The 144,179-nt window shown below is 43.4% G+C and overlaps 1 protein-coding gene and 1 long non-coding RNA gene across 2 annotated transcripts; one reads left to right on the forward strand and one right to left on the reverse strand.

Annotated features, from left to right (window-relative positions):
• Positions 1-1,639: 1,639 nt before the first annotated feature.
• FOXO6 (forkhead box O6) lies at positions 1,640-119,100 on the forward strand (the record flags this gene model as incomplete). The annotated part of the gene is made up of 2 exons (XM_081334635.1): positions 1,640-2,092; positions 117,667-119,100. The coding sequence occupies 2 exons, from the start codon at positions 1,640-1,642 to the stop codon at positions 119,098-119,100; spliced, it is 1,887 nt and encodes a 628-aa protein (XP_081190761.1).
• On the reverse strand, positions 36,642-39,152 carry LOC308672059. Its single transcript, XR_014027337.1, has 2 exons — positions 38,809-39,152; positions 36,642-37,086 (listed from the first exon to the last, which is right to left on the reverse strand). It is a non-coding gene; the product is annotated as an uncharacterized lncRNA (long non-coding RNA).
• Positions 119,101-144,179: the final 25,079 nt, after the last annotated feature.

Raw genomic sequence — 144,179 nt, forward strand, 5'->3', positions numbered from 1 at the left:
TGTTGCTGCTCGGGTCCCCCCTCGGCTGGGAAATACCCGGCGTGTTGTGGTCACGTGTCTTGTCCGACTCCGGGGTCAGGGACGGTGCAAGCCGGGCGGGCAGCCGGTGCAACTTTGGCGCAGCCGGCCAGCAGCCGGGGAAGCGCGGCCAAAGGAGGCGGGGGGGGGGCGCGGGCACGCTGCCCCACCTCCACCTCGCCCTCGTGTAAGGTGCTGGGCGAGGCCTCGCCTTCCCCTCCACCCCCCTCTCCACCCAGCCGTCCCGGCCCTTCCCTCTCCTTCTCCTCCCCCCCTCCCCGAAGTGCGGCTGGCTCGCCTGGCGGTCTGGTGGGCTGCCCTTTCCGCGCGCGCTGGTGCCAGCGGTAGGCACGGTCCGCTCCGCTCTCGAGGCCGGGTGACGAGAGGGCAACGAAGCAGGGAAGGGAGAGTGGCGGTCGCTCCCGCCGCCGTTTCCGCCGCTTTCTCCTCCTCTGCTGCCGCCGCCGCCTCTTCCTCCTCCTCCTCCTCCTCAGCATGTTGCCATCCCGTCGGGTCCCCAGAGAGAGGCGGCGCCCGCTCGGGGCGGCACGAGCACAGCAGCAGCAGCAGCGGGAGGAGAAGCAGAAGGAGGAGGAGGAAGACGACGGGTTGGCCAGGAAGATGACAGCGACGGCGACCAGGGCTGGCTGCCTTCCCGAGCCTGCCAGCAGCAGCAGCAGCACCAGCAGCAGGTGCTAATCGTCAGAGCGCGCTCTGCCTGCCTGGCCAATCGGCTGCCCAGTCCAGCCGGTGCCTGCCGGCTCCCGGTGCGAGTCTCCTCCGTCGTCGAGGAAAGGACGGCGCGATCATGGTGGCGCTCGCCTCGCGCCTCCATCCCTGTCTCCGGACCCCTTAGCGCCGGATTCTTCCGCTACGCCCGAACCGTCGTTTGAATTTTTATTTTTTTTTTAATTTTTTTATTTTTTGCGTATTTTGAAATTCTCCTTTCTCTTTGCCCTCGCACGGCTTGGAAACCTTTCCTCTTGGAAGCAAGCGAACTGCCTTGGCCTCGAGCCTGGGGTCTCCCCCGGAAAGCTGAAGGCAACCCTCGAAAGCCCGCCGCGTCTCCTGCGCCCAGCGCTCCAGCTGTTCATCTGTTGCTCGCACGGGCGTTCCCCGCCTTCCTCTTTCGCTGGGCTCGGTGGAGAGAGCCGCCGCCTTTGGCCGTTCTTTGCCCTTCGACTGGAGCCTCCGAGAACCGGCCCGGCTGCGCTGTGGGCTCCGGGCTCCCTGCAGCTCTCGCTTCCCTCCTCCCTTCCCACCGCTCCCCCGACGCACCTTCCTCCCCAAAGCCGGCGAGGCAACGTCTCCAATCCCGCCTCCCTCGCGCTCTTTCTCTCCCTTTTCCTCCCCGACCCACTTTGGTGCGATGCTGCCGCCGCGGAGCGTCGCTTCCTAACGCGCCGTCTGCTCCGGAGCTGCTACCAGTCGACGCTTTGGGCGGGGAGGTGGAAACCTTTGGCTGGAATTTTTTACAAAGGAGACCCGTCTCTTCCCTTTCCCGGGATATAAAGCGGAAGAAAGAAAGAGAGAGAGAGAGAGAGAGAAAGAGAGAGAGAGAGAGAGAGAGGAAAAAGGGGGTGGGGGGAAAGGCGGCTGCGGGGGGGGGAGGGGGAGGAACATGGATGAGAAGCTGCAGGCGCATCAGGTAGACATCGACCCGGATTTTGAACCTCAGAGTCGGCCTCGCTCTTGCACCTGGCCGCTGCCTCACCCCGACTTCCCGGGCGAAGAAGACGATGGAACCGGCGGTGCGGGAGGCGGCGGCGGCGGCGCCCCTAAGCACCCCTTGGCCGGCGGCACCGAAGGCGCCGAGAACGCCGGCGTGGCGACGGAGCGTGGCAAAGCGACCCCAGCGCTGCCTTCCTTGAGCGCGGACGTTGGACAGCTCCGCAAAACCAAGACTTCGCGGCGGAACGCTTGGGGCAACCTGTCGTACGCGGATCTCATCACCAAGGCGATCGAGAGTTCCCCGGAGAAACGGCTCACCCTCTCCCAGATCTACGACTGGATGGTCCGATACGTGCCCTATTTTAAGGATAAAGGCGACAGCAACAGCTCCGCTGGCTGGAAGGTACCTGGGGGGGTCCTCCCCGCCTGGCGCCCTCCCCTCCCGCTTCCTACTCCCGCTTACTAGATACCTAGTTTCCAAGAGGCGCTGGGGAAGTTTTTTTTTTTTTACTACTCTCTTCCTCCGTGGGTAGAGGGATCTCCAGCGTGTCGGTTTAGATGCCCAGAAGAAGGGGGCTGACCCAAGTGTTTTTGTTTTTGTGTCTTCCTGGGGCTGCAAGGAGGGGTTAATTAAAGGCTGTTCAAATGCTGGTCCTCTCCCCTTTTATTCCACCCTTACTTGAAAAAAGAGGTTTGCAACGTTAGTTAGTGCCTACTTGCAGTATTAAAGTAATGGCAGGGGTGGCCAACCCTGAATCCTTCCGAGAGACTCTGTGGCATCCTTGCTAGCATATGTCTGGTCATAAAAGGGCAAGGCCTTTGGCTTTATTGCAAGAGTTTCCGCCCCCCCTGCCCCACCCCCAAAGCAACTCTGAGTCCAGAACTTGATTCTTGAGACCTTTCTCTATTGTCTTTGATCCAGGAAGGCAAGTTGCTGTCGTAGCCTTATTAAAACCAGGTTGGAGAGCGCTTTTGCTTGTCGCTTAAGCCAGAGGAGAAGAAAGTATTGTTGGCAGTAGTGAAGAGGGTGCGAGTGATTGCTTTTAAATGTATATATATTTTTTTCTTCTTCTTCTTCTTGGCCCTGGGGAAGAGAGAGGTCATTTATCAGTAGCCTGGTCACTTATTCAACCCTTTTGGCCAACCTCCCACATATCCTTCTGCTTTTTTTACTGCCCAGCAGCAAGGAGGTGGGAGGGGGAGAAATGATTCCCTCCCTCTCATATTGCAGTTAAGTGGCACCTGTCTGTCTGGTAGAGAGAGCGCCAGAAGTACTTTTTGAAGCTTGCTTCTGCTCTGCTTGATTGAAATGCTACTTGGAGAAAGAACATTGGGGGGCGGGGGGGGGGGAAGGGAATGTTTTCAGCTTTTTGCTTTTCAATTTAGGCAGTGGGTAGGTGGATAGGATAAGGAGCGGGGATGAGTTGGGCGGGGTGGGGGGAAGAGATCTTTTTTCTTCTGGAATGCAGCCTGGATTCTTGGAGCCTCTATCAATATCCCAAGGAAAAAGTTGAAATGTGATTCCTTCTACTAAGTTACTCAGTCTTTCCCCCACGCTGAGCCAGTGGGACAAATGTTACTAATCCCATATGGATTCCACCAGATCCAAAACTGGACATTTAATGAAATAGCCCTCAAGTGTGCTCATTGCAACTTTCTACATGGACAACATCTCTTTCCTGAATCAAAATGGGATTTAGTCTGCTTTTATTGATTTATTTTTTTTGCTTCGGTTTCTTTCTAAGGTCAGGTCATGGATAGAAATGTGGTTATTTGGAAAGTCATTGCTGTGATGCCCTCTTGATGGAGGGGCTTGGAACAGAGTTTCCCCCAGATGTGTCTTGGCCCTGGAGAACCCTTGTAAATCTGGAAATAAATGACAAGGGGGAAGAAGACAAAAGAGTGATTTGTATTTTCTTTATCTCTCTCTTATCTGTTGATCTTATCCAGACAGACCTAAGATGCCCACTCCTCTCAGTTTAACTCTGCTGGTTGAACTCCAGGCTGTTGCCTTTGGTTTGTTAAATATTTCTATCAGTAGTAATCGATTCCTCTTTTATTGTGATTTAGTGCAGAGTTGGGCTTCATTCTCTCAATCTACAAGAAAAATGTCTGTGTGTTTGGGTGAGCTGTTTCAGCGAAGGCAATTACAGTAACTTTTAACCTTGTCTTGTGTGAAAAAAAAGGTATTTATGAAATGAGGCTGCCCGTCCACATTCACACCATGCCACGCTGGTGATCAATTCTGGAAGGGGAACAAAAGATAAGCCATATTGGCAGCAAGGGGTTCCCATTTTTTTAAAACTTCTTTTTTACTCTCCAATTACTCAGTAACAACTACTCCATCGAGTGTCTGCACTGGCATTATCTAAATATTTTTTGGTGGATCATAGTTCATGGGAATTGCTGAAGGAACAGTTTTTCGCTTCTTTGGATATGGAAATATTCTAGAAACAGTGAACTGAAAGATTAGACCAAGAGTTGTACTGTGCACTTCATAGTTGGCAGATTTCCACCTCCCCCATTTCAGCTCAGCTTTTTCCAATCTGATGCCCTCCAAATTTGTTGGGACTCCCAGAGTTCCCAACTAACATTACTGAACAGCCTGGGAATCCTGGATGCTGTTTTCCCAGCACACTTGGAGAATGCAATCGGGATAGGCTAGGATCAATCTTATTCAACCAACTGCTAATCGAAAATCATGTTTTCTAGTACCCGTGCATCCCATTCTCATTCTCTCTCTCTCTCTCCTCTGATCAAGAGTGGCTAATAGACCCATTTGGGTTTTGTTTAGAAGTGTGCTTTAACTGCTTATTCTATATCAGCAGGTTGAATGGATTATGATTGTTGCACCCTGGGGTGCGAAGGCTTGCCCAGTTAAAATCTTCAAGAGTCTTCCTTTTAATACACAATACTTCTCAACCTTGGCCACTTTAAGATGTGTGGACTTGGACTTCCACAATTCCCTAGTCCACACACCTTAAAATTGCTAAGGTTAAGAAACACCGCAATATGGTATTAAGTTGACCAGTGAAATTTTAGGATCACAGTACAATATATATTTATTGCTCTGGGAATCCATGGCACAGCATGGACCTGTGCCATGGCTTGTTCAGAGTCCCCTGATAATTAATAACCACAATTTCTTCCCACCCCCGAGAATCTATACTTCATGAGGACCCACATGAAACAAATCAAGGCCATCTCTTTTTTGATGAAGCCAAAACGTTGTTCTCATTCAAAGCATAATAATAAAACAAATCCAGCAGTGTATCCATGTAACATGTTAGTAGAAATTAACAGGGAGGGTAGCATTTTTAACTTGCTACCATCTATTCATGGGGGAGTAGAAACATATGGAGAAGCCTCAAGATAGCATTCAGAGTTCAATAGCTCTTATCATCTAGGTCTGCAAGTTGTCTAGTTTCCATGCTTTGTTTTTGGAAAAGCTGTAATGAAGTTTGCATAGTGAGGAAATCTTTCTCACGGGGGAGTCAATGAAACAGTGGACACTAAAACATTTGCCAGTACACGTGCTATTTCAAGCTGAAATCTTTTGCTCCTCTTCATGGGGTAAATCAAAGGGATTCTGCCAGTGGTGGGATTCAGCCAGTTCGCACCACTTTGGCAGAACCCGTAGCTAATTTTTTTGTTGCCCAGGCCCAGAATGGACTTCTGGAAGTGGTATCCACACAGAGAACCAGTTTGTCACATATTTGAATCCCACCACTGGATTCTGCCAAAGCGTATGTCAGCTTTTCAATCTGGATCTGCCTGTACGTGTTCTAGTGAGACTCGGTTCAGAAGTTAAGCAGCTGTTCCCCCCCCCCCATCCTCTTTCTCGAGAAGATTGCAACACTGGCATGAATCAGGTGCCATGAAGAACTTGCAGGTGAGAAATATTAGAAAATCTTTGCAGTTTGGGTTCTGAACTGTATGGAGGCTTGTCTGTCTACATACATTCCCTATATAAAAAGAGTAAGGTGTAATAGAGGTGACTAGGTTCCAGTGGAACAGACTTTGGAATGGGATCAGAATGTCAGGTGAACCTGTTTTATACATCTCTTGTGTTTGTTGGAACTAGGTTATGGGCCTTGAGCATGACTTATATTTACTTTTTTTTTTGCTGATCATTTGCTGCTTGTTGTTGTTAGCTGCGAAGTCGTGTCCGACCCATCGCGACCCTATGGACAACATTCCTCCAGGCCTTCCTGTCCTCTACCAATTTGCTGCTTATTGTGGATTTTTTTTTGGTTTTTTTTTTGTTTTAATCTTTGTTACCTACCCAGAGTCACTTGTGGGAATGGATGGCCTTAAAAATAAACGATTAAATAAATGAATGGAGGGAAGCATTCATTTGAAGAAAGATCCAAAATATATTCTAACGGACATTATTTTTCTAGTTCTGTTTCATGCCTTTAAAGAAAAAAAAAAGAAAGATTTGGGGCAGTAATAAGTGGTTTTGCACCAATCAAAGACATTTTAGATGAAGGTTTTTGAAAGGCTCTTGTTGAAATGGTGAATGATTGGTGAGGGGCTGTTTCAGAGCTGCTTGCATTATCTTAGACTCCTCTCTTTTCACGCTAAGAGTCGTAGTGTCAATTTACCACATCTCAAGGCAGGGCTGGAAGAAAGTGCTGTTGAACCCCCCCCCCCCCCCAAAAAAAAAATCAGCCAGAGTATGCACAAACTGCCATTGATCATCTTATGGCACCTGTCCTGATAACTCCTAGTTGAAATGGGCAGATACAACTGGATGGTGTCTTGCATGCTTGCACTTGGTCATGCTAGGAACTGAGGTTGTCCTAAAGGTGCTTTTTCAAGAGGCAACTGGACTTTCTTTGTTTCTCCTCGAATGGATGATTGAATGACTGAGTATTTTCATAGTCACAGAAAAGAGATGTTGTAAGGTTTAGGTGTCCCACGGGCAAAGGAACTCGGCAGCTTTCTCTTTTGGCGCCATGAAATTGAAGAGTTGGCTTGAAACGTGATGAAGAAAAAATCTTTACAACCTCTCGGCATAGTGATAGAACTTATCACCAAACTATCTAAACACTTTCAGATAACTTTGTGATGTCAAGTCAGAGACCAGATGACTGTGTTCTGAACTGTTGCTGAGAATGAGAAATGACCCTCTTGGGAACAGTGAATCCTTCAGTTGTACAGTATTGCTAAAAGTGATAGAAGCTGCATTGTTGATGACCATACTGGGAATCTGTGATTTTGGACTTTTGGTATTCCTGGTCCAGGCTGGCATTCTCTTTCCAGAGTCTATTTTGTCTGGGATGGTCTCTGACAATTAAGCCCAGCTGCTGATTCTTCCTTATTGGTGATCAGCTCTACAGTATAGTCTACAGCAGGGATCTTCAAACTTGGCCCTTTTATGACTTGTGGACTTCAACTCCCAGAATTCTTCAGCCAGGCATGCTGGCTAAGGAATTCTGTGAGTTGAAGTCCACAAGTCATAAAAGGGCCAAATTTGAAGACCCCTGGTCTACAGCTTTACAGTTTCAGCTGTTTTTAATTTTCGAGTTTTACAGAGATGTTACTTTACCAAAGTGCATTACCAAAGTATTTTCTCAGGCTTGTGATCCAGACCCTCTACTGTATCGCCTGGTCTGTAATTTCTTCTTCTCACCCCTCATTCTTTCTTCTCTTTGTTTCTCTAAACTATTTTCTCCAATTCAGGTTCCCCTTCCCTGTTCATAACTCTGAATTCTGGGACATTGTATGCAAGAGTCTTACCCAATATTCTAAGCCCTAAACCGGGTCAAACCCAACCAAAATTGATGCATTTAGATATCCAAACAAATAAACCATATTACGGTTTACCATAATGACTGGTTATATAACATGCTAAGACAATAGCTGAGTTTCCCTAACATACTAAAGCAATGTGCCCCACTTTAGCCTAGTCTAACAAGTTATGCAAACCCAGGCTGTGTATCTGAGGTTCAGAAGCATCACAGTTTCTTTTGTGTGTGTGTGTGTGTATGAGGAGGGGGCATAATGGGGGATTTTTCCTACTGTAGTTACCTTACATAATTAATCTTATCTGGTCCCTAATGAATTGTCAGCCACCCAGCCCTCTTCCTGATTCGCCAAGAATTCCAAAGCATTTTCCTGTGTTATGGAAACAGCTTCCCCCATCTTACCAGCCGCTGCTTTGAAAGGTGGGATTACAAGGTAAGATTTAACGCTCCCAGTTGTCTCCTCCATCCTCTTCCCTAAAGCCAATTGAGACTTCAGCTCCTGTGCACCATTTAACTTGCATCATCGCATCCCTCCCTCCCACCTCGTGCTGTTAACGTAGATCTATTATCCTTCTGGGAGCAGGCTTCTGCTTTTGAACGAATTATTTAAGTGGGATGGGGAGGGGGTGGGTTTAGACAGAGACAGGCAAAAGTTACTGAGTTTAAAACGTAACCCCGCTTAGCGTGCTATGTAGAAATAGGCATTAGGTGTGTAACTCTGCTGGTTAAGCATGTTGTGTGGGTACAACCAGTCTCTCTCTCCCTTTCCTCTTGGCCTTTAACAGATAGTAAAGCCTACACATTTGTGTTATTTATTTAGTATTAGATCTGTGTGCTGCCCATCTCATCTTTTTTTTACTCTTTTAAGAGAACATGGCTGCTCTACAGAACGAGAACCATCAACTTCAGCTGCCTAAAATAAAAGGCTTTTAGGGAAAAGGAAGACCACAGCTTGGATCAAGATTGCACATCTGCTATTTTTGCTTGTTCATTTGTTTTAATGGAGCAACATTCAGTTTTAAAAGCTTCTCAACTGAAAAGCCCGTTAGGTCCTGTTGGACCCTAATATCGCCTCTGAAGGACAATAAAATAAATAAATAAAACCAGGATGAACTCAAAACCCAGGAGATAGGATAATTGATTTTTAATGTACAGAAAACCAAGACCTGAAAAGTTGGAAGGTGAAGCTGACTTTGCGTTTCTCGTAGTTAAGGTCTCAAGTCTTAGGAGCTTGTGCAGACGGCTCCCCTTTTACTTTGGGTTTTGGAGCTGCGAGGCCGCACACTTGTGCCGGGTGGAGGGTACGGGAGGGCTATTTCCCGTTGTCAGATGCTGCACGGAAAGCCTCTTGACTGACAGTTCTGTTTAATTAGGGAATTGTTATTTTATCAATTCCAAAGTGCTTGGAGTTTTCTGCTCCAGCTCCTGCATTCTACTTGTTAATGGGAAAACCAACACCCCCTGTCAAAGAAGCAGCGGCTCGGATGCATTTTAAAGCACTGTTTGTGCTGCTTTGACATCCAAAATATAACAATAAAGCTATCAGCTAGCTAGTGGAAGCCTGCTCGAGGCAGGTCTGACAGTGCCAAAACCTTAACTGCCAAACCTCCCCCCCCTCCTCCTACATGCTAAGGCTGCCCTTTGGTGACACAGTCTTGGAACTAGCAAAGTGGCATCAGGGCTTGGGCTGACTAGGAAACTTGCCAGTAAGCCATCACTTTCTCACTCCCTCTGCCCATCCTCTCTCTGGCTTCTGTGCAGGGCTGTGGAGAAGAGATGACGGCCAGGATTAGGCAACGTCAGGCTCTAGCGTGCAGTGTTAGGGGAAGGAAAGGTCCACGGGTTAGCTAGTCTTCTGGTGTTGCAGCTGGTCCACTTGAGAGCCACTGAAGTGATTCTTCAATTATTCTGCCTGGGAAGGGGGGAGAAAATGCACGGCAATTGGTGTTTTGCCTAGGTAGACATGATGGCTTGGAAGAAATTGCCAGGCTGTCACATGACTGACAAGGCTTTCTGGGCTCTGAACCAGGAAGTCACCTTATATTGGATTCATTTGCATATCTTAGTAAACAAATCAGATAAAGATGTATTGGTTACATGCTACCTACCTTTGGTTAAGTTTTAACCCTTAAGAGATTTTTTTTTCCCCTGGCCCCCTCTTCTGGTTTACCATTGTAGGAAGAAAAGTTTCCATCATGGTTCCTGCAAGCGGGGAATAAACATGGCAACTGCTTTGGGAAGAAGGTTGTAGTTTATTGCAGAGGAAAGGCAGACAGAAAGATGGATCCAACAGGAAAAGAAGGGGCTGAGCACATGTGGGTAGTGGGTTTTTATACCCCCTGGACTCTATTGTCTGGAGTTATTTCCTGTTTCAAGCTTTGTATTTCCTTTGTCAGGTATTCTGTCCTGAGCCTAGGTGTGCCCCTCTAGGATTCTTGCTGGTTGTCTGTCCCAGCCCACCTCCCTGGGGCTGGGGTATGTAGATTTTAGGAGTCTTCTTAGCTTCAACCTTCCTGAATGGTTTACATCTGCATTTCTGTAGAGTTGGTTTCTGCTTGGGGAAGGGAGACTCTTTAAGATCCTTTTAGGAAATATATTTTCCTGCCCTTTTAATATTTCCTTCTCTGGGGAGCTGACTTCCCACACCATCTTGTGCAAATTTAGCTCTGGGGATAGGCAACCCGGTGTGCTCCTGATCGTTTGATGACATTTCCCATCACCCCAAGAATCATGGTGAATTTCAAATGTTTATAGGATTTGTAATTAAAAATACAGCGTGACACCAGATTGCCTATCTCTGCCTGTACCTTAGATAGTTCCGTGCATTGGGCTGATCTAAGAAAAAGGTTAATTCCTAGACCAGAATTGGGTTGTCGGGCAAATGTGGCTTTAAAATGCTCAATACACCTGTTCCTTTTCTTCTTTTATTGGCTACACACACAACCTGGTTTAGGAACTACACCGATTTTTGGATTTGCAGCCAAACCATAAAAAGGAGCAAGGTTAACACGAGAGTGGGCTAGGTTGACACAAGCCACAAAAACTAACCCTAACCCTAGCCTAGCTTAGCATTCTTTGCCAATTCTTTTTTACCTGACCTGATCTTGTGTATATAAACATTTCCAATATCTTATAACTGAAGAAAAATCTTTTTCTGCACTTGGGGCACTTCTCCGAAAGATGTTTTCAGAAAGGAGGTTTAATCAAAAGTGTTTCATACTGGTCCTGTTATTTCTGCTATGTGTTTTGTTTAAGCGTTCTCAACTTCCTTCCTTCCTTCCTTCCTTCCTTCCTTCCTTCCTTCCTTCCTTCCTTCCTTCCTTCCTTCCTTCCTCCCTCCCTCCTTTCCTTTCCTTTCCTTTCCTTTCCTTTCCTTTCCTTTCCTTTCCTTTCCTTTCCTTTCCTTTCCTTTCCTTTCCTTTCCTTTCCTTTCCTTTCCTTTCCTTTCCTTTCCTTTCCTTTCCTTTTCTTCCCTCCCCCTCCCTCCCTCTTCACCTTTTCCAGAATTGCTTTTCATGCAGTGCTAACTGCTGAAGTAACACAAACCTGCTAAATGGACGAGCTTTATGATAGCATAAAAATGATACTACAGCAGTGAGTAGAGCTTTATTAAACCCCAGAGACAGGCTGCAAATGAACAGCTTGCTCTGCTCTTCATTCTTTTTTCCTCCTATATTAAAAAAAACAACAACTCAAATATAAATTACAATTAAGATGACACGGACTAGAAGCCGTTTCAAATGGCATGCTAACTCTGGTCTCCCCATTACAACTCCCCCCCCCAAAAAAATCTGACCGCCTCCATTTAGTGGGAGTTCTGATGGAATCAAGATTACCTAATGTTTGTCCTGCCTGGATTGCTCAGATGGGGTCCAGGGAGAAATGTGAACTGATGAAAGTGGAGAAATGCCCCCTTCCAACTCCACGCAACTATTGTTTTCGTTGTTTTGCTTGAATGACAGGTTGTCTCCCCAGCCTTTAATATTGTTAGCAGAAAAGTGGGATTACACAGTTGAAACAGCATGGAACCCTAGATTAGGTCTGCAAAACACAATGAAGCCCTAATGCCGGTGAATAAACCCAAAGTGCCTTGCCCACCTAGCAAGCTCATTGCTAATACACACACACTGGATTACGGTTTGAGGTGGCAGCTGCTTTGCAGGCCCTATACCTTGGTGAATCCCCAATTCCATTTGAGTTTAGCTAAATGCATTGGGGGAGCTCAGCCCTGTCTTGCAAGCCTCAGAGCACATCTTTCCCAGTGCCTTCTCCAGTAGAGAACCGGTAACGCAGGGTGCAGCCACAGCATCCCTTACTGAGGATCATCTACTTTCAATGCTTTCCATATTCCTGGCATGCTTCCACAGATCCACTCCTGAAAAGCCCTCCCACATTAAAAGCACTCTCAGCTTGTGCATCAGCAATAAAGAGAAGGGAGTGAGACCGGCATCAAAATGCGTGCCGAATCATAGAACGGTACAGTTGGAAGGGATCCCTAGTCCAACTCTGTAGGCTTCAAGGAAACCAAATGAATCATCCAGGAGAAAAGGCTGGGCTGGCCAATCTCTTCTTCAAAAGCATGTGAGAAACTCGTGGAAACTCATCAAGGAGAGATCCAGCCTAGAACTTGTAAGGAGAAATGGCATGACAGTGAGAACAGGGGAACGGCTCGCCTCCAGAAGTCGTGGGTGCTCAATCGCTGAACGTTTTTAAGAAGAGATTGGACAACCATTTGTCTGGATTGGTACAGTATAGGGTTTTCCTGTTGAGCAGGGGGTTGGACTAGAAGCTCCCTTCCAACTCTGTTATTCTATCTTTGTTTATTCTATGGGATGGAGAACGAACAACCTGCAAAGGTAGCCTGTTCCATCATTCATTGTTTAAACAAAATATGCAGCATCCTGGAAACACGTGATCACCTTTTGCAATCTTCCCAGCCCACTTACAACAAGCAAAAGTCAAGGTGGGAACCATATGATTCACTTAACTGCAGTAATTTGCTTAATAACTGTGGCAAAAAGGTGGTAAAATTGGGCACAACTCACTGAACAACTGCTTTACTTAGCAATGGAATTTCTTGTCCCAGTTGTGGTTATAAGTTGATGACTACCTGTAGCTGCGTGTGAGTGTGGCTGTAGAGAAGTGTGGAAATATAAATGCATGAGTGGCTCAACCCTGAGAAAGAGGAGAAGGTGAGAAGGAAAGTCAGGATTGGCCCATTCTTATTCTTTTTAATATAAGGGTGAGATGGAGGAAAGAAACACTGTCAGGGTTTTAAGATTCTATTATTGTAGCCTACAACAATGAAGTGGAGTTTCAGTAGTTCTTGTGAAGTTTTGTTTCCTGGCCTGGCATACCTTGATGGGCTGACATTGGCCTGCAACTCTTCCCAAGATTGCCACCAAACTTCAATTTGTACAAAGGAGAATATTCTTAAATACATGGAGACAAACCACATAACTATACATGAAATCAATTTTAGAACAAATTAAATCTATGTCTCTATTTTTGTTCCATGTATATTTCTAGTGTGACTGATCCCAAACAGGTCACGTCTCTTACAGCATAGAGTCACAATATTTCAGAGAATGTGTCATGGGCTCCTTCCCAAAATGGCTGCCACAGTGGATATGGCCAATCACTAGGCCTCGCTTCACAACAGGAGGTAAATTAGGCAAGGCTGCTCTCCATCACCTTTTCAGGGATGTTCTTTTCTACCTGAGCATACCTGTCAAGTGCAGGAAATCTGGAGTCCAGGTAGTTCAAAAGAATATAGTTATTGTATGCTAAAGCTCTCTATAAGAATCTGAACTACTAACAATCAAAGCAAATTGGTGGTAGATAAGACTAGAAGGAATTCAAGATGGATTGGACTTAGATCTCTTGTGGGCGCGAAGGGACTCGAGACTTATGACATGTTTGACTCCTCCCTCGGGCTCAGCCTGGTCATCTCCTACAGTGTCTTTTTTCTTCTCTCCCCCCCCCCCGAGAAGATAGATAATTCCTCCCCCCAAAATCTGGGCTGCAACTCCCTGTCATTTTTATTTTCTAAGAATGCCTCCCGGGTTTATCCAAGATTTCAAATATTTTTGGAAATCAAGATGATGCCTGTTGCTTTGCTTTGCAACATGCCAGTTTCCCTGATTATTTCAATTGTGCAATCTATAAAACAACATTGGGTGGGGCATGGAATGTGTAGGGCAGCAAAGGAGGGGTGTGGGGGCACATCCAGTGATGCAGGATTGGGAACCTACGTTTTGCAACAACAGGATAGAACTTGGCATCGAGTTGGCAATTTGGGATTAGGCTTCCTTGAGGAATCGGGGGTTTTAAGGGAATACAAAAGTGCCTTTAGCCCCCATGAGACTTAAAAGACACGTGTTGTCCTTAACCTTCCCCCAATACGGTACTAAAAATGGCTAAAAGAAATACGCCTGAAGTTGTTTGCCTCATCCACTCTGCAGAAAAGACGCTGGAGAGATTCCTTGGTCTCTTTCCCAGGCTTCGACTTCATTTCTTTGAATCTCTTGTTTATAGCTCCGATCCTCAAATCGGATGGCAACCCCCCTGCCCCCCCTTCTTCCCTGCCCCGTTAGAGCTCTCACTGTCTGGGTTTTTAGTCCAGCACAATCTCCCCTTTGATCCACAGGTCCTGCCTGCCTGCCTGCCTGTGCATTCCCAGCTTCCCATCCCTTTCCACGAACAAGCTGCTTTGTCTCTGCTGAAGGTGTCGGTGCAAACCGGTTGAAGGCAAAAGGCAGCTGAGGTTATGGAAGGATCCTCGAGGCAGTTTTTCTTGTGTCCTGCTCAAGCTTGTTTTGGACAGCAGCAGTCCGTTCATTATTTTGGGCTGCCTTGATAGCAAAGTGGGGGGGGGAGGAAGAGAGAGAGAGAGAGAGAGAGAGAGAGAGAGAGAGGGATTGCTTTCACCCTCTGGAGGAGAAAAACAGCTGAGGCATGGCTAGGCGGGGGCCATGCTGGTTGGGAAAGAAGGCCAGGAATGGAGGATGAATGGGAAAGGCTACCATTCAGGGGTCAGAACTCAGCTGCGTTTGGGCACCTCCCCCGCCAAGGTTTGAAGGATTTGTTTGCCAGGCGCTCCCTAGGTGCCAGAGAACTATCTCAGATCCTCTGAGTGGTAGTAAACCCACCTTCCTAGCACTCTGTATGTTTCCGAGAGCATGGAAGAAGCAAGAAAAGGCAGCCAGCCGGTGGTATTTCTACTCTTCCTCACTCCAAATCCCAACTTTTTCTTTCCTACATGTGCCTCTCACTAGCTCCCACCTGATTCCCTTTCACCACTAGTGCCCAGCTGTATAATAGGGGGTGTTTTCTACATTGTTATGGCAGCTTCCTTCTACACTTTCCCATGGCATCATGCTCTCCTATGTAGATCTTCTACCCCAATTGATCATCTATTCACGCGAACGCCACACCGTGTCCTATCTCACAACAGAAACAGAATAACAGAGTTGGAAGGCACCTTGGAGGTCTTCTAGTCCAACCCCAGGCTCAAGCAGAAGACCCTAGACAATTTCAGACAAAGGGTTGTCCAATCTCTTCTTAAAAACCTCCAGTGATGGAGCACCTACAACTTCCGAAGGCAAGCTGTTCCACTGGTTCTAACAACTACTGCAGCATTGTATCTGATACAGAACAGATGCAACTCCTGAGCTCCCTCCTTTGCGAGATGGCTGTCTGTCTCTCCAATCAGTGCATCAGGAAAAGGTCTACTGTATATCCAATCAGTCTATCGTAATTGTCAGTGTCCTCCTCTCCACCAATGGAAGGGCTTCAAGGCTCTTGCAGGTGGGAGAGACAATCCAGATCTGTGCCCCCATGAAGGATCCCCTTGCTTTCCACTTGGTTCCTTGTGTTCGTACACCGTTGATAGGAAACAGAAGAAGTGCCACATCCAGTATGATTTAAGAAAGCTGAAATGTTCCCCCCCACCCCATGTCTCCCAGGCCGATAAAGTTTGTTGGATTAGGAGAAGCAGCTTCAAAATAGAGTTTAGCTCCATCCTGGCTCATTTGCTATAGTTGTAGCTTGCAGCTCAGTCTCCAAGTTTCTGTTGAGTTCCACGTTGGGTTCTCAGCACTGCTAGTGAAAGGTCAGTCCTGCTAAGCCTTGGAGGAATATTATAATCAAGTGTGCAATGTTTTTTTTTTGGGGGGGGGGTTGATTGGTGTACTAGGGTCTTCCTTCCAGAAAACAATGGATGGGGCAAGAAAACCATGACATTCAATCTTATTTATTCCCGGGTAATTTTCCCCCCTTTCTGTCCCATTAAAATTTACAGTTCGGAGAAAATAACTGGTGTTTTTCTTGACCATGTGGGCATCTTAAGGCCTCAGGCCTGTGTATCTCTGATTTGTATGATTGGAGATTTGCAGATGTCTTAGAGGATACTAAGAAAAAGGGAACAAGAAATGGCTGCGGGCCAAGCTGCTGGTAGAAATAAAGCTTAGAAACCCTGGCTCCTTAGGTCAATCCTATTTATTTATTATTAATTGCCTGAATGTATGCCTTCCTTGCCTTTTGTATTAATGGGGATGACACGGAGATTATTTGAAATAATAAATAAATCAATAAGAGTACCTTGAGATTGACTGAATTATATTTCCATCAATAAGCAGAAAAACATTTATGTACACCAACATAGAAAATGCAACTAGTTCAGTCTTTACCATCCTGGTGTTCCTCCAGATATAGACTCCTAGAATAATATGGAAGGGATCTCGGAGGTCTTCTAGTCCAACCCCTGCCTGAGCAGGAGACCCTATACCAGACATATTAAACTCGCAACATCACGTGATGTCGCGCAACGTATCGGGACAGTTTTGCCATTGCCGGCAGTGGGGTGGGCGCAGCTTCCGGATGACACATCTGGCCCACGGGCTGGCAGTTTGACACCCCTGCCCTATACCATTTCAGACAAATGGTTGTCCAGTCTCTTTTTGAAAGCCTGCAGGGATGGCGCACCCACAGCTAATCCATTGGTTGACTGCTCTCACTATTAGGACATTTCTCCTTAGTTCTAGGTTGCTTCTGTATCAGGTTGCGTTAGTGAAATCAGCTTTGGTTGTTGATGAGAATCTCTGAATAGAGCAGGTGTGTCAAACTTGCAACGTCACATGACATGTTGCGACATATCGTGACTTTTTTGCCATTGCCGGCAATGGGGTGGGCGTGGTTTTGCTATGATGCATCTGGCCTGTGGGCCGGCAGTTTGACACCCCTGGAATAGTGGAAGAAACAGTTCATATTTCTGTATTTGCACATCTCATAAATATCTCAAGAGGATCTCTGGTCCTTTCCATATCTGAGATTGGCGCACAGCAACTGATCTTGAGGGATCCTCTTGATTAGAACGTTGCCTGAGGTGATGCTCCAGAGGAAATACAGAGATAACGTTGCAAGATTTCCTCTGGAGCTGCAAGGTTGACAATTTCCTGCTGGTTGTAAATCTGCCATATCCTATTTCCTAAGATTTCCCTTTTCCCTTTGTTAGCTGAGATGCCATGGTGTCTTGTCATTATACCACTTAGTGAAGAATGAAGGCTGGATGGGATGCTGACTGCCTACTTTTGATGTTTTCCCATTGACCATTTGGGAAAAGTGCTAGCCAACTCTATGGGAAGGAGAAGTACAGCACTGGCTGGGGAATTCTGGGAATTGAAGTCCACACATCTCCATGTCGCTGAGGTTGAGAAACATTGACTTACTATAATGCATGAATGCAAGGAGCACAGCTTCCCTGAAGATTGGCATATCCTTAGCAGCTGAATGCTTATGGATGAAGCAGATTATAATGCTTATGGAGCAATCTGGGTTAATTATATGGAAGCAGAAGGGTGTGATCTTTGGCAAATGGGCACAAGGCAGAGGACATTTCCATTTCTCTCTTCCAGCCTTTTATACTTCTTTTTCCATGCGCCTCCTTTGGTGGGTAATTCAGATTTAGTTTTGAATTGGCAGTCCCAAACTTTTAAACGCAAAAACCGTAGCAAAACCATGTGGCTTGATAGGGACTAAGAGGCAGGTGACTGTAGGAAAACAGACTATGAAAAACTGGAAAATCCTATGGTTTGCTCAGCATATGCACTTATGAACAATGCCATCAATGAACAATGGATCAAACCATGAGTGATATAAAGCATGACTTAAGGTTGTACGCAAGGCTGGCCGTATCCAAAATCACAGGAAGCTTGGTTTTAAGAGGAATGATTAAGATGAGTTTGCTGATGGAATGTAAAGCTGTTATCCTCGTGCCCAAATGGCACAGTCATAAATCTACCTACATTGAGAATCAGTGACTGGAAGGGACTTTGCAGTTCAGGAGAGGCACGCTTTGTTTTAAAGTTTATATCCTGCAATCCAGAAATGACATTCGTAAACCCTAATGGTCTCTTTCCAGTTCTGTACGTCTGATTCTATAGCGTTCTGTGGAGCAAAATCTGGTTAGGAATATTCTGACTGAGGCACATTAAGGCCGACTTGGGAGGAATTGAAGACTGCTTGGAAGAGACCAGTTGAACTCTTGTCTGGAGAGCTGTAGTTAGTGCCCAAGGGCATGAATGCTCCAATCTGTTTACCTGGCTCTCTTAGTGAGGAGGGGAGAAAATAGCAGAGGTGGGTTGAGGAAGTGTGTAAAGGGACTTGCTGGAGACAGGCTGGCTGCTGTTCAAAACCCTCTTATTATACAACCAGGGGAAAAAAAAGTCTGGAGGAATCTCTGGGGTGGCTAACGAGCTTCTGGTTATACCCATAGGGCCCTGCCATATTGGGGATTAAAATAGGAGGTAGCAATGTGGAAATTTCTTGGGACGTTAATTTTAAATTTCATTACCTCCTGCGTCTGACAAAACCACTGAGGTCTCCTTGCACAGAAGCTGTGGAAGCATGCTTTTCCAAGATGCATAGAAGCACAATGATAAAGCAGAGTGAAGACATGATTTTGTTTTCTTTAGGAGCTAACTGAAATTTGAAAATACTCTGAACCAGTGTTGGGGAAGGGGAAGCTTTATTTGAGCTTTTTCTTCACATCTTGAGTAATGCCCAAGATGCTACTTTTGCAACCCAAGTAAGACCTTGACTTAAACTCACATACCAGCAAAGGAAATCAAAGGATTCCTCTGCAGAGCATAGAAATTACACCCAGACCCACAGGCATTTTCAGACACGTACATATTTTAGATATCCAGCGTTTAATTTTAGGCACCAGTGAAAAAAGATAACCCAGAAAGATGTCCATAGTAATAATTTCTTAAAATCAAGTTATCAAAGCATGGATGAACTGTAATTTGAATAACTTGTAGACATATACATATCTATTGTTCTTTTTGACACGTCATTTGTTTTGGTGGAAGAACCACAGAATTCCTGTTATCACAGGGGTAGGAATGCTTTGGGCCAAAAGGGTGTTCAGGACATCTTATGGCACCTGCATAAAATCATTGCTGCAGGTGACGGACCTTTTCAGAGGATAAAATGATAACATGGTGGGTATGTTCAGTCAAAAATCACACCTTTACTGGGGTGGTTGTCTTTGGGTAAAGGTGTGCATTTAGACTGAATATATCTACTTTGTCCAATCTCTTTAAGAAGAGACTGAATGTGATGGGCATGTTCAGTCAAAAAATGCAACTTTACCCAAAGGCAACCACTGCAGACTAACCTTTTTTTTCTGAACAGGTACGTGTACTTTCTACACAAAACATTAGGCTGCAGCTACCTACCACACGTTTATTATTATACCTGGAGGCATGCCAGCATTTAATTAGCAAAGAAAGGAGTTGAAAAAAGCAGGGAGGTTGTTTCACCCCAAGGGAACCACCCTAATATACATGGGTGCCTACAGGCACTGCAGTTCCTACTTTTTGCTTGACCTGAAAATTCTTGGATATATAAAACCAAACATCGCTGCTATTTGATGAGCTCTTTGCATTAATGTGACACCCCGCCCCCAAGCAAAAGAGCCCCAAAGTGGCTAATGGAGGAAAATGGTCATTACAGACAATCCTAGCTACTGACCGATGCGAAGCAACAGGGATCACATGAGCATCTATGAAAGCATCTGCCTTGGCTATCAGTTGCCTATCAGGCAACGTCTAAGTTCATGTTTGGCTTTTAAAACCCTAAATGGTTTACGATTTGGCTATCGGTGAGGTTGCCTTTCCTCTAACAACCCTGGTCAGTGACCCAGTCCTTCTGAAGATGCATCTTCTTCCTGTTGGGAGAAAGGATCTTCTCTTGAGTAGAGGTTCATCGGTCACCAACTGCCCCAGTGCTTAGGGAGACCATGAGGATATCTCTCGGATTTTATTTTTTTAAAAAAAATTCTTGTTGCCTTGAGTGCTGGATTTCCCAGGAAGGCAAGATTTAAAATCAGAAAATAGATATATTGGCCAGGCTCTCTCTAGCCCTTAAAATGAAGACTGTTTGTAAAGCAGGGCCTATCACCACCCCACCCCTCAAGCAGGGGGAATGAATGAGCAGATGGCCCCTGGAGTCTTACTTCACCTCCATCCAGTCTCGGCAAAACAAGAAGGGGCAGGCCCTCCTTCTCTGCTTTTGGCTAATTTCTCTGAATTCAGGGAGGTCAGCCTGGTGGGAAAGAGAGGTGGTGGGCATGAAGAGATGAGGAGGAGAGGGAGTGGGGGTGGGTGGGCAGGGGTGGGCGGGCAGTGAACTTCTGAACCCGAAGACTGGAGATCAGTTCATTAGCTTAAAACAAGTAAAAAAATAAATAAATGCTTCATCTTTCTAAAGCTGTCTGTCTGCAGTTACAGCTTGGCACGTCTGCTTTGGAGGCCCTGGCATCCGTCCAGGTGGCAAGCAGCTTCTAAGAACCTTCTCTAGTGTGCTCTCTCTCTCCCCCCCCTCTCTTTTTGTAACAAATCAAAGGTGTCTGCTCAGCTTCTCTGTCTCCATCTCCCCCTACTCTGGACACTCCTTGAGACGCCAGAGTTCTTCAAAAGCTGCCCTGAGCTTCCTCCATCCTTCCTGCTACCCACTGCTTAACAAAATATTCTTCCTTTGCTCCTTAGACCCCTGGAGTGGCTCCAATTAGTGCCTTCTTCTAAGGCGTGTGTGTGTGTGTGTGTGTGTGTGTGTGTGTGTAGGGAGGAGACACAAAGAATGACGGGAAAGGCAGAAGTTCTTTTTTTTAAAGCATATTAGGTGGTCTAGCTAAGGATGGAAAAAGTGAGACTTTATATTAATTTTATATCCCCCTCCACAGCATAACGAGTTCAGAACGAGTTCGGAACATTAAATGATGACGTCAAGGGCTTCACATTTGGGGTTTACTTGTGAATGGGTCCTGGACCAAGATTTTTTATTTTTATTTTTATTTTTTTTGTGGGAAGATATTTTTTGGAGGCTACCAGCAGCGGGCATCTTGTCACGTGCATGGATGAGGAGAGAGCGGATGAGTGTGTGTTTGTTTGTTTGTGTGTGTGTGTGTGTGTTTTGAACTGGTAGGTAAGAGGGAAGATAGGAGACTGGATGAGGGCTAACAGATGGAGTGTTCATGCAGATAAAATGGGGATGGCTCTTAGGTAGGAAAGGGGAGATGGTTTTCAACAAGATTGATGCCGCCTTGAGAAACTATATTTACAGCTTGGGATATTTGTGGCTCAGTGGGTTAGGACGCTGAGCTTGTCGATCAGAAGGTCGGCAGTTTGGCGGGTCGAATCCCGAGTGCCGCGTAACAGAGTGAGCGCCTGTTACTCGTCCCAGCTTCTGCCAACCTAGCAGTTCGAAAGCACGTAAAAATGCAAGTAGAAAAATAGGGACCACTACGGTGGGAAGGTAACAGCGTTCCGTGCGCCTTTGGCGTCTAGTCATGCCAGCCACATGACCACGGAGACGTCCTCGGACAAGCGCTGGCTCTTCGGCTTTGAAACGGAGATGAGCACCGGCCCCTAGAGTCGGAAACGACTAGCACGCATGTGCGGGGGAACCTTTACCTTTACCTTTTACCTTGGACTTGAAGGGGCCATTGCAACATAGGATATTATGGCTTCCATTTGGTATCCTAAATATCTAGACTGGATTATTGTAACATAGTCTACCTGGTCTGTCTTTTGAAGAGTTTGGGAAACTACATAGTTGAGTGTGCATCAGCAAGTATATGGATGGGTGTTCAGTTGTGGGACCACACAGCAGCTCTCCCACACAAATTATGATGGTCAGTGAAGGAAATAAGAGATCTATCATCACCATTCAATTAATCAGGAGGCAGAGTTTTTGTGGTAAAGTATCATACAGGGATGCGGTGGCTCAGTGGGTTAGGACGCTGAGCTTGTCGATCAGAAGGTCGGCAGTTTGGCGGGTCGAATCCCGAGTGCCTCGTAACAGAGTGAGCGCCTGTTACTCGTCCCAGCTTCTGCCAACCTAGCAGTTCGAAAGCAAGTAGAAAAATAGGGACCACTACGGTGGGAAGGTAACAGCGTTCCCTGCGCCTTTGGCATCTAGTCATGCCGTCCACATGACCCCGGAGACGTCCTCGGACAAGCGCTGGCTCTTCGGCTTTGAAACGGAGATGAGCACCGGCCCCTAGAGTCGGAAACGACTAGCACGCATGTGCAGGGGAACCTTTACCTTTACCTTTATCATAAAGAACCCTAAGAACCCTATACTGAGAGAGACCCACTTCACGCATAGTTGTGATCTTAAATAGGCTATAAAAGTAGAGATATTGGGGATATTGGCTTCTGTCCTTGCTGCCTTTCTCTTCTTATCTTCATCAACAGACATCCTGGTTCCCCCCAGCTACCTATTTCGCCCTCAAGTTTGTCCTAGTTAGCATGTTTGAAGAACTGATAGGAGTTGTAAATCACAACTAACATGGATATGATCGAAGCTGGGAGGAACTAAATATCTCGAAGCTCAAGCAGAGCTTCAGAACCAAATTATTTGGAAAGCACCAAATTGCCTCTCACATCTCTCATTTCTTCTCTGGCTTCTGCTTACTGTTACAAGTAGCCCTCAACTTACAAAGGTTTATTTAGTGACCGTTCGAAGTTACAATGGCACTGACTTATGACCATTTTTCACACCTAACAACTGTTGCAGCATCTCCATGGTCACATCATCAAAATTCAGACATTGGTAAGTGACTCATATTTATGACGGTTGCAGTGTCCCGGGCTCATGTGATCGTCTTTGGTGACCTTCTGACAAGCAAAGTCTATGGGCAAGCCAGATTCACTTAACAACCATGCTACCGACTTAATAATTGCAGTGATTCACTTAACAACTATGTCGTGAAATGGGGCAAAACTCACTTAACAAATGTCTCATTTAGATACAGAAAAATTTGGCTCAATTGTGGTCCTACGTCAAGGACTACCTGTATTAGCATAAACCATTATTCATTGGTAGTCTTCCTAATAAGATTGTGATTTCAACTGTTCTGTGAAAGAAACCAGGGCTTAACCAGTGTAGATTTTTCATCTAGAGAAACTGTAGCAATGCCTTTTCGTGTTCCAAGATCATTCAGAATGTGAACAGGGGTAAAGGAGGGTCAGCCTCTTAAGAGTGTGAACATTCCAGGATTGACCAGTTCACTTTAGTTCTTCTTCATTTCTTAATTAGCTGCACTTCAAGTCAATTATACTGAGTCAAAGGAGCTTATTTGGATTAAGGTACATGGTGTTAAAAGCAAATGTGCAATAACTCACAATGAAGGACTAAGCAGACTCATAATTTAAGGCAGGGACTCAAGAAGGTTCAAGGGTCAGCTTTCAAAGTTAAATGGAGAAGTTACTTGTAAGTGACATAGAATAGGGGTTCCCAACTCCTGGTCTGTGGACTGGTACTGGGCCGTGGCATGCCAGCAACTGGGCCTCACAAACAAGCAAAGCCCCATCCATGAGATGCAGGCAGCACACAAAACCACGCACCTTCCAGTCTGCGGAAAAACCTCTCTCCACAGAACTGGTCCCTGGTGCCCCAAAGGTTGGGTACCTCTGACATAGAAGACTTTCTGAACTATTAGAGACCTTTTGCCAGAATAGACTCTTGCTAGGTAGAAAAATAGGGTGGCTTCACTTATGATGCTAAGTCAACATGTTTTAACGGAGGATTGTTGAGAAGACACGGTAGCTGAGAGTATACAGAATGTTAAGCTATTAACCATAGTTTAATTATTGTGGCCGGTCCACAGCTTGTGCTAAGACAAACCCAAGCATACTGTATTACGGCTTAGCATGATATTTGAATCCAATTGAGTCATTATCTGGCATCAATGAAAGGGGAAAAAGATGAGGGGAAAAAAATCACATTTGGGCACCAGCTGCTGTAAGAATCATCACTCAGGTACACTGTCATAAAAAAAATGCTGGCAAGATTGTTTAGGAAGATCTGTCAGCCAAGGGACCCTCCTGAATAGCTGCCAGCTCTGTGGTAGCTGAGGAGAAGAATGCTAGATTTGCCAAGTAGAATTTAGAAGGATATCTGCTTTTGTCCTTAGCGGTGTCTGAATGCTCACAGTCTACAATAGGTCGTCCTTGATTTATGACTACAATTGACTCCAAAATTTCCATTGCTAAGCAAGGGAGTTGTTAACTGAATTTTGCCCCCTTTTACGACCTTTTTTGCCACAGCTGTTAAGTGAATCAATGCAGCTGTTAAGTGAATCACACAGTCATTAAGTGAATCTGGCTTCCCCCAAAGCTGGGGAGGTTGCAGATGGTGATCACATGACCCCAGGACAATGCAACTGTCATAAGCACATGCCAGTTGCCAGCTGTCAGAGTGCCAATTGGTCGGAAGTGTGAAAACCAATCATAAGTCATTCTTTTTTCAGTGCTGTTGAAACTTCGAATGATCACTAAATGACTGATTGTGAGCTGAGGACTTCCTGCAAATACTGGGTGCCGCATGGTGATTGAAGCTGAGTATGCACCACTGCATTTAAGATGACTTATAATCAACATAATCTTGGTGTAACTGTGCCATTGCTAGATGCCATTATGCACCAACTTCTTTCTTGCATATTAGTATCTCCGATCAGGGAGCAGAACTGGAAGGTGAAGTCCCTGCTGTTGGGAACTCTTGTCTTTTTGTAAGAAAGCAAATGTTGACATACATGTGGGCGTGAGCCCATTTGTACTCTGTGATTCCCAGAGAAGAAATGGAAGAAGAACGTTGTTTGTGTGTTCTGACCACAAAAGAGAAATAACACGGTAGCAGAGCACATCTTTTTTGCATGCCAAAGATCTAAAGATAGGTTCCTGACATCTCTGGGTAGGGCTGGGGAAAGATAGCAGTTTGAAGCTTTACAGCAGGGGTATCCATCCTTGGCAACTCTAAGAACTGTGGACTTCAACTCCCAGAATTCTCCAGCCAGCCAGTCCACAAGTCTTAGAGTTGCCAGATTGGACACCCCTGCTTTACATCAATATTCCCTAACCTGCTGCCTTCTAGATATGTTGGATTCAACTCCCATAATCTCTTGCCAAAAGACATAATTGTTGAGAAATAGATAATAAATCAGGCCAGGGAAGATGGTTTTAGGGTACTGCTTCTCATTACTGAAGACAAGACTGAGCTAGATGGAACAACAGGTGCAGTAAAAGGCACTTTCCTAGGATATTGCGATTTTATACTGTTGTCCATTTTTAATTCACCATCTTGACCAATAATGGGATCTTACCATGATGCCTTCCATATACTCCCAGCAGCAGTATGAGTTGCTCATCTTTTCCAATAATTTTTCCCCTCTGCTGCACCTCCTATTTATTCAAATGGCTTTCATTTGAGAATCTTGTTAGCAGCTGACAGTAGATGAGTTAAGGTTTAAGGCAGGGGTGTCAAACTTGCAACGTCACGTGACGTGTCGCGATGTATCACGACTTTTTTTCCATTGCCGGCCATGGGGTGGATGCAGTTTCAGCCTGACGCATCTGGCCCGCGGGCTGGCAGTTTGACATCCCTGATTTAAGGTCTTTTCTGGCCTCCACATTTGCATTTTTAATGATGATTTATAATTAGCAGGGCACTGATCCCATGCATCTCCAGAATTTGCCAGTTTGAGGGACACATGCCAGAAGAACAGGTGTGTTATGATGTCAGAGCAAGATTGGGATCGACATTTCCCACAGACAAAATTAGGCAGGTTCTGCTTTTGCTTTTGCAAGTATAACCTCCTGTGTTTTGGAGATAGTGGGTTATTATTTGATCAGTCACATTTCCCCACATTATTCCCCTAGTACTTTCATGGCAGCTTCTGAACTAACTGTGTTCATAACCTGACCGTAACTATTTCCTGCAAAAAAATAAATAAATCTTAAGAATGTGTAATACATTTTCTAAAGGATCTGGTGATAATCTTGCAGTCTTTGACCATGATTGGGCGTATTGCTTAATGCCTACCTGGCTGTAACAAAAAAAATATATTTTGAATGTTGGATGACACTCACTGCCTTATGCTTTTTGGCTATTAGCTACAGTTAGAAATTGATTTTCCCTCCTTTAGTTATAAAAGAAATAAGGAAGGGACGAACTAGTTAAGTAGATTCACACAAGAGAACTTGGTTTGATCTCTCTCTCTCTCTCTCTCTCTCTCTCTCTCTCTCTCTCTCTCTCTTTGTGGTTTAGCTTGATGTGTAAACCCAGGGAATTTGGTTGGTTGTTGGCTCAGTGACTTATTTCCTTATTTTTATGGCTGCCCATCATACAATACAATGGCTCTAGGCCAGGGTTTTGCAACCTTAGCAATTTTATGATGTGTAGATTTTAACTCCCAGAATTCCCCAACCAGCATGATTCTCTTTATGTACTCCTCTTAGAGTGGTTCATAGTGAGAAACTAACATAAGCAAAAAAAAATTAAATTCTTTTGAAACCATCATTTCACATTGGGTCCTGTTGATGAAGTGATTTATTTTGAAATCAATCAAGCCACTTAATACCACAGTGAGTCATCCTGCTCCTCTAGTAGAGTTCTTTGCTACCATGCTGATCATGGGCTCGACTTGATGGATCAATTAATCTGTCAATCTGTCAGACTGACCAAAAAAAAGAGTCATCTGTTGGAAACATATTTGGAATCCAGTAGGAAAAAAAGCTGGAGGGAGATATTATGAAAATGATTATTAGTATGGTGGCACCCAGAAAGCAATACTACTACTACTACTACTACTACTACTACTACTACTACTACTACTACTACTACTACCAAAGTTGGAAGGGACCTTGGAGGTCATCTAGTCCAACCCCCTGCTCAGGCAGGAAACCCTATACCATTTCAGACAAATGGCTGTCCAATCCCTTCTTAAAAACTTCCAGTGTTGGAGCATTCACCACTTCTGGAGGCAGGTTGTTCCACTGGTTAGTTGTTCTAACTGTCAGGAAGTTTCTCCTTAGTTCTAGGTTGCTTCTCTCCTTGATTAGTTTCCATCCGTTGCTTCTTGTCCTGCCTTCAGGTGCTTTGGAGAATAGCTTGACTCCCTCTTCTTTGTGGAAGCCCCTGAGATACTGGAACACTGCTATCATATCACCCCTCGTCCTTCTCTTCATTAAACATTTGGTATGTTACAGTTTGATAGGAAGCTTTTGGTTCCCGCCTTCAAAAAAATGGCTCCGTAATTTAGTTACTTTGGCCACAGAGCAAAATGGGATGAAACGAGTGAGGCTTTTCAAATCCATGAATCAAAAATGAGCATTGCTGACTGGCGGTGGGAGGGGGAAGTGAATGGTTCCGCGCAAGCATCCAGCTGATTTTGCTGTTTTCAAGGCAGGTACATCTCTAAATATCTGAATTTTTAAGAACTTTTCTAGAGTAGCTAGTACATTAGAAACTCTGCCATTGTTGATGACATTGAGGAGTGTGGTAAGGAAAGACCTTTGAAAGGATGACCCAATGGGTCCGGGGTTGGCTAGTTTGTTTTCAAAGCCTGGTGGCTGGCAAATAGGTTAAGTCCTGTAATGGTACGTGTGAATGGCCTTGGGAGAGAGAGCAATGAGACAGAACCAAAGAAACAGTCACATCAAAAGCATTTTGGCCCTCAGCAGGAATGTGGGCAGGGCAAGAGGTTCTTCCCTAGTTTTTAATGCTGTAAAGGGGAGGAGAGGAGAGAAATACTTTCCTATTAGGAAGACTGATGTCAGCCTTACAATGTAGAGCAGTAGATCAGACGGGGAACTCCACCAGATGAGATAATTCTGGTTTACTGCAAGTTTACATTAACAGGATTTTGTACTTCTCTCCCTGCCTTCGTCCTCTTTACAGCCCCAAACTAGGGAGGATCTCTTTTGATCCTCTTGCCCTTCCCTCATTCCTGATGTGGGCTAAGCTGCCTTTTATCTGACTATTTTCTTGGTTGCCTCTCCTTGTCCTAGCAAGGTCATTCCCACACACTATTTGCAGGAGGACAGCTTTCACAAGTCCTGTTCCACACAGCTTCCGATTGTCTTAAGAATTTGGGGAACTGTAACCCGACACTCCTGAATTGCACCGTGAGGAAACATGCAGGCTTGCAGCCTCAATGGGTTCAGTAAAGGGGAGATTAATTCATAACAGAGGAAATTCATTCTTCATTGTAAGGGTCACATGACACTCTTCTAATGTGCAGTTGCTTTTAAAGTCTGTACTTATGACTTCACTTTTATTTCCCATTTTTGCTAAAGCTCAGGGCAGTCTTAATTCTCCCCCATTTTATCCTCACAACAATTCTGCAAGTTGAGGTCAGTCAAATAAATGCCTACTGTTAGAAGTTGCCTTTTAGCAGTTCAAACCATTCCCCCCCCCATTTATTCCTGTACTGTGCCTTGATTAGCCAGGGTCTCGGGCAGAGATCTTGCGTTTATAGTTTATAAGTAACTTATTGTTCAGATATGTAAGGCTTCCAAGTTGCCCTACAAGAATAATAAACAATAAATATTCTATTGGATATGATATTGTTTGCTATCTGGTCCTTTTCATTAAAGCTAGTGGAGTACTTTCTTCATGCAGTATGCGTATTTGTGTTCCTTCAAGCTCACAGAGTCCAATGCTAACCATGGTAATTCAACAAGCTTCATTATTTAGGTCATTTCCCTACTATTCCCTACTATCTTCTGATGTCACCTGCTGTCACTGAGATGATGTAACAGCTGTCCTCATTATTTCATATTGGCACAATGATGGATGATGCTAAAAGAAGCTACAAGTATCTGGTGGAGAAATAGCTGCCTTATGTGAAGCCTTCCATCCAGATTTCACTGCCATTTGTTTGGGTTTGACATAGCCTTTTCCAACCTGATGTCATTCAGGAAAGTTAGAGTGGCATGGTGGCCTAGTGGTGAAGACACTCGGAAGATTGAGAGTTCAATCCTAGGTAGCAGCAGATGTTTCTCTTCTAGGACGCAAAGGAAAAAAATATCTGCTGCGAACTCTGCGTAGTGTCAGGAAGGGCATCCAGCCAGTCAACGCTCACCTCCCTCTGACTCTACCCTGAAATGAGGGATTACAGGGTCGTAAAAAGGGAGTTATTCAGACAAGTTGAGACTGCAGTTTCCCCAAGTTCTTTTTTATTTTTTTATTTTTTATTTTTTTTATTGAAGAGTTTTAAGATACATTTTTAAAAACATAAACTCCCTCCCTCCCCCTCCCCTCCCCCCTCCCCTCCCTTACCCTCCACCCCCCCCCCCCCGACTTCCCAGAGCTGAATACAGGGTATAAACTTACAAACTTAAGCTAAAATATGCTAACTAAAAAGACACATTAAATTCCATCGCACTTTAACTCCCCTTAAACATAACTAAATTACTAACAAATAATGAATAACTAATAATACATCATATAAAACTAATACTTATTCAAATGCTAAATGAAACTTTTTAGTCCCATATTTATTCTGAATATATTCGATCCATCTTCTCCATTCCACAATGTATCTCTGTTGCGATTGTTCTTTCAAATATGCTGAAATCTTTGCCATTTCCACCAGGTTTGAAACTTTCAAAGTCCACTCTTTTATAGTAGGCAGTTCCTCCTTCTTCCAATATTGCGCTACTAAAAGTCTTGCTGCCGTAATTAAATTCAACATCAATTTAGTATCTATGACAGTACAATCTGTGATGATACCCAACAGAAATAACTGTGGAGAAAACCTTACCTTTTTCTTAAATAACTTCTGCATGTTCCACCAAATTTTAATCCAAAAAGCTTTGACTTTTTTACAAGTCCACCATATATGATAATAAAGTTTCCCTAGGTTCTTAGCCAGTGTGGTCAACAATCAGGGAGTAGGGAGGTTGTAATGTAACACAGTTGCAAGACACCAGGTTTGCAGAACACTGTAGAAACTACTCGATGTGCCAACTTGTTCATGTATTGCATAGGTAATCATTTTCAGCCAATGTTTTGAACTTGTGAAATTGGGTCTAGTCTATTGTCTACCAAACAATAGTGGCAAACTTCACCTACTAAATGATGCAAGGAACCGGTTATCTGGCCCATATCACTTTTTTGAAAAAGAGAGCAAGTGAGCCAGAAACGTCGTGGCTATAGTTAATTCAAGATTTCTTTGGGCTGCTGCCCTCTTCTCTTTTCCTTGGACAAAGGATTAACAAGCTTGTTAGGAAAATGACAGCCTCATAAATTCTTTCTCGCTTTCCACCCACCTGCCACCCTTTGAAATTGTCAAACCTGCTCGAGTCCCAGAGATGATGGTTGCTGTTTTATTTCTTCTGTCCTAGAAGTGACTCTCTCTTCTGCTACCTTGATTTATCTCTGCACTTTGTACTGATTGGATTAGAAGTTTAAATGCTTAAGAGTGCATAATAATATATTTTTCTTATTAATATTAAAAAAATCATTATTGGCTTCTTTCTTTTTTTTTATCGTTCTGCCCTGAATTGAATCTCCTGTTTGATTTATTCTCGCTCTCAAAGTGGAATTTAATGCTAATAGAAGCAATCATTGCCTTGTTTTGATTCTTTGACTGTTTGGAAAACTTTCACTGCAAAAGGAAATTACAGCATTATTAAGAGTCCATTAAAAGAGGGTTTGCCTTGTGCTGCTAGTGATTACCTGCAAGGCAGAGCCAGAGTGAAAAAGCAAAGACAAAGGACTTGTTTTGCAAGACCCTCTTTCTCATCCTCCTTGGATATAATGTAATTATCCCAGTTATTATAATCAGGTCTATTATATTACAGGTATTAATTGCAAGTCCCACTGGTTAAATTTCTTGTGGGACATCAGGCTAATAATGAATGTAAAAGCACCGGGATGCATAATTCTTTTGTTTTAACCTTTGTATTCGATATCTGTGTAGCTCTTTCTGATTAACTGAGGGGCAATATCGTGGTCTTGTTAAAAACACCTTTCCCTTTTTCAATATACCACTTAGCCTCCATACCTGATTCATTTGCAGACTGCTAGCTGGTGGGCAGCTGACTGCCATATGCATTGCAGCCTTTTGTAATGTAGCTTTCTCCAATGTGTTAATTTCATTATGAATGCAGATGTCGATAGTGCTATTAATTTTAACGGGGTTGGATTGAATTTATATGGATTTGTGTATAGTTCACTCTTGTTTAGCAACGGTCTTGTTTAGTGACCATTTACAGTTATAACGGAGATGAAAAAAAAATTACTTCATGACCAATCCTCACATTTATAACCTTTGCAGATCTCTTAAGCAAAAAAAAGCTGAAATCAGATCAGAAGCACAGTCACGATGTAGGAGAAGAGCAGGAGAGCTGGGGGTAGAATTAAGCACACCATCAGTTTAGAATCATTGCGTTATCACAAGCCAAACCCCTCCTGAATTCTCTTGACTCTTATCTGACGCCAATTTAACGTTGAACTTTAGTCGACCAAATTCTTGGGTATAGGCTTGAATAAATCTTATATGCTGCAACCTTATGAATGGTCCTGATTCTTTGTGCCTGATGTTCAGTTTCACTTACTTAACAACCAGGTTGCTGGTCTGAACTGTGGTGTCTAAGCAAGAATTATCTGTAATTTTATATGAATTTTACTAAAACCTATGGTTGTGAATAAATGTACTACTGCTGCTAACTTCCATTACACAATCATTATTGATCACGGTGGCTGGCTGTTTTAAGCATTGCAGTCCAAAGCATGTGGAGAACTCAGGTTGAGGGAAGGCTGCTTTCTAGAATCCTCTCCCTGTGGCTGCCTACAGAAATAATAAAATTAATAACAACAACTACACTTTTGTAGGAAATGGAGCTATCCTGTCTAGCCACTGGATCATAAAAGATTTTTATTTAATTACTATTAGACTTCTATGCTGCCCATCTCACCAAGGTGGATGCCCTTTATTAGGGTGGGTGAACACCCTTTAGTCAATTGAGGCTGACCTTTCTTTCCTAATCTTGCTGCTCTCCAGATATCAATTTCCAGAATTCTTGGCAATAATCATTTTGACTGGAGAATCCTGGATCCATTGGGATAAGCAGCCTTAAAGGTAATTTGGTGAGAGGCACATCCCAACATTGGGTGAGGTCAACCCTCTATTATTCCATTTTCCCATGCTCTCTCTCTCTTTCTCTTTCTCTCTCCCTCCCTCTTCACTTCCTGAGTCTCTCTCCTCTCTCTCTCTCATGCAGCAAGTTGTCAGGGAAAGGACAGACAGCTTTTCCAGAGAACTGAATTAATTACTTGTGGTGTAATTAGGCAGAGGATTGCTTAGGCTTCTATGGATCTTGTCTTACCCAACAGCAAGATGGAGAGAGAAGAGGGCTCTAAATTCCAGTTTGAGGAGACTGTGTTTTCTGTGCAACCTGCTCTTTGTTGAGGAATGCCTGGATTGGTTCTTGAAATGGTTCTGCAGGAATTCAGCTTTGAGTCTGGAGCCCAGAAGCTTGCTCAGTCTGTATCTGAATCAAGCAGGATTTCTGCCTTAATTGTTGGAACGGTTATGAACTGAAGCCAGAACATTTTCTTATATTTATTAATTTTTCTATGCAAGATTAGAAAACCTAAACAGAGATATATACATGGAGCTTTTTTAGTACCAAGGCTATAATAAATCCTTGCCAGGGATGCCTTCCCAAAAGCTAATTCTGCAATGTTTTCAAGTAGCAAAGAAGAATGATTTTGTATAACGAAGTGTTCTAATTGTAGGATGCCCAGTTTAATAATGCGTTTTTTTATTGTTGACATTGTGTTGATCTTGTTTTTTTCTGTATTATACTTTCTTGATTTTGTTGACTGAATTTAATCCCTTTTCAGAGCCAAAGACAGGAATATGTGAAAACACACACACACACAAACACACAAACACACACACACACACACAGTGAGAGGACATGAAAGAGCATGTATGAATATTCTTTCTCCCCCCCCCCCTTTATTTATTTTCAAATATACAGGTTAAACAAAAGAAAGGAAGATTTTTTTATGATTTATCGAGGACTACCTGAATAATTAAGGGACGCGGTGGCTCAGTGGGTTAGGACGCTGAGCTTGTCGATCAGAAGGTCGGCAGTTTGGCGGGTCAAATCCCGAGTGCCGCGTAACAGAGTGAGCGCCTGTTATTCGTCCCAGCTTCTGCCAACCTAGCAGTTCGAAAGCACGTAAAAATGCAAGTAGAAAAATAGGGACCACTAAGGTGGGAAGGTAACAGCGTTCCGTGCGCCTTTGGCGTCTAGTCATGCCGGCCACATGACCACGGAGATGTCCTTGGACAAGCGCTGGCTCTTCGGCTTTGAAACGGAGATGAGCACCGGCCCCTAGAGTCGGAAACGACTAGCACGCATGTGCGGGGGAACCTTTACCTTTACCTTTACCTTTACCTGAATAATTAAGAAGACGTTAGTTTGTAAATATCAAAAGACTTAAGATTTCAAACTGTTTTATCTCAATATTAAGGAAAGAGGAAATAAACCTGCAGGTCGAGTGGTCAATCTGGGCCTCCCTTCTGCTATCCCACACTTGATTTTTTTTAAGGATTTGGATTTAAAATCATGTGAATAAAAAGTTTGACTTCATGTGGAGTGCTGTGCTATACTATTTGCCTTTTTCAGGTGGGCCCAGAAGCATCCGGTTTCTTGTAAGACTATCCTATCTCATTTGAATCTGATCTGTACCACTTCCTCCTCACTTTTACCTAGAACAGGAGTGATAGGTAATATTTCTTGATAGCACCAAAGGAGAGAGTTATTCCTCTTAGCACACAATGCCTCTTTTGACTATCATTTCTGAGCACAGGTGAAAGACTCAATTTTTACAGTAAAGCGATGATTATGTGCCAGCTTGGCAGATATGCACACTGTGAACTGATTTGGGCTAAAGAAATAACCCCTTGAAATGACGTTTCTTTTATAGTTGGCAACTTTTTCATTAGTTCTGCTCTTGCGCCTTGTTGCTAACTCTTAAGTATCTCTCTGGCTCCCCATGTTACTTTATCCTTCGAGCTAGGAAAAAAGCCAGTCTGGGGATCACCGGTGTCTCACCTTCTGATGGCAGATGTGAGCATATAATAAAGTTTGTGCAGGAGTGGCCTTACCATTAGGCAGAAAGAGACAAAGGCCTCAGATGTCAGGTGCCAAGGAGTAGAGAAGCTGAGCAAGCTTTGCAGGGCACAGGGCCTGTCTCATGTCTCCTTAAATTAGCATCTTTTCTTCAGTTGAATTCAGGAAAGATGGTTCCATTGCCAGTGTCAAAACCAGGGTCATTGGCGAGTTGCCTCGATAAGGTTTGCACAGCACATGGAACAGTGAACTAGCCAGTCTTGTTTGGACTCAAGTGCTGTGCCCTTTTCTGCAGTTGGGTCGGTCATTCTGTGAGTCTAGGAGTCAATTGCCAAAGGATAAGCATCACTTAGAGACATTGAAAGAGAGAGACTTTCAGCAGCAAATTGGCCAGCTCTGGATCAGAACCGCTGCTCGCTCTGGTGGGTTGTTTTTTTGCAGCTTCGGAGTAGCTTAATGCAGCCTTCTTAAAATTTGGCTACAATCCACACGGTTGGCTTTCAGTTCCTAGAACTCCGTAATCAACCTGAGCTAGCACTGAGATATCTGGGAGGAGACGTTGATGCAGGTGGGAGCTTAAAGGTTGGGGAAAACTGATGCTAATGTCATTGGAACAAGCCAAGAATGAGCTTTCCTGTTCTTTATTTTGTGCCCAGGCGGATAATACTGTGCTATTTTTTTTAAAAAAATTACATTTTGGCATTAAAACAAGAAATAACCCTTCCAGTCCAGCCAGACCTCTCTGAAGCCCCATGTTTGTGAGCAACAGTGCTGTCTGGTTGGGGAGCCAGGGGCTTTGGGGAGCTATCTGCACCTGCCTCCCTCTTTCAGAGGAACACCTGCCTCCTCCGCTGAGGAAGGTTTGGGGTGGAACAAAGCTGGCACCTGCTGCAAGTCTCCAAGGGCAGAGCTTTGCTGCAGTTGTTCCTAGGAAGCCGTGGCAATCATCTGGCCTGAGTACAGATCTGTGGCATCTTTAGTCGTTTTTCTCTCTCTCTCTCTTCTATCCAATTTGAGCAGACCTGAAAGGGCTTGATCTGACTCTGGAAAGTCTTGGATGAAGGTCCCAAAGGTGCCTTTTCAAGAGGCAACTGGATTTTATTTTTCCTCGGAAGACATTTCGCTTCTCATCCGAGAAGCTTCTTCAGTTCCCTAGCTGCTCCCGTCCCCCAGTCTATCCAAGCCCCCTTAGGGCTAAATTGGGTGCGGAGGTTCTAAAGTGGTTGTAACCTGTTAGAGATTGTGCAACGAAGGGGAAAGAATTTCCCTGAACTGAAGAAGCTTCATGGATGAGAAGCCAAACGTCTTCAAGAAAAAAACCCAAAGAGAATCCAGTTGCCTCTTGAAAAAGCACCTTTGGGACAACCATGACCCAGGTGACTGAGAAGCTCCAGAAACATCTCAGATGAAGGACTTTGTGTTAGAGAGAGAGAGAGAGAGAGAGAGAGAGAGAGAGAGAGAGAGAGAGAGAGAGAGAGAGAGAGAGAGAGAGAGAGAGAGAGAGAGAGAGAGAGAGCTGGATTTTCCAGGTGACCATTTGCGATCCATCTTCCTCTCCCTTCTCTCTGGACTCCTCCAGTCTGCTGGCCTTCCCACGACCTCGTTCCTGCGTTGCCAGCAACTAGCATCCTCTTGCCTGCCACAGTGCTCCAGATAGCGTGGTGGCTAGGGTTGGCGGTCTGCTTGCTGTTACAGGCATGCTGCCCGTTTGCTCTTTGGCAGCTTCTATGCCTGGACCGCCTGCCCCCCCTCTCTCTCCCGCCCCTGCCCCAGTGCATGGAGGACTCTCTGAATCCAACTCCTGCCAAGGCGGAAATGAGGCTTATGTGCTCTCAGGGCTTGTTTGTTGTTTTTTTTTGTCGAAGGAAAGAAAGAAATGCACCCAAAGGCTTGGGAACACACGTACTAGAAGGCACATGCAAGGAAGGTTGTAGTGCTGGTATGAAACAGCACATTGTGCTGGGAATTCCTGAGTCTCTCTCTCTCTCTTTCTCTTTCTGTGTATGTGTGTCGGGATGCAGAGCAGATTGGGGAAAAATGCAAAAGCTTTCGGAAGTACATAAAAGTCTTCCCTCTGAGAGGCACCAATTCTCCCTTCCTCCCCGTTCAAATGTGGTCTCTCCAACATGGGCAGCTGGTTAGAACCCTGAGGATAACTAAGTTCTCCTTGCTAGAAGGCTTGGATACGTTACCGAAACTAGGAGAAGTAAAGCTGTAGCAACCCTGATATCTCCAATGCAGAACAATTGACATAATCCACCGCTAGCTGCCTCTTGAAGGATCTGCTCCATTTGTTCTAACCCAGGGGTAGGCAACCTCGGCTCTTTTATGACTCATGGACTTCAACTCCCAGAATTCCTGAGTCAGCTATGCTATGCTGACTCAGGAATTCTGGGAGTTGAAGTCCATGAGTCATAAAAGAGCCGAGGTTGCCTACCCCTGTTCTAAGCTGTACTATATTTATTTCATCTGTTATAACTTGGCCGTCATATTCATTCCAGGAAGAGTGATGAGCTGCTGCCATTCAGGAGGGGAAACAGACTCATTTCAGCAGTTCAAAACGAGCTTCTCCAGAGTATAAAATGGTTGCAGGTGTGCAATGTGCACAAGAGGACATCTTGCCGTCCTTGCCTATAAATCTGTGGATGGGGGCATCAGGAGCGCTTCGAAATCTGAAGTTCAGGGGAAGCTGGTGTTTGGCAGCTTGTTCAAACCACAGTCCAACCCAGCATTTTCCCAAAGTAAACAAATAAGGAAATTAATAGAAGCCGTAATTTAATCTGGTCACATTTACCAGAAGGTTAGGAGCAGTTTTGTGTCCTGAACTGACGGTTTAAGAATAGGGAAACTTGATTCATTAAAATTGCTTTTTTTAAAAAAGTGGCCTTGTTGGAGACAGTCCTGGTTAACAGTCACTTTTCAGAGTGAGATGCACTGGTGGGATTCAGATATGTGAACAGCCGGTTCTCTGTGTGGATGCCGGTTCCGGAAGTCCATTCTGGGGTTGGGCAACCAAAAATTAGCTACCGTTTCTGCCGAAGTTGGTGCGAACCGGCTGAATCCCACCAGTGGTGAGATGGGGTTATTTAATACATAAAAATAAATAATCTAAAGTGGCAAAAATCAGGAGGAATCCGGAAGCACCTTTCCCGACAAACCAACTTTATCAGAAGGCTTATGTTTTCTTAAGTAGATCTGATTTTCTGAAAGAAAGAAAAGAAAGGGCTGTCCAGTCTTCCATAAAATCACAGAGCTGGCAGGGGTGGGGTGAAAGAAATTAAGACAAATCAAATGTACAAGAGAAGCCTAACAATATTTGAATGCACCATTAAGGGGGGAAAAAACAAAAAAACCCCAAATAGCCTATTCCTTGGCAGAGAATTCCACCAACTCGTTGCAAACGAAGAAAGCCTGTTGCTTCTCCCAGCCAGCTACATTTCAGAGGGCAGTAAGGCCTTCCAACGGTGGAGGCACCTGGTGTTGCATTTAGAATGTGCCAGATTCAATCCCCGGCATGATTAATTAATTGTTTGTAAAGGTGTTCCCAATTAAATGGCCGCAGGATTTGTTACACAAAAGCTTTCTTAAAATGCCATCTCAAAGCAGTCAAGCTCTTCTTTTATGGAAAGGGAAATCTAATGCATGTCACAGGATGTCTTGATTTTCACTGTTGGCACTCTACTGAGAAAATGACTTGTACATATATATATATATATATATATATATATATATATATATATATATATATATACATTTTTTCTGCACTATTTTTGGTTGTGTCTTGTTTGGGCTGGGATTTTTCTTCGTTTTGCTGTTCTTAATGTTTTGAAGGCACTTTGTCACCTATCACCATTTTGTTCATTGTTTATAAATCATCTTCCAACTTCTAGAAGCAATTTGGGTGTCCTCTATGGATCTAAGGTGGGTCGCATAGTCACATGTTCGTATTTTGAATGCCCAAAACCATCAGCCTGCATGAGGGGCCATTTGCAGCATCCCGCAAGGCTTTGACTATGATTGATGACCTTTTTTTTGCCAGAAAGTGGTGTTTTCTTCCAGTTTCCTGCCATAAACACCCATTGCAGACAGTGGGTTTGCTTAACTGTTGCAGCATTCGCTTAATGACTGCTGCAAAAAAATGTCATAAAATCAGGTTGGTCATGTGATGACTCATTTAACAACCGGCATGACTTACAACTGTAATCCCAGACTCAATCTTAAACCAAGGACCACTTGTACTTGAGAAGTCACTGAGTTTCTCCCTCTCCCTCCAAACTGCATGGCTGCACAAGTCAAAAGCAAGCATGGAAAATGTGAAGTGGGGGGGGGTCAGGTTGATCGTTCGTCCAGCAAATCAACCAGAGTGGCCAGTGCGATAGTAAAAGATCCTGAGAACTGTCAGCCACCAGCATCTGAAAGATCACTGTCTTGCATAAAAATCGCACCTTCTGGGAATGGCTGGATCGTTGGGGAAGATGGGACTCAGCAACCAACATTGCTAGAGAATATCAGGCTGTGGGAAGTTGGGCTAAATAGCAGGCTGATGGGATAAAACAGTGCTGCATGATCCTACCGGTAGCTTCTGGGCCCTTTATTTTTTTTACCTCCTTGACTCAGCTGATGTGAGAAATAAAGATTGAGGGGAGGGGGCAATCCTGAGCTCTGGGGAGAATTCCAGTCTCCTCTCCCACACTCTGCTTTTGCATGAAAACTCCTCCCGAGGAACAACTAACTGGTTTTGCAACTCCAGCAAGTTAGGCACGAAAGCTTGCAAGCTGCATCTGGACTTCTTTTGCCTCTCTGCTCCACCACTTGTCCTCAGAGCACCCCTGGCAGGCGGAGAGCAGCCATGTGGCTGCCTTTCCCACTACCCTCTTCACAGCCAGCCAGGCAGCTCTGGAATCCCAGCAATAGGATTTACTTACCCGACATCGTTCTTGGCTCAGCTGCAGTCCTGCTCTTTTTCCCTTAAAAAAAGGACACAAGAGAGAGCAAATGCTTGCAGAGGAAGCTGTAAGGCAAGCTTTGAACCAGCTGAAGAGCTTCAGAATTCTGCCAGGCTGCAGGGCTATCAAGAGGGCAAGTGGGTTAATTTTGAACAGGGGGATCATCCTCACTCACCTGTATTTTATTTATTTATTTTATGTGCCGCCCATCTCACTTTGCAAAGTGCCTGCGCAGATTCCTAACTGGGAAATAGGTGTGAACAGGAGAGACCTATCCTGATTTCATAGCAGACTTGGCATTCACCCACCACATGGCTTCAGGCAATCTTTGGCTATTGTAAGTCAATTCTGGCAGCTGTTTGCAAGGCCTTCTCCGGCCAGTTCTTGGGATTGGAAAAGGTGGCTGTCAGTTGCTGGAGAAACTCGACTGCCCAGTTCTTGATATATATCTACACAGCAGCCACACCTCCCTTCATACTCTGTTGTGCAATAAAGCGCCAGAAGGCAAGATGGATGGAAACTGATCAAGGGGAGAAGCAACCTAGAACTAAAGAGAAATTTCCTAACCGTGAGAACAATCAACCAGTGGAATGACTTGCTTTCAGAAGTTGGGGAGGTTTTCAAAAAGAGACTGGACAGCCATTTGTCTGAAATGGTATAGGTTGGATTAGATGACCTCCAAGCTCCCTTCCAACTCTGTTATTCTATCTTGCATGGGATAGTTCAAATTATAAGCTCAGTATCATTTAGGTGCAATTCGGAAAAGAGCGATGAATTTGAATTTGAACTTCCCTCTGGAATTTGATCTAGCTGCTTAACCTCTAGTTAATAAAATAGGAGACTTGATGAAAACATGGACTTAGTTTAGTGGGTAATCTTAACAATTCAATATTAGACATCCATGAGGCCATAGGTTCTGGAAAGTGTGGACAGCATCTAACTTTGGATACAGCTTTGGCTATATGTCCATCCAATTTCCTAAATGGAAAAAAGTCAAATAAATGAGAATGAGGAGCATAAAGTATTCAGATAGGCATTTAAGAGCTGGCCTGTTCATTCTATGGAATGGAGTGCTAACTTCTTCCCAAAAGTCCCTCCAGACGGCATCGCAATTCCTGTTCTTCTTCTGATGGTTGAGAGCAGATAAACCTTTTCTTCCCAGAAGATGCTGCTTCTAACCCTTTCATCTTCTTGCAAAGGAGCAAAATAAGAATATTATTCACATAGGCGTAAGAGTGAGGCAGCCTCTGGCCTTTGTATCTTCCAAAGGGAAGTGGGGTGGTAGTACTGGTGTAGTCAGTAGGAGATATCCTAAAAAAATTATTTGAAGCTAGATATAGCTGTAGGTGATGAATTTGGGGCAAGCCTGCTGCTGTTTCTTGAGCATCCCCTGCACCCTCTCACATTTATAGGTTGTGTGACATTCCTTACAAGCTTTCACATTTTAAATAGTACCGTGTTTTTAAAATCCCTGTTGCAGTCCAAAGATACATTTTTAAATACCTATCCAAGAGTACAGTGTAATTTCCTGGGATATTTTAAGAACCAAGTAATTGGGGTTTTTTGGGGGGTGGGGGTGGGGTGGGGTTTAAAATAAAGGTAGGTAACTTGGAAGTCCAATTCCTGCAATTTACATTTAGCTTAGTTTCCTCTGACCTTTTCACAGTGAGTCATCTGAAAGAGACCTTTTGATTTTTCAGTCAGGCCATCGGGAAGAGGGTGAAAACAGCAATAAAAAGTTTTCTGTTTGGGTCACACAGCTTTGAATTCTGCCCCTATCACTGTTCCTTTGTAGCTGCTGACAGATTACTCCTGTGGAAATATGGCATTCAACAATAAGAAGAAAAAGTTTTCCCATCGACATGTTAAGAGAAACACAACTGCCCAACAGTTGGTGGCAAGCAATTCAAAACAAACTTTGCTCACAGGAGAAATGGCAGTGTCGGAATGCTTGTATAGATGAACATCACCACACACATTCCTTTTCCCGTTTCCATAGGTTTTTTTAGGAGATTTAAAGTTCAAAAATCCCCAGAAAGGAGTCGGATTCTCTGTATGGCCTAATGTAACATATTCAGATCTAAAAGCCCCCTTTTCTCCTTAAAAAAGACATCTTAAGATGTACTGTATATTAAAGGCAGTGATTTACCAGAGGCAGGCTCCCTTCAACAGGGTGTGACTCTGACACAGAATCCTTGTTTAGCGACTGTCTCATTTAGCGACTGTTCGTAGTTATGATAGTGATGACAAAGTAACTGTGACCATTCTTTGCATTCACCACCTTCGTAGATCTGTAAAGCGAAGAAAGTGAAGGACGATCATAAGCATTGTTCAGTGTCTGTTTGCAACAGCTTTGCTTAATCGCTGAGTTGTTGATCCCAACTGTGGTTGCTAAATGAGGACTCTGTAGTTGGGGCACATGCAACTAGGAGGCAGAGGGCAATGGCAGGTACGCTGCTCCCGTATCTGTCATTCTGACTCTTTCCTCCTGCAATTGCTTTTGATAGTGATGTTTTGTTTTGGAGATTGTTCCTGCGGTGGAGAAGAAGGCAGCCCCAAATGTAAGTCCTGCCAGCTCCTTCCTGAGTAAGTTAATGGCCCCTAACCAAGCACTTGTGGAAGAACTGAGATTCAGATGCTGAATTCAGTGTCTGCCAGCCTGAATAATTGATGGCACCATTATGATCCTCAAATGTCCTTCTCCTCGTGCTGGTTCTTCTGTCTGCAGAAGCTCCGTCTCAGCCTGCCAGGGCTGCCAGACAGGAGGGTGATTGAGACCCAGCAATGGGCCAAGATGCATTTGTCAACTTGGAGAGGTGGGAGTGAAGACTCCTGTCTGCTTCTCGGCAGGGGAATTGCTATGTTGCATCTATCCTGAGTTACGCAAGAAGGTTTGGGGGCCACTTGCAGCCCAGTTTCTGCACCCGAAAAATGAGGACCCTGTGAACAGATCTATTTGCATAAGAAAAAGGTAAAGGTAAAGGTTCCCCCGCACGTGTGTGCTTGTCGTTTCCAACTCTAGGGGCCGGTGCTCATCTCTGTTTCAAAGCCGAAGAGCCAGGGCTTGTTCGAGGACGTCTCCGTGGTCATGTGGCCGGCATGACTAGATGCCAGAGGTGCACAGAACGCCTGGTTAATACAGAGAGCAGAATATGTTGAGCATTGTGGCTGCTTTTCAGGTCCATTCTGGTCCCTAGGACAGACCTTCCAAGATCAACTTTATAGGCATCATTTCGAGGGGAACACGTGAATTCTGCATCCTTCACAAAAAGGGTTTTGCATACCGTCTGCGGCCAGGGTTTAAATTCCACAACTGCCTTTGAATCAGAGAAATGGGGGGGGAGGCAAGGGTGGGGGAGGAATGATAGAGACATTTATGATTCCCCTGCTGAATGATGCTAAGCTTGTTTAGTGAGGAACAAATCCCTGTGAGTTCAAGAGGATTTACTCCTTGGTGACGTTTGCATAGGATTGCTGCTTCAGGCTTCTAATTAAATCATTGATGTTATCCTTCTCCCTATGAGGAGGATATCCCTGCTCCTAGTCTGTACAGGTCCACTATTGCTTTAGATATCCCAATAGCCTAACTTAATGTAAGATGCTGTCTTACTGCCTTTAAATCCCCCACACTGCCTATGCTAGTCAAAGGGAAGAAACCTAGCAGCGTGGAGATTCCAGGGTTAATTCTCTGTAGCTGCAGATGGGCTAACAGAAAAATAATTGCTGAAATAGAATATAACATAGAATCAAGATCACATGAAATGTCAATACCATTTTATAATGCCTTGGTAAGGCCACACTTGGAATACTGCATCCAGTATTGTGGTCACCACGATGTAAAAAAAAATGTTGAGACTCTAGAAAGAATACAGAAATAAGAGCAAAGATGATTAGGGGAATAGAGGCTAAAACATATAAAGAACAGTTGCTGGGATTGGGTATGTCTAATTTAATGAAGAGAAAGACTAGGGGTGACATGATAGCAGCGTTCCAATATCTCAGGGGCTGCCACAAAGAAGAGGGGGTCCACTTATTCTCCAAAGCACCTGAAGGCAGGACAAGAAGTGACTCAAGGAAAGAAGCAGTCTAGAACTAAGGAGAAATTTCCTGACAGTTAGAACAATTAACCAGTGGAACAACTTGACTCCAGAAGTTGTGAATGTTCCAACACTGGAAGTTTTTAAGAAGAGACAGGACAACCATTTGTTTGAAATGTTATAGGGTTTCCTGCCTGAGCAGGGAGTTGGACTAGATGACCTCCAAGGTCCCTTTCAACTCTGTTATTCTGCTGAATTCTGAAACGTATTTAAGTCAGTAGCTATATTCCCATTGCGTACTTGGTTAGGCCATGACAGCATGATTTGCACTGCATTCTACACCTTGGTTATTAACTTTGATTTCTATGTATGTGTATGTGAACCCCTTTATTCATAGCTAATGTCGAGTTCAGTGGGTTGTGAGGAAAATGGTAAGTGAGTGCAATCAGGATAGTCAGTTTTACATGACATAGTAGAAGTCTGACTTTGCAGACAAAGATAAACCTTGACTTATGTCCGTAACTGGGATTGTGGTTAAGCAAGCTGCTTGCACCCGATTTTATGACCTTTTATGCCACACCCGTTAAGCAAAACACCATGGTCATTAATTAAATCACATGGTCATTAACTGAATCCAGATTCCCCATTGAATTTGCTTGTCGGAGGCCAGCTAGGAAGGTCATAAATGGTGATCTTGTCACCCCAGGATGCTGCAGCTGTCATAAATACATGCCAATTGCCAAGTGCCCATATAGCCATATGACCACGGGGATGCTGCGATGGTCGGTGTGAGGACTGGATGCCAGTCTTTTTTTTCAGCACTGTTGTAACTTTGAATGATCATTAAATGAATGGTCATAAGTTGGGGACCATCTGTACCAGCTTCCTGAATGCCTGAGTATGTTAGGTAAAGGTAAAGGTTCCCCCGCACATGCGTGCTAGTCGTTTCCAACTCTAGGGGCCGGTGCTCATCTCTGTTTCAAAGCCGAAGAGCCAGCGCTTGTCCGAGGATGTCTCCGTGGTCATGTGGCCGGCATGACTAGACGCCAAAGGCGCACGGAATACTGTTACCTTCCCACCGTAATGGTCCCTATTTTTCTACTTGCATTTTTACGTGCTTTCGAACTGCTAGGTTAGCAGAAGCTGGGACGAGTAACAGGCGCTCACTCTGTTACGTGGCACTTGGGATTCGATCCGCCAAACTGCCAACCTTCTGATTGACAAGCTCAGCCAGCGTCCTAACCCACTGAGCCACCACGTCCCTTTGAGTATGTTATCTAATAGCAAAAGCTGCCAAATGCATTTCAAGGTGGTTCTGGTTTCGTCTAATTTTGGATGAATTAAAATAGGTTCGCGCGTTTAAATTAAAGTAAGTGTTGTGTGGCCCTGATTTGCACGCCTGCTTTGAAAAACCAATTCAGCAATAAATAAACAGCATACAATAGATAGAAAAAGCCTTCAGCCGTGCCTAGGTCAGATTGTATGTGTATTGGTGGACACTGGCAAGGCAGAGCTCCATTTTTCAGCTTTCCTTATGTTCATCTATGAAATGTTGGTGGCGTTGTCATTATATTAACTTGCACGAATACTGGCATTTTAGATGACAAGGATGACGATATACATCTGGATAGGAATGGAGCACAGCTGTGCCTGCGTGATTCTGTAGCGACAGCTCCACTGCCCTTCCTACTTTTGCGCGGGACCTCTGTGTACTGCCTGTGAGGGGTTAACGGGGGAAAAAAGCCCCTGCAAAATTTTGATTTGAGAGAGCTGCAGGCCAAAAGTACATTTGTAACCTCAAGTGGCTACTACCTTGAAGACACTCCAGATCTGTCTAGCAGCCGTCTGCAGCTAAAACCCTTTGATCCACTCACTCGCCTCTGGGGAACAGACTGCAGTAATGGTGCTAATGCCCCCATGGCGACAGGGGTTTAGCTGCTAGACGGATGGAGGCAAGAACCTTTCCCTCCCCTGCTGGAAATCAGCTCCGGTGAAGAGGGGCGGGGGGGGGGGGAGGAAGAAGAGGGCTTTGTGACAAAGAATGGATGCCTTGGGGCCTTAACTCTTGAGGTGCCCAAATGCTGGGCTTGGAATGCACCTCTGGAATGTTGCATTGGGAAAGAAATGAGAGCTGTTCATTCTTTCCAGGCCTATTAGAACAAACAAGTGGGGGAAAAAATGGGTGTGTGTGTGTGTGTGTGTGGCGGGTGTCATTCTTTGCATTAAAAAACAAAACAAAACATCAGTTCTGGGCTGCTGAGCTGTGTTGCTACAGCATGGAAACAGCCTGGATTGTCAAAGGAAGGGTGTCCTTGAGGTCACAATTTCTGTGTGTGTGTGTGTGTGTGTGTGTGTGTGTGTGTGTGTGTTAAAGTGAAAAATCAGGAGTCTGGCAGCACTTTTTCCAACTAACAAATTTTACTAAAAGCTTTCTGAACTGCGGCTCACTTTATCAGAAGTACGTGTGTGTGTGTGTGTGTGTGTGTGTGTGTGTGTGTGTTTATGTTGGTACATATGAATTTTAGCGCAAAAGGGGAGGCAGGCAGACCTCAAAGTGTAAAAATTAGACCCCTTTTGTCCACAAATGTTGAAAATTTGCAGATTGTGTCTTTGGGGTTTGGGAGTGAGAAATGTGCAAAACTGGCATATCACCCCCCCTCAAATTGAGCTTCAACTCATTTAGAAAAATAAAAGAAAGCTTTCCACCACTCTTTTCTCCATCCCAAGTGCCAGAAAAATTACAGTATCCTGGCTGCACCCATGTGTGTCACACAATCCCCACCCCGTAGGAATTCTGGCAGTTGGAGTCCACGTACATCTGAAACACGTCACTGGGTTAAGGAAGGCTGGTTTGAAGCACAGGGAGTGAGGGTGTCTGCCATTTTTTCTCCAGCTCTGTAATTTTAAAACCTTTTTTCTGTTTTTCTTCTTATACAAGTTATGAGCAAACACCTGGAGCTCCTTTTGATATCAATAACCAGGAAGGACATCTGCAAACGCGCAAATGTTTGTGCTTCTGTAAAGGCAACACTTCATTTCATCCACTGGATGCATTCACATAACACCCAGGCCAGGCTAAAATCAGGCTGGATCATATGTCAGTCAATATACCGAACTGCCCGTGACTGATCTTGGGGGGGGGAAAATAAACTTTGAGGAAAAACCACAAGGACACTCAAAGGATCCCAAGAAACCACTAGGACCTCACTTTCCCTCCCCCAGGTCCTTCTCAGAGATCTGTGAAATCATCATTGTTTGCCAGCTTGTTTTGGAAAATAATATAGTATTAAAATTCCATCGAACAGTTGTGATAGGTAGTAATGTAGCAAATGCATCGTTTTTAATTTTTAATACAGTAAATATTTATAAATATAACCTATATACCAACGAAAGTTCCTTTGGGTTCACTTTCTCTGTGGGAGGAAGCTGTGCCTATGGATTGTTAAGTGGCCTTGAAGAAAATGCACTCTGCATTTACAGAAGCGCTTTTGTTTTCCTCTTTGGAACTCAACTGGAGAAGATTTAAGAATTTACTAGTCGCCCATCTCGGCAATGACTCTAGTCAAATTCAAACTTTGGCACATGAAGGGAATATTTAAAAGAAAAAAAGTGGGAAGATGGGAAGGAACTAATGGGACTGTGTTGTTTAACAAACTATGGTTAAAACAAACCAGGGCTTATGGTAGTCTGTGAACTATGACCACGGGAACTTTCAGTCCTACCAGAGGGAAGTAATACTTGGAGAACTTCTAGATGAGTGTTTCTCAACTGTGGCAGCTTGAAGATGTATGGACTTCAACTCCCAGAATTCCACAGTCAACTTGCTGGTGAATGCTTTAAGTCACCCGCAACATCCCTTAAGTCCCTTCCTGCAATGGACACTGTCCCATCCATTTTGTGGATGACGTGATGACGTGTCATCATGCAAAGCCTGATAAGCTGAATCAGCAGAAGCAGTCCATGTCTGCTTTAACGTATTAAGTGCACCAGCTTCTTAAGCTACAGGTTGTGGTTTAACATGCTGTGGGACCCCAGCTATGTGTATCGGTTTTTAATATTTCTTAAAATTCCACCTTTATTACTTTTATAAATAAGGTGGTGAAAATATCTAATACTTCTTCCTCTTTCTCCCACCACAGCAAGCTTTTGAGGTGGGTTTTGGTTTGAGAAAGAGAGAGTCACCCTCACCCGGCTTTCATGCCTAAAGTGGGACTAGAACTCTCAGTCTCCTGGTGACTGGCCCAAAGTCAGCCAGCTGGCTTTCATGCCTAAGGCAAGCTTAGAACTCACAATCTCGAAATCACAAATCTCCTGGTGGTGATTTTGCCAAAGTCACCCACCCAGTTTTCCTGCTGAAGATAGGACTAGAATTCACAGTCCCCCAGTTTCTTGCCTGCTACCTTAACCACTAGACCCATCTGGCTGATGCGATAAAGCAAACCATAGCTTAGTACGGTATATCCACCCAGGTCCCAGGTCATTTATGACAACTTCCTGGCTTGCTGAGGACAAAGATAAGCTTTTTTCTTTTTTTCTTTTTCCTGCCTGAGACCTAGCTGGAGTTCAAAGTGGTAATTGCCTTCCCTGGGTTAGGCAGCTTCCTGCGTTCTGAGTGACAGCTTTGGTAGCTCACCCTGCAGGGAAGGAGGAGGAGGAGGAGGAGGAGGCCAGGCGGGTGCAGCACGCGGGATAAAATGAGCACAGGGTGTCCTGGCCTGGCCTGCGCTGCTATTTGGAACATTCCACAAGTGGAGCTGGGAGGAAGCCGTCTCCTTGGCAAGACCATGGCTGACCCCGGCTGGGAGAGGCTTTTCAGCCCCAGGGTGTGTGCAGTGTGTGTGTGTGTGTGTGTGTGTGTGCGCGCACCCACCCACACACATGCATACTTGTGTTTAGAGAGGTGGGGGGAGAGCTGTGCTACTTCGCCATGCCTAATTGTGTGCGTAATGAGCCTCATTCAAGCTGGCCAGGCTTTCCCGCGCGGCAGCAGGAGGTGGAAGGTTTCGTTTGGGTTGAAGTTGGTACAAAATGGTTGGAGAAGCAGCGGCCCCATTAGATCAGATGGCCGGCAGCTAAGTTGGCCTACCTCTGCCGCTTTCCAAGCAAGAAGAGCTTATCTGGATCGTGGTCAAGTTCTAGGCTTATTGTTAAGGCTTCCTCCCCCCCTTTTTTAAGGAAAGGAAAAAGAAAAAAATCAGATTTCACTAAAAAGCAAACAGGCAGTGTGTTTTTAACTGTGTGGCTGGATTAGATTGGACGTACTGTATTCCTAAATGCAGGAAGCAGATCTACCTCTCCTTCTGATGGGAGAGAACTGCTACTCTGCATTTTGTACAACAGGACAATTCATCACCGGGATGGATGGGCTTTCTCTAACAGGATTAGCCAAATCCAGTGTGACTTGCAGATGTTGGCTGGATAAATCCAGTGAGACTAGCAATCCTCCTCTGTTTGAAGGTATTTGAGGGAGGCAGACAAATATCTAGATCAGAGGTCCCCAATCTTTGGGGCGCCAGGGACCGGTTCCGTGGAGAAAGGTTTTTCCGTGGACCGGAGGGTGCGTGATTTTGTGTGCTGCCTGCATCCCGCGGATAGGGCTTTTCTTGTTTGTGCGGACCGGTTGCTGGCATGCCGCAGCCCAGTACTGGTCCACGGACCAGGGGTTGGGGACCCCTGATCTAGATAAGCAAATCTCCCCCCCCCGCCTTTTATTTTACTAGTTAAAGAGAGTCAGGAAGGGGAGTGACCTCATTTATTTATTTTTGTTGTGGGGTATTTTGTTTGAGTGAGTGGTGGGAGACTTCCTGGGAGGCACCAGCTCAGTGCGCAGCAGTGAGAAAAATGAAATGATAATTGGCTAATTTTTTTTTAAAAAGTCAGAACCAAATGTAGAACCATCTATTTAAAATGAATGGCTAGAACACATTAAAAGCAAATTGGTGAAATATTAAGCCCCAGCTAGGTGGCAGCAACGTAGCTGATCTTGGTTTATTTCCAAAAGCTAAGCTGAGTCTAATATGGTTACTACATGAGTGGGGGACCACCAGGAGTCCCACAGCTGTAGAAAAGACACATTGGAGAAAGGTGATAGCGAACTACCTCTGCATTGTTAGCTTCAAAATATATGGATGTGTCTTCTAGGAATTGAGTTCAAAAGGAGGTTTGCCATAACAAGCCCCAGCACCAAATTCATTTGGATTGATCTTGACCAAGATAAATTGAATCAGACTTGATCGGTTATTGGATAAGAAGCAATCGAGTCTTATGGACTTGACTGGGGAGTCACAAATATCCTGCAAGAAGACAGTGGCAAAACTCCTTCCACACTGTTGTCAAGAACAATGTTATTTTTCAATATACTTTTGCAGAGATAATTTCCTCCCTGAAAGAACTAGTTCTAACAATTTTTAAAATAGTTTCATTAAAGATTATATTATGTAGGTAATATAAATTTTTTTAAAAAGTGCATAAAAAGAAAAAAAATAGGTATCACAATTTGGGGAAATGTGGGAAATCTATAAAGTCTCTCTCATAGATTAAAACAGTGGGGCAAATTCAAAATAAAACAAGTCGTTTTCATCAGCCTGTTGAAAACTTTGAAGCTGAAAATCATATTTGCTTTGCTATCTCTTTTCCCCAAGTTGCAAAAAGTTTTCCCTTTCTTCAAATTTATTTGTGTACTTATTAAAATAACTCTGTTCCAGCTGTCAAGCAATGGCTCTTTAGGCAGCAAGCAATATTTCAAGAGAAAAAAAAATACCATTAAACAATTCCAAACCGCAAAAAATAAAATCCACAAATAGAATTTGAAACAAAGAGCATGAGTAGATTGAAAAAAAGGAGCTTTGCTCTACACAGCTACGCAAACACCTTTGGGTCTAGTATCTGGCACCTCCAGTGGAAAAAAATGCATAGTCTTGGAAAAACTGTCTTTGCTGGAAATTTCAGAGAGCTGTTGAGGCTGCTGCTGCTGCTGCTGCTGAGAATATAGTGGGCAAACTGGATCACGATCACCACTCTGTAATTCAAAGGAGACATTTTTCAACAGGTTGGCTTTCTAAACATCTTGGTTAGCTCTTCAGCAAAAATACGTTGACGAATGACTGCAGACAAGAAGACCCGAACTCATTAGTTGCCTCACATTGCAATGAACAAGGACGTACATTCAATTTCGCAGCTACTACGATACACTTGTTAAGTGAATCTGTTTTCCCCAATTTATGCCTTTGCTTATAAAAAGGTCACAAAAGGTGATCGTAAGTCACAAGTCACTTTTTTTTCAGCGCCATTGTAACTTCAAACAGTCACTAAGTTGACTGTTGTAAGTCGAGGACCACATGTTGTTGTCTGGATTTTGGCAGCCCAAACTCAACAACTCTGTTCCACCTGCCTTGATATTCCCTATATCTTCAGAAGAATATTGTGTGGAATTTGAAACTCCATTTTCCTTAAGACGGGGTGCTTTTAGGTCCCGATTTTTCTCTGCAGATGGAAAGGAGGCAGTTTAAGTAACCGCTGGGCCCTGAAACACCCTTCCACAATCCATAGGATTGCAGCCAAGATGTCATTAAAGAAATAGGCACATTTTAGATCTTATCAAATTGAAACTAAATTTAATCTAATTTCAGTTCTTGCCTTTGGTTTAACTCAAAGCACTCAGCTGCCTCATAGTCTGGCAGGAACAGATGAAAATCTTAATGCTTAAGCCTTTCCCCATTCAGTAATAATGTGTTCCTTTTCAAGGGATAGTAAGTGTAAGAAATGATAATTCTCAGGCTGTGATCACAAAGGAAAGTTATAGCCTGATAATTGAATTATATGCTGCTTCTTGGATTTGCACAATATGTTGAAATAATCAGATGGCCCAAGTTTACCCAAAGTAAAAAAAACAAAACAGAAAAGAAAAAAGAAGAAAGAATAGAATTAAACAAAACTAACCAGGCTGCTAATTGATTAGTCAAGTTATCCAATTTATGATGTCTTTTCTATTGTTTTGTACCTTATAGATAGTAAAATGTCTGGATATGGTTTTGTTTGCATATCCTACGTAGTCTGTCAGTTACAAGTCAAGTGAAGGCATTCACAGTATTCTAAACATGGTTGGTTTTAGCTCTGGTGGATTTGGTTTTTTTTATGTAAATTTTATTGGTTTTTATAAGGGTGGAGAAGAAAATGAAGGGATAGGATATGGGGTTGGGATAGCGGGAAAGTTGGGGGAGGGGTTGGGGTTTCCCCCAATTACATTCAGTATTTAGCAAATAGCATATTGTCTGGGTTGACATATATCAATAGAAATAGTAAGAATAATGATTGATAACAGTAATAGATACAGCAAATTATAGTAAACAATGTGGTGGATTTGTTAATCCCTTAGCAAGATATTGTGAATCCAGTGTTTTTGCTTGGTTTATGATTCGGTGGATAATGTACATTCTGAAGATGGTTTGGTTGGTAACCAGGCTGAATACGTTCTGTGAACAGCCAATATGTTTTGTGAGTTATCGTGGATCTTTATCTGTGTTCTTCCTTGGATATTTTTCAAGGAAGCTTCAGCTGTAAAATTATGTGGTATGCTACCCACATGAGGGAAACTTACTGTGCATTAATGTAAGACCAGCTCCTAACAGTGGCAAGGCCCAGGCGTTCATTAGAAACCCAAATTTGGCAGAGAGCAATCATTTTCTATTTGTGCAGTCTAATAAAAGAGATCAAATAAAGCTTGAGTGGATTTATTTATTTATTTATTTATTTATTTATTTATTTATTTATTTATTTATTTATTTTATGCTCCCCATGACACCGGGCAGCTTACAGCCTGTAAAACAAATAGAAAAATAATTACCGGTAAAATATTAAAGTTATACAGATTCAGCTTTTTAAAGCTATACTAAAACCAGACCTAAGAGATAGGCAGGGTGATGATGAGGTCTCCTAAACCCTCTCAACCACCTCCAGCAATGAGCCCCAGACCAACCACAAAGCTAAGTTTTAATACCCTTCTTGAAGGCCAAAAGCAATTCTTGTCTCTGGTGATAGAATGTTCCACAGGGATGGGGCCACAGCAAAAAAGGCTCTTCTCCTTGAACCTGCCTGCTGGAATTCCTTAGCACAGGGGTGTCAAACTCAATTTCATTGAGGGCTGCATCAGCACTGTGGTTGCCTTCAGGGGGCCAGGTGGGTGTGGCCTGGGTGGGCGTGGTCTACTGGGTGGGTGTGGCTAAAGTGCATATGGCCTACTGGGTGGGCGTGGCCAGCTCTACATCGTTAGCATCAAGGGTGCCTATGTGGGCCTGGGCAGGAGTGGGACAGATCTGAGGGTCTCTGGCAGGAGGAGGGTCTCTGGGCCAGGGCCAAGGCAGTGGGGGCCGTTCCCTCACTGTTTCCAGGATGGCTTCGCGGGCCACATGAAACCACTTCGCGGGCTGGATCTGGCCCCCAGGCCTTGTGTTTGACATGTCTGCCTTAGCGGATGGGATCTGCAGTAGGCTTCTGCTGGCACAAGTGGGGAGGCTAGACCCATTGGGGAGAGACAGATCCTTAGATACCCTAGATCAGAGTCCCCCAAACGTTTGGTCACCAGGGACTGGTTACGTTGAAAGAGATTTTTCCGTGGACCGTGTTGAAGGAAAAGTCTTCATCATGGTTCAGTCCAAGCCTAAATAAACAGCATGACAACTGCTTTAGAACGGTTGCAGTTTACTGAAGAGGAGAGCCAGACAGAAATATGGCTCTGGAAGAAAAGAGAGCAAGCACATGTAGGGAGTGGGTTTTTATACCGTCTGGAACCTTTTGTTTGGAGTTGTTCCTGTGGCATGAACTTTGACCTGAGTTTGAGATGTGTCAATTAAAGTTCAAGCAATAGTTTTGGCATGCATAAGCATCCACAAACATAATTCATGGCAATCCTTTCTGCTGTGGGAGTAAAGCTAATAGGTTAAAACGGTTGCAGGTAAGGGATTGCTATTAATACTGTGAAGTGTAACATACCTAGGGACTTGAGAAATGCTTTTTACAAAAAAGCAGCTTATTTTTAATCATAGTGTCATTTGCAATAGACGCACTAAAATCAACATTTAAAGAACAAAAGGCAACTGGACTTTCTTGTTTTGCTTGAAGGTGTTTCGCTTCTCATCCAAGAAGCTTCTTCAGTTCTGACTGAATGGTGGAGAATGAAAGGGTTTATATTCCTTGCAGTCATCTGGTCGTTAATACTCTTTCTGAGTGTCGTTGAGGTCACTGGGAAGTTTATCTTGTGCCCTCAGGGTCACCTGAATCCTGTAGTCTGCAATTTTTTTCTGGAAATCTGTTCACACACCTGCACCACTCAAAGAGTGTTCATTCCAAAGTGCATAGCTAAATGCAGTGCTTTTTTTGTAAAAGAAAAAGGTGCCAGAACTCACACATGTTATACAACCCGCCTTGCCTACCCTACAAGGTTCCATCCAAAAAAAGGTGCCGGAACTCCGTTCTGAGCGTTCAATGAGAAAAAAAGCCTTGGCTAAATGTCTGTGGAAATTCTTAGTGATCCAGTCATGACCTGGATGACTGAGAATCTCCATAGACAACCAAATAGGACAAATGGCTTAATTCAGCCTTCTCTAATCTGTTATCTTAGGTATGACTTACACTTTAATTATACTGGCTGGGAATTCTGGCAGTTGTAATCCCTATCCACTTGGCTGATTTAGTCAATAATCACAGGAAGATGATTTTGATTAGCAGATCTTACATGTTTTACGGATTTGATACAAACTGAGAAACAGACACTGTAAGAGACCATAGATGCATTGTTCGCTTCAATCCTTATCCTGAGCACCAGTCTGATTTCTTTGCTGCAGTTGGTCTTTAACCGAAAGTTTTGTGCAATAGTTCAGCCTGTATTCTAGATCAGGGGTGGGGGTCTTCTTATTCCGTAAGACATCCTGGAAAGATTGGCAGGATCACCTCAGAGATGTGAGTTGCAAAGGCGCACATAGCCAGAGGTCGATCTTACATTCCCTTAAGCAATTACCGGATACTTTTCATTGCCTTTACAGCTGTCTTTTGGCTGTCAATAATAGCTTGCAATGGAAAATGACAAGCCACTCTAGACAGGCAGAAGAATTGTGCGATGTCAAGGTCTGGGAGGGAAAAAAAAAAGAGAGAGAGAGATCTCTTTTTCTCCCCTTTCCTCTTCCATTGCAGTGCAATTATGGGCATCTCCTATTTTGGGAGTTACTGCATTTTCCAGGTACCACCACGTGAAGGATAAGTAATCCATGCGGTAAAGAAGGGGCCAATTACAAAGCAGTGGAAAGGGATGGCAGGACCTCAACCTGGACTATCTACAAGAAGGAATACATGCTGCCTTCTTTTCCTCCAGAAGAACATGGCTCGTGCAAGGTTAAAAGCAAAGAAAGGCGCTGCCTTGAACATCAGCTCTTCCCTAACCTGCCAGGACCCAATCTCAGGGTTCTGCGTTTCCCTGGCAACAGTAGAAGGCATCCCTAACACCTAAAGCAGAGAATTTCCCCGCTTGGCTCTAAGGTGGTTGCAATGTCATCAGCCGTTTCCTGGGTAACACCGAATCCGGAAGCTAAGTCCTGACAGGTGGGGGGTGGGGAGATGCTGAGTTTGGCAGCCCCTTCTGTCAGATGCATGATTTTTTTTTTGCTTCATCCCAAGCTTTGCTGTTAAAGGATTGACTTGTACAGATGGAATTTACTCTTCTCCTGTTTAAGACTCAACCTGTGTTTCCTCCCGCCCACAGTGCAAGAGGCTGTTTCCGAGGCTCCTGGGGCAATGCGAGGAGGCATCCCATAATTCCCGTACCCTCTCAAGGCTGAAAGAACTGAGCTAACCTGGCCATCTTAGCAGAGATGGCACTTTCAGCCTCCATCTGGAAAATATCAGGTGTGGGGAAGTTAACGTTTTCCATTTTTAGGAGACACCCCCCCCCTCGTTTGGTCCCTTCCTGATACTAAAAATAATTATTTGAGACGAGGAGCGTGGCACTTAGCGGTTGAAGTATCCTCCTCCTATCCTCCATAAGAATGGCAACTTCTCATGGAAGTTGCCATTGTGAAATGCAACTTCTTTATCTTCAGCCATTGTGTCCAAGCCTGAGATGTTTGTAGAGGACAGGAGTGGTGGTTCAAAGGTGGCGAAGGCCCCCAGATTAAGATCAGATTTTGGATTTAAAGGCAGACTGGTAGAAGGGGAGCTGTGCTAATCTACGGCAGCCAAAATTTAGAAAGCTTCTGGTAAGCATCTTTCAAGACCAGCTAAAATGCGTTGAAAGACCCTTGCAAATAGAGACTCAGTTTCTGGTAGCTTTTAGTGTAATTTTTTGTCTGAAGAGGTTGAATCATCTTTTTTTTTTACATTCTTTCATGTTCCAAGTTATTTTCCTTTTTAATTAAATTATTTCCTGTCCAACAATTCTTTGGGGAGGGGGGGGGAGGAAAGAGGCTTTCTTTCCCCTTTCCCATTATCTGCTTTATGCTTCCTCACTTCTCCATGAATTTTCACAATTCAATTTTCTTTTCTTTTTTCTTCCCCAGAAAAGCCAATCTACTCAGTACCATTATTTTATAATCAGTTTTTCCTTGTTAATATTCAACAACAAAAACTGATAAAACATGGCTCTGAAATATATCTTAGTCAACAATCTACTGCAGGGGTCTTCAAACTTGGCCCTTTTATGACTTGTGGACTTCAACTCCCAGAATTCCTCAGCCAGGCACGCTGGCTGAGGAATTCTGGGAGTTGAAGTCCACAAGTCATAAAAGGGCCAGGTTTGAAGACCCCTGATCTACTGAATCTAAAGGTAAAGGTAAAGGTTCCCCTGCACATGCGTGCTAGTCGTTTCCGACTCTAGGGGCCGGTGCTCATCTCCGTTTCAAAGCCGAAGAGCCAGCGCTTGTCCGAGGATGTCTCCGTGGTCATGTGGCCGGCATGACTAGACGCCAAAGGCGCACGGAACGCTGTTACCTTCCCACCGTAGTGGTCCCTATTTTTCTACTTGCATTTTTATGTGCTTTCGAACTGCTAGGTTGGCAGAAGCTGGGACGAGTAACAGGCGCTCACTCTGCTATGCGGCACTACTGAATCTACAATGACCCAAAAAGACCTTTTACAACAGGAGACAGAGAGAGAGAGATAAAGAATAACTTGGCAAATAGCTTTGAAACTATGCTGTGGAACTAGCACCCAGTGTTTGGGGATATAACATCTGCATCAATCTGCCCTAGGTTTTCAGCCATGCAGTGTATGCCTAGCTATAAACGTACCACTTGGTTGTATATCATTGAGCTCCTTGTCCTCAACAAAGAAGGTAGAAATATAATAGCTTTACTCTTGGCAGAATCTCCTTTTTTGCTCTCCTTTGGCTTACTCTTTTAGTAGGCCATAAGAGAAGTATCCTGCAGACCAAGCTGCATTTATGCCTATCCTGTTGCATAAGTAGGTTCCCAAGGGTTTAGCTGTGTCTTCCCTCTTAATCACTCTTCCTACTTCTCCGTACAGCTCCTCCTCACTTTCTGAGCTCAGAAGAATCCTTCTTAGTGTAGCTGGTGATGTGTCTGTGTGTGTGTGTGTGTGTATCTGTAACATTCCTTACTGTCGGGCAGGCGAGTCACTTAACGATGAGGTCAAGACTGCAATCCAGCCTGTGATCAACCTCAGAAAAATTCATTGCTTGGACAGCTGTAGTTAGTTGTTCTAGCCTTGCACAGCTGCCTGGCTGGAGAGAGAGGCTACGATTGAATGTGCAGCCTTGGGGAATGTCTGATAGCTCATCCATTCTTTGCTTGGCACCAAGGGACTTTCCTGAATCTCAACTCACAGGCCATCAGCCATGCTCCAGACTCCTTTCCGCACGTCTAGACCATCCCAACCGTCCATGCAACCTTGGGCTACACGGAATGAATGCAGACACAGCATGGAGGATAGAATGGGATGTGGGTGGTGGTGATGGGCATGTTAATCAGATGTCTGATCATTATTTGGGCGTGGATTTGGGCCGTGTCTAGACATGCAGGGGAAAAAAGCATAAAAATCCCTTGGTAGTTGGATGGAGGGAAAAACTCAAAATAACAAGGGGGTAATGATATCAGGGCATACTCCCTCCACTAAAATGATAAAATGGTGTTCCTTATAGGCTGCCTTTCAGGTTGCGTACAGCCTGAAATAGTTTAGCCCAGACATGACTTTGCTATCTCTTGCCCATCATTTTCAGGGCTGTACTGGTTTTTTAGGATTGAAAAAGGGAATAAAGGGCGCATTCCATTTTTTGTTGTTGTGCGTGCATATTTGTGGGTTGTGGTCTTGCAAATGGTTACACTTGATTGCGCTTCATCTTTCTCTCCCCTACATGGTGTGGAAAAGCAATTCTAAAGTGACAGACAGAAGGAAACTTGGAGGAAATCCAAAGCTCTCATCGTACGAGGATGACGACGACGACGATGATGATGAGGAGGATAGATTTATGAAGGAACAAAATCAGAAAGATTCAAGGCAGCATAACGTAGTTAAAAACATCCTAAAAGATGCAAAAGAAATGTTAACAGTCAGGGAAGTATGCAGACAAAATACCAACTCCCATTATTAGCCCAGTTGGGTTACAAATGACTGACTTTCCACAATTGTGCTGTAAATATTATTTTATTGGAAGAATAAAAACCTGCCATGTCCTGGGTTGGCCTCCACATTGTTTTCTCTCTCTCTAAACTATGTATAGGACTGAGAAACTGATACAGGTGAGAAACTTACTCGACGTAAGACCACAGAGGAGCCCAACATTTCTGTTGTTAAGTGAGACATTGGTTAAGTGAATTTTGCCTCATTTTACGGCCTTTCTTGCCATGGTTGTTCAGTGAATTGCTGCTGCTGTTAGGTTAGTAGCACAGTTGTTGAGTGGATCTGGCTTCCCCATTGACTTTGCTTGTCAGAAAGTCGCAAAAAGTGACACTGCAACCATCATAAGTATGAAACAGTTGCCAAGCATTTGAATCTTGATCACATGATCCTAGGGATGCCGCAACGGCTGTAAGTATGAAAAACAGTCGTGACTTTTTTCAGTTGTAACTTCAAACAGTCACTAAGTTGAAGACTGTACTGAACTACAGTTCTCAACAACCCTTGTCCTTGGTTGTGCTGGCAATGGATCCTGGAACATTAATATATTATGGGCTTCATCCCATCTCGATAGGCATTGTCAGCAGGTCTTAGGCGCTATTGAATCCCAGATATCTTTTCTTGTTAGCTCTGTCATTGAGCTTTTTATTTATTTATTTGGTGCATTTGAGCCAGTGTTGATTACTATCCTGACCAAGTTTTCTTGGTCAGATTCTGCAACTGGTTTTGCTATTGTCTTCTCTCTCCTTGGGCTGAGAGAGAGGGACGTGGCCCAAAGTCACCCAGCTGAATTTGTGCCCAAGATGGGACTAATTCTCCTGGCCTCCCAGTTTATAGCCAGATGCCTTAACCACAACACCAGACTGGCTGTCGTTCAGTCAGCTTCTCTGGCTGAATCTTGGCAAGCCAACATGCTGGTCCATTCAATTTTGTGTTATTTGCGCTGGACTTTTCCGACATGGTTTCCTCTAAATGGTTTGGTCTGTAAAATTCTGTCAGCTCCATCTGGCAGTGCAGAGTTTATTTTTATTTATTTTATTTTAATCCCATTTATATCCCGCCCTTCTCCGAAGACTCAGGGCGGCTTACAATCTAAAGCACAAATCAAATGTGCTTAGCAATAGCCTTCATTCTATGTATATGCCTGCTTATTAGGGCTTTCGGGGGCCCCCCAAGCGGCATTATTACAAAGTCAGCTTATTGCCCCCAACAATCTGGGATGATAGCAGTTGGAGGGATGATAGCAGTTGTAGGTCCAAATATCTGGAAAGACTCAGGTGTATATCATGCCGGACTTTTCCAAACCCCATCTGGAATTGCCAGGGATATGAGGGGCACTGTTTGCATGTGAAGTTATTGTTGTGCTGAGATGTTGACATCCATAACACGGTGAAAAACCTTTGGCACTTGATGTTGGAGGTGGGAACATAAAACTGGTTCACTTTAGAGCCAAAAGGCCAACATGATAATATATCAGTCTAATCTTTTTCTGTCCCCTCTACATTACCTTTTGTCAGCGAGTGACTTGCCTTCCTCTGTTTTGTTTTGGTTTCGGGTTTGTTTTTTTTTGTGCTAATTTTCCAGACTTCCTCAATTTCTGCCCCCCTCTTTTACCCTCAGGCCACCTTTCTTTCCTTTCTTGTTAGCTTTTACCAAGGTGAGCAGGGTGGCAGAAAATAAAAACCGTTTTTCTCTCCCTCTCCCTCTGTCTGTCTGTCTGTCTCTCTTCTTCTCTCTGTGTGCATATTTCTCAGCCTTGGCAACTTGAAGATGCCTGGACTTCAACTCTCAGAATTCCCCATCCCACTAGAAAATTCTGGGTGTTGAAGCCCAGACATCCTCAAGATTGAGGGGCAGTACTCTGGAGGAATGTTCAGGAGGTTTCCCAAGCTGTGGGCTGTGCTTGTGACTCACAGTGCATTAGATTACTTATTTGTGCCTCTGTTTCCCAGGGAAAGCTAGGAGGGATACGGGTAAACAAATCTCCCAGGTTTTCTCTTAACTAAGGAAGTGGCAATAAGGGACGCGGTGGCTCAGTGGGTTAGGACGCTGAGCTTGTCGATCAGAAGGTCGGCAGTTTGGCGGGTCGAATCCCGAGTGCCGCGTAACAGATTGAGCGCCTGTTCCTCGTCCCAGCTTCTGCCAACCTAGAAGTTCGAAAGCACATAAAAATGCAAGTAGAAAAATAGGGACCACTACGGTGGGAAGGTAACAGCGTTCCGTGCGCCTTTGGCGTCTAGTCATGCCGGCCACATGACCACGGAGACGTCCTCGGACAAGCACTGGCTCTTCGGCTTTGAAACGGAGATGAGCACCGGCCCCTAGAGTCGGAAACGACTAGCATGCACGTGCGGGGGAACCTTTAAGGAAGTGGCAAACCTCAGTGGCTTGGCTCTTATGCTGAGAACTAGCAGGGCCAAACCCCCTCCGACTATGTGTATCCAAAAATGAATGGTTTGTGTCAAAGCTGGGCTTTAAGATGCCACCGACAATAGTCCAAGCCTAGCATCATCACCCAGCTCTTCCACCATCATGCTCTTCCCACTTGGCTAATTCTGCCTGACTCTGCCTTCAAACTGTGATTTTAAGTGTACACTCACAATTTCCCAAACCCCGTATAAAGGGTGCTAATTTTCTGTGCGGCAGTCTTAAAACAGGGGATCTTCCGAAATCAGAAGTACCTAACACACTCCTAGGTGTAATAATCTGCTAATACACCATGCTGGGTTCATGCCTGGTTCACTTTATCCTACACAGGCCATTTACTTTGCAGGCTAGTAAGGAGGGTAAAGAGGGACGCGGTGGCTCAGTGGGTTAGGACGCTGAGCTTGTCGATCAGAAGGTCGGCAGTTTGGCGGGTCGAATCCCGAGTGTCGCGTAACAGAGTGAGCGCCTGTTACTCGTCCCAGCTTCTGCCAACCTAGCAGTTTGAAAGCACGTAAAAAATGCAAGTAGAAAAATAGGGACCACTACGGTGGGAAGGTAACAGCATTCCGTGCGCCTTTGGCGTCTAGTCATGCCGGCCACATGACCACGGAGACGTCCTCGGACAAGCGCTGGCTCTTCGGCTTTGAAACGGAGATGAGCACCGGCCCCTAGAGTCGGAAACGACTAGCACGCATGTGCGGGGGAACCTTTACCTTTACCTTTAAGGAGGGTAAATTCATATATGCATGTGAGAATATCTGTATTCTTAAAACTGGGCTACCTATAACTTGGTTCATACACTAAGCCATGCCATGCAGGCTTCATTCACTATATGCAGTCATAAAAGGTAGTTTGCAAGCCACAGAGTTAGCGTTCATACACGCTACGCTAAACTTAAGCAAACCCACACTATAGCTGTACTGACTTGTACAAACCTGCCCCTTGTGTTTTTCTAGAGGGTACAAGAAAATATGGAGAGAAATAGTTTGCTGAAAAATGAATTATAGGTCGTTGATAATCAATTTCCAGTGGAGATAGTGGGTCAGTCATCAGTAACTGAGTTTAAATATGCTTGGGATCAGTGACAAAAAATAAAAATAATAAGTATGTAAACTAAAAAGAGAACAAAAAACTCGATAGAGCATCAGGTCTTTTTCTGCTGTCAGTTTTCTGTGTTTCTATATTTGCACAATATGCAAACTAGTGTATATGTGTAATATATATATGTGTGTATTGAACATGATGAGGCTATCTAGAGACACAGAAATTTAAAAAAAAAGAAAAATGAGAGTTTGAAGGAATGACTACTGAGAGAAGTTTTAACAAAAACGGTGTGGTTCTGCATTTTGGATATCTTGGTCTCTAGGGATGCCATATGTCATGACTCATTGTTTGTAAAACTCAGCCTCTTTTATCCTCCGAGCAGTTTTGCTGGTGGATCTGCCCCAATAATCTAGGCTGGGGAAATGAAGCCTCCTTAACAGAACAACAGCTTATGGGGCAGAAAAGGAGGCAAAAGATAAAGACTCCATCGAAGTTTGCTTAGGACCTGGTGACTTCATGGACACATCCGGGGGTGTTTGCCATTGCTTCTTTCAAAAGCGTTTGATCAACTTCCCAGTTTTAGCCCATAGCTCTGAGATTTCTTAATGGGATCCCATGAAATCTTGACTGACCCCATCTGGAATTGCCTTGCTTAGCTTGTTTGCTTTTTATGATCAGCCAAGGACATCTAGATCAGGGGTGGGGAACTATGGCCCTTTTACGATCTGTGAACTTCAACTCCCAGAATTCCTCAGCTGAGCTATACTGGCTCAGGAATTCTGGGAGTTGAAATTCACAGATGGTAAAAGAACCGTAGTTCCCCACCCGATCTATACATTGCCACCTACTGCAGACTCCAAGAAAAGGAGACCAGTTGTCATTTCCTGCTTGAGCATGTGTGTTTGTTTATGTGTGTGCACGTGTGTATGTGAACTCATACACACCCATACCACACACTCCTTGCTTGTTAAGGATCAACACTGATGGTTAGGACTGATGATAACCATAACATCTATGGTTATCAGATGTTGTTTTATTTATGAGCAAAAAGTGTTCATACTGATCAATGACACATTTATTTCTGGATTCTTTTATTTTATTTTATTTTTTTATTTTAATTCCATTTATATCCCGCCCTTCTCCGAAGACTCAGGGCGGCTTACAAGCTTATCAGTAGCCTTCATTCTATGTATATGCCTGCTTATTTTAGCAGGACATGTATGGCTGTGGCCTTGCACAAGAGGTGGGAGTGGTGTGGGCATCTGGGCATGGAAGATACATGCTGAGGGGAGCAGTTGCCCCTTTTCCAGCAGTTGTGCCATTTATTGCCAACCGGGCACACCCATCCCCAGGAGAAGGGTGAGGATGGTTGGAAATGGACTTGCCCAGCTGTGCTGAAACTGATGTATCATCTTCCCCTCTTCCCATGCTTGGTGACGTATTGGTGGCATATTTTTTTTTTGCTTTCACTCCCTTTTTCCTTGCCTGTTTTAACTTTCACTCCCTGTTCTGCATAGATGCCATCCCCAACGCTAGTGCGTCTAAACCAAGCAGAACTCTAAATCTTTGTGACGTGTCTATCCATCTTACACCCACCCATCTATAAACCTTTTCTTTCTTCTTCTCTTCCGCTGGCCTCAAAGCACCTGCTGTTTTGGCAGATAAAAGTGAAATGAAGATTGGGTGTTGAAAGATTTTAGATTAGCTCTTATCTTGGTAGAAGTGGCACATATCCATATTTCTTCAGAAAGATTTGGCCTCCAGTTTATGGCTTGATCATGATCTTCCCTTCCCACCACAATGCTTGCCACCTAAGATCATGGATGAAAGTTATATGGGATGGTCAGGGGGACATTTAGACCTTGTGTCCAACCCCTTCTCAGTTCAGGAATCAAAACCAAAGCTTCTCAAAGCGATGGTTATTCAGCTTTCATTTGACTACATCTAATGAAAGGGAGCTCACAGTTTTTCTGGATAACTGATTCCAGAGTGGAATTGCTGTTGTGGATAGGAATTTGTTTTGGCTCATTCAGCTTGAAATCGGCTTTCCTATAAGGCCATTAATTCATATTCTCCATTCTAGGGAAATGGAGAACAAATTTTGATCTTCTCTGGAACGCCTCTTTGGGATTTAAAAACTGCTATCATATTACTTCCGTCTTCTGGCTAAAGATACCCCAGTCTTCTGTCTGGCCTCATAAAATATAATTTCTTGTCTTGGCCATTATTTTTTGTCTTATTTGGACAAATCCAATTTCTCTGGATGATAATGATATCAATGTAAAGTCCATTTATTTGAGTGCATCATTTGTCAGCATCTTCCAGAATTCCCCAACCACTCTAACCAATATAACTATGAATTCTGGGAAATGCACTCCTAAATTATCCAAAATTTTCCAGGCTGGGCAAAACTAGTTTAGCTACTTAGCTCTATTTCTGGATAGGCTGACTGGAGATTGTAGGAATTATAATGCATCTCTCTAGAGGGCACTGAATTAGAGAAGGCTACTTTAAGTGGACAACTGTACAAATTTCATTTTTGCTTTTGTAGAAGCATGGAATCATAGGGCTGGAAGGGATCTTGGTGTTTTCTAGTTTAACCTCTTGCCCAAGGCAGGAGTCCTTATACCATCCCTAGAAATGGAAGTCCCTACTTGCTCTCCTCACCATTACATATCTCCTATGTGTAGTTGGCAAGAGAACCTAGTCATTGTAAAAGTCAGAATTGTAGCATTTAAGGGGCAAAACACCAAATAGATTTCTCTGTCCCCTGTGTTGGATTTAAAAGAACAAATTCTATTAAATAATTGGACAAATGCCATGAAATCAGTTATAAACATAGCTTAGTTACATTTATATCATACAACTTTTTTTTATTGATACCTCCAAACTTCAAAAGCATTATTTGTTGGCGCCTTTTCTATAGTGTGTAAATTACACTTTGCCTGTTTAGATTCATGCAGGTAGACAAATAAAGTGAGACAATCATCTGTGGATGAGATGCATGTAGAAGGAATTATATTTCCTTTTCAACTATCTGATAAAAATAAAACCTGGAGAAATCTTTTGAGCAATTCATCTCACCTAGTATATTTTAGCCTTGATTGATCTGTCTGGGCCATATGGCATTAACATCCATGTTCACAAAATAGATTTAACATGATTTCTAAATTAAATCATTCTCTGAATCTGGAATATATTTTGAACCATAAACTCAGGCTCATATACTGCCCTTGAACCATGCATTCACTTACAGCAGCTGATCAAGCACAAAACTAACCAATATTAGCATGTTGGTTGAATCTACTAGGCTTGATCTGTCTAAATGTATTGTGTGAACCAAGCCACGATTGTTCGTTTTTTCCTCCCTTCCATAGAGGAAAATTTACTCCAGTGCCTAATAAGGTGCAGGTGAAATGAATTTGTGATTGTCCAGGATTTCACCCTGCAGAATAATCTGTGTGATCATGTCAACTTTAGAAGAAGACAGATGAACTCTGTAGGAGGAGCCATTTTAATCCTGTCCAGAGTAGTTACTGCAGGTAGTTATTTTATTTTATGAAATCAACGTGCTTGATTTCAAAGATGCTCATCCTTCAAACCTGGAAGGGAAATACTATAACATACTTACATATGCCCCCTTTCCCCCATATCAATTTCCAAAGAACTAACATATTTGATAGTTTGCTGTTGAGTGTCCCTGGGACCGGCGATGGGAGGGAAGAGTAGGAACTGGTCTGTGTGAGAATCTTGAGGCTGGCTGGTTAATACACAGTCCACTGAAGTTGGGCAACTATTACTAATTCAAACAAACACTTTCCGGTTCAAAGACCATGTTGCACATCATGTGTTCCCAAAAAGTAGCAGGTGGTAGGGGGTGGGTGGGACAAGAACAACATTGATTTCATTTCATTTGAAATTAAGTGATTAAATTTAAGTGTAAGTCCAGTGTAAATTAATCTGATTAAAATTCAATATGTCCAGTATAAATTAATTTAATTAAAATTAAATGTGATTAATAGAATTACTCTCCACTCCTGCATTTGATTGGTTTCCCTTTCTGTCTCTTAAAAATTACAGTTTAGTAACAACTTTTGGAGGCTTCCAAGTTCTGCCACAACTTGTGAGAGCCTAGTGTAACCCTTCATAAAGGAAGCCTAAACGTTGGTTGCAAAGTTTGACAAAGGGGATCCTCTTCTAAGCTAACTTATATAAATACAGGTAGATTGCAGGTTGAAAAATAATTACTGTAATGGATGCTCAGTGTTTCTTGGCCTGGTGTGGAAAAATCTATGATCAAGTAACCTATTTATTTCCTATGCAGTCTGTTGTCCTAGATAAGGGGTCCCCAACCCCCAGGGACTGTTTGGAACCAGGGCTTGCAAGCAGCAGGCATGTGCGCTTGTGCACGCAGCTCCAAGTTTTTGAGCGGCAGGCACTTGTGCACACCCATGAAGCCCCATTTGTGCAAGCACATGGCAGACAAATGGAGTTTCACACATGCACACGAGAGTGCTCACCACTTGCTCAAAGAGAGCTACGCACATGAGCGCACACGCCTGCCGCTTGCACGGATCCCTTTCCTCTCCCTCCCTCCCGCTGGTCTGCAAAGCCAGAAAGGTTGGGGACCACTGTCCTAGATTACAGGCAATTTCAAGTACCAGCTACTATCATATCTTCTGAGTTTTTACCCAGAACTGGAAATCAATTCATGACCACAAATGGGACCAGAAGGTGGTCATTAAGTGAGTTGCACCCAATTTTATGATGCTTTTGTGCCTTGGTTGTTAAGTGAATCATGTAGTCGTTAAACAAATCAGCTTCCCCCGTTATGTTTGCTTTTTGGAAACTGGCTGGGAAGGTCACAAATGGTAATTACAAGACTTTGGGATATTGCAACCGTCATAAATACATGTCAATTGCCAAGTGCCCAAAGGTTAATTGTGTGACTGTGGGGATATTGCAATAATTGTGAGTATGAGGACTGAGTGTAAGTCACTTTTTCCAGTGCCAGTATAGATTCAAACAGTCATTAAACAAATGGCTGCAAATGGAGGATTGCCTATAGAAGATGACCAGGGTGACCCTGACGGAGGGGGTCAAATGCGTCATAAGTCTCAAGTTCCTTTGCACCCACAAGAGATCTAAGTCTGGTCCACCTTGAATTCCGTTGACTCTTATCTACTGCCAATTTATTTTTGATTGTTAATAACTCAGATTCTTGTAGAGCAGAGGTCCCCAACCTTTTGCGCACCAGGGACCGGTTACATGGAGAGAGGTTTTTCTACGGACCGGAGAGGGCGTGATTTTGTGTGCTGCCTGCATCCCATGGATGGGGCTTTGCTTGTTTTTGCGAACTGGTTGCTGGCCTGCCGCGGCCCGGTACCGGTTCACGGACTGAGGATTGGGAATCCCTGTTGTAGAGATAAACCTATATTCATTTGTATTGTCTGGATTCACTTAACAACTGTGGCAAGAAAGGTTGTAAAATGGGCACAAAATTCATTTAACAACTGCTATGCTTAGCAATGGAAATTTTGGGCACAGTTGTAGTCATAAGTCAAGGACTTCCTGTATACTATATTGTACATCACAACATCCATGCCACTGTGCTGTTGCCATATACAGAGAAGGGGAATGCACGACGAGCATCTGCTAAGGCCTCAGGAGGTGTTCATGACCTCTTCCATGGCCGGATGCCTGGTTTTGCCTGCAGGATTGGAAGCAGACCAGTTGCACTTTAGATCATGGGGTGGGAAAATAAAAAAGCTGGCTCTTCCTCAAAGGGATTTGGTTCGTCCTGGTGTCCAGTGGCAGGCCGCTCCCTTGTTCTTGTCCAAGTGCCTTTTGACTGGAATCCTGCTGGAGCTCCGACAGGGAATGGCTCTGAATCTCTCTTTGTGAATGAATACTTTTCTCTGTGGGACTCTGGCGTTTCTGTTTTTGCCTCCAGCGTACTCTAAGGAAGGAGGAGTGGAGATGACAATCTCTTCAGAGGCAAGATTTAAGCCCAACCCTTGTTCTCTGTTTATCATTTGGAGGGCCAAGGAGAAGTTGTCTCTTGCAAACAGGAGAGTGGAGTCTGTCGGAACACTTTAAAGAGCTCCATGCTGTGTATGACTTGCCTCCAGAAGTTGTGGGTGCTCCATCACTGGAGGTTTTTAAGAAGAGATTGGACAACCATTTGTCTGAAAAGCTATAGGGTTTCCTGCTTGAGCAAGGGGTTGGAGTAGAAGACCGCCAAGATCCCTTCCAATACTGTTATTCTTTTATCAACAAGCTCTCTGCTAAAGATAGTTTGATCTGAGACATCTATTATTGCATTAAGAGTACGCTGCAATATACTTCCTTTCTTAGACTGGGCTGGTTGGCCATGATGTAGGAGATAACCAGGCTGAGCCCGAGGGTAGGGTCAAACATATCAGCAGTTTGGAAGTTGCTATGCCCTGTAAGAGTCTTACATCCATTCTCCCCCCCGCCTATTAAGTCCGTTGACTCTTACCTGGCACTAATTTGCCTTGTCAATTAGTAGCGTGTAGAGGTAGCATGAAATAAACTTGTAGTACTTTTGAATCCTATCCTGGATCCTGATCTCTTGCATAATCTTCATTCAGTCATGTCTGACCCTCAGCCACTTTGTGGATCAGCACTCTCCATGCTCACATCAACTCCTTCATATCCGCCACGGTCATCTCAGTTCCATCCTTTATGGTGTGTCCAGCCAGGGGATACTACAGATTCCCCTTCTCTTCTTTTTCTGCTGATCATTCCCAGCATGATTGACTTTTTGAGGAAGTCAGCTCTCATAACATGACCAAAGTATGACAGCCTCTGTTTGGCGATCTTGGCTTCAAGTATTATTTTTGGTGAGGTTTAGTCCAGGAGTTCTTTGTTATTTTTGCTGTCCATGGGATGTGTAAATGTCGTCTCCATCACTATAGTTATAAGATGTCCTCTCTTCTCCTGTCTGCCTTTTTCAGAGGCCAGGTTTCGCAGCGATAAGTAGCCATTGGAACCTGACACTAATCTTAAAACATTTTTGAGGCCCTTAGAAGTCTTTAAACAAGATTGGTAAACGTATGGAGCCGGATCAAATCCCACCTCCGTGTTACAAGCTGATACTTCCTACCATGCATTTGTCCTACGCGTTGATGTTTTTTTTCCAGCAATTTTTGGAACAAGTTTCTGAAGCCTGGTCTTTCGTTCTACCCTTATGTTTAAATTTCTCAGCTTTTGAACAATAGCACATGTTTCAGATTCTCAGCTTGTTAAAGATAGCCCATCCAAATGGTTTGAATTCCAAAAGGAAAGAACCAACTGGGACTTTCCAAATTCTGTTTTTCCTACAGTTTACTGGAGGTTGGCCATGTGTTGCTATACTTAACTCCCCAAACATTCCCATTTATATAGATATGTCCAGTGATAGGATTCAAATTCCTGAACATCCGGTTCTCTGCATGGATGCAGGCCTGGGCCTCCGAGGCCTAGAATGGACTTCTGGAAGTGACATCCATGCACTTCCTGTGGGCTAGGAGACCTCCTCCAGGCTTCCGAAGCCTAGAACGGACTTCCAGAAGCAGCATGGGTTCAGCCAGTTCTCCAAACTGAATAAAATTTAGCTACCGGTTCTACCGAATCGGTGTGAACCGGCTGAATCCCACCATTGGATATGTCCATATACAAGTAGTCCTTGACTTATGGCCACAGTTGGGAACCAGAATTTCTGTTGCTAAGCAATGTGGATGTTAAGTGAGTTGCAGCTGATTTTATGACCTTTGTGTCACAGTTATTAAGCGAATCATGGCAGTTGTTAAGTGAATTGTGTGGTTGTTAAGTGAATCTGGCTTCCTTCATTGACTTTGCTTGTTAGAAGCCAGTTGGGAAGGTTACAAAGGGTGATCACATGACCCAGGATGTTGTAACTGGGTAAATACATGCCAGTTGCCAAGCCCCCAAATTTTGATCACATGACCATGAGAATACTCATATGTTTGAGAACTGTTTGTAAGTCTCTTTTTTCAGGGCCCTTGTAACTTTGAACAGTCACTAAACAAATAGTTGGAAGCTGAAGATTACCTATATTCATTCTGTAAAGCCAACTATCTCCTTTTCCTTTACCCTGTGTCTTTTTTCTTACAATTTTGACAATAAATGAATAAATAACATTTCAGTGTTGTTTTTAAAAAATGGGATAGTGTTGATTATACCAGTACACACTAGCCTGTAAACTTCAAAAAAAAAAGTAAACAACGTCTCCCAGGATCCACAAGTCTAGTTTCTGTAAAACAGAATATATCCCTGCATTTCAGAGATATTGTGTTAACCCATGTAAATGTATGCAAATTTAATCAGTTTTTGAATGTCTGAAAAACCTTAAAATTAATGAATTGATTGGTCCTATTCAGCAGAGAAAAATATATATGGCATTTTGCATTTTTCTTGTGTACTGATATTGTCTTTCTAAGTGGCAGTATATAATGAAGCCTTGTTCGGAGCCGATGTGACAGCTCTGTAGAAGAAGATTCTTAGAAGCAAAAAGCCATCAAGGGTTTATCAGAGATTTTTTCCTTCTATATTATATAACCCTTTGACTGTGCAACAGAGATGGATGGCCGTGATAAAAGCACTGGAAATAGTTTTTAGGAAGTTTTGCATTTCACACTGCAAGTCTTTTTAGACAATGCTCTGTCCAGTGCAAACGTTTCACTAATTTTGCTGCAGCCTGTGGAATAACGCTCAGATCTCTTATTTTCTTCACAGATTATTGCACCTCAGTCGTATGTGCATATATGTTTTACAACCAAGGAACGGGTGCTCTCTGAGTGAGCCCAGGGCCAAATAATTGGCAGAACCAGAACAATTAAATTTGATTTAATTTTTAAATTAGGATCACGCTACATTAATTAGATTTCCGTGATTGTCTCCATGGACAATCATTTCATTTTCTCTTTTTGCCATGGTACAAAACAAAACAAAACAATTCAGTGCTAAATTTTGGGTTCAGGATTTATTTTAATTTTTTTGGGAATGTTGGAGGCTTGCTGATTACAGGACTACTTCTTGGGAAAAGAGATATTGTTCAATGGTTGAAGATATGTGGATAGTCCCACCTTCAATCTGTAACATGATAAAAATGGACAGAGTCATTTAGAAGATTGACTACATACAAACACAAACACAACTCCCTGCTTTATGCCGGAATCTCAAATTGCCAACTACTCTAAACTCTAGGGAATGATAGGCAGATGTAGGCTGACTTCAGCCAACAAAGAGAAAATGAAGCAATCTATATTCTGGTTTTGCTCGGCCATTAGTATAAGGAAGGTTAGCTGGAACACTCTTCTGTCACTAGATCTGGCAACATAACAAGCACAAATGTTTGAAATGGACCCATCTTTTCTATTTCCTCCCATTCCAATTTAACGCAAAAACGCCGCAGCAAAGCAAGGAAATAACAACACACAGGCTTCACTAGATGTCTGTACCTGTCTGGGCTTCTGGCTTTTCATTTTATTCTTTCTTGCTCCGTATTTGGCCTTTGCTGAGTTGGTGACCCAGCTAGCCAGGGATTGTGGCCTCCCAAATGCTAGACCTGTATCTTTAGAGTCCTGAAGTTGCAGAAGTCAGTTCCCAGCTGGTTAGGAATTCTGACAACATATCTGAAGGTCACCAGCTGGGGAGACCTGGATTCGTCTCTTGATTAAATTTGCATACTTTTACATGGATTAACACAATATCCCTGAAATGCAGAGATTTACTCTGCTTTATAGAAACTGGACTAATGGATCCTGGGAGGCAATATTTTTTTTAAAAAAGACTTTCATTCCTAAGTGGGAATTTTTAAAAAGTGGGATGTGGTCTTTAAAAGTCATGCTCACTTTTTTCTCTCTTTCTGATAAGGATGCTTATACTCTTTGTACAAAAAATAATCCTTTGCCTGTGTTTAATCGGGATGGCATTTTACAAATTAATTGCTGATTGCTTATTGAATTGTATGTACAGGTAACTTTCTTAAGGCTGGTGCTTCTACAAATCTATATTCAGCCAAGCGATAGGTGCATGGTAGAGATGTCTTTAAGGCATGCTGGCTGAGGAATTCTGGGAGTTGAAGTCCACAAGTCATACAAGGGCCAAGTTTGAAGACCCCTGCTTTAAGGAGTCCCTTTTCCAGTGTTTCCAAGATAACTGTTAAGATACTGAGAGTGAACACATACTCCTTTTTTAAGGGAAGATCTTTGCTGTTGTTAGCCCTTCAGGGTAATCCAGTAAAGTAGCACATCCAGGAATACGAACTCTATCGTTAATGTAAAATTATATTAACAGAATCTTGCAAGACTGAGAGAGAACATTTCTCCACCTCCCTTTTCCTTTTCCTACAGCTCATTTCCTTCTATGGACTGAGAAATCTTTTTATTTTTTATTTTTGGTCCTGGCTGATGTGAGGCTTTTCTTCTGTCTCCCAAAGTCATTTCCACATACCAGTAGAGTTGTAATTTTGCAGTTTGCAATCAAACTTGGAAGTTGTAAACTTAGGGAGCTTTGAGAGTTCAGGGGAAAAAAAGTGTGCGTGTTTGAGGCAGGCAAAAATAGCGCTGGGGTTGCCATACTGTGTCCTGACCAATTAACTGATTAAGCATTGCAGGCCGACTTATCCCTCCTCCCTTCCCATTAGACAACTCTCAAGGCTCTTTCCTCTGCTTACTGAACACTGCATTAAATCTACTCTGTGACAGACTGTTGTGCACTGATTTATGGACCAGACATCTTACCACACTGACCATAACAATGTTCCTTCTTCTCCCTTTCTTTTATTAGTAATAGATTTATGCGCTGTCTTTGAAGCCCACCCCAAAGTTTGAGGTTTGTTTGTTTGGTTTTTTTTTTAAAAAAGAAACACCTTAGAAAATGGAATCCAATCTCCTCTTAGCCACAGAAGCTTTGGGCCAATCACTTTCATTGAGCCCATCATACTTCTCACGTTTGTTTTGTTGGGATAATTTATGCTTTGGGGCAATAGGTTATAAAGCTATCAAATGATAACGAAAAAGCCCACTGGCCAAAGGAACATAATCTCAAAACAAAAACATGGTCCAGATTGAAATCAAGCCTCCCACTGTCAACTTTATCAGAGCTAAAACTTCTTAGCAGACTGGAAGATTGTAACAAAGATGTCGCTCTTGTTTTCCCCTTGATGTCATCAAGATTACAGCCTGTATGCCTAGTTTAGTGGGTATGTCTAGTTTAATGAAAAGAAGAACCAGGGATGACATGATAGCAGTGTTCCAATGTCTGCCACAAAGAAGAAGGAGTCAAGCTATTCTCCAAAGCACCTGAAGGTAGGACAAGAAGCAACGGATGGAAAGTAACCAAGGAGCGAAGCAACCTAGAACTAAGGAGAAATTTCCTGACAGTGAGAACAATTAATTAGTGAAACAACTTGCTTCCAGAAGTTGTGGGTGCTCCAACACTGAAAGCTTTTAAGAAGAGATTGGACAACCACTTGTCTGAAATGGTGTAGGGTTTCCTGCCTGAGCAGGGGGTTGGACTAGAAGACCTTCAAAGTCCCTTCCAACTCTGTTATTCTGTCATTCTGAGTCACAAAGAACCGTCCATACTAAATAAGCAGCTGTTTAGTATCTACTGTATCTCCTTGCCAAAGACCCTCCATTGCTTGGGACGTGACTTCATTTGTCCCAAGTTCTTCTTATGTCTTGCATTGGTGTGAAGGATGGGATCCTTGCCAGTTTGCTCTGCAACCCAGGCAATGTGACTCTTCCTCTAGTCTTCAACCTGTGCTGACTTGCCATAGCCCACAAGCAGTTTGGGAAGGGCGTGTGCCAGAGGAGCGCCTGTGTTCCCTTGCGAGAACACTGAGCTTGGTTGTGTTTTAATGATGGGGATGCTATAAGAGCTCTTGGTGGAGGCAATTGAACCCAGGGGAAAGAATACTGTAATTTCATGCAAAAATTACAGGTTAGCTCAGCGAGATGTTCTGCTCGGCTTCTGGTGACCAGCGCAGAGGGGTAATTAAAACTCTGCCTGTTAGAAAGCCCATGGCTTTGTTGACTCCTTGGGGGAAACACAGCCCCACGGCATCAGCTCTCGAGTGATCAACTAGCACCAGTGGCAATTGCTATCCTGGAATGAGGGTGCCTCCTGGTTTTCGGGTTTGTACAGAACTCACCTATAAGTACTTAATTGCACTGCTATTCTAATTCCTAAGTTTGATCCACTGAGTGCCGGGCAGCGTGCGTGAGGTTCCCCAGTGGTCCTGTTATGAAGGCATCACCTGGATTTCAACTTGTTCCAGCAAGGTTGCCTTCAAAACATACAGGTAAAAACAAACACCTGCCTGAAAGAAGCCTTCAGAATGTAACTTTTCTGATTATTATTTGTTGGTTGAGAGAATCCAGTGGCTTACAAAAGTAGGTAACTCTATCATACAACAACTCTCTCTCTCTCTCTCTCTCTCTCTCTCTCTCTCTCTCTCTCTCTCTCTCTCTCTCTCTCTCTCTCTCTCTCTCTCTCTCTCTCTCTCTCTCACACACACACACACACACACACACACACACACACACAGAGAGAGAGAGAGAGAGAGAGAGAGAGAGAGAGAGAAAGAGAGAGAGAGAGAAAACTTGAGCATAGAAAAAAAGAGACACAATATAAATTCCCAAGAGAGCAGAATTTTGAATTACCTGGCCTAGAAGAAAGGATTAATGATACAGTGCATGTTTAAGATCCCTGCAATTCACTCTACATGGGTCTGTCCTTAATGAGCACTCCAGTTGTCGATGCCCAGAGGCATGGAGAATCTAAAGGACAGAATTGATGAAAACACCCTCTTGTGTGGAGCTCGGTCATTGTTCAGTTTCTTTCCCTTCTTTTCTGGGTTCACTTCCAAACAATGTTTTCAATTTTGGGAAGTCCTGAACACAGAATGGAGAAGCTGTGCTGCTCCCTTTCCCTCCATGTTGCTGAATATCAGCATTAGCAAGAGCTTGGCTTGGCCAATAGTGAGGAACTCTGGGACTTGCAGTTCAATCAATACCTGGAGAAAGATCGATTCAATGCCAGCTGTGCTGGCTCAGGAATTCTGGGAGATGAAGTCCATGAGTCATAGAAGAGCCAAGGTTGCCTACCCCTGGAAGAGGTATGTGCGTGAACGCTTCTGCTTGGGACCTCCCATGCATACCGTGAAAATGCCAGGCAGAAAGAGTCTGCAGAGAGTCCGACAAAAGCATCCTTGAGATGCAGCCTCTGCCCGTTTAGGTCCCAAAGGGTTGATGTGTGTTGCGCAACAGCACGATGCTGCTTTAACCAATTGGAAGAAAATACAGGCAGTCCTCGCCTTCTTTGCAGTGCATTTAACGACCGTTCAAAGTTGCAACGGCTCAGAAAAAAATGTGGGTTATGACCGTTTTTTAATAGATAATGATCTTGGCAGCATCCCCAGGATCATGTGATCAAAATTCAGACGCTTGGCATTATTGATGACCGTTGCTGTGTCTCAAGAGCCTGTGATCACCTTTTGAGATCTTCTGACAAGCAAAGTCCATGGAGAAGCCAGATTCACTTAACAATTGGGTTGCTCACTTATCCACTGCAGTGATTCACTTAACAACTCTGGCAAAAAAGGTTGTAAAATGGAGCAAAACTCACTTAACAAAGGTCTCACTTAACAACAGAATTTTTTGGGTTCAATTGTGGTCGTAAGTTAAGAACTACCTGTAGTTGGATCTTCTAGATACCCATATCATTACCAGAGCAGGCTGGGTTTATTGTGTGTCTGTCCTTCCTGAAGATGCGGTTTTAAACAGCAAGACCTGGAGATTCTCAGTCACCGTCCCAACTCTGAACCTTGGAAGCTATATTTATCCAAGTTTTCTGCTTGACATTCAGAAAATGGCTAAAGATATTTAAAGATCTTTGGGGAAACTTGAGAGTTAGCATGAAGACCAGTGCTATTTTTCTTCTTTATATGCTGTTTTTAGAGTTTTGGTGTTGATTTATGTTCACTGTTTTTTGTTTTTTTATTTAAATTACAGTTATATTTATTTTCTGATGCCCATTCTGGGCAATGATTCCCTTCTCTATCTACAACCCTTATCTAAATCCAAGGTAATGCTAACCATTAATTGAGTAGATTTCTGTGCACGGGCATGATTAGTAATGAATTAATTTAACTGGAACTTTACATATGGTCCTGATTGTGTCTTTCAGTCCAATCAGGAATTGGACTGACCTAGTGAAAACTATCTACTGTTGCTTTCAGTGTGGTATAAGAAGTCCTTAATTTACGGCCATTCATTTAGTGAGCAAAGTTACAACCGCACAGAAAAAAAATGACTGATCCTTGCACTTACCACCATCGCAGCTTCTCCACAGTCACATGATAAAAATTTACATGACTTTTCATCCAGGGGTCACGTGACCCCCCCACTTGCTATCTTCTGACGAGCAAAGTCAGTGGAGGAAGCAACTGCATGATTTACTTAACAACTGCAGTGATTCTTGCTGTGGAATCATAGCAAGGAAAGTCATGAAACGGGGCATAATTCACCTAACATCTGCCCTGATTAGCAATGAGCCCGATTGTGGTCATAAGTGAAGGGCTAACTGTACTTTGGAACAATCTCCCTAATGCCTTCACAATTGAGGCCGGGCCCTGAGAAGCAGACTATAATATTGCTTAACCTGAGTTATAGAAATTGAGTTTTGCCAATTGTAAGGCTGAACTTCTTAGTGGCTTGGAGGAAATTTGTCTTCTTCTTGGTGGGAAGCTTCTGGTTCATCTCCCCTCACCCTTCCCAAACTCTGAGCTGTTCAGGAAGTTTCATAGAGTTCATCAGCAAATCTGATCTCAATTGTAATCCATTTTTGATCAGTTACGCCCTGCTAAACACTGCCCAGTTTGATTTCCCCTGCGCAACACCGGCAGCTTTAATCAGCCAATCTGCTCTTAATTCTTCTAATCAGTTTCACACAGGGTTTCGCAACCCCCTATTTTAAAGATTGAGCCTGGCTTAATTTTCCCTCCATATGTATCAGATATAATTTCAACAGGCCGGATGAAGCGACTGAGATAGCTGCAGATCTTCAAGCTCTGTCTGGACACATCTCACCCAGCTCAAGCTTGACCTGAAATTCTAATGCAAACTGTAGCTGGAGGGAGTGTCATTTCTGAAGCTATAATAGCGTGTGAAGCTCAGCAAAGTCTTTAGAGCTTAAGCTGCATGCTTATTAAGCACTTAATTTCCAATTTACTGGCGTTTTGGAGCAAGTGGAAATTGCAGTGAGCTTAATACAAACATTTTAATACTAACGTCTTACACTGAAGATTTTTATTATTAATATCTGTTCATAACCATGTGAAGTCGCCGCTGCCATTTCTTTAGCTGGTGTTGGGCTTCTATGCATTCAGTTCTTCCCAAGAATCTAGGATGTTGTAATGTATTGGTGTAATATATGTGCAGATCCAAAGCAGTGTGGCCTTTTGCAACTGACAGATGGAAATGTTGTCAATGCACAGATTTTGTAAGTGCCGTTCAAGGTTTTTTGGTATGGAACCCAGTTTGCTGAGAGCTACTGTGACCACGTAGGGACGTGGTGGCTCAGTGGGTTAGGATGCTGAGCTTGTCGATCAGAAGGTCGGCAGTTTGGTGGGTCGAATCCCAAGTGCCGCGTAACAGAGTGAGCACCTGTTACTCGTCCCAGCTTCTGCCAACCTAGCAGTTCGAAAGGACGTAAAAATGCAAGTAGAAAAATAGGGACCACTACGGTGGGAAGGTAACAGCGTTCCGTGCGCCTTTGGCGTCTAGTCATGCCGGCCACATGACCATGGAGACATCCTTGGACAAGCGCTGACTCTTCGGCTTTGAAACGGAGATGAGCACCGGCCCCTAGAGTTGGAAACGACTAGCACGCATGTGCGGGGGAACCTTTACCTTTACCTTTTTACTGTGACCACATGGTCCATTTATGCCCTAATCTTTCAATTTCAGTTTTCAGAACTTGATATCTGTGGAGACTCTCAGTCATCCAGGTCATAGGTGCATTTTCCTTGAAGACGTTTCTCTTCTCATCCAAGAAGCTTCATCAGTTCTGGCCAAAACCGTTGAAGATTCTTGGATGTGAAGCGAAACTTCTTCTTCCTCAGGGAAAAAAAAACAGTCCAGTTGCCTTTTGAAAAATCAGAATTTGATACCTTGAGATCTTCTCCAATTCTTCTGTTCCTGGTATCAACACATCAATTATCCATACTTTCTTCTTTTTAATCAGTTATATCTGGTGTGTGGTGCCTAGATTTTATCAGCCTGTCTTTGGCAAATCCTACAATGTTTTAACCTGCTCATTTTCAACTATTTTTTTTAAACTATTAACACCATTTATTATTTTATTATTAATTATTATTTTTTAATGCTGCTCATCTCTCCCTTATAAGGTGACTCTGGGTAGCTTGCAAGTTATAAAACAAATAAAAATAAAGTATGCAAACTTTAAAATGACACAGATTAAAATATTATTTATTTATTTTCCATTACTGGTACACGATCATTTTTCACAGATGTTGCAGTGAATCATTTTGGTGACTATGTTATGTCATTATTTGTCAATGGCTTGTGCAATCTTCTTGGATGAGATGAGTATATGATCTACTGCTTCTTTGTACAATCTGCACTTTGAATTATTTGATGATTTTTCAATTCTGGCCTTGATTGGTTTAGTTCGAACAGCTTGAGCAGCCAAATTCAAGTCTTCAGTTTCTTTTTTTTAAATGTTCCAATTGTAAACCATTGCCAGGTTTTATCTTTCATTCATTTCTCCTTCATCTTTTGTAGAAATTGACTGTTGTTCTTGTTGTTGTTGTTATTATTATTATTATTATTATTATTATTATTATTGTTGTTGTTGTTGTTGTTGTTGTTGTTGTTTACAGTCAACCATAGACTGTTTAGACTGAATTTGGCATTTATATCCACCTATCATATCCTTTCCAAAGATCTGCGTTAGGCAGATGTTGTTTGAGGGTGTTAAAAGTTAAAAGTTATCATTGCAGGATGTAAGCTCTTCGAAGTAAAGCTGCCTTTTGCAATTGACTGATGGTATTTTGTCAGTGCCAGTGGTATTCAAGTGATGCTCCAGTTGTTTTGGGATTGCACTCAAGGCGCCTATTATTACTGATACTACCTTTGTTTCTTTTGCCACAGTTGTTCTATTTTTATATGAAGGTTTTTGTATTTTCTCCAGTTCTTTCCTCTTCTGCTGACTCCATGTACTGCCACATCCACTGTCCAGACTTTTTTGTCTTTCTTATCAAAATAATAATTATTATTATTATTATACAATACTACAGAATGGTTTGTAGCATTGCGGCTTACTGAATAAGCAAGAATAGACCAAATCCCATTAGGCTCATGGCTTATGAATTAAATGGCTAGGTTTAGAAGAGCTGCCGTGGTGCAGTGGTTCGAATGCAGTATTGCTGTCTAATTCTGCCGACTGCCTGCAGTTCGATCCTGACCGGCTCAAGGTTAACTCCGCTTTCCATCCTTCCGAGGTGGTTAAAATGAGAACCCAGATGGTTGGGGGCAATATGCTGACTCTGTAAACTGCTCAGAGAGGGCTGTAGAGCACTGTGAAACAGTATAGAAATCTAGGTGCTATTGCTACTTATGCATGCACCAACCTAAAGTTGAAACAAATCACATTTTAGTTTATTGTAATGAACCTAGACTAAATGTTTTTCTAGCCCGAAGTTGACTATTCTGATGGACAACCCATATCCAAAGTATTGGAAAAATACTCTGTTTGCCAAATGAGGCTTTTAACTTAGCTGGCCAGGATAGGATATGCCATCTTTTGTTGCAAAGCATTAGACTTGCTACTAAATTAAAACTCCTAACCTTCACTTGTGTCCTGTTTTCAGTGCGCATTTAATTCCTATAGTTCTCCTGTTTATAGGTCTCTTTTGAGCATTTTTCCTGTGGTCTTTTTTTATCTGTGCTAAATTTACACATAGTTAGACATCTGCTTTTCCCAGACACCACTCACTTGTGCTACGGTTTGCAAAACTAAAAGTTAAAAAGAGAGAGAAGGGGGGGAGGAGGGCTGTTGAAAAGATAACACCGTGGGATGGTAAAATAGGCGGGTGTTTGTGGAACAGAAGATAACAAAGTCAAGAAAGCTGGAGAGCAGGTGGGCGTAAAGAACTCAGATTTTTAAAGATTTTTTAAAAAACGTCCTGATAAATGTGGGGGAGGAAGGGTGGGACACTGTCCAAGATGACGAGAGTTGTGAAATGTTTTGCAACAGCTAATTGCAATCAGCAGCAAAGCAAGTAAATAAATAAATAAATAAATAAAACCCATACCTATATTAAGAGTCAGATCTTTTTCTAAGGAGCCAAAAAGACGAAATAGAAAGGGAAGCAGAACTGATCTTCTCTCTGTAACGGCAGCTACGAATCTATGGAACGGACAGACACTTGAATTGTGTGTCTAGTGTAATTGTGTGTCTTTAGAGCACACGACTTTGCCTCTGAGTTATATTGAACTGAATTGCACAAGCTGCTATATCTGGAAAACATGGATTGGGTGGTGGTGGTGATGGAAACATAATGAGTTCAGAGAGCCTTTAGGAATATGAATTGATGCCATTGATGATTGAATGATCGATCGATCGATGTACAATTGTGTTTATTCCTTTGACATATAGAAAACAGTTGTACAATGAAGCAGAGTCTTGTTCCATTAATTTTGGGTCACCTGTAGGAATGCATAGCTGGGCCTCTCATCTTCACAGGCCTCCCAAACTTTGGCTGTGACCCCCAGATTAAAAAAAAGGTAAAATAAAAGGTTATTTGCTCCTCCCCTTATGGGGAGTTTTGTTGACTTTAGCCTAGAGCTGTGTCTGGAAATTTGTCAGGTGCAAAGAATCAGGACCATACGTTGAGTTGCCGTCAAGAAGATTTAATGCTCAAGTCTATGCTCAACAATCTAGTCAACTAATGTCTAATAGTAAATTGGCGCCAGATAAAGGTCAACCTAATTCAAGAGGGGTTGAACTTGGACAGGTTTGTCGGAATGTAATGATTCTAAGCTAATGACATGTTTAATTCTGCTGCCCTGCTCTGCCTGCTTTTCTCCTACAAAACACTACTGTAGTGACCTTTTTAACTAGTTAGGAGAGAAAGGACTTAATGTCTAGGCAGTAATTTTAATTATTCTTATGCAGTCACATTTATACTTTGTCCTAAGTCCACTTACTTTGTCCTGACCCATTTATTGGGCTATGCCTTCCCTCTGCTCCTAGAAGGAAACTCCAAAGGTTATATATATATATATGCAAAGGTTATTTTATATACATAATAAGACTGTTAACTTAGTTACACTTAAAATAGGTTATTTATTTTAATATCTCAGAAGCACAGCAGAGTGTATTGAAGCATAAACGCATCAAATGGGCTGCACTTGAATATCTAGTAAGAAAGAAAGAAAAGGAAGGAAGGAAGGAAAGAGAAAGAAAGGAAGAGAGAGAGATAGAGAGAAAGAAAGAGAAAGAAAGAAAGAAAGAAAGAAAAAGAAAGAAAGAAAGAAAGAAAGAAAGAAAGAAAGAAAGAAAGAAAGAAAGAAAGAAAGAAAGAAAGAGAAAGAAAAGGATGTTAAATACCAGGTTTAAACTGTTCCACTGCAGGTGCATAGTATTAAATGAATCTGTTTATCTTATTGTATGAATAAGGCCAAAGGTCAGCTGTGTGTAAGGATTTTGGGGAGACTGGGAAAGGAATGGTAGAGACAGCAAACATAAACAATTAAGAAATAGTAGGCAAGTCTGTCTATAGCTTATTAATTGGGGTTTTAATTGGGGTTTTATATTTTTTCAGGGATTTAGTTTAATCTTTTTAAATTGCTCTTAATTTTTGTATTGATGTTTTATATACCCTGTAAACTGCCCTGAGTCCTACGGGAAAGGGTGGTATATAAATTCAATAAAATTCAAAAAAAAAAATTCAAAATTACCTAAATGCTAGTTTAGCTCAGGTAGAGAGAAACTTGGGAAGATACATTCCAAGACATTCAAAGAGACTCCATCTTAATGAACTTAATATAAATAAGGCTGGGAAATTCCTTTTACCATTTTCAAGTTTCTGGATTTACCTCTAAACTACCTTAAAGATCCCTTGTGTTTAAGGCATCAGGCTACAAATCAGAAGATGGTGAGTTTTAGTCCTGCCTGAGGTATGAAAGTCAGGTGGGTGGCTTTGGACAATCACCAGGAGATGGTGAGTTCTAGTCCTGCCCTATACGTGGGAGCTGGCTGGGTGACTTTGGACCAACTCACCTCAAAGGGTTCTTTTTTGTGGGGAAAAGAGCAAATGGAAGGACTATCAAGTATGCAGTGGTGGGATTCAAGTAGGTGAACAACCAGTTCTCTGTGTGAATGCCACTTCCGGAAGTCTGCTCTGGGCCTGGGCAACAAAAAAATTAAATACCGGTTCTGCTGAACTGGTGCAAACCAGCTGAATCCCACCACTGCAGATATGTGTGCCGCCGTGAGTTATTATCAAAAAATTATGAAGACGTGATAGAAGTCAATCAATTTTTCCCCGGTTGTGTGGGGCCTAATACTCTGGATATCTACGGTACCTGTAAAAGATGACACATTTTTGGTTACAAGGGACCAGTAGCAGTACTGCACAGTTTCAAACTGAGATCCCCCCCCACTTCATTCCTACTGTAAGAGCAGCTAAGAACCGGATACGGGGTCCTTTGCAGAAACAGCTTATAGCTTCTCACTGAACTAAAGGCGCTCTGCAGCCTAAGGCATGTGAAAATTTCAGCATAAAATTCATGGCGGTATCGGGTAGGCAATAAATAAAGGTGAAAATGAAGGGGGGGGGGGGTTTCAATTCCTACCAGATACTTTTCCATAATTAACCCAACCAGGACAGAGATTCAGTGCATCTTCTGGGGTTCACACCGCAACTGAGCTTTCAAACTCCCGCACCATTCGAAGGGTGTTCATCTCAAAGTGCATAGCTAAATGTCTGAGGACTAAGATTCTCAGTCCTCCAGGACACGCTTGTCCCAAAGGTGTTAAATCCTCCCATTCTCCACCATACAGTCAGAGCTAAAGAAGCTTCTTGGGTGAGAAGCAAAATGTCTTCAGGAGAGTTTTGCCCCATTTTACGACTTTTCTTGCCACAGTTGTTAAGTGAATCACTGCACTTGTTAAGTTACCAACATGGTTGTGAAGTGAATCTGGCTTCCCCTTTGACTTGGCTTGTCTGAAGGTCGCAAAAGGGGATCACGTGACCCTGGGACACTGCGACTGTCATAAATATGAATCCGTTGCCAAGCGTCTGAATTTTGATCGTGTGGCCATGGGGAGGCTGCAACCGTTGTAACTGTGAAAAATGGTCATAAGTCACTTTTGAACTGTTGTAAGTCAAGGACTGTCAGTATGCAGAATTATAAGCTGAGCCAATGGGTGGTTTTAAACTAAGATGAAACAAGGTTGGCTAGTTTGTGCATCATATGAATCTAGGGGCATACAGATAGTCCTTGACTTGCGATTTCTATTGACCTCAAAATTCCTGTTGCTAAGTGAGACAGCTGTTAAGTGAATTTTGCTCCATTTTACGACTTCCCTTGCCACAGTTGTTAAGTGAATCACTGCAGTTATTAATTACACGGTTTTTAAGTGACTCTGGCTTCCCCAGTTTACTTTGCTTGTCTGAAGGTCGCAAAAGGGGATCACGTGACCCCGGGACACTGCGACCGTCATAAATATGAGTCACTCGCCAAGGGTCTGAATGAACCTGACCATGGGGATGCTACAATGGTCATAAGTGTGAAAAAACGGTCATGTCACTTTTTCCGGGGCCATTGTCACTTCGAACGATCACTAAATGAACTGCTGTAAGTTGGGCTATCTGCAATTAAAAACTGTGTGTGTGTGTGTGTGTGTGTGTGTGTGTGTAGGAACTTGGCGATTATAGACAAAAAAAAAGTAGCCTGAAAATGGACTATGGAGGCTATAGGAATTTTATGCTGTTGTTGCTTTGTTGTGCTGTTACATTTGGGCTGATTGTGGGTCACAGTCCAGAGTTGTACCTCTCTTGCTGGTTACCAGCCTGCCTGCCCTCATCTACCTGCACGGCTTGGAGCGCTGAGGTCTGTTGTCATGGCGCTAATGCTTTGTCCCCAGGGAACCTGTCCCGCCTTCCTCCTCTCCCTCCCCATTACATGCGGTGCTCCTTCACCACCGGAGATCTTTGTCCTTGTCATGGCGACTGTCAACAGGGTTTTTTTGTGGCTCCCTCTGCTTGGGCTGCCCAGGGAGAAGACAGCGGCAAGCAGAACATCTGTGCCAATTAAAACTACACAAGTTCCCCAGTCAAGGTCCCCGAGGCCCATTAACATCTCGGTTCCAATGGAAGAGAGTGGGGTGAAAAGGAACTAGTATCCGTTCTAGTGTTTCTCAACCTTGGCAACTTTAAGATGCGTGGACTTCAATTCCCAGAATTCTCCAGCCAGCCTGGGGAATTCTGGGAGCTGAAGTCCACATATCTTAAAGTTGCCAAGGTTGAGGAACGCTGATCTGTTCAGAGGATTGGAAAGGCAAGTTCACACCTATGCAAGGAAAACTGGTACATATTTGTGTTTGAAGGAGCATCTGGTCTCGGGTCTATATTGCAACTTGAGTACTGCGTTGTGCTTTACTTGGAAATGCTTGAAAAGCGTCAGAAAGTGTCAGTTGATGCAAATCGCAGTAGATTTTTTTTGTCTTTTTATGACCCTGTAATTCCTTTAATTGGGGTGGAGTTGGGGGCAACCGAATGGAGCTGAATGTTTACTGGTTGGATGCTCTTCCTGATGCCTATGCAGAATTCGCAACAGATGTTACGTACTCGCTGCCTAGGATTGAACTCTCAACCTCTTGAGCGTGAGACGAGTGTCTTCACCTCTAGGCCACTGCGTTGCTTGCAGTATTTAATAAATTCTTAATTTTGGATTCTTCCAATACCTGTTTTAAAAAATCTGGTGACTGGTTTGATTGGGGCACAATGTATTGGCTTGGGGTCAGTCTATGAACTCTTAAAAAGTAAAGGATTCCTGTTCCAGTCATGTCCAACTGTAGGGGGCAGCACTAATCTCTGTTTCCTAGCTGAGAGAGCCAGCATTGTCCACAAGTCCCAAAGTTGCCAAGTTTGAAGACACCTGCTCTAAAGCTTCACAGACACTTTTAGGCCATTTTGTGGGATTTCCCCACCCTTTTCAGGATAGGTTTTTCTTTCCTAAAGTCTTGGGGTTCCCCCAGCACCGACTGATACTTGTCTCTTGCATGGGAGTGGTGCCATTTGGGTTCCATAACCGGCAACAGCACTCACAGTGAGACTGTCAGAAAAAGACAGAATGTTATTTACATTCATCACCTCTTCTGTCTCCAGGGAATGACAACTACAGTAATAAGCGTGCAAGTGTTATAAAAAAATGCCACCCATACTTCCAGCTTTTCCCCTGTAAACAAACAAACAAACAAACAAGCTGGAACCTACATTGACTGATGTTTCAAATGTTGGTGTTTTCTTGCTTCACCAACGCACTGTCAAAGCTCTGCTCTTTTTCTTAATGTGTGTCGTGTTGCACACTAAAAAAGTGGCAGAGCTTTAATTGTGTTGTTGCAGACACCACCTTGATTTTTTTATGCCTTATTTCCACCACCACCTTGCCCCCACAATGTCCTTGGCCTCAATTACATCTCATTGGCTTCCATTGGCAAGACTATTCAGAACTTTGGGACAGCCCAACCCAACCCAAATGCTAAATTTCCACCTGCTAGAAGCTAAGTAGTTAAAGAAGGAAAGACAGAATATACAGGTAGTCCTTGACTTACAACCATTCATTTAGTGACCATTCTAAGTTACAACGGCATTGAAAAAAGTGACGTATGACCATGTTTCACACTTACAATCATTGCGACAACCCCCCATGGTCACATGATCAAAATTCAGACGCTTGGCAACTGACTCATGCTTATGACAGTTGCAGTGTCCCGGGGGTTGTGCAATCACCTTTTGTGACCTTCTAACAAGCAAAGTCAATGAGGAAGCCAGATTCTCTTAACAACCAGGTTACTAACTTAACAAGTGCAGCGATTCACTTAGCTTCTGCAGCAAGAAAGGTTGCAAAAAATGGAGCAAAATTCACTTAGCAAATGTCTTGTTTTAGCAATAGAAATTTTGGGGTCAACTGTGGTCGTAAGTTGAGGGCTACCTGTATATACATTTATCTTGTCAGCATCTTTTGACCCCTCTTGTGTAAAAATGGAGGCCAATAATACTACCATTCCCACCTTTGCAGGATGAGAGATTTCCCACTGAAAAAAATATATATAAGTCACAATAGCACCGAAGCTTTCAAAAAGTTACTTGAAGGCTCCAACAGCTCAGCTTGGAGCAATTGATTTCTTTTGCCAAGTGAGTTCTTTTTGACTTAACAGAAGTTGGGGGAAGCAGAAATTATGAATAGCTGCTTTCTTCTATTGGCCCTTTGACGTTCTCTAATGACTCTTATAACTTGATCCTATAGTGCACGGTTCCCCAATCCCTGGTCCATGAACCAGAACTGATCCGTGGACCATTGGGAACCGGGCCACACAAGTGGCGGTTGAGCATGCAAAGCTTTTATTTGCACAGGTGTGGAATTAGGTTGCATGTATGAAACCAATCCCACCCCACCCTTCCACCCACTGGTCCACGGAGCCAAAACTTTGGGGACCGCTGGTATAAGTGGGTGCCAATCTAACATCACGATCCTTTAGTTACTTTCACAGTGGCTATAGAAAACTTCCTTGCTGCTTCTGGGTTGCTTACAGAAGCCATGATGGCTCAGAAGAACCGTAACATAACCATAAAAAATATCATGTAGGAAGGCAGAAAATGCAGTCAGAAGGACAGGTGAGAGTGCATGTCATACGTATCACACACATTCTGGAGAGAGAGAGCAGTTCCCCGTGGATGGGCTCCAGCATGAATCCAAAAGCTTGGAAGACTAAACTTCTGGTCCCGTTGACTGACCCAGATTGGGTCCAGTACATGTCATATATCCCATGAATGAGGCAGCTATCGCACTGTTGTGCTATTACATCTCTGTATAGATTTGTTCTTCGTATAAGGACGTCTTATGCTCCTAAAACACCTAACTAAACTCTGGTTTGCATTGCATTGTTGCTGTTGCAGAAATGTTTTGAGTTCCCTTGGTCCAGCCACTAATGGAAGAAACAATAACTTGGAGAGGACTTTCCCCCAGGGTTCACCCTGTTTCCCAATGGAGCTTTTAGTCACTGTTTCCTGGATTCTCTCTCTCCCCCCCCCCCTTTTCAAGCTGCATTCTGTATCTTGACTGGGAGAGCCCTGCCGGCAGCATGGTTAAAAATAGCTCCGAGGAGGCTGTGCTCAAGCATCTAATCAGCCGCCAGTCAATTGCCTGCCCGTCTGAAGAGCGGTTTATCAGAAGCAGGATTGCCAGCAGAGATGGCAGTGGCAGCAGTTGCTAATTAACAGTTAACCTGGGGTTGCAGGAAGATCCCAGCCAGGGAAGGCTGGATGTGTCTCTAACTGGGAGGACCAGAATATAATGTGCCTGGAATGGATACAGCATGCAGCCCACACTGGTGGATCCTTAATGACATACTGGTGGCAGCTGCCAGGGTCAGCCTTGATGATGCTGTCCACATATTTTGGTGGTTTTACTTGCCCTGGAAGAGAGAGGATGAGCTGGAGCAGATGAGCTGGAACAGGGACATCAGCTCAAGCCTGAAAAGATGGATGGAGTTTCTGTATCAAGGCAGCATGCTGACATGGTTAAGCTATGTTAGATAGTTCTCACAGAGGCTCGTGCAAGCTAAAGTGCATTGGGCTTGATTGCTGGTTCAAAGGCAACAAATGTCTTTGATGCAATACCCTCCTCTCTTTCACTTTATCTTGGTTACCATGGGCCTCCTTCTCTCTCACCCAGATGTGTACATGCCTTCCCAGCTGTTGGGCAGTATCCCTACCAGTACAAAGTCCTCCTAGCAACTTATTTGCATCCATGCCCTATGTTATTCCATGGGCATCTCTCACCTTTTACAAGCTACTTTCCCACATTGCTTTAAGACAGTCTGTTGGAGTATGCAAACTACATCCTTGGAGGTGTAAACTACTATTTGTGGCTTGGCATGATATGTTGCCGATTGTGTATCTTGCAAAGAATGATTAAAGAAAACATGGCTTAGTGTAGTGCACAATCCAGATAACTATGTTTGCAAGGTGGCATATAGGCCTACATATAGATGGTGTGGTGTAATCAAAACATATGTTGCCTCATATCTGAAGTTATTTTCACACCGTTGTTTTCCATTTTCTTGAGAATAGTTACCAGGAATAGAGCTTTTTCTGTTTCTTTGTGTGAAGCATGAATCTTTCCTGTCATCTTTTTGTAGGCAAGTTAAAAACTGGTCCTCATTTATTTAATTAGCTATTTTACGTGGTTGTCTGTCAGGCACAGGCAACCAGAATCACTTGTGAATAGGACCATGAAGACATTTTATTGTCAATCACCTATATTACAAGAATCTTACCAGACTGTCTGCCTTCCCTTGGAAATGGCAGGTATTGACGTAGTGGCTTGTTCTCAGATGTTTCCTCCCCCAAACAAACTCTAAGCTGGAATGTCTTTTGATCTCTTCTTCAGCCAGTGGTTCCACCGCACTGCCCTACTTAATCCTAGGTGGCTAACAAAAAGTACAGGTAGAACGCAGTATTAACAACTCTCACTAGACACCAAATTATTGAGGCACCTCACAATTACTTCTGCTCTGGGAACAGACATAGCTTTGTGGCTGCTGAGGGTCAACACTGACTTGATGATGCCTAATCAATTAATCACGACATCAAAGCCGTTTCTTCACACAACACCCCTTAGCCAGGTCACTTCCTCGTCTTCATGCTGCATTTGCACAATATGCTAAGCTTGGTCAACACTGAGTTTGATAGCATGCCTTGCAAACCGAGGCTACAGGAAAAATGAATAGTTTAGAATATCATGGAAGCCCACAGACTAAGTTAGTTTGGTTGAACTGGTGTTTCACTGAGTCTGCTGGAATCACTTTGCAGTGACCTTTTTTGGTTTGTCTCAAGGGTTAGTGCCATGGGAGAGGAAAGGAGGTTTTTTGTGGCAACCTGGGCATAACCTTTCCATCTTCCAGCAAAGATTCCCATGCTCCAAAATGTCCACGACAGTCCACACTTCAATAGAGCATTGAGCACTTTTATTGCGCAACACCCTGCAGTTGTTACTTTGCTTTTTTACTGTGGCACGCTGGACTTCCAAGGGTAGCTGTGAGAATGGGAAAGGGTGGAGCAGGGGTGGGTGGCTGATGCAGTTGACTTTACGTCAATCGCCTCTCCTGTCAGTTTGAAAATAGCTTGTGTGGGTTGTGGTCAGGAGAGAGGAAGTTGGACTGATTGGGAAACAGCCCGCCCCAGCTCTGAGTCTCAGAAATGACAAATTAAGAAGATAATCTTTACTTAGAGATCACAACTTGTCCCAAAAGTAAGGGAGGGAGATCTGATGGCCCTGGTGATCAGAAAGTGGGCCTGAGTGAAGGTATCAAAGTGGACTACATTTGTTGTTGTTGTTAGCTGCGAAGTCGTGTCCGACCCATCGCGACCCTATGGACAACATTCCTCCAGGCCTTCCTGTCTTCTACCATCTTCTGGAGTCCATTTAAGCTCACGCCTACTGCTTCAGTGACTCCATCCAGCCACCTCATTCTCTGTCGTCCCCTTCTTCTATTGCCCTCGATCTTTCCCAGCATTAGGCTCTTCTCCAGTGAGTCCTTCCTTCTCATTAGGTGGCCAAAGTATTTGAGTTTTAGCTTCAGGATCTGGCCTTCTAAAGAGCAGTCAGGGTTGATCTCCTCTAGGACTGACCAGTTTGATCGCCTTGCAGTCCAAGGGACTCGCAGGAGTCTTCTCCAGCACCATAGTTCAAAGGCCTCAATTCTTTGGCGCTCAGCCTTTCTTATGGTCCAACTTTCACTGCCATACATTGCAACTGGGAAAACCATAGCCTTGACTATACGCACTTTTAAATAAAGGCTGGACGGCCATCGGTTGGGATGCGCTGCTGTGTTCTGTCCTTCACTGAGCTAAGAGCTGAACAAAATTAGGGTTTCCTCAACCTTGGTGGCTTTAAGATGTATGGACTTCAATTTCCAAATGCTGCCTGTGGAATTCTGGGAGTTGAGGTTTTTAAAGGTAAATGACCCTACATGCTCCCTTCATAGAAGCACCCAGCAAATTTCTTTCTTTCTCTATTTCTCCTTTTTTTTGAGTCACGTGGAGACCACAGGCAGTGGCGCTAAGTCTCAGTGGGAAGCAGCTGCCAGACATTGCTATGTAAGACAGACAGCCAACATGGACATGATGGAAAACAGTTTCACAGGTTCATATAACTGAGGTGATCTGTCTTGTCTGGCTCACTTGAGGGTAGAGAGAAGCTGAGCAATGTCTGGATGATTGGCTGCCTTTTCCCTTAATCCAAACTAGATGGGTTTAGCTTCTCCTAGGCAAAGGTTGCCTGCCATGCACTAGCGGTCTCCTGCTCATTAAGCACACTAATGAGATGTGAGCCAAGTTCTCAAATGACAGGGCTGTGGAGAGGGGAGGGGGGAGGACACAGCAGGCTGGTGTCCATGACAAGCAGGGCTAGAGCTCCTACTAATCCACACTGACTTTCTTGCAGGAGATGCCGGATTGTGGGGCAAGGAGAATACAGTGAATGAGCACCCACCTTGTGCCCTTGAAGGTGTGATTGATGATCAAGCTTGTCAGTCTGCTTCAAGGATCAGGCAGAATGAGAACCTATTTTCCTTTGCTTCCACTGATCAATTACAGAGGAAAGGCGTCATGGGTCTTGGGGTACTCTGTGTGGATATAAGCTTAATAATCCCTCACCAAATGAAGGCGAATATACATGTCCCAGGATAATGTTGCAGGATCCAATCTGAGTCAGTCACCGGGACCAGAGGTTTAGTCTTCTGAGCTTTTGGACTCTTGCTGGAGCCCATCTTCAGGGAACCTCTCTCTAGCAAAGTGTCTGTAGTTCTCTGTGCAGTATTTATAGTGTACGTGGCTTTTTAGATGTTGATTGGGGTGTGTTGATGGCTGGCTTGTAAGTCATTAACTGTCATTTGCTTGTGCTGTCCAGCCCTCGCCTTCTAAGTACTTGATAGCTGGTAGTAAATCAGCATTCCTCTTGATTGACGAGGGGCCTGTTTCCCAGGCTTCAAATACTTCCCTGACTGTTTTTGTGCCTGCTCGTCCAACAATCTTAATAGCTGCAAAATTGAATGTGTGTCCTTGTTCATTGCAGTGTGAGGCTACCAATGAGTTCGGGTCTTCTCCTCTGACCATTCCCTTGTGTTCTTGCAACCTGGTGGTTAGCCAGGGGATGACGGAATGCACAACAGGCAAAACATACATCATAATCTGGGGTCCTTGAAGCTCTCTGAGCTTGGTTGTTTGCATTAAGACTTTTTCATTATTTTGGTAGATAACATCATCAGTTAATGAGGACCAATGGTGTTACCTAGTTGGGTAATGAAATGTCTGTAAGAAAGCAGCCAAGCTCAGAGAGCACCAAGAATCCCCACAGTTCAACTCTGAGCTACAAATATTCTCTTCTATTGGCATATGTCATAATGTTGAGATGCAAACTCTGCCCCCTTTGCAAACGGTTTGCAATATGTTAGTTGGGAAGCGAGAGGCAAACCTCCCAGGGATTCATTTAAGTTCCCTGAAATCAACTTCCTCTTCACAGAAAAGGTTTGTCTGCAAGAGAGTGCTTTGCACGGCTTGCTGTCTTCCTGAGCAGGTGACACCAGGGAGGTGGCCCTGGGGCACCCGTGGGAAGGGGAGGGGTGGTGCCAGGATTACGGAGCAGGGAGGCACCTGTGCCGGAATCCTTCTTCTTCTGTAAAGCTTTTCCTGTAATGGATTATGCAGGCACGTTGGGCCCAGGCTGTGCTGCTGTGAGCAAAGATTATCACAGCAAGAGCAGCATTTCTGGGGAGTTAGAGAATTAATTAAGGATGAAAAGACAGATTTATTAGCTCAGGATTGAATAGCTTAAATGCTACCATTTTATTCTGGTTTGTTTTTTTTCTCACTGTCTCTGCCCCAGACAGGGATAACTGTCGGACAGTACAAGGAGGCAGGCCCTGAGCTAATGCAGCCTTTGTCAAGCTGGACCTCAGCTCTCCTTCTGTAATGTCTGGCAAACATGGCTAACAGCCTCTCCTGATGACTAAAGGTCCATGTCAGTGTTTCTCAACATTCATAACTTTTAAAATGTGTGGACGTCAACTCCCCGAATTCCCTAGCCAGCATGTATTTGTGATTTTCTCCAGTTCTTTCTCATCTGTTCGGCTGTCTCCAGACACTGCCACATCCATTGTCCACACTATCCAGACTTCAGTTCAGAACTGAAGAAGCTTCTTGGATGAGAAGTGAAACGTCTTCAAGGAAAAACAAAGTCCAGTTGACTTTTGAAAATGCACCTTTGGGACAACCATGACCTTGATGACTGAGAATCTCCATAGGCATTTGTGTCTGTTGCGCAATCACTCGAAACTGATGACACTTTTAACTTCGCCTTCTAGCTCAGCCTGCTCTTCTCCTACAGCCACTGACTGGGACACACAGCCTCATTTCAGTATCCTTCTGTTGCACAAGTTGAGGTGGCTAAGGCAGGGGGCACACCCTGACGGGCACCCACTTCGGTGAGGCAGTTCCTTGATCTTTTATCAGACGTTCTTTGCATTCAATAGCTAGTTTCACAAGCACACTAAAGCTGGACTAACCAAATATAATGATCATATAATGTGGTGGCCAATTAATCCAATTTATGGATGAAAATGATATACTGCTACACATAACCTGCTAAGCAAATGGTTGAGTTCTTGAGATATGCCAACCTGCAAAACTATCCAGCTCATTTGAGCCTTGTGTGTTGTGTTATTGAAAGCTAGCCCATCACCTCTTACCCATTTCTTAATCAATCCAGTAATTCTTGTTGATATATGGGATGGATCCCAAAGATGATTTTTCAGGAGGCAACTGGATTTTCTTGTTTTTCTTTGAAGACGTTTTGCTTCTCATCCAAGAAGCTTCTTCAGCAATGACTGGATGGTGGGAAATGGAAGGATTTATATTCCTTGCAGACAGCTGGTCATTTGCATTCTTTTAGAGAGTTGTTGAGGCCACCTGGAGGTTTACCTGTGTCCTCAGGGTTACCTGAGCAGTGTAAATGTGTGTGGAGCCTTCTTGGCTGCAGGATGTTATCTGCCCTGGGTCCCTTCACTGTGGAAGGCAGGCGCAGGTTGTTGGCAATGAGTCTGTGTGGTCTGCATCTCAAACTGAAGTGCAAATGGTTCCTGTAGTCTGCAATGTTTTCTGGAAATCCATAGCTAAATGTCTATGGAGATTCTCAGTTATCCAGATTATGCTTGTCCCAAAGGTGTTAAATCCTTCCGTTCCCCACCATCTAGTCAGAGCTAAAGAAGCTTCTTGGGTGAGAAGCGAAGCATCTTCAAAGAAAAACAAGACAGTCCAGTTGCCTCGTGAGAAAGCACTTTTGGGACAACCATGACCTGGATGACTGAGAATCTCCATAGAGATTTATATGGCATGGAGTTTATATACCAGGGGTCTTCAAACTTGGCCCTTTTATGACTTGTGGACTTCAACTCCCAGAATTCCTGAGCCAGCGTGCCTGGCTGAGGAATTCTGGGAGTTGAAGTCCACAAGTCATAAAAGGGCCAAGTTTGAAGACCCCTGTAATGTATACTTTTGATTTGGCTGAGAGGATTCTGGTACCTAATACAGCACAGCTACATACTTTTTAGTTCAGTGGAGTGGATATCAGTAGGCATTGAACTGACATTCTGGCATATCTTTATACTAATCTTTAGAGATTGCTGGCCTAACATTCAAACAAGAGGATGTGGATGTGACATTGCTTTTCACTTGTGTGGGTTCTTGGCTAAGATTCTAAGCGGTGTTCAGAATTGATGCAAAAATCATGTTGATTTTTGCTAACTGCAGCTTTACTCAATACCTAGCCCCATTTAGTTAAGACTGGCAGAGTTCAAAATCTATTTGCACCTGACTTCAAAATTGGCAAGTCAGAAGGCGCTAATTGCAGAGTCATGAATTGCAAATGACAACAGTCATTCACATACAAGCCCCGAAAGCCTTCCAAAGGCTATGTAGTAAATTTAAGTACAGAATTTAGAGGGAGAAAATGAACTTGCTGGTGGGGAGGAAAGCAGATTTAAAATTGCTTCTGGGGAGTTTAGTTATACTCTGCCATTGTGATGAAATCAAATGTAGAAAGCCTGCCGACAGTCCTCCATTGGGCTGGATGACAATTCCTATAATCTTGATCGTGCAACTGCATGTCGCGTTGTGCTGAATTAGAAAAGGCTGATTTAGTTGTGTTACTTGGTGCCTATGGGAAGGTCCACTCTGCTACTCCAGATTTAAGCCCATTGAATGGCCTTTTAAATATGTCCTCTTCCTGAATCCAAGCTGATCTGGATTTGTGTGTCCCTGGCTTTTCTTTCCAACATTTGCCACGAGGCATGTATGTTTGTGCCTGCCTGTGTGCAAAATAAACAAATGGCAATTAACTTTGAAGCAACACCCATGTTTAGCCCACCATAGAAGGTGCCGTTGGCTTTTGTGCTACCTCAACTCTCATTAGCAGCCTGTCACCATTTGCTCTGGTTAGCCAGCATCACACAGCACTAAGATTGCCCCCGGGAACTGACATGTTCAGCAAGTGGCCTGCTATCGGGACATTTGTTGGCAGGGGTGGTGCTCTCCGTCATCTGCGTGACCTTTGCCTTCTGCAGTCATTTTCTGAAACAAAGATAAAATGAGCTCCATCTGATGTCTTTCCAGCAAGCAAAAGACTCGTTCATCTGCCCAGACAAAGTTGCCCGTTGTTGTGCATGAATTCTGAACATCATGCCTAGTGTCTTTATGGGAAGCTCCAATACATATCTCTCTATGGAGAGTCCAGCTCTATCTGGGAAGGAGCTGTGTATATGATGGGGATGCATAAGCCATGTGCCCATCTGATCAAGCACACACTTATAATATAGGCAGAGATGCAAAGTATCAAAAGGAGCGCTAGCTGGTGATGCCTTCACAGAAACTCTTTTACTGGTTACTGAACAAAGTCGCATTCTGGGTTTGCACATTCCACTGAACCGCAAACACACCGAGTGGGTTTGGTCTGCACAATGTGCCAAATTTCCACCAAACCAAACCAAATCCAGGAATGAAAGTACTAAAACTTAGTAGGCTGTGGGAAAGAAGCTGCTAAGACTTTATCTGGCCTGATGAAATAGATCAGGGGTGTCAAACTCAATTTCATTGAGGGCCGTATCAGCATTGTGGTTGCCCTCAGGGGGCCAGGTGGGTATGGCCAGGGTGGGTGTGGCCTACTGGGTGGGTATGGCCTGGGTGGGCATGGCCTACTGGGTGGGCGTGGCTAGAGTGCGTATGGCCTACTGGGTGGGCGTGGCCAGCTCTACATCGTTGGCATCAAGGGTGCCTATGGGGGCCTGGGCAGGAGTGGGACAGATCTGAGGGTCTCTGGCAGAAGAAGGGTCTCTGGACCAGGGCCAAGGCAGTGGGGGCCGTTCCCTCACTGTTTCCAGGATTGCTTCACGCGCCACATGAAACCACTTCACGGGCCGGATCCGGCCCCCGGGCCTTGTGTTTGACATGTCTGAAATAGATTAATGAAAAGAAGGACGAGGGGTGACATGATAGCAGTGTTCCAATATCTCAGGGGCTGCCACAAAGAAGAGGGAGTCAAGCTACTCTCCAAAGCAGCTGAAGACAGGACAAGAAGCAACGGATGGAAACTAACCAAGAAGAGAAGCAACCTAGAACTAAGGAGAAATTTCCTGACAGAACAATTAATCAGTGGAACAACTTGCCTCCAGAGGTTGTGGGTGCTCCAACACTGGAAGTTTTTAAGAAGAGACTGGCCAGCCATTTGTCTGAAATGGTATAGGGTCGCGTGCTTGAGCAGGGAATTGGACTAGAAGACTGCCTTCCAACTCGATTATTCTGTAAACAGGGATGTAAAGCATGTTTAAGTGACTGTCCCATCCAGAATATCCTAGAAAGATGGAAAAGGGGAGATTATGATTTTGCAAAGGAATTCTTAAATAATGGAGACAGCTCCATGCTTTACTGTCAAGGGTTGAATCTGGGGGCTTTGCAGGGACCGGGGTGTGTGTGGGGAGAATAGAAAAATCAAGATTGCAGCCACAGTTATGTGATCAAAACCCACCCCTTTTTTTTTACATTTCCCCATGTAAGAAGGAGTGCAGCCTTAATTGGACAGCTATGGGGGATGCTTCTGGATGGATTGACACTAAATCAGGAGGAAATCAACCCATGAGGGGATGAGAACATGGGAGCATTGGATTTGTGTATAAAGTGCCCAATAACGTTTTGAATTGAAGCTTCCAATAGACCACTGAGAAGCCAAACAGGGAAATATTTTATTTATTCCGTTTAACATCATAGAGTGCTTTTCCGTTGATAACCCTTCAAAGTAACAGTGGATGTTGTAGAAAACCAAATAACAGAACCACAGCAAAACAATTTTATATGCTGAGAAGTGACAGCAGAAACATCACCAGGGAGAAAAGGCTGTCCTCTGTGCGAAAAATAAGGTAGTCCTGTATTTAATAACTGCCTTGTTTTAGCAGCCGTTTGCAGTTATGATGGTGAGGAAGAAGTAACTTTGTGACCAGTCCTCGCATTTATGACCTTGGCAGGTCTGAAAAGCAAAGGAAAATTAAAGCCAGATCCTAAGTACAGTTGGGGTTTCACTTAGTGACTGAATGTCTATAGGGATTCTCAATCATCCATGTCATGATTGTCCCAAAGGTGCTTTTCCGAAGAGCAACTGGACTTTTCTTGGGGTTTTTTTTCCTTAGAAAATGTTTTGCTTCTCATCCAAGAAGCTTCTTTAGTTCCAGAACTGAAAAAGCTTCTTGGATGAGAAACAAAACATTTTCTAAGGAAAAAAAATCCCAAGAAAAGTCCAGTTGGCTTTTGGAAAAGCATCTTTGGAACTCTTAATGTACACTTAACCACCAAGCTGCTGGTCCCATTTGTGCTTGCTAAACAAGGATTACCTGTAGCTGAAAGATTGTGTATCTGTGCGTGTGTGTGTGCGTGCGTGTGCATGAATAGGACTTGCCTTCTTAGAAAACCAGGTGGGGCAGAGTGCATGGTTCTGCAGCTTTGTCACATCACGTAGCACAGCCTTGGGATGTGACAGTCATGGGCCCTTAATCTAGTCTGGTTTTGCAGCCTCGATCACTTTTCCACGCTCCTCGTGTTTTTCTTGTAGCAGAAAATCCTTGAGAATTTAACTTGCCCTGTTCTGGCTGGCAGGGAGCATAGCGGGCAATTCCAGCCTGGAGGCCCCTCGGTCTAGACCAACAGCTGCTTCTCACCAGTTCATTTCAGGACAAGCACGTGGTGGTGTGCCGGAGAGAGAGGGAAGCTTGCTGTGTGCAGCCGCCAGACACTCGTGCAGTGTGTGTGTGTGTGTGTGTGTGTGTACGCACACACAAGTATGCTGGGATAGAGGAAATGTCTAGTCTGCATGGCTTTTCCTGCATGGAAAAGACAGGAAATCAGCAGAAGCTGCTGATCTAGCAAAAAGGGTAGAGGTGACTCTGCGTCTCATATCTTCCTGACCTTCTGGGGGGCATTTGAGCATGCATTCACTGTTTCTGCACCCGGCTAGTCCTGTGGGCAAATTAGGTGTGGATATTTTCCCGTCTCCTACGGTTGACTCCTTCTCTGAGGGGGAACTTCAACAGAAGAGACCTTTCCACTGCAATGAAGTGCCTCAGGGCGGTGTTGGCTGAGGTATTATCTGAACACTGGGCCTCTCTCAGTTGCAGGAGGCAACATCTCACCAGCCCAAGGCTTTTACTGTGTGATTTGCCAGCAGGAAAGATGGATTTCGTTCCCTTACGCATGTTATTAATTTTATTTATTTATTTCTAAAATGTATCATTTGCCTGCCCAATGGCAACTCTTGGGATGGCTAATAATAATAATAGTAATAATAATAATATCCAAAATACATGTTAAAAACACAAGGAAGGGAGACAAGGAAATAACTCAATGATTGCAGAGATTTTTTTTTAAAAAAACAGCAGCTATGTTGATTCAATCTAATATAAATGTAAAATCAGGGTAGGAGGAGATTAGTAGTACAGTGGAATACCTTACTAGGCATGTTAGCAAAAAATCAGGAGTTATAATAATAATAATAATAATAAAGTTGGAAGAGATCTTGGAGGTCATCTAGTCCAACCCCCTGCTCAGGCAGGAAACCCTATACCAGTGATGGCGAACCTTTTAGAGACCGAGTGCCCAAACTGCAACCCAAAACCCACTTACGTATCATCGGGTGCCGGCTGGGCGTGGCCCTTTAGGTGGGTGTGGCTGCAGTGGTAGCAGACTGGGTGGGACTAAAAAGTTCAATCAATCAATTCTAAATTTGCGAGAACTTTTTTTTTCCCCACGAGAAGTTGATTAATTGAACCTTTTTTGGGGGTACATGGTGGCAGAGGCCTAAAGCAAAAAGGTTTTATAAAACCCAGCTGAAGGCCTAGGACTGGGGCGACGGCATGCGTGCCCACAGAGAGGGCTCTGTGTGCCACCTGTGGCACCCGTGCCATAAGTTCGCCACCACGGCCCTATACTATTTCAGACAAATGGCTGTCCTGTCTCTTCTTAAAAACTTCACAGCATTTACAGCTTTTGGAGGCAAGTTGCTCCACTAGTTAATTGTTCTAACAGTCAGGAAATTTCTCCTTATTTCTAAGTTGTTTCTCTCTTTGATTAGTTTCCATCCGTTGCTTCTTGTCCTGCCTTCAGGTGCTTTGGAGAACAGCTTGACCCCCTCTTGTTTGTGGCAACCCCTGAGATATTGGAACAATGCTATCGTGTCACCGCTTGTCCTTCTTTTCATTAAACTAGACATACCCAATTCCAGCAACCGTTCCTTATATGTTTTATCCTCCGGTCCCCTGATCATCTTTGTTGCTCTTCTCTGTACTCTTTCTAGAGTCTCAACATCTTCTTTATATCATGGTGATCAAAACTGGATGCAGTGTTCCAAGTGTGGCCTTACCAAGGCATTGTAAAGTGGTATTAGTACTTCACGTGATCTTGATTCTATCCCTCTGTTAATGCAGCCTAGCACTGTGTTGGCTTTTTTGGCAGCTGCAGCACACTGCTGGCTTCTATTTAAGGGATTGTCCACTAGGACTCCGAGATCCCTGTCACAGTTACACTACTATTGAGCAAGATACCACCTATACCTGTGAATTTGGTTTTTCTTGCCTCAGTGTAGAACCTTACTTTTGGAAGCACCTTTTCAGACTAACAAATTTTATTAAAAGGCATAAGTGTGTAGCTACTGATTGATTTTGTACAGGTAGTCCTCGACTTACAACAGTTCGTTTAGTGATCGTTCAAGGTTACAACGGCAGTGAAAAAAGTGACATGACTGTTTTTCACACTTAGGACCGTTGCAGCATCCCCATGGTCACATGATCCAAATTCAGATGCTTGGCAACTGAGTCAAATGGATGAAGGTTGCACTGTTCCTGTGTCTTGTGATCACCTTTTGCATCCTTCTGCCAAGCAAAATCAGTGGAGATTCACTTAAGTATTGTGTTACTAACTTAACAACTGCAATGTTTCACTTAACAACTGTGGCAAGAACGGTTGTCAAATGGGGCAACATTCACTTAACAAATGCCTTGCTTAGCCACAGAAATTTTGGACTCAGTTGTGGTCATAAGTCAAGGACTACCTGTCAAATTACTGAAAGAGTTACATCTTATCATACCTGAAGCTGGAAATTGCTGCTTCTCGGGCTGCTCCAATCCCCTTTGCTGAGTGTGGATGAGTGGTGGGTTCAAAAGCATCACTACTGACAAAACACAGTTACTTTGTCATAGAATGTACTCTGCTGAAGAAGCCAAATGCCAGTTTAACGTGATGGTCATTTGTATAATGATGCTAAGCTGGGTTCTCACACTATGCTGAACCATTTTAGTCTAATCTAGTTGATTGTGTGAACCTAAACATTATCACTACAAGTAGTCCTTGACTTAGAACCAGAATTTCCATAGCTAAACAAGCTAATTGTTAAGTGCCTGATTTTACAAACTTTACAACCTTTTTTGCCACAGTTGTTAAGCGAATCGCTGCACTACGCTTGTTAAGCGACTCAGGCAGTCCTTAAGAGAATCCAACTTCCCCCACTGACTTTGCTTGTCGGGGGTCAGAAATGGCTTGTCGGGGGTCAGAAATGGTAATCACTTGACCTTGGCAACTGTCATCACTTGGTTGCTAAGTGCTGAAATCTTGACCATGTGACCTTGGGGATGCTACCATGACCGTTAAGTGTGAGGATTAGTCATAAGTCACCTTTTTCAATGCCTCTGTAAGGTCCGTCACTAAATGAAAGTTTATACATCAAGGACAACCTTTATGTCATTCCACAACAACTGATCTCGTTTTCACTCTTCCCATTTAGCTGTCTTTCTCTTCGATTTGAAAAAAAAAATCCTCACTGGTTTTCTCTGACTCCCTTATTTTTATTGGGGAGGGAGGAGGAAGTTGCTTGTCTAGGAGATCCTTTCTCTGTACCTTTTTCCAATGCCACAATCTTTGGAGGAGGGAACAAAAAAACAACTGTTCTCGTGTTTCGAACGGTTCTGCACTTTTAGATTTATATAGCAAGGCACTATATTTTCCTGACAGTTATATTGTTCTTCAGCCGGATATGTGGTGCAGATATCTTCGTTCCCTTTATTTCCAGGATTCAGATAGGAATGCCGTTGCTTTAGTAGCAAAATAGCCTAAAAAAGAGAGGCATGGTGGGGGGGGGGGAAGGAAATACTGCTGAGTTTTGCAAAAACACCTCCACATCTGAAAAACAGGAGGAATGGATTAGTATTTTTTTTTTAGGCTAATAACTTTTATTAGAAGGCGTAAGGTTTTGGGAGCTATAACTTAGCATTGCATACACGTTGCTCATGAGACCTTATGCCTTTTAATAAGATGAGTCAGTCTGAAAAGATGCTGCTGGACTCTTCCTGATTTTTTTTAGCAAATGTCACCCAAAAAATTGTTGGGTAAAAATCATGCTGAAAACTGTGCTGTCAGATGAGAGCACAGAGCTCATGGGCCATCAAATGTTAAAAGGTGGAGGCACTGAAAAATGAAAGGCTGTTTTTGAGCTGGCTGGGGTGGGGAGGTTCTGGGGGGGGGGGATAGAGAAAGTAACAGAGAACCTGCAATCTGGAGCAGAGAATATTCCATACTGCAACGTTTTGTTGCTGAGGTTGTTTGTGGACTTCTGTCGGCCAGTATTAGCCCTGGTGGCTTTTGCATTGCACTGCATTACAAACAACGTGCTTCAGGTGACTAGTAGAAGAATCACAACAGGCTGGATTTGCAAAACACACCAAGCCACAAAGAAAAATCCCAGGCGTGGAACGTTTGTGAATGCATTTGCTACGCTTTTACCCAAGTTGGTTAAACGGTTCCCTTTGTGTGAGCCCAAGTCAGAGTCCTGTATGGTTGATCAACCTTTGCTCTTATTTATTGCCCTGTTCCTTTTAAAAAAACATTCTCCATGATTATGTAGTGTGACTTTCTCCTCTCCCTGGAATGTTACTACTCAATTATGGAAAGGGCAATTTAGGTTAGTTTGGATCCCATTTGTTTTATTTATGTATTTATACAGTGAGGATCGATAGTGAAGCTTGATGCAGGATGGTATTTATAAGTGGTAGATGCAATGCTGAGGAAGAGTCCTTGGCCATCCAATTCTTCCCTTCCCTGTTGCTTGAAATTTCCACCTCTGAGCAGTTAAGAGGGGACGACTTCAGAATAAGCTGCACAAAACTGTGGACGCTTCAATGTCCCAGGCAGAGTACAGTTAGTCCTCCTGACTTATTTTTAAGATTCATTTAGTGACTGTTCAAAGTTACAATGCCACTGAAAAAAGTGACTTATGACCATTTGTCACACTTATGACCGTTGCAGCATCCCCATGATCACGTGACTTACGTTCGAATAGCAATAGCACTTAGACTTATATTCCGCTTCACAGTGCTTCACAGCCCTGTCTAAGAGGTTTACAGAGTCAGCCTCTTGCCCCCCACAACCTGGGTCCTCATTTTACTGACTTCGGAAGGATGGAGGGCTGAGTCAACCTTGAGCTGGTCAGGATCGAACTGCTGGCAGTGAGTGGAGTATGGCTGCAATACTGCATTCTAACCACCGTGCCATCAGGGCTCTTCTGTTTGACAACTGGTTCATATTTATGACAGTTGCAGTGTCCTGGGATCATGTGATCCCCTTTTGCGACCTTCTGACAAGCAAAATCAATGTGGCAGCCAGATTCATTGAACAACCATGTAGCTAACTTAAATAAATGTGGTAACAAAATGGGACAAAAGTCACTTAACAAATTCCTCAGTGAACAACATAAAAGTGTGGGCTTAATTGTAGCCATAAGCTGAGGATTACCTGTATCTGTGCCAAAGAGCATGTCCATTTATGAATGTTAGGTCAACTCTTTGTGGGGAGGGAATACAAACATGTGACCTTTGTAACAGTGGGACCTCTTCTCCTTCAGCAAAAGTCTCTGTGAAGCTGACCAGGTGGTCTTTCTCAAGGCACACCCATTTGTAGCAGAGAAAGTGGTTTGTGGCTGAAAGCTGTCCAGGAATAACATCTTTTTTCTGTCTCTGAAAGCTCTGCCTCATCCCGATCATATGCTGGACACAGCTGTAGTTGTTTTGAATCCATACAGGAATGAAGTGCATTTGCATGACTCTTATTTTATTTGTTAAATTCATATAGCTGCCCATCTTATATACGTGACTCTGAGCAGCTTACAAAGTTAAAAGCACAAAACTACAGGTAGGCCTCGACTGATGACTACAATATGAGCCCAAACTTTTTGTTGCTAAGTGAGACATTGGCGAAGTGAATTTTGCTCCATTTTGCCACCTTTGTTGCCACAGTCGTTAAGTGAATCACTGCATGGTTGATAAGTGAATCTGGCTTTCCCAATTATTTTGCTTGTTGGAAGGTTTCAAAAAGGGGATCACGTGGCCCCAGGATATTGCAACCATCATAAATATGAGTCAGTTACCGAGCATCTGAATTTTGATCATATGACCCTTGGGAATGCTGGAATGGTCATAAGTATGAAAAATGGTCATAAGTCACTTTTTCAGTGCCGTTGTAGCTTCAAATGGTCACTAAATAAACTGTTGTAAGTCGAGGACCACCTGTAATAGAAAAAAATATATGAAAAGCAATAAAAATGATGAAAACCATAGGAAAATGATCTGCAGGAGAGCCCACCAATTTCCTAGCAGTATGGGAAGGAAATGGAATCAAGGCTGAGAAAGAATTAAGTAGGATTCAGTTCAAATACATTCATTTATATATATATATATATATATATATATATATATATATATATATATATATATATATATATATATATATATATATATATATATATATATATATATATATATATATATATATATATATATATATATATATATATATATATATATATATATATAAATTATGGGACTTATATGCCGCCCTATCTCCCAAAGGACTCAGGGCGGCTAACAACAATAAAATACAGAATACAAATATTAAAAAAATAGGAGCTGAATGCTCCTACGTGTTAACTACACATACCTACATACTGTAAGCTATAATTGGGATAGATGCAGTGGTGGGATTCAAATACGTGAACAACCGGTTCTCTGTGTGAATGCCGCTTCCAGAAGTCCATTCTGGACCTGAGCAACAAAAAATTAGCTACCGGCTCTGCCGAAGTGATGTGAACCAGCTGAATCCCACCACTGGATAGGTGTGAATGCAAAGAACTTTGTGTTTGTGTGTGTGAGAGATTCCAGTATTTCTGATCTTTTCTTTGATGGATTTCTTACTTCATACTAACTGCATAACTTCTTCACAACACATTTAGATTTCTAGTTAACGCTAAAGGTTGCATTGAAGAATGGCTGCAGGACTTGGGTTTGGCTAGTCTAAAGAAAAGAAGAAATGGGGTGACATGATAGCAGTGTTCCAGTATCTGAGGGGCTGCCACAAGGCAAAGGGGGCCAGGTTGTTCACCAGAGCACCAGAGGGAAGGATGAGAAACGATGGTTGGAAACTGATCAAAGAGAGAAGCAACCTGGAACTAAGGAGAAACTTCCTAACAGTGAGGACAATTAACCAGTGGAACTGCTTGCTTTCGGAAATTGTGGGTGCTCCATCACTGGAGGTTTTTAAGAAAAGACTGGACAGTCACTTGTCTGAGATGGTATAAGTCAGCCATGTTAAACTGCTGGCTCATGGGCCGGATGCGTCACGCCGAAACTGCCCCTCTTTGCCGGCAATGGGGAAAAAGTTTCAATATGTTGAGCGAGTTTGACATGCCTGGTATAGGTTCTTCTGCTTGAATAGGAGGCTGGACTAGAAGACCTCCAAGGTCCCTTCCAGCTCTATTCTGTTCTGTTCTGTTCTTTTCTGTTCTATAAATAAGTCTTAATAACGTTTCAGGGCAAACTTATTCTATTAGGAATAAATATCTCTGTCTTCAATAAAGTTGGTCTCTGAATTGCAATCATGCCCCATAAACTTAATTATACATTTTTAATGGTGGTTGGCATGCAAATTTTAAATGTCTCCTTAGCTTCTTTTTAAATTGTGTGTTACATCCTTTGGCAGGGTTCACACAATATAGAAAGCTAAAATAAAATGAACTTAAGTTTGTTTGCAATTCCAATGTGTTGAAGGAAACACAGTTGTTAATACAGTGTATAACTCAGGCCGTTGCAATTAGCCAAAATAGGGCTGCAGGGGGTTGCTTCAGATAGATAAAATCCTAAAATGTGTATACCTAGTTATTTACTTCTGGTAACCTGGAATTAAGGTTAGTGTACTGTGAACATGCAGTACACATGCAGAACCTCCTTTGAGTGGAGATTCTTTAATAGGTGTCTGGCAAAACAACAAGGGCGTAATGAGTTTCTGCAGTTTATGTTGCTAAAGAAAAGAATTTATCCACTTTGCAGACAATATTATTAAATACAGCAGATGGGGCTTCTTGCTTTATAAATTTGGTACAGTTTAACAAGTACCTTTGTATCTTGCTTAATACATCCAGAATAATCTTGCTTCAAATTAAGCCAGCATGCCAAACTGGATAGAAGTAACGATTTGATTCGCCATCAAAATTCTTTCTTAATTGAACTTGCAAATTTATTGGAAATATTATATATGAATTTGGTGAATTCACCAGCTTCACAAATTCCAAGATGTGATTCCAGATCAGTAATTTTAGTATGGGTTGTTTTTACATGTATGTAACTTTGGTCCCCTGTTTATTGCTAAGTTATACCCGTAGCTTTTATTTTTTTTTACTTGTTATTTTATACGATTAATTAGAGACAAAATTCAAGATGGGATCCTGGGTCTGAGTTCCCAAACTGAAAATAGCTGAACATGTTTTCTAAAATTAAGTTTGCATAGAAAGCAAAGGTTCAGAGGCAAAAAATATGGCATATAAGGGACCAGACTACATAAACAAAATTGAGCTGTTTGCTCACAAAACACAAAATGCTCATTTCTGAGAAGGCAAGCTGAGGATGTTTAGAAGAACATGACATAGTTGTTTTGTTTTTTAATTGAAAACAAAGAAAAACGGGGGAGATGTAGGAGCCCAAGAGAGATTTGTATATGAGCTGTCCAGTGTTATGTTGCATAAGATTGAGGAAGGAAGGAAGGAAGGAAGGAAGGAAGGAAGGAAGGAAGGAAGGAAGGAAGGAAGGAAGGAAGGAAGGAATCCACAAGCACCAGTTCTACATGGCCCCATGTGGATTGAACACATCTGAACCAGTTCTTGGTACTATTCCTGTACCTTTGAGAGCCCTAAGCAGAACATTGCAGTCTCAAAATCTCTTTGAGATTCTCAGCTTGCTACTCCTAGTTTGCACAACCTGTCCTGCTGGACCTCTGCTTGGAATCCAAAGGTGAGGGAGGAAGTGGGGCAATACATCATCTCATACCTGCCAGTTGGTACTGATGCTTTTGTGTGTGGTCAGTTCTCTGGACAGCTTCTGTCTTAGCACTTATCATTCCTGCAGAGTGTGCTATGTGGTTGGGGCAACTGCCCATCACTGCTTGCCATTGTTGACCATCTTGGCCGTAAAGGACACCAGGAGAACTAGCATCAAGGGCAGCTTGTTCCAGATGAAAATTGATAGTCAAGTCACTCATCAGAACAATGCCTTCGCCTGTCCTCTCCTTAATCCTTTTACAATGGGACTAATTGCTAATCAGACTGATTTCACACTGGCTGTTTTCCCTTGACAGTCAGCCACCTTGGAGGAAAGCTCTTGGAGAGAGGGGGGTGGGGAGGAGGAGGGAAGGCACCAGCAGTCACCCTGGTGCACAGCTCCCCGGCGCCCATTCACACAACAGCCTCCTGCAAGCCTGGAGTGATTACTCCCTTCAGCCTGTGCCTTCCCAGCTGGCAAGGGGACTCTGATGGCTGCAAGCCCAGATAACAGATGGCCTTCCTTGGCTTCTGACAGTTTGGGGGAGGGTGGGGTTCTGTCAGAGGCCTTTGCCTGCCTGATGGACCTCGTTTGGAACGGGTTCACGATCCAGGATTTCTCTGGCTAATTTCGCATCTCTGCTGAGGGGACCCTCATTCAGCAGAGGCCACATTTTGGCTTTGTGCAAGCCTCTCCTCTCTCTTTGTCTGCCTTTTGCAGTGGGATTAAAGGATCTCAACCTCTGACGGAGCAGCGCATCACTCTGGCAATGTGGTGGCTGCCCGTTCCAGATCTGGGGCTTCCCTATCCAAGGCTCAACAGTAAATCACTGCACACACAGCTGAACTCAGCCTCTAGGCTAGGAAGCAGATTACTGTCTCCATGCACAGCCGAGTTAGAAGGAAGAAAGCAAGAAGGCAGCGCCTGGGCCTGGCCGGTGTGAATGTGCAAATGCTGATGCCCACTGTGTTCAAATCTATTTGATTTTTTTCCTCTTGACTTTCCCAGGAATTAACCAATTTTCTTCATGGTTCTTGGTGGCCTTGAAGTGGAATGATGGTTGAATGTTTACCGAGCAATCAAATCTGGCTGAGAACAGCTGGCTCTTCCCTTACTTCTCACACATGGGGCATGCCGGCTTGGCAGAGCGGCCCTCTGGAGGCTGATCTGAGTGGTGGCAGCTGTCCTCCCTCCCTCCCTATGGACTCCTTCCTTCCTGGCAGAGGCTTTGTTTGCCTGCAAGGACAACCTGGCACCCGCCTCTTCTGTGTTCCTATCGCCTGGAGTCGTAGAGGTTTCATCCACCTCTGCTCCCAACTCCTTCTCTGTAGGACTCTGAGTTATACCTAAGAACACAGCCAAATGCCACTAAAAAAATGAGCCTGTTTATATAGCTAATGCTTTTCTAGCCAGGTATGTATCTTTTAAGGGACGCGGTGGCTCAGTGGGTTAGGACACTGAGCTTGTCAATCAGAAGATCGGCAGTTTGGCGGGTCGAATCCTGAGTGCCGCATAGCAGAGTGAGCGCCTGTTACTCATCCCAGCTTCTGCCAACCTAGCAGTTTGAAAGCACGTAAAAAATGCAAGTAGAAAAATAGGGACCACTCCGGTGGGAAGGTAACAGCGTTCCGTGCGCCTTTGGCGTCTAGTCATGCCGGCCACATGACCACGGAGACGTCCTCGGACAAGCGCTGGCTCTTCGGCTTTGAAACAGAGATGAGCACCGGCCCCTAGAGTTGGAAACAACTAGCACACATGTGTGGGGGAACCTTTACCTTTACCTTATGTATCTTTTTCCATAGTTTTTTACTTTGTTTCTGTCTTACTAACTTGGCTAAACTAGTTCTGCAAACATGCAAACTCTATATTCAGAGCTTAGTGTACATTAATAATATAAATATACACGTACATACACACCACATATATATAATTTTAGACTTTGGATTAATATGATTCTTCTTCTTAAATGGCAGAGCGTATCATTTTGTTCTCCTGAAGCCTGGAGGCTTTTTTGCTCATTCGGCTGAAATTCCTGGGTGTGTACTTCAAAGCTCTACCGTGAAGATCCTGGTCCCTGTAGTTTATTTGCACTCTTATATTTTATTTCTGTTCTCTGTATTTCATTTGCATTTTGCATTTTATTTGCATCTGGGCCTTCAGTAAGGCAACTTCTAACCAGATGCACTGAGTGATGAAACAGTCACTTAGGGCCACCTTGAAGACAAGCTATTCAGTTAGCATTCATACAACCACTTTTATGTAAAAAAAATTAAAGCCATGGGAATATGCAATATTGATCCTGATTTTGCCATAGAGCTAAGAGGATTTCAATCCTTGGACTCTTCAGTCACATGTTATCTGCATGGATAATAAAATCCCTGTTTCCTCCACACTGGAGCAGTTTTTTTTAAAAAAAAATGTGTAGTGAAATTTATGTATTTCTTTGTTTATTACATTTATTAAACGCCTCATAAAATAAATTCTCTAGGCATTGCACAATTCAATTAAAGGCAATAATAGTACAACAAAAACACAATAGATCAATAAAATTCAGTATAGCGTTAAAAAAAACCTCCAGCATATCGGTATAGTTTGATAAACTACCATCAGGTACTAAAACCGGTTCCCCCCCCCACTTAATCCTTCCAGTGGACTTAAATAATAAATCTTAAATGATTAGAAATGCTTGCTTTAGGATCAAACAGAGGGTGCCTGGTCTTTTTTTGCAGCAATATATCCTCTTTTCCAAAATGGGGACAGCAAAAGCCATAAACCTTAGTTAGGGGTGGGTTTGCAAAGAGAGCCTCCTGAGGTGTTTCTGTTGTCATTTTAATTAGTTAGTTGAGCACGGTTATATTTGAGTGTCCCTGCAGAAGAGGATTTCACTTCCAAAGTGTTGTGAGGAAAGCGTGAAAATAAGAATAAGGATTCTATTTTTTTAAAAAAATAGTAGCTGTCCTGAGATGGAGTGGAGTCACCGCCAACACTATCGTTCTGCTAAATTGTAGGACAGCCTGCCACCCATTGCCGTAGAGAGCCAGGGACAGAGTCTTGAGGCAAATTGAAGTCCTCAATTTATAACCACATTTGGGACCAGAATTTCTGTTGCTAAGCAAGCTAGTTGTAAAGTGAGTCGCAGCTGATTTTGCAACCATTGGGCCATGGTTGTTAAGTGAATCACAGCAGTCATTAAGTGAATCATGTGGTCATTAAGTGAATCTGTTTTCTCCCATTGACTTTGCTTGTTGAAAGCCGGTGGGAAAGGTTGCAAATGGTGATCATGTGTCCCAGGACCTAGTAACTGTCATAAATATATGCCAGTTGCACATGACCGTGAGGATGCTGTGACAGTCATAAGTGCGAGAACTGATTGTAAGTCACTTTTTACAATGCCACTGTAATTTTAAACGGTTACTAAACAAATGGTCGCAAGTCAAGAACTATCTGCATCCTTTCAGCACCATTTTTCAGAAGGCCAATCTGAAAACCTGTGGTGAACTTTAAAGTAAAAAAAATATTCTACGTCATTTCAAATATATCCTGCAAAGCTACCCGATGAATCTGTCTCCTGATGGGGTTCTCTCAGAACTAACATTCCTCTATGGCAGGGATGGACAACGATGCCCATTTTATGACCTGTGGACTTCAACTCCCAGAATTCCTGAGCCATCATGCCGTAGCTGCCCACCCCTACTATGCTGGCTCAGGAATTCTGGGAGTTGAAGTCCGCAGGTCATAACGTTGCCATAGTTCCCCACTCCTGCTCTATGGGCTAAGCACTATCAGAGGAAACAACCTTTTGCAGGACCAGTAGCCTTGTGCCAGGACAAAAATTCAGCAGCTTCCAGAGCATGAATCATCCTTGTCTCAACCAAGTTTAAAATCTTAGAGGACTCCCCCCCACTGCCCTCTGAATGATTATACGTGATGGAAGGGGACGATTGTTTGTTCCCATGTTTCTCACTGTTAATCAGCTGACAGCAGACAACATGGTCTGGGGAATGCTACGTGGGTGTGCTTAGGTGGAGAACACCCTTCTCCTTTCCTCCCTTTCTCTGAGTCAGAAGAAGACTCCCCAGCCAAAGCCTCCCACCCAGATTCACAAATAAAAATAATTGTGCTGTGGCATTGAGGTGGCAACGTAGCTGTGCTCCCCTGGGTGAGAGCATCTCCATCCCTGCCCCTCGGGGCTGCAGTATCTGATCTCTTGATACAGTAGATTCCATGCCAGGAGCAAATTGGCTTCTTCTAGTCCAATTAATTAAACTCAAGGCCTCATCATTCCCTTCTCTGCTCTCATTTTCCTGGCCCAAACACCAGGGCCTACGCAGCCCTTCATGGAGGCCCTGTGGCCTATTTTGGCTCCTCTTAATTGCCACTCCTGCTCTGTTGACAGTCATGATTTCAGAGCTAGATATCCCTAAACCTATAACCATAATTTTTTTTTTTGCCTGAATGGAAATTTGTAGCTCAAGGTTGAAATGAGGGGTCCTTGGTATTCTTTCAGCTTGGTTGTTTTCTTGCAGATGTTTCATTATCCTAGGTAAGATAGCAGTGAGGATGTTACATAGTTTGGGTCATGAAATGTCTGCAAGAGAACAACCAAGCTCAGAGAGCACCAAGGACCCCTCAGAAGTGCTGGATTCCCACCACTTAGGCAGTCAGAATCAGAATCAGAATAGAGATGGAAGGGACCTTGGAGGTCTTCTAGTCCAGCCCCCTATGTCATTTCAGACAAGTGGCTATCCAGTTTCTTCTTAAAAACCTTGAGTGATGAAGCACCCACAACGTCTGAAGGCAAGCTTGAGTCACTGCATTTATACAACTTGAATGTTGGTTATTTTTAAATTTGGTTTGCTTTATTATGTCTTAGTGTGTTGTGCATATCCACCCTGTTTATTTAGTTTACATATTAAGGTACATAAACTGACAGAATAATTAATTCAGTAATCAATTATATATTTTTTTAAAAAATAAAAGCATTTGTATACCTCAATTCATAGCAACTTACTCCTGGCCAATATGAAGGAAAATATATTAAAATGCTAATAGCAAGTCCAAATCTAATAAAATAACAAAGTAGGAAAAACATCTCAACAAATTAGTTTTTAAAATAGAGCATCTTAAACTGCCTGTGGCATTAAAATATTTTAACTTGACTTGTAAAAGACATTCAAATCAGTGTCAGATTCATTGCTTTGTACTGTATAGGTAGTCCTCGATTTATGACCACAATTGAGCCCAAAATTTCTGTGGCTAAGTGAGACAGTTGTTAAATGAGTTTTGCTCCATTTTGCTATAGTTGTTAAGAGAATCACTGCAGTTGTTAACATTAATAACACAATTGTTAAGTGAATCTGGCTTCCCCATTGACTTGGCTGGTCAGAAGGCCGCAAAAGGTGACCTCAGGTACGGCAACTATCATAAATATGAGTCAGTTGCCAAGGGTCTCATTGTTGATCCTGCTCACCATCAGGATGCCACAATGGTCGTAAGTGTGAAAAACGGTTGTAAGTCGCTTTGTTCAGTGCCGTTATAACCAGTGGTGGGATTCAAATATGTGAACAATGGGTTCTCTGTGTGGATGCCGCTTCCGGAAGTCCATTCTGGGCCTGGGCAACAAAAAATTAGCTACTGGTTCTGCCGAACTAGCTGAATCCCACCACTGGTTATAATGGTCACTAAACAAACTGTTGTAAGTTGAGGACCACCTGTAGTCCTTGCAACAGGTGATTGCCTTAACATCCTGGACAGTTGCTTGGGTGTTGCTCCATCCTGGCTACTCTTGTTACACATTTCAGAAGAGCTGTGTGGCCAAACCTGAGGGCTCCCGAGTCGTGCAGCCTCAAGCTTGAGTGGAATGGCCCAGTTCACTGAGCAAGTCTTGGAAAGTAACGTCGCCTCTTCTTCCCGCCCTTCCCTTGGCTCTCTTCAGACCAGCTGGCGTGTTGTCAGGTTCGACAGAAATGTGGAGTCCCCATATAGCTCTTCTGTCAACCGCCTGTGATGCACTGTCACCTCCATCATGCTTTTGTGTAGTTCTTGGTGTCTTGCATTTCTTTCTGAAGAGGCCATGGGGGGCCAGCGGGGAGGGGAGTGGGGAATGTCTCTTTGCAAGAAACTGCCTCTGGCAGTTCCCCTCATGCATAAAATGAAGGTACTGCTGTTGCTTTGTCTTCTTCCCAAGGAGAAAAAAAAGGGGGGGGGGAGCCGAACCAACCATTTTCACAATCCAGGATCCTTCATGGAGGTCACCAGAGTCAGTTCCGTGGAGCTGTGGAATTCCTAGATAGGAAATAGCAACTGTCACCAGGCCTCTGCTTTTTGGCTCAGGGGTAGGCAACCTTGGCTCTTTTATGACGACTCGTGGATTTCAACTCCCAGAATTCCTGAGTCACAGAAGAGCCAAGGTTGCCTACCCCTGGTCTAGATCTTTGGATGCTTTCCAAAGCTTCTTTTTTAAATAAGTCTTTAGTTAAGGGTGCCGAAAAGGTCAGGTTCTCTGCCTTGCACCCCCTAGACAAATGTTGTTAAGAAGAGGAGAAAATTGGATTGCAAATTCATTAGTGCTGTCAAAAATGGGTTCTTTATATATATATTTATTAGATTGTAGATGAAAGACAGACCGCTGCTCTGCTCTGCTCTGAAAATGATTTTCTCTCTACTGACAACCAGTAGGTTTTAAAGTTGGGATGGTCAAGAGATATCTGCAGGCTCAGAAGCATTGCACTGTTGTAGTGCAGGTGCCACCCTTATTATGTGTGTGATGTCATGACATACATCTCAATGGGGAAAATCTAAATTTGTGCCATGTTCCTCATTAGCTTCCCTTGACTTCCCTTCCCTGATACAGTCCTTTTGACAATCTCAGAACATGTGATTATCCAGAACAGTGTTTTTTTCCAATTTTGGCAGCTTTAAGATGTGTGGATTTCAACTCCCAGAATTCCTTAGCTGGTTGGGGGAAATCTGGGAGTTAAAGTCCACACATCCTAACATTGCCAAGATTGAGAGACACTGACTAGAATGACCAAGCTAATAGAGGAATAGGAGGCTGTTATAAATCTCAGTTCATTTGTTCCCTGCTGCAGTGTTCCCATTTTTCTTAACAGTATTAGATTTTGGCATAAGCAGTAATCTTGTGCCCACAATAAAATGATTTGTTGTGGAATCTGCAAAAGAACAACAAGACATACACCTAATCGTATCACATGACACTTAATTTTCTTCCCTAGAAATTAGTCACTTGTTAAGTTTCCAGGGTTTTCTCTGTGAAAGTATCCCTGAACATCTCCAAAGTGACATTTCAATTTTTGCAGTCTTACATAAGGCAGTCACGTGTGAGCAGGGCCAAAAGCTAGAACCCGGGTTTGCATAAAATCTGCCAAAATAAATTTAAAATTTAGAGATGTAGGAACAGGGATTTCGCGGCTTATGAGTACATAGGGGACCAGAATTTCCATTGCTAAGTGAGGTGGTTGTTAAGTGTGACACAGCCATTTTTGCCATGGTTGTTAAGTGAATCACTGCAGTTGTTAAGTTAGTTTTGTGGTCATTAAACAAGTCCGGCTTCCCCCTGTGATTCTGCTTGTCACAAGTCAGCTGGGAACAGTGGTGGGATTCAAATGTGTGAGCAACCAGTTCTCTGTGTGGATGCCGCTTCCGGAAGTCTGTTCTGGGCCTGGGCAACAAAAAGTTAGCTCCCGGTTCTGCTGAAGTGGTGTGAACCGGCTGAATCCCACCACTGGCTGGGAAGGTCACAAGTAGCGGTCAGGGACACTGCAACTTCATAAATGCAGGCTGGTTGACAAGTGTCTGAATTGTACTCATGTGTCCATGGGGAAGCTGCGACAATCATAAGTGCAAGGAGAAGGTTGTAAGCAACGTTTTCTTTCAGTGTCTTTGTCACTTTGAATGGTTGTTAAACAGATGGATGTAAGTTGAGGACTGCCTGCAGAGTTTTGCCACTGCTGCTGCTGTTGAGATAGAATAAGAAATATAAAGCTCAAGGGAGAAGGTGATAGGTGCAGGTTTATGACTGAGACAGGCTCAACTCTCACACAATGAAGGTTGACCCTCTTTGATAATAGCTCATTGTTTTTTCAAGGACAGTGTGTAATTTCTCTGATCCACCCTCTCCATCTCACCTGTTGACTTACCATTCTTCTGCTTCCCTCAACTGTGTCCCTCCTAGTCTTTTTCAAAGACAACAAGTTTAAAACAAGGACACTCTTCTTTTTAAAGACAGACAACTAACCTGGATCCGGTTCGCACTATGGTTGGGTTTAAAACTGCTTTGCTCCTCTGGATCACGTGGGCCGGGAAGGCCTTTGGCAACCCGGTGCCCTCCAGTTGGTGCCCTCCAGTTGCATAGGTACTGCAGAATTCACCAGAATTCCCAGATGCCCTGGGGGAAACAGGGCTTAATTGCAGCTAGGCTTTCAAGGCAGGCATGGCATTGGAGCCAGGAAGAGAACTTCAAACAGAAGAATTTAGCTGCTGTCTAAAATGGAGAGGTTCGAAGCATGCATCAGGCTGGTGAATTTATTAGGCAGGCATCTGAGCTTAGTGCCTGGAGTTCAAAGCCCAGCTATATGAGAGAGAGAGAGAGGGAGGGAGGGAAAGAGAGAGAGAGAGAGAGAGAGAGATCAACATGTCTGTGGGATGGATGGGGGAGCAGAACATAAAAAGGTCTCTGCCTAAAACCCTGCCTCCAGTAATTTATTTATTTGTAAAATTTATTAGCTGCCCACCTTACCACACGGTAACTCTGAGCGGCTTACAATATCAAAAGATAAAACTACAGTATATAAAACCTAATCATATAAATGCAATACTATTTTTAAAAAATCAACCTAGCCAACCTGCTGCAGCTGAAGGGATGGAAGTGGAAGGCATTCACGTGAGATGCTGCTCTCTGATCTCCTGAGTGCTTTCTCCTTCTCCTCCTCCTCCTCCTCCTCCTCCTCCTCCTCCTCCTCCTCTTTCTTCTTCTTCTTCTTCTTCTTCTTCTTCTTCTTCTTCTTCTTCTTCTTCTTCTTCTTCTTCTTCTTCTTCTTCTTCTTCTTCTTCTTCTTCTTCTTCTTCTTCTTCTTCTTCTCCTTCTCCTTCTCCTTCTCCTTCTCCTTTTTTGGTCAAGGGTTTCCAAGTTGGCATGCCTCATCTCCTGCACTGTGGGGTGGAAAGAGTTAACAGCGAGGCCCTACCTGCTATTGCATTTTAAAGATGCCAAGATGAAAGCCCATAATTTATTCTCCCCACACACGAAGGAGCAATTAGTTCTAAACACGGCTTAATCAGTCAGCGAGAGATTGATTTCTGTAGACTTGGATTTGGTGGCTGCTGGCAGAGTGCCAGCCTGCAAGCAGTCTCCAAATAAATGAAGTGCAGGGAAGCAAGCCATTCCATAATATGATCTATGGGCCTCTGTAACTTTCTTGCCTGCTCATTAGTATGCCTCTGGACAAAGGCATGGATCCAAACTCTGCAGACGCCCCACCAGCCTCTCACCGGGTGATTTTCAACCTCCCCCCCTCCCTGTGCCTCCTTCCAGCCCATCCCCCTGTCTGTATGTGCATTTCCTCGCTTAGTACATTTAGCCTGGCAGCCAGCTTTGCCCAGTTCCAGACAACAACCAGAAGAAAAGGAACACTCAACACTCTACACACAATGAACGGGTGATAGGCGTCAGCTTCGGGGTTCCACAAAGCTCTGCCTCAAGCTCAGTGGAGAGAAAGAGAGAGAGAGAGGGGTTGAGAAAAAAGCATAGAAGAATGTTTGCAAAAACCTTGACTTCTATGTACTGGTGGTCCTCGACCTACGACCAGAATTGAGCCCAAAATTTCTGTTGCTAAGTGAGACATTTGTTAAGTGAGCTTTGCCCCATTTTATGAGCTTTCTTGGCACAATTGTTAAGTGGATCACTGCAGTGGTTAAATTAGTAACAAAGTTGTTAAGTGAATCTTGCTTTTGCTGGTCAGAAGATTACAAAAGGGGAATCACATGATCCGGGGAGACTGCAACCATCATAAATATGAATCAGTTGCCAAGTTTTGATCACGTGACTCTGGAGATGCTGCAGTGTGAAAAATGGTCATAAGTCACTTTTTTCAGCGCCATTGTAACTTTGAATGCTCATTAAGTGAACTGTTATAAGTCAAGGACTGCCTGTATAGCCCATATGCTCAGTTTACCATGTTACATCAGTGCTTCTCGACTTCAGCCACTTTAAGAGGTGTGGACATCAACATGGCTGGCTGGAGAATTCTGAGTGTTGTGCTAGACAACCTAACTTTTCACCTTTTAAAAGCATTGAAGTCCAGAAGGGTATGAAAGTGGAAAGAGAGACACTTGCTTTAATCTCAGAAGGCAGGACAGGACCGATCAGGATCGAGGGCCACAAGAGTTTGCTGCAAAATGGCAGCAGAGAGATCTTTGTGGAAGTCCAGAATTTTGTAACTCGGATTTGATAGTCCCTTAGCGCTTAAGGACTGCACTAGTTTGATCCCCTTATTTCTCACTAAATATTCCCCTAACGAGATGGAAGAAACTGTGGGATGAAGTGAAGTGAAGGATTCATCATAAAGACTCTTGAGAAATTTATATTCAATTTTCTTTTCTTTTTTATACTTCACGTGGCTAGACCAACTCTCTCCCTCAAGGAGAGGCTTGGGTCGGTGACTTTATTTATATTCTGCCCTTTTTTAAAAAAAAAAAAAAGCTCAGCATGCCAAATTGATGGCAATTTTATTTTATTTTATTCTATACACCAAGCAACCTTAGCATGACAATTTAGGTTGAGAAACAGAGCTGGCTCTCTCCATATTTTTAACCCTGGGGAAAGATCTGAAAACGGTTATCCCTCCATAGCCAGCTTATTAACTTCCCAAATGCTCAGAATCAGCTGACACTGAATCTTCTCTTTTCAAGCAAGTAGAGTTGCATAAAAAAGGTTGGTACGTGTCTGGCATAGCCAATGTTTCAAGTCACTTGTTGTTTCTTTTCCTTGCTAACTGATGTTTGTTTTATTTATTTACTTCTGTCTTGCCTTTATTATTTTTATAAATAACTCAAGGGGGCAAGCAAACATACACAATACTCCTTCTTCTTACTTTTCCCACAGTAGTAACCCTGGGAGTGAGTTGGGGTGAGAAAAGAATGATTGACCCAAACTCACCCAGTTGGCTTTCATGCCTAAGGTGGGACTAGAACTCACAGTCTCCTGGTGATTGGCCCAAAGTCACCCAGCCAACTTTCATGCCTAAGGTGGGACTAGAACTCACAGTCTCCTGGTGATTGGCACAAAGTCACCCAGCCAACTTTCATGCCTAAGGTGGGACTAGAACTCACAGTCTCCTGGTGATTGGCCCAAAGTCACCCAGCCAACTTTCATGCCTAAGGTGGGACTAGAACTCACAGTCTCCTGGTGATTGGCCCAAAGTCACCCAGCCAACTTTCATGCCTAAGGTGGGACTAGAACTAGTGGTGGGATTCAAATATGTGAACAAGCAGTTCTCTGTGTCGATGTCGCTTCCAGAAGTCCATTCTGGGCCCGGATAACAAAAAATTAGCTACCGGTTCTGATGAATTTGTGCGAACTGGCTGAATCCTACCACTGACTAGAACTTATAGTCGTCTGGTGACTAGCCCAAAGTCACTCAGCCAACTCTTATGCCTAAGGCAGGACTAGAAGTCACAGTCTCCTGGCAATTGGCCCAAAATCTTCCAGCCACTTTTCATGCCTAAGATAGGGCTACAGCTCACTACAGTCTCTTGGTTTGTGGCCTGGCGTCTTAAGCACTGCACTAAAAAGGCTCTGTCATATGTATTGCATCTTCATTCAATTAGCTAAGGACCAGAATTTCATGTGCCTCCCAAGAACCTTCAGCAGCATTCACGGAGACCTTATCACTCAGCTCTACTTTTCGATGCAACAGAAATGAAAATATTATTACATGCATCTGGCGTAATAAAGTTGCAGGAAAAGATCATGTTCACAATCATATTCACTGTTTCCAAGAGCATGACAGGGACATCTCCATGAAGTCCTTGGGAGTTGAGCTTGACTTCAAGGAGACTTTAGCATAATCACGTTAACTGAATATTTAATTTAGTTAATTAGGTGCTAATTAAGTTTATAGCTGATTTATTTATTTATTTATTATCCTGGCCCTTCTTTGTCTTGGCGCTCGCCATTTTGAGGAGTGTGCGGTTTAAATCCCAAGTGTGTCTCTTGATCTGAGAAAAGTGGGGCATTCTGTTAACCCCAAGCGGAGCTGAGAAAGCTTGGTGAATGTCAGCGGTAAAGCCAGGTGATGGGTGCCTTGGGGGGGGGGGGTAGAAAGCAGAAAGGATGCCACTTGAGAGACGTGAGGGCTGATACAATTTTTTTCTTCTTCTTCTTTTGGTCTCGTTTTGCTTGCAGAACTCAATCCGGCACAACCTGTCCCTGCACACCCGCTTCATCCGCGTGCAAAATGAAGGCACTGGCAAAAGCTCTTGGTGGATGCTGAACCCCGAAGGTGGCAAAACTGGGAAGACACCCCGCCGACGAGCCGTCTCCATGGACAACAACAGCAAGTTCCTGCGGATCAAGGGCAAAGCCAGTCGGAAAAAGCAGATCCAGACTGCTCAGGAACGAGGGGAGGAAAGCCCAGCTGGCCAGCAGGCCAAATGGTCAGAGAGTCCCACCTCCCATGCCGGTGAGGAATACGATGCTTGGGCTGACTTCCGGACACGGGCCAACTCCTCGGCCAGCACACTGAGTGGCCGCCTCTCGCCCATCATGGCCAACCATGAGCCAGATGACCTGGAGGAGGATGACGGGACCCCATCCTCCCCACTGATGTACCCCAGCCCTTCTAGCACCCTGTCCCCCTCCCTGAATGCCCGCTGCTCAGTGGAGATGCCCAGGCTGACTGATCTCACTGGCACCATCAACCTGAATGAGAGCCTGGGAGAGAGTCTTCTGGATGACCTGCAGGACAACTACAGCATGAGCCCAGCCCAGCCACTTTCTGCTGGAGGACTAAGGCCCAGGACCTCCAACTTTGGCTTCAGCTCCAAGTGCTCCTCAGTGGGTGCAGGAGGTGGGGGAGGGGGAGGAGGTGGTAATACCTACTCTGGGACTATTTATAGCCAGCCCGCCATGAACATCATGCGCCGTTTGCCCATGCAGACCATCCAAGAGAACAAGCAGGCCACTTTTGTTCCCATGAATGCCTACCGCAACGCCTCGTTGCAGGACCTGCTCTCCTCCATTTCCTACGCGCACAAGGAGGGTGAGCCACACCTGCCACCAGCCAACAGCATGGGCCTGCCTCGTGGCCACAGACAAAATGCCCTGGTGTGTAGCGGTGGGGGTGGAGGCGGAGAGATAGGCTTGGTCCCCTACCCTCCCCACTCGTCTTCTCTCATGAAGAGCAACACGTTATACCACCCATCACCAGCTGGCCACCACCCTCCTCTTAACAACAGTGCCTTACCCTCTCCGATCAGCCTTATGAGCCTGCCCAGTGACACTTGCAGCATGGTGAACATGCCTCACCACGGGCATCTCCATTCCTACATCAACAACCAGGGGGCGCACATGAGCTTGCTAGATTCCTTGCAGGGACCTTACCCAGAAGCCATGCACACCCCTGTGTTGAGTCAGGACAGATTCCCAGCAGATCTAGACTTGGACATGTTCAACGGGAGCTTGGAATGTGATGTGGAGTCCATCATTCTCAATGACTTCATGGACAGTGACGAGATGGACTTCAACTTTGACTCGGCTCTTCCGCCACAAAACGGTCTCAATGTGGCCCCTTTGCCCAGTGCCCCACAGCCCAACAATCAAAGCTGGGTACCTGGATGAGGCCCGTCCGGGTTGCTCAGGCCCAGCAGTGAGTGGGGCAAAGAAGGTCTTGGGGAAACAGAACTCTTTCCTCCTCCACCCAGTCCGCCCCGCTCTTCTTCTTTTTCTTTGCCTTCATTTCTTCAGCCAGGCTAGAGCCATCTGTTGAAACTTGACAACGACACTACACACGCACACGTACACGCACACACACATACACACACAAACACACACAATGTAGGGTAAAAATGTTTTGACAGGTACCGGCGGCTTCCCGCCTTGTGCCAGGTGTATTGTGCAGTAAGTCGGATCTGTCTTTGATGTGTGCAATAGGCACAACTTAGCCATGGCAATTGCAAAGTCGCTCCCCTCCCCCCCCCAATCCTCCTTCTCTCCCTCCCTGGGCATTTGCACTATTGCACAGAAAGAGGGAACAGATGATCTGTGATCCGAAGAACAGTCTGGAGCTATTGCCAAGCATCCAAATAGCTAACTTAGATGGCTTCCATGAAAAGGCTTTAGAGCAAGTTTTCCACTGGCTTTCTGCTGTCCTAACTATCGAAACCCTAATTTGATTTCTTCTCCTCGCTCATTCCTTGTCCGTATATGGCCCCCGTTTTATGCAGCTGCCAAAAGCAACAGGGAAGAACTTTTCATGCGAAACCTAGGTTTATCATGCGATAGCTCCATTGTATCTCCATCCTTTTAGCCGAATCGCTGAGGATTTGCTCACCAGGTAGGAAAAATAGATCTGAGGTATTTGTGGCCCGGCTGGTGCAGAAAGGGAATTTTTTTTTAATTGCTATAAATCTAGTCACTGCCTCTGTGAACTGTGCATTGCCCAGTAGACATGGGGTGTAACAGGAACTGAACTCGTCAACGTTGCTCATTTTCATGTTCATTTCCATGCCATCTGGGTTTGCAACAAAAACAGTTCACAGGATGAAATGTGCATGCACATAGCCGTGTGGGAGAATGGGCCCTGATACTGTTTGCTCCAGCATATAAATATGTGCGGTTGGCACTTACAAACGGCATTTGGCATTATGGCAGAGATGGCTGCTGCTGGGATGGGCAGGTTAAGTAGAAAGGTGGAATGGGAAGGACTGGTGGAAACTTATTTTTGGTGCTTGAAACCCATAAGGCTGAACCTAACAAGTAGCTAGTATAATACCTGCAAATAATTAATTTTGGTTTTAGAAATGGATTATTCCTGGCAATCTAGAACAAGGGGGAAATGGCTAATCTCTTTTCTTCCATGCAAAGAAAACTGAAGGTCCAGAGTTGATTGGGCTGAAAGAAAGATACCTGAAAAAGGATTGGCTTTATTAGAACCACAAGGTGATGAGAGAAAACTAGAGTTCTAGCCAGACATGGCATGACTGATGATGGATAGATGCCAGGGTCAATGTGAGAAAAGGCTAAATATCTGGGACCTGTCTAAGATCTCGTTGCTATTAGCCTTGCCTCGGCTTCTGTCTGTCTCATTCATGAGTGTTCTTTGCTACCCTGAGACCAAATGTGGATATTTGGTTTTTTTGAAATGCTCACCTTGCAATAAAAAGTAAAAGTTTTGTAATTTGAAGTCTCTAAAGGAAGACTAACAAGCTCCACAAGAGTCTTTCAGCAGAATGTTCCTTGTGTCCCTTTCTCATGTTCAGTCAGGCTCTCAAGTCCACGTATATCTGAAAGGAGAACATGGTTGCAATTATCATTACTGCAGGCTGCCTAACCCATTTGAAGCCCCAGATCCAAGCAAGTCTTTAAAAAAAAAACAACCCCCCCCCCCGAATATACAGGTTTATTCTTAAAGGTTTAGTACTTTAGTGCAAGCTGGAAGTATTTAAAAGGATTGCTGGAAATGTTTCTAACTAGAACAGTGGTCTTCAAACTTGGCAACTTTAAGACTTGTGGACTTCAACTCCCAGAATTCCTGGCTGGCTGAGGAATTCTGGGAGTTGAAGTCCACAAGTCTTAAGGTTGCCAAGTTTGAAGGCCCCTGAAGGATGGGCTGCCCCTGTTTTCATGGAGGAAAACCCATGCAAAATCAGTAGAGTGAGGCTAATTCTTGCCTATCCCCAGATAAAAGGTCTAGATATGCCCAGCCAGCATGGCTGTTGGTTAGAATTTTGAGAATTGGTAGCTTTTATGTCCATTCAGAATGGAACAGGATGATATTCAGGGCAAAATCAAGATGATAGCTATGTAAGCTATTGTTGGCGCATAGGGTGGTTGGAAAGACTCCAGTTTCCAGTGTTATGGACAAGGCATAGTCACCATTTATGAGCAATGAAAGAGAAAGACTGTGGGATAATCTCCTGACTTCCCTCCTTCATTTTTGCTCTGCTGTTTCAGGTGCTGAAACACCAGCCGCACTGTGATTCTTACCTGAGCCTGGTGTCCAGAGGCCATCTGTGGTAGGGAGGCATAGATTGCTCATAATCAGCTGAGTTTATCATGGGTAGAGTTCACACAACACGCTAAGGCAAAATATGATTTACTTGCTTGTGGTTTAGTGCGCTGTATGAATTGAGCCAGTGTGATTTGTAAACCAGGGTTTATGACCTAGTGTGTTCTATAAAGTCAGTCAATTGTAGTCTATTCAATAAACCATATTAAGTAAATATTGGATATTGGATAACTCAACATTTGCCCAGGAAATTAGCAGGCTAAGACTCTAAATGGTCCATATTACTCTTTGCTCTGGGTATACATTAGTGTCAGGTTTTAATCCTTTCCCTCGTAGGGTTTATTCCAGATCATTACATTGAATTTACTGTATTTTGATTCCACAGGAATCTGTCTCTCTTTCTGCTTGCTTTCAGCTGTTTTTGTAATTACCACCATTACTACTGCATTTTATTACTACTATTGTTACAATTGTGATCCAGCTCACTAGTTCATTTTATATGTTCAGCCTCCTTTTCCCCAAATGTATGTAATGAAATATGAAATTGTAAACTCAGTGGCCATTTCTAGAACTTTCTGAACCTGAGGAGAGGAAGAGAGAGAGGGGGCAGAATTTAACTATTGCCATTTATACCAGAAAATGAACAGCCACTTTTAAATTAAATCCAGTGAGATTTGTGATTAAGCAGAATATTACAGAATGACATGGTAATATCCTTCAAGGTGAACACAGATAGAAAGAAAAGAAGAATAAGGGGGCCTACCATTCCGATGATGTTTCCTCCCTCAGTCAGTTCTTTTGTACAAGCAAACAGAGCATAATTCATTTGGGATGTTGGAGTATTATCCACACCGAATTTCCGCCTCCAAAAAGGCTCCCTTTGTTCAGTCATCCAGGTGACATGTCAGTGGGGGTCCTTCAGGTGTGCAATGGCATCATATTTGCCCAGTGTGACTTTTACCACTTTTTCTGGAAGTGCAATGCAATGTTGAGGGAGCAGGAGAATCTAGGGGTTGGCTGTGTGTTAAAAAAAAGCAATATGGTGGATTTGTCTGCCATCTTGACTTTTTTGTCATCCCCTGTGGATGCCTTGGCAAAGAGAGATTCTTGAAAGACTGGGCAGGGTGCATTCCCCCCCCTTAATCAGGTCTTCTTCAATCAAACAGAAGACAATTTATCTTAGAAAATAATTCAGGGGAGAAGAGAATTTAGGTGCAATTCTCAAAGCTAGCATTCTTGCACTTATGTAGTTAAAAGATGGCCAAGGAGTATGTTTGTGTGTGCGTGAAGAACATGTATTTTGTTGACCAATTTTTTTCACCAGCTGTCTGTAGTCCTCTGGCTCCCCATACCTCCATTCAATTTAAGGGAAAACATTAGATAGAAACACTCCCCATAAAGTATTTTCAGTAATTATAATACTGTCATCACAAATTTTTCCTTTCCCTGGTCCTTCTAATTGCTCTGCCCAGAAGTTTGATGGAAATTTATGAAAGATCATTTTGCATGGCACCGTTTCAGGGAGGTGAAGATGTTCGAAGTTGTTGCCTTAGAAATGGACGTAACGATTAATTGTCTTCTGGATCCCTTTGTGGTCAATCATCCTCTAGGACCAAATTGAGTGTCAACAGTCAAGCTGGCTAACAGATACAGCTTTGATCATCTCAGTTATTATTAACTTCACTTGGTTTCTACATATCGCCTAAGGTTGGGGAGGGGGTGTTGCTGTCTCTTTCCCAAAGTCAATCTAATAATGTTGACCTCGTCTTCTCCAAGCCGGTGCCCTCCAGAAATGCTGGATTTCCACATCTGTAATTTAAACCACTTCTTCTAACTTGAAGTCTTCCAAATGGTTTGGATTTATAGCCTCCAAAATTCCTCAGCCAGCATGGCCCTAAGGGATGATGAAGCTTGATTCCAACACAAAGGGAAGAAAATAATTGGGGAAAGGCTGCCCTAGACATTTCTAAACCAAGTCTCACCTGCATGCTTTTGATGGGTTCAGCAAAACAGCAAAATTGAGCAAATTAACCTCTAGTGATAGCAGTGAAGTGCACTGGTGTGCCACTGTCTCTGATGTCCACAGGGTATGGTTCAAAAAGTCAAGATGAGTTTTTTTAGGTACAAGTGGAAGCTTCGATCATACTATCATGGGTGCCTCTGTAGCTTTTTAGACCATCCCCGGTGGACAGCTCTGCTGGTATGGCCAGAATCAGCAAGGAGATGACCATGCCAAGGAAGTGGAATGTTGTCTTTGTTTCTAATCAGACCGAATGGTTGTTTTTTGAGTGCTAAATTAGGATGGTTTCTCTCCCCCCCCCAAAAAAAAAATTCAATTGTCATGCCTGTATTTAGGATGTTTGTTTCTATTTTTTTCCATCCAGGATTCAATTTAATTCACATGTTTGGAGGGATAGTGGAAATTCCTTCTCAAGTAGAATAATTACTATTTGTCTCACTAGACAGACTTAGACGCATGTAAGCAATCTGATACTTATAAGGTAAACATTTTCTCTAAAAAAGCCAATATCATTACAGTTGAAGGAATGAGTCTATAATCCCAACTAGAGGCAATCGCTCAGTACTGATCTTCACAGGGCCTACTGTTCCCTTCTTTCCCTCCTTCCCATAACTTCCTGAAAACTCCCCAGGAGCAAGATTGACTGCAAAGTATGGTAAACATAAATCCAAGATGGCAGCCACAATGGTACCATTGAAGCTCACCAGGTTCTTATGTGTGCCCATGTAAAGGGGGCGGAGCTTTGGTTGCACAATTGCTTCTGCTCATCCAAAATGGACGGGGGTTTGATTGCACCATGATGGCTGCCCTGCTGGCTACAGACATCCCTACCTGGTGAATACAGCAGGTTCCTTAACCACTCAACCTGTACACACAACCAAGGCAGCACTCACATAACAAAGAAATGAAAAGGTGAAAACATGTTCCATTTCTTTTTCTTACTGAAGCCAGCATAAAAGATCTCAAGAAACCAGGGCAACTCCTCCACCCCAAAAGATATGTTTCATGGCAAATAATGTCTAGATGTTGAAAACAAAAAAATCAAACTCCCACAATATCTTCTGTATTCTACTACTCTGTAATATCTGCTATATGAAGTCAAGAGCAGCCACACTAGCGTTTTATAGCTCAGGTTGGTGATAAACAATGTCCTAAGCTATAAAGTGGGTAACGTTTTGGCTTATTTTATTGGGCAAACTCAGCCATCTATGGTTTATTCAATAAAACAAATTTAAACAAACCAAGTGCAAACATAAATCTCATAGATCAGCGTTCCCCAACCTATCTGTCTTTGCAGACCAGTGGGGGAGGGAAGAGGGGGGTGGTTCTGCACGAGCAGTGGCTGAGTGCGTGCACGCAGCTCCATTTGCAGAAATGGCGGGCACATGTGCCCACTGCTTGCACAAATGGAACTGCATCACACGCTTGCACACCGCTTTTTCAGCCCAGTTCTGAATGGACCTCAGCTCAATACTGGGCTGCAGCCTGGGGGTTGGGGACCTCTCCCATAGATCACTGTGTGACTTCTGATTAGATTGTGTGGCTGACTCTTCTTGGGCAAAGTTGCCTTGCTTATTACATCAAGATTGATAGGTGCCATGCTTCATGGCTACAAGAGACTGACATACATGTAAAGATTGGAGGCCAAAATATTTTTTTTTCAGGAAGTTGGGAGGTTATAACGCCACTGCTGAAACAAAATATAATAGGTACATCAAGCCTCCCAAAGGCTGACATACCTATTTTGAGATGTTCTAGCTATCTTCACCCAAAAGATTTAACCCGATTAATGCAGTCAGTGGCTGCCAATGCACAACATGCTAAGCTTGACTAGTGTTAACCTTGGTTAGTATTTTTGTGGCTTAGTGTGTTGCGTAAACCCAGGCCATTTGGTTAGTTTATGGTTCAATGTGTTGTACAAACCGGAAAATGGATTCGTCCAATTGCTTAGGTTACAGGTGTTCTGTGAACATGGCCTGTTTGTAAAGAAACCCAAGGCTTCCAAAACCCGTCATTTGGCCACCAAATGTTGGCACTGGTGACTTTGCAAGGCTCAGCTGTTTGCACAAATGAGACACGTGGTTCATGTGCTGCCCACATTAAACCTCTGGACAAAGTGCAACCATATCAGACCAGCATGGCCATCTCAAACTGGCCTTACCGCTTGCATCAGTTTCATAGCTCTGCAGGGCAGGGGAGAAATTGGAGCACCGAATGTGAGGCTGCTTCAGGGAACATAAAGCAACGGGGTCTGTGAAATCCCAGACCCGCTTTGGAAGGGGTGACCCAATGTCCAGACGTTTTGCAAAGACGTTTGGCCCAAACCAAGGTTTTTTTCCAGTAAAATTAAAAGAAAAGTGTGTGTTTCTCCTCCTCGTATTTATAACTGTACAGATGCCGGGGCGGGGGTGGGCTTAGGGGGTTTTCAACAGGCTGTTATCTCTCACCACACATATATTGTACGCAATGTAACCTTGATCGTGCTATTCTAGTTTTCGTGTATGTGGCAATGTAAAGAACTGTGTATAGTGCATTGTACAGCATATTTTCATGAATAAATTTGTTTTAAATATGACAAGAAGGAGCGTGTTATGTGATGTGGGATGCAGAGGCCTGAAAAGCCATAACCTACTGAATGTTGGTGAAAGTTTAGCTGATGCCAATATTGGAGTTATATTTAATCATATGTAGGATTTGGAATGAAGGCACCATGTTGGCTTCTTCTCCAGTAATACAATTTATTTATTTATTCATTAAGTTTATATGCTGCCCATCACAGTATCAAGCAACTCTTTAACCATCTTCTGGCCCCCAACTTTCTTTGTTTTCTGCAGCTAAACACTGTAGCACTGTAGTTTAATTGGTGGCAGAAGAACCATCTGACCTTACTAGATCCAGAGTATTTATTTAGATTTATATCCTGACTTGTATACAGGAAGTCAAGCAATGTACATTTGCTCCGTCCTCCCATTTTATCTGCATGGTAAGAGCCCTGTGAGGTAAGTTGTCTTGAATGAGTGATTGGCCCAATATCCATTCCAAGGTGCTTCTCCATGGCTGAGAACCCCATTCTGGAACCAGATTTTGATAATCTGAAAATCAGGTTCTAGATTCTGACCATCTGATTCTAGAACCTGATTCTGAACCTGATTGTCCCCACTTCTAGCTCAGCACCTTTCCCGTTACCCCACCCTGACTCTTGGGTTGTCAGAGAGGGACTAGCCTAGAGTGCCCCACAGAGTTTCTGTGACTGATGGGGTCCTACAACTTGGTTCCCCCTGTTCCTAATCCAGCACCTTTATCACTGCATCATGATGGCTTTCAGGTAGAGCGAGTATATGACTTGCTCAAAGTTATTTTTTCCTCACCATTCAAGTTCTCATTAATATATTGGAAAAGTGAAGTTTTCAGTATAGTTTGAAGAGTCCTAATGTTGCTTGGGGTTTATGTGAGGAGATGTGGGTGTTGCCACACACAAAATTGGCAAAGAATGGTGCAACAGCTTCATAACACAATGCTTTGCTTTGAACTGGAGTCTTCCTAGCATCGGAGCTGAGAGCCAAGCAGTATGGCTTCTCCAGTGTCTACAAAGCGTTGTATCACTTTGGACACCATTTCCAATGCTTCCCTTATTGTGGAAGATCCTTCTGGTTCCTGGAAATGCCAGAGGAAGTCCCCAAAATGAAATGAAGGGTCACAAAAAGGCAAATTGCATTATTATATATAATAATAATAATGCAAGTATATTATTGTATTATTGCAATGCTCAAGAAGGTGGAAAATTGCTACTATAGTGTAAAGCTTTTTGTTGAGGCAATAGGTAGCCACTGCATGCAGGCTGAGGAGAGACTCTTTCAAGACAATCTGGACATTGTATCTAATTCCTTCCCCCTTTTTCCTCCTCCTCCTCCTCCTCCTCCTCCTCCTCCTCCTCCTCCTCCTCCTCCTCCTCCTCCTCCTCCTCCCAATAACCAAACTAATATGTTCTTAACAAATAAATAGTGGAATGAAATCTACAGTCCTAAGAAAGAATAACACTGAGCTTGTCGATCAGAAGGTCGGCAGTTTGGCGGGTTGAATCCCGAGTGCCGTGTAGCAGAGTGAGCGCCTGTTACTCATCCCAGCTTCTGCCAACCTAGCAGTTCGAAAGCATGTAAAAATCAAGTAGAAAAATAGGGACCACAATGGTGGGAAGGTAACAGCGTTCCGTGCGCCTTTGGTATCTAGTCATGCCGGCCACATGACCACAGAGACGTCCTCGGACAAGTGCTGGCTCTTCAGCTTTGAAACGGAGATGAGCACCGGCCCCTAGAGTCGGAAACGACTAGCACGCATGTGCGGGGGAACCTTTACCTTTACCTTTAATCTTAGCTCATGGCTTTGTTTGGTAAATTTTAATTCACTCAATACTTGGAGTTCTTGGGCAGGTTGCAGGTGCTAAAGCAGTACAAAGAGTACAATATCTTATTAAATAACACAGAAAATACTATGAAAAAAAAATCTGAAGGCAGTGCCCAGGATAATGGAGGCACATAAAATTCAACCTCAATGTAAGAGTGCCTGTGGCAAGAGGAATATTTAAGCCTGTCACATGGGGCCACAACTTAGAAAGCTCTGTCCCTTGTAGAGAAAAGTCTTCAACAATTTGGAAGAGATGATGATGATCTTCCTCCTCCTCATCAATTACCTGGAACTGAACTTGACTCATATTGTACCTAAAAGAATGTGTCTGTCTGGCATAGTTGTTATTCACTTTTGCCTTCTTGCAGGAATTTTTCAGAATTGATTTCCTAGTCTAGCTTATTTCCCTGGTGTTTCCTGGTCCCCAATCTAAGAACCTCAGACCCTGCGTAGCTTTTCAAGAACACCTCTCAGGTGTTGCCCTCTGCTGTATCATTGACAGAGTCCTTGGGAAGAGAAGGAGCCAGACAAGTAGGGCTCTTCCGCCAAAGCATCCTGAATCCTGGAACTCCCTAGAGAAAAATGACCACCAAGGACCTTTCAGCTTTTCAATGTTGCAGAAAGTGATGCTTAGGCTGCAAACATTTGATCAGGTGAGTACTGTAAAGCGAGCCATCTTTCCAGCTATGTACCTGGCAACGACTCCAAGATTGTGGATATAGGAAAACATCAAGAGGCAGGAGGAGGCTCCTGGCTTTTTCTTCCTTCCCCAACCAGACCTGAAAGATGTAAGTAACCAAAAGGGAAGGGAAAAGGAAAGGGAGGGGAGGAGAGGAGAGGGAGGGGAGGAAAGGGGAGCGGAAGGGAAGGGGTCTATTCAAATATTGCATAGGGGAAGGGAAGGGAAAGGAAAGGAAAGGAAAGGAAAGGAAAGGAAAGGAAAGGAAAGGAAAGCTGAGCAACATAGTTGATCATAAATTTAGCTATATAGTATCTCTACCTGATGCATTCCAGAAAGGAATAGCAATGAAAAGGGAAATAAAAATAGAACCAAATAAAATTCTATTTATAGTCAAATTAACGCAGGAAAACCAAAGTTAATGATTACAGTTTGAAAAAAAAGCAAGAGAGAATACAGGCAAAATTACATATGTAGTCCTCACATTCAGCTACTCACAGTTAAAAAATAAAAACAAAAAAGTCAGAAAAATAACAAAGATAGGCCAAACAAATATTTATATATAATTAGATATCTAATTGAGTCTAGAACCATCTATAACTTTTACATCAACATGACATCTGTAAACTTATGTTTGTGTGTTTTAAGTGGAGTTGCTGTTTTTTTCATAATCACGGAAACTGTTTTTAGTAGATAACACTACTGTGTTAGAGAAGGTCAGCATTTGGCCAATCTAGATGACTTTGGGTTGCAAATGAATGGTCTATTATGATATGTATCTCAAAATCCTTTGTGGTGCCTTATTCCTGTTTTTTGAGTCCTGCAAGTAGGACCATTTCTTCCAATGGGACATGCTCAAACAGTTCTATGTCAACCAAAACTTTTATGCAGTGCCCAGATTTTATAAAACTAATTGTCTGGAGCTCTTAGGCACTCTTTCCCCTCCATACTATTAATCAAAAACATAAGTGTGTGTGTGTGTGTGTGTGTGTGTGTGCGTGCATGCGCACATGTGCAGATATGTATGGGGGGGGAGGTGAAACTTTAGACTTTAAAATGCATTTATTCATTTACCATCATGGCATGACTGGCTGTATTGGAAAACACGCCAAAATCTTTTACCCTAGCAAAGTAAACTTACTGATGTTTCCTACTGTTCTGATCTTGGGTTAACTGGTGAATTGTCTGCATCTCTGATAAGAGTTTGTGTTGTTTCTATGGAGATTCTCAGTCACCCAGGTCTTAGTTATCCCAAAGATGCTTTTTCATTCCCCACCATCCAGTCAGAGCCGAAGAAGCTTCTTGGATGAGAAGCAAAACATCTTCAAAGAAAAACAAGAAAGTCCAGTTGCCTCCTGAAAAAGCTTCTTTGGGATTCGTGTTATGTTCTGTTTATATCAGAGGTCCTTGTTACTCTCTGAGCTTGGTTGTTTTCTTGCAGACGTATCCAAACTCTTCTTATATCAAACAGAGTTAAACTTTTCAGAGGTTCTGTATTTGGGCTCTGTTTCAACATGCTCACACCATTCCTGATGTGCCCACCAGCATCAATCTTCCAGAGACTCCCACAAGGTTGAGTTCATGGACCAGTGAAAGCCTTTCTGGAAGCAGCTGATTTTGAATGGAAGCAGCATTCCATTTTGAATGTAAAGTCTCAAAATTTCCAAAGCATGCATCACTTCATGCTTTGCATCCGCTTTTCATCCTTTTCCCCCAAGAGAGTTGACTTTGCGGTGGAAACAGAACCTTATGTCTTACTTGCCCCACCCTTCCTGGTCATCCCCTATTTTGGTGGTTGTTGAACAAAACTGTTCATTTGCTCAGCACTTTCTTTTGGAAAGGCAGAGCTGGATCCATGCCCATCCTGGTTTCAAAGAGCATTACGGACCTTGTTGCCTTGGCTGCTCCCTTCCAACCCCATAAGACAGTGCCCTCTTTGGGAGAAAGAAAAACACACACAAAGAAATTATGAAGTGCAATAGACCATATGGTCCGATATAGCCAAAGCCGCCAATGTGGCCAATTTTCTGTATGTTACCATATGGTGCTGCGTATTTAGCAAAAATATAACTTGACTGTTTCTCTTTCCATATGGGCATTCTTTTGCTTTAATTAATAACAGCGAGGAGAAACTCTTTCAAAGGCATCCAAGATTCCTGCAAATGGAATATTTTATGACAGAAACATGCCCCCTTAAGGTCCTCTGAGTTACTTGGAACATGCCCTGAAAGCCAGCTTCCTCCACCCACAAGTTGGCAAAGAGTTTCTTACTTCCAGGGCTGCAGCAAATGTTGTGATCTATCTCTCTGCCCCTTGATTGATGTGTCTGGAAGCAGTTGCCTGACGCTCAAAGAGTTGACTGGAGTCCATCACTTCTTGCAACTGAGTAGGCTCATTGCCAGAAAAAGGTAGAAGGAACCAATGTATGTGTTTTCTTCCCAGTGAGCTGAGACTGTGTCAGGCTTGACCAAGAAAGACACATTGAGGTTCTTCTAAGAACTCTCCTTTATTGTTCCTCACTTATAGAAATGAAAGCAGACTTCTTTTACCATTAAACATCTACTTTTGAGAACTAAACATCTACTTTAGAGCCTTGGTGGAGCAGTGGGCTAATGCCCCCTTAAGTAACACCAGCTGCCTGCAATTAGTGCAGGTTCGCATCCCGCCAGGCTCAAGGTTGACTCAGCCTTCCATCCTTCCGAGGTAGGTAAAATGAGGACCCAGATTGTTGGGGGCAATTAAGCTGACTTTGTAATAATGCCGCTTGGGGTGTGTGTGAAAGCCCTAATAAGCAGGCATATACATAGAATGAAGGCTACTACTGCTAAGCTTGTAAGCCGCCCTGAGTCTCCGGAGAAGGGCGGGATATAAATGGGAAAAAAAACTATTAGAGAAGAGGCATCTTAGCTCTCTTTCTCCCACACAATGTCACTGTCTTTCGCTGCAGACTATATTCCATCACAGAGTAGCATGCTTTGTTGAATCTTTGCATGATTTCTCTTCCACCTTCATTTTGCAATAACTATAGCAGGGGTTCCCAACCTGGGTTGCTCGCAGCCCCTGGGGGCGCGAGACGATATTCCAGGGAGTGCAAAAACTTGGGTTTTTCAAAATTATAGTGTATATGCATAATTCGTTGCCGTTATTTCAAACTTTTGTAAGGGGTGTGAGAATATATCAGAAGCATTCTAGGGGTGCAGGGTATAGAAAAGGTTGGGAGCCGCTGAACTATAGGATATAGTGGCTTATTTGAAAATTCACCCAGTGGGTTAGGTGACTACATGGAATTATGCAAACAAATGTCTCTCTGACTATGTACACAAACCATTGAAATTGATTCATTTTCTCATTCTGCACAGTAGGGATTCAAGCAACATAAAAATAATAGAATAACAGAACGGGAAGGAACCTTGGAGGTCTTCTAGCCCAACCTCCTGCTCAAGCAGGAGACCCTATACCAGGGGTGTCAAACTCAATTTCATTGAGGGCCATATCAGCATTGTGGTTGCCCTCAGGGGGCCGGGTGGGTGTGGCCAGGGTGGGCATGGCCTACTGGGTGGGCATGGCTAGAGTGCGTATGGCCTACTGGGTGGGCGTGGCCAGCTCTACATCGTTGGCATCAAGGGTGCCTATGGGGGCCCGGGCAGGAGTGGGACAGATCTGAGGGTCTCTGGCAGGAGGAGGGTCTCTGGGCCAGGGCAAAGGCAGTGGGGCCGTTCCCTCACTGTTTGCAGGATGGCTTCGCGGGCCACATGAAACCACTTTGCGGGCCGGATCCGGCCCCCGGGCCTTGTGTTTGACATGTCTGCCCTATACCATTCTGGACAAACAGCTATCCAATTTTTTGTTAAAAACCTCCTGTGTTGGAGCACCCACAACTTATGGAGGCAAGGCGTTCCATTGTTTAATTGTTCTTGTTCTCAGGAAATTTCTCCTTAATTCTAGCTGGATCTCTTTTGGTAATCCCTGCCCACAAGTGCTTTGGGGAATAGATGAACCATTAACTAAACAATGCATCTAAATTTTCAGCTACAGTAAAAGAGCCTTGCGAGTCTGAATGTGCTTTCTGTTTCCACACTTAGATATAGGGTTTCCTGCCTTAGCAGGGGGTTGGACTAGATGACCTCCAAGGTCCCTTCCAACTTCTTCTTCTTCTTCTTCTTCTTCTTCTTCTTCTTCTTATTATTATTATTATTATTATTATTATTATTATTATTATTATTATTATTATTATTATTATTATTATTATTATTATTATTATTATTCTCTTATTGTGAACTATGCAGGGGCTTGTCTGACATGATTTCTCAAATTAGTTTCTTGGTCCAGGGTCCAGCACCTCTTATTTGACCATTGCCTTTGTAGTGGCTCTTCCTTCTGTCCCTCAAGGCCATTCCCTATTTCCTCTACAAGGCAGCTTATCTCATTAATGGCATCTCAGCCCACATGGCAAGAAAACTGGGAAAAGGGATTTCAAATCATAAAAAAAACCCCTCCACCCAAATAAACTCACCATAAATAAGGCTGGGAAATTCTTTCAATTTCCAAGATTCCAGATTTACCTCTAAGCTAGCATAAAACACCCCTTACAGCACACCTCCATAGTTCTTTCTTCCTTGATCTTCCTCAAGCATTCTTCTGATGGGTTTTAATGAGTCTCTTATGAATCAAGCATCAATTCTTTGACTCTCACCTCTGCAGTCAGCTGGCTCGGTGGCCAAAGGCAAGAGGCAGTTTTCTAAGCTTTTCTAGCAATGTTGACCCATAGCATAAGATCATTTTATAAGTGAGAGCATTTTATAAGTGGATGCAGACTTAAGGATTGGCTGGTACCTTGCCAAAAGATTTGGTGTAGCCTATTCTGAACCCAGCTGATGGTGCTACACAGTTTGTCCTCGACTTACAACAGTTCATTTAGTGACCATTCAAAGTTACAATGGCACTGAAAAAAGCCTTTTTCACATTGATGACCATCGCAGCATCCCCAGGCTCACGTGATCAAAATTTGGATGTTTGGCAACCGATTCATCTTCATGACGGTTGTGGTGTCCCGGAGTCATATGAACCCCTTTCGCGAACTTCTGATAAAATCACTGGGGAAGCCAGATTCACTTTACAACTATATTATTAACTTACCAACTGCAGAGATCCACTTAACAACCGTGGCAAGAAAGGTCTTAAAATGGAGCAAAACTCACTTAACAAATCTCTTACTTAGCAACAGAAATTTTGGGCTCTGTTGCGGTTATAAGCCGAGGACTACCAGTATTCAATAAATCATAATTGTCCAAACAATGACTGAACACAATGTGTTAGCCATATTTAGCACAGGACCCACCTGAAATCATGATGGCTGGAAGTGCGGCTGATTTCAGAGGATTGCACATCTCACTTATCACAATAACAATAGCAGCAGATTTCGGATCTAGTCATTTGGCGGTGATGTGGGTTGGACTAATATTTCCAAGGATCTGGGAGAGTCAGTGTGCCCACTTTTGTCCCCCAGGCAGCCTGTTTCATTGAGTACATTCGTAAAGGACAAGCTTATTTATTTTTTAAAACATTTTATTAAGATGTAAAGTACAAAATACAAAGCAAATAGTAGGACACAATGGGGAGGGAAAAGGGAGAAGAAAGGGAGGGAAAGGGAGGGAAAAAAAAGAGAGAGATTGACTTCCGACTTCCCCTGTTGCAGTAGAATAGAGCAGTGACGTTGAGCCTCAACGTTTTACTTTTTCACAATAGCAAAAACTAGCCATTTCTGTAACAACAAATCAATCTAATCAGTCAAACCCAAAATCAAAGTTTCATTCTTTTCCACTTCAGGCACAAAGTCCAGACTAGGACAAGTCTATTAAAACACCGCTGCCTCCATTGGTAATAAATAAATAGAAGATTCTCCAACCAAGGGCTTCCAAGAAAATACAGGTATAGTCCTCAACTTATGACCATAATTGACCCCAAACTTTCTGTTGGTAAGTGAGACATTTGTTAACACATTTGCCCCATCTTGTGACTTTTCTTGACACAGTTGTTAAGTGAATCACTGCAATTGTTAAGTTAGTAATGCAGTTGTTAAGTGAAGCTATCTTCCCCATTGACTGCTTGTGAGTAGGTCGCAAAAGAGGATCACATGACACTGGGACACTGCGATGGTCATAGATACGAGTCAATTGCCAAGCATCTGAATTGTGTTCATGTGACCATGGGGATGCTGCAATGGTCATAAATGTGAAAAATGGCCCTAAATCATATTTTTTCAGTGCCCTTGTAACTTCAAACAGTCGCCAAATGAACTATTGTATGTTGAGGACTACCTGTAGGATCCATTCAACCTATGATGCAAAGATGGGTCATTTCTGGAAGATGGGAAGCAAATAATAGGCCCCTAACGTATTTCTTCGAAAATAAAATCTAACCAGAAAATAAGCCCTAGCATGATTTTCAGGACACTTGTAATATAAGCCCCACCCTCAAAATAAGCCACAGTTAAGATCATCAGCCAGACGGATGCATTTAGTACCGTATTTCCCCAAATATAAGCCCTAACTGGAAAATAAGCCCCTAATGTGTCTTTTGAAGCAAAAATTAACATAGCACCGAGTCTTATTTTTGGGGAAACACGGTAGTTGTAAGCTGTTCACAATCGTTTGCAAGTCAGACAGACAAGAAAAATAAAGTAAAATAATAAAGTTTCAACTTCCAGACCTTTTGGGGAGGCAGTGTTGATGGTTTAGTGATGTGAAGATACCAGAAAAAGTTGTGTGAGCCATATTTAAAGTCAAGTTTTGCATTTGGTTGTTGATGGGTAGGTGAGAAGTAAACTGTAATTATTATTCCTATGCTTAGCACTCCCAAACTTAACAGTTGTAAATGGAACCACTGCAATTAAGGCATTTTTGCTGCCAAGTTTAAGCAATGCTTGTGGGAGTTAGTAAGAACTATATGTCACGCCAGGGCAGTAGTCGGCCACCCTCACATTCAGGTGCAAGATGCCCCCTTTAGCTTTGCTGAACAGGTGATGTGACTCCAATTGTTCTGACTTACTCAAAATGTGTCTTCATAGAATGTGTGAACCTACATTGGGTTGCAAACATAGATATGTAATCCTTAGCAAAAGGGCTGGATATTTTCATCTACATTTTTCCCATTGCTGTTCAGTTCTGTCCCAAACTCGTCTTATGTTAAAATAACAAATTTGTCTTCATTTGGAAATATATAAAAAAGGAACAGCCTAAAAGATAATACTAAACTGAAGATAATCCACGAGAAGGTATGAAAAGGATTGTTTTTAAGTTCTGCCTGAGGGCTTCCAAGACTTCAGAAAAGTGGGCTGGTGTATCTGACCTGGGGAATCATAGTTTGTAGATAATGAGTTGGGGTTCACCAATCCTCACCTACACAAACAACCATATTTTAATGTCATCATTCAACACTGCTCCCCAACCAATTTCTCCCTAGAATTTGCCAGGGATCCTCTGCTTTTTATTTTTCCTTCTTTGCAGCAGTTGAAATTTCAATTCCAGATGGCAAACTGTGATAAAAATAACACAACTTTAGGAGCCCCAAAACCTGGTGAAAAAAATGAAATGCTTCACTGAACCTCTAGAAAACTGAGGAAAGATCTTCAAGTCACTTTCTTGATCTCTTAATGCTCTTTTTGCCTTATCTTCCTTGTGTCTTCTATCTGCCTAGATCTGCACAGTTATGCTAAATCATGCTGGGTTTAATCAAGATATATTGAATGAACTAAGGCTGTTTGAGTTCACACAACATATTAAGCTGTAAACATTGGTTTACCTACAGCTAGTCAACATATGATCAAAACTGATTCCAAGATTTCTGTTGCTAAGTGAGACATTTGTTAAGTGAGTTTTGCCCCATTTTACAACCTTTCTTGCCACAGATAGTAAGTGAATTATTGCAGTTATTAAGTTAGTAACATGGTAAGTGAATCTGGCTTCCCCATTAACTTTGCTTGTTAGAAAGCGGGGGAAAATATCAAATGGCCCCAGGACCACTGCAACTATCACAAATACATGCCAGTTGCAAAGCATCCAGATTTTGATCATGTGACCATGGGGATGCTGCAACAGTTGTAAGTGAAAAGGGGCGATAAATCACTTTTTTCAGTGCCATTGTAACTTTCAATAGTCACTAAACGAACTGTTGTAAGTTGAAGACTTTCTGTATTTAAAAACCATAATGTACCCAGTACAATAAATCAAGACCAGGTCAACCATCCTATTGCTTAGAAACTCTATGAACTGACAGTGGTGTGAAAAAGCATATGACTCATTCTTTCCCAACTTGTTTTCTCCTCTGCTCTGCTAAATTTCAGAAACTGGAATTTTGAAGATTAACCTATGTCTGTAACCCAGGAAGGAACGATTTGAACATGAAATATAGTCACTCAGGTTAAGCCTGCAGGTTAAATGTTCACTGCTCCCAAAGCTTGCTTCTTCCTTGATTGCGTGAGCATCACTTAGGATGTGCCATGCAACTTTAATGCCATTACCTTTGGGGAGCAATGCAATTCCTCTCATCCCTGGTTACATCCCCAAGTCATATCTGCTTTGCAATGGTGTTGTGGTATGTTCCCTGGTGCCCATGGGTGTCAAAAACCCATTGACCTAAAGGGGTCTCTCTAACAGTCAAATGCCACCAATGCAAACACAGCATTCAACCTTTGTTAGCAGTTGCATCTTGATTTAGAACAGGGGAGGGGAACAATGGTCTTTTATGACTTTGTGGACTTCAACTCCCAGAATGGGGAGTTCCCAGAGCCATTCTGGGAATTGAAGTCCATAAGTCAGAAAGGGGCCATGGTTCCCCCCTTTGATTTAGAAGCTTTGCTTTGTTTGCAGAGCACACAGGGGGGGGGGGGAAGAGATCAAAAACAATTCTTTTCCATTCCTGAGGGGAAGTTATGCCTCATTTGGAACTGAGGTGCAGTCAAAGCTTTGCCAGATGGGGGTGAACTGCTCCCCCCTTGCAATCCATGGTGGATTTCTTGTGGTTTCAAGTGACACAGGTACACCAGAGGTAATGAAGCAGTTGGTCTGAGTTTTCTGCTGTCCTAGTAAACACGCAGAGACACACAGACACACACAAGCATACTAGTTGGAGACATTGTGCTTCAAATCCCTGTTATTTTCAGAGACCTTGTTGAATGATTTATTCATAAAAAGGCCATTATTTATACCAAAGAAAGAAGACAGAATGGTTAGCTTTTTAAGTGCTTATAATGCATTCTATGGTACCGAAGTCTGCCTGACATCATTTATAATTGTAGAATCTCTTCACCTCTCTCTTTCTTTCCCTCTCTCCCCTCAGCTTCTCATTTTATTTTGTATGGGGAGGGGTTTATGTTCTCCTTCATATCAGCATGGAAGGTGATAGGAAGCTCGGTTAATTAGCAGAAGTTGACAGATGTGGCAAGGAGAGGTAAGGTGAAATATCCCTCACAGAATTGTTTCACAGGCTCCTAAGTGGGGTGAGGGGACACGTCCCGCTTATCTCGGACTCTTCCATGCAGTGAACTGAGGAAAAAAGATGTTCAGAAAGGCATTATCGTCATTTGACACACGTCTTCATCCAACTTGTGGTGGAACATCGCACAGTTTGAGTTCACAACTGGAATAAAACCTGGAGACAGATTATTTGGTATTAGGACATTGTGTAGAGATCCAGCCATCATGGTTTGTGAAATGTCATTTACAGGTAATCCTTGATCTACAGCAGTTTGTATAGTGACCGTGCAAAGCTACAACAGCACTGGAAAAGTGACTTATGACCATGTTTCACACTTATGACTGATGCAGCATCTCCATGGTCATGTGATCAAAATTCAGACACCTGATAACTGACTCATATTTATGATGGTTGCAATGTCCCAGAGTCATGTGTTCCCCTTTTGTGACCTTCTGACAAGCAAGGTCAATGGGGAAGCAAGATTCACTTAACACCCATGTTACGTGTAGTGATTCACTTAACAACTGTGGCAAGAAAGGTCATAAAATGGGGCAAAACTCAGCTAACAAATGTCTCACTTAGCAACAGAAATTTTGGGCTCAATTGTCATAAGTTGACGGCTACCTGCAGTGCTGTGTGTGAATGAAGCCATTATGACATGCTCAACCAATTTCAGAGACTACAAATCCTGGTTTACTGGAGAGGAATTCACCTGAAGGGGCCCTGAAATGTTGGAAGAGGACAAACATTGGCCAGCGAATTAGAATGTAAGCTAGTTGAAGTGGAAAATTACTAAAGACTTAACACATACTAAATTCTGTGTGGACAGAGGCAATTTTTGTGGGCACACTTTATGTCGTCTACTAAACTGGCCCTCCAGAGAGTCTTTGAGAGTCGATGAGTTCAGATATTGGTTAAATGAAAAAGGGCCAAGGGAAAAAAAGTTCCTTTTGAATGAAGCTGCGTTCTTGAACATATCCTTCCTCACAAAGAACAACTCTAATCAGTTGCTTCATGAGCTGCAGCTGGGCCTTGGGTGGGGCCGAAAATGTAGTCCCAAGGACTTCAGTATTAGGCTCTTAACTGCGAAGGCTTGCTTTATCTGCTTCATTTTTGGACTTCGACTTACTTGACCAGGTATGTCATTTCTTCATCCTATCAAATGTGAAATAAAAAATTGCAGAAATTTTCTCAGGAATTCGCCTTCTGAAAGCTGGGGTCTTCTGTGTTGTCCTCAAACGATTATTCTGTCATGTGTTGCTTGCATATGTTGAAGCCAGCAAAGCATAGATCTAGGGGCTGTAAATTAAAGCTATTTTTCCATGTTCTGCTGCTACAAGTGAACTCTACCCTGGTTTTAAAAAAACAGTTCCTTTAGTCTATCTTGAACCTCTTGAAAATGAGTCTTGCTAAGTCACTCTTCAGTCTGGAATAATGAAGATGGATAGTTACAGCTCTCTCAACCACGGCTATAATGTTCTGGCTTTTTTTATAATACAATGTGCCTGATAATTGAATGCATACCATTTTATGTCCTCGCTAAAATGTTTACTGTTTCATATTTTTTTGGGTGAGCATGCAGGTGCTTGGCTTTGAACGATGCTTTTAGGGCACCCCTCCCTACTTCTACATCTTGAGCATCCCTGCTGCTTCACTCCTAACATTTAAGAGTGTTAACTACTAATTGGTTGCAGGCTATGTTAGAGTATGGTAAACATTTCAGTGTTTGAACTCACCCTCTTCATAGCCTCAGTGTAGAAGTGAAGACTGTCTCTTGAATAGGTATCTTTTCCCCATGTACCACCCACTTTTGAGACCTTTTTTTGTCATTTCACTACCTTTCTCTGTAGTAGGCATCTGGGTAAGGCTTGGGCAGCTCTGCTAGAGACTTGAGTGGATGGCTTATAAAGTTTTTGAAACTAGGCTGAAACTAGGATTATTTTATTTCAATAATTATTTGAGGGTTATTATCCATAAGAAAGACCACAAATATATTATTTAGTGGAGATTTTAAAGTCTTGGAAGAAGACCTTTGACTGTCTCCTATGAAGTCCTGGCTACTTCCTCAACCCAACATTGTCTCAGTTTCAGAGTTGAAGTCTAAAGTGGAGAAGAGTAATTGTTGTGGATAGAAAGGTTTATAAAGGTGGATGGTTATTCAAAACAGCTGAAGGGTATATTGTGGGAGATGGTGCAAGGCATTTCCACATTTACAACTGTACTATGCTTACATTAATATTTTTATTTGTTTTTATTTGTAATAATCAGTTCACAGGGAAGGATTCAGGAGATGGGTTTGTAACCAATGGCCCGCAGAATCCTTGGTTTCTTTCTAGTGGCTTTCCTTTGAATTGACAAGAAGACAGTTCTTTTCACAGATAATGGAATCTCCACCCAAACATCTTGGAGGGATAAATTGGCTGTAAATTGGAAATAGCTCAGTGGCTGAGATTCTTGTAACCCTACCCCTTTCATCTCAATGCATCTTATTAAGGAAGGCTGTCTGAGAGTCTTGTTTGAAAGAAATATTTTTGTTATGAAGCAGCTGTTGGTGTTATATGGCATGTCACTATCCCAAAAAGTTGGAAAGCCAGCAATTGTCATCAGACAAAGCTCTAATGGCTGCAAGAAAGAGGTTAGGAGGTTACTCGAAGCCTTAAGTTGCCAGTATCCTCTCTGTGGAGTCACTACCCTAGCTGGTTTTTCATAGATAATGACCTACTCTGCAATTTCTTTTAAATCAATTTTCATGTACAATTCAAACCAAGGCCAGTTTAAAGATCTATTGCTGTCAAAAAGTCAAAACCACCCTGATTAATTTAATGCTTGCATTTTAGATAAGGCAAGATAGAAACTAGGGCATCCAGAATAATGTAATGTAATCAGCCCCTAGATAAATCAAAGGCACAACTTGTGCACACACTCACACATGCCCAAATGCACACAAATATAAATGTATGCACACATGCAGAGTGCAAACACATTTTCAAGCCAATTAAATTCCCTTTGCAGAAAGCTCTTTCACCCACGTTCCCCAGGATGGAAGGGTATCTGTTTCTTTGGCACTTGGGGTATAAATAATTAAAAACTCAACATATGTTAAAAATTACAAACAGTATATGGTACCAGTGGCAGGCTTGCACAATTACTGAGTTTTCTAGCAAAAATAAATGAATAAAATTAAATTTAAAAGGCAAAGGGAAATAACACTATGTTCAACAGGGCTCCCCCTCATAACCAAATAGTACAAGTTTTGGAACCAGACAAGTAGGAGTTAAAGCTATTTGGCAGAGACTAACCCATTAGGCCTAATAATTATGAAATTATAGAGGTACTCAGGTGACTGTTAATTTCACACATACTGTTCAGCTCTGTGGCTAATGAGGGCCTGAAGAACTCAAGTGCCTCATCTTTCTTGTTGAATGGTGACCTGCAATTAATGAGCTTCTGCAAGAGAAGGCAGCATTTTGCACTTGGGGCTAATAAGATGGCTTTTGTGAGGCAGCATTGTGATACCGTGAGCTTTTGAATGAAGATTAAGAACTCTTCCCCTTCCCCCCCCCACCACCCCATTTATTTATGAGCAGCACCACATCCCAGAGACGGCACACGGCGAGAAGTCACCTGGCTGCGTATTGAGCGGGCCCTAAAAGTAACTTGAACACTGACGTGCTCAGAGGCATAAGAAAGCACCACTGTGTTCTTTTTTCTGGTGCTTTTCTCTCTCTCTGGCTGTGGAGACGGTTTCAGAATGACGGAATTAGGGCACAAGGGAATGATGGAATTGTGTGTGAGCACCCTGAAATCAGGCCCTTTGCCAAGAGGGTATTGCCGTACAGAGAGTGAGGAGAATCAGTGTAACAGAACAACAGAGTTGGAAGGGACCTTGGAGGTCTTCTAGTCCAACCCCTTGCTCAGGCAGGAAGCCCTGTAATGTTTCTGACAAATGGTTGTCCAATCTCTTCTTAAAAACCTCCAGTGTTGGAGCATTCGCATCTTCTGGAGGCAAGTTGTTCCACTGATTGTTCTGTCAGGAAATTTCTCCTTAGTTCTAGGTTGCTTCTCTCGACTTGCAAACGTCCTCGACCTACAACTGTTAATTTAGGGACTGTTCGAAGGTACAACAGCACTGATGAAATGTCACGTATGACCATTTTTCACACAGCCATTGCAGCATCCCCATGCTCACATGATTAAAATTTGGATGCTTGGCAACTGACTCATATTTATGACGGTGGCAGTGTCCTGTGGTTGTGTGATCCCCTTTGCGAACGTCTGACAAGCAAAGTCAATGGGGAAGCCAGATTCACCTAACAACCATGTTACTAACCTAACCACTTGCACACATTCATTTAACAAAGAAAGGTGGTAAAATGGGGCAACACTCACTTAACAAATGTCTCGCTTAGCAACATACATTTTGGGGCTCAATTGTAGCTGTAAGTCAAGGACTACTTGTATACCGAATCCACCAGAAAACCAGTGGCTGCCTTGCCTTCAAATCTAGTACACTTGAGACCTGTCTGCTCCAGCAGTATCCACAGGTTGCACCTGGAATTTTGTAGATATCTACCTTATTCAGCTAAATTTGCATCAAGTGAGCCCTGCTCTGGGACCATTTGTTGAGGCCTGAGCAACTTGTCCTGATCTCTAACCCAGCAGAGGGACTTAAACCCACCTGAATTAGTGATATTTTTAAGTATTCTGAGTTGTGTAAGATGCTGGCCTCAAGGTATCTTGAAACAAGAAAACCAAATACTAAATTGAGTAGAAAAAAATGCTTAGCAAAATTAATGCCTCTTTCTCACAAAGCTTTTTTCCCCTAAAGGTACAGATCTCTTTTCCTGCCCCCAGCTGCTGAAAAGTGAGGTCTCCCACCTATGGCTTTCAGATCTTACGGGAAACATTGCCCTAGTGACCCACATGGAGACTCTTGAACTGGAGGTAACAGAGGCCATAAGAGTGTCATTTGTGTGTAAATCAGGGTCCTTCCACTGTCAGAATTTTGGTTAGAAATTCCAACAGCTTCCAACGCTGTGACTTACAGTCAGGGACAGTAAGTTCCTTCTTGTGGTTACCTGAGTCACGGCAGGCCCTCTCTTGTGAAATGGATCATTGTAGGAAGCAGGGGCCTTGACCCACTGCAACTGAGACTTTCAGGCTGAAATTCTCCTTTATTAGAGCAACAGAAGGCTTTTGATTCGGTACTTGCAAGCAAGCTTTCCTGACCTGGTTCTCTCCTGATGTGTTAAAAATACAGAAGTCTGAGCCAGCCAGGATAAAAAAAAAATCTACACGATTTAGGTTTTGGTCACACGACATGACTTGGAAGAGAGAGTGGGGGGTGGGGGGGTAACATCATGCAACCCAAACTTTCGGTCAAGCCAAAGGAGAGCTTGCTTTTAGTACCAACAAGTCTAAGGACTCTTAAATAACAGGCATGTGGCAGCTGAGAGGACATGGATGGTCTCTCCTCAATTGATTAGATTACCAGAGATTATACACTGATAGTACGTGGAGGAGTGCCCATGGGTTGACTAGGGGAGTAGTGAGTCAGATCAATTGTATTGCGTTAATGCAGCCTGTGATTCAGGGTTTCCGCCTAGGGCTGAAGATGGCTAATCTCAGGATTTGCAGGATACTTTTTTTTCTTGCCATGTATATGTATACATCCGAACTAGACTGTGTTGCTTCTCTGTGTCATATATGTGTGTATATGCATAATCTTTTGTCATGTTTATGTAATGTATATTGGAGGTGGTTACCCTCTGAGAGCTGAATGCAACAACATTTCATTTTAATGTAGGCTGATTAGCGGACATTTAAAGTGAGAATAAAGTTTATTCTATTCTATTCTATTCTATTCTATTCTATTCTATTCTATTCTATTCTATTCTATTCTATTCTATTCTATTCTATTCTATTCTATTCTATTCTATTCTATTCTATTCTATTCCATTCCATTCCATTCCATTCCATTCCATTCCATTCCATTCCTTCTATTCTATTCTATTCTATTCTATTCTATTCTATTCTATTCTATTCTATTCTATTCTATTCTATTCTATTCTATTCTATTCTATTCTATTCTATTCCATTCCATTCCATTCCATTCC

This window comes from Vipera berus (assembly GCF_964194415.1).
Source record: "Vipera berus genome assembly, chromosome: 9".
NCBI classification, from domain to species: Eukaryota; Metazoa; Chordata; class Lepidosauria; order Squamata; family Viperidae; genus Vipera; species Vipera berus.